The 130,559-nt window shown below is 39.7% G+C and overlaps 1 protein-coding gene and 1 long non-coding RNA gene across 5 annotated transcripts; one reads left to right on the forward strand and one right to left on the reverse strand.

Moving 5' to 3' along the window:
* Positions 1–349: 349 nt before the first annotated feature.
* Positions 350–116,616, forward strand: LOC134226221 (clathrin heavy chain). 4 transcript variants are annotated; one of them, XM_062706841.1, is made up of 9 exons: positions 350–467; positions 553–772; positions 56,799–57,006; positions 57,078–57,332; positions 57,390–61,436; positions 61,498–61,664; positions 61,744–61,830; positions 66,330–66,706; positions 115,610–116,616. In XM_062706841.1, exons 2-8 carry the CDS (start codon positions 731–733, stop codon positions 66,555–66,557), a joined length of 5,034 nt encoding a protein of 1,677 aa, XP_062562825.1. In that variant the 5' UTR covers positions 350–467; positions 553–730; the 3' UTR covers positions 66,558–66,706; positions 115,610–116,616. The 4 variants fall into 4 exon arrangements, with proteins under 4 accessions (XP_062562825.1, XP_062562823.1, XP_062562826.1 ...); XM_062706842.1 differs by adding an exon at positions 115,060–115,158 and having other exon boundaries at positions 377–772; XM_062706840.1 differs by having other exon boundaries at positions 408–424; positions 500–772.
* Positions 67,106–72,267, reverse strand: LOC134226223 (uncharacterized). The gene is made up of 3 exons (XR_009983419.1): positions 69,068–72,267; positions 68,859–68,994; positions 67,106–68,791 (listed from the first exon to the last, which is right to left on the reverse strand). It is a non-coding gene; the product is annotated as an uncharacterized LOC134226223 (long non-coding RNA).
* Positions 116,617–130,559: the final 13,943 nt, after the last annotated feature.

The raw sequence follows: 130,559 nt of genomic DNA on the forward strand, positions 1-130,559 counted from the left end.
CGAGTGAATAGACCAGTGCATGATGACGTAGGTTGACAGTTCACAGAGCTTTTCACCGGGACTTAGCCTCTGGCGAAGCTTCCGATAAAATTGTTTCGTCATTTTATTCGCATGTAGATGTCCTTTGCGATTGATTTCATGCTGAATGCAAAGAATATCATTGAAATATTCGGATCGCAGCAATTTTAAACTAAAAATATGAATTTTAATTTTCTCCTCATCGATTTTTCTTCTAACACCTTGTAAACAAGCTCTGTGAACTGTCAAATAAGTGAGGTTAGATCAAGATCTTGCATTGGTCTATACTTCGCTCAAGTGTCAAGTGAGGTGAGTGAATTTGACAAGAGTTGTGCCGTTTGTGACTTGAGATTTTGTGACATTACATTACAAAAGGATTCAAAGTTTTTTGAATGGAAAATTTACTGTAACCCTAACATTGAAGTGTTAAATTAGTGCTTAATTCAGAAGTTAGTCAACTGTAATTATCGTTGCTTTTTAGGTGAAAAAAAACTTCCAGTTCGTGGGTTTACGTATACTGTCGTCACAATATAGATCGCCTTTTCGAACACGGAGACCGCCATGTTGGAATTGTGAGAGCGGAGAGACGATTGCAGAGTGCACGAAATAATTAACGCAAGCAAAGTTTTGCTTTTTTCCTGTGAAAAACTGTAGAAAAAGTGTTGAAAATTGTTCATTTTCTAGCTTAAGAGTCAGTGATTAAATTGTCAATATGTCGCAGGCTCTTCCGATCCGGTTTCAGGAGCATTTGCAGGTAAGATTTTCTACATTTTGCTAATCTTGTGGGCGAGGAAGTGAAAAACGATAAGTAAAACAAGAAAAAGTAGAGGAAGAAAATCAAATCAATAGACGCCCCCTTTACATGCGTGGCTCAGAATGACGGTGACGTTGGATTTTGGTGTGCTTTTACACACGACGACTGTCAGTTTTCTTCGTAAAATGATTACGGTGAGTTGACTGAATTGAGTCATCATCCGTATCTGGGACGGGTCTTGCAAAGTAGCAACCCTACCACCAGAGACCGGCGGAGTGAAAAACTAGAAATGGCAACGTACACTGAACTTAAACATCATGCAGTAAGTGAGTGATAAGAGATTCACTCTTGCCCCATAACGATTATCGTTCGCATTTAAGCTCATTTTCATCCGACTGCCACCAATACCAAACTTGTAATTTTCAAACGAAAATCATCCAATAAGCATATGATCGAGGAACATAAATATAAATGATTTGTTAAATTGTTTTCAGCTGAGTTTGCTATACAAATCGAATGAAGATAATTCGTATACAATATGGTTAGCTATATAATCAGAATTTTTTTAAATTTCCAAATAAAATTATATTTAAATAAAAATAATACTATTCATGACAATTTAATAATCAATTTTATTAAATCCAAACTAAAACATTCTAATCATACAACATTTGAAACATAACAGCAGTGGCACCCGGAGTGGGTAGGACAGGTAGGACATGTCCTACGCACGAATTTTCGTGGGTGAGACAGTCAAAGCATTGTCCTACCCATGGTTATGACGAGCAGAGTAGTTTTACAGGCGTTTATTAGTTTTCAAATTCTGAAAAAATTCTGATATGTTCAGTCGAATATGAATATGTTACGAAGTGAGAGTGTCGAAGAGGGTTCATCAAAAACATTCGATTATTTAAGCTCTTGTTGTAATACTGTCTGCACACCTAAAATCGCTAAATTCATCGAATTGTCAACAGCATAACTGTTTGGTGAATTATTTTACAGATTTTCCGTGAATTTGACAGTAGAACAAAGGAAAGTATCCCAGAAAATCGGTGGAATAACTACCGAACACTTCTGTTGTTGGGATTTCGGTGAATTTCAACGAAATTCGCGGTGTCTTCGGCAGAAGGACTTCATTAAAAATGCCTGTCTTTCACGATTTTTATGGAATATGCACTGGAAAAACTGAAAAAAAATAAAACATACTTTTTATACGAGAAAGGCAAAAATGTTCTAGATCCCCCGATAGAACATTTTAATTAACCCATGATATGAAAGAGGAGACTTTATACTTTCGCGTAATAAGTTTTTCAATGAAATAATATTTTCCCACAGAGCACCGTGAATTCACTGAAATCTGTGAACTGATTTAAGTGTGTGGTAGGTCTGATTTCTAGGTATGTATAATATCATCAAATATAGAGCAGTTTAACTTATTTTTAATTTAAATGAATTATTAGAAACTTATGGAAAGAAACCTGGAAGGACTATCCTTAAGTCCGCATAAAATCTGGTCTGCGACGGGTCCTGTACTCCCCGAAAAATTATTCGACGATCATACGATTTCCTGGATAAGCGACGATCCATAGAAAGTACTAAAAATGTCAGAGGTAGAAGGGACAAAAGATTGAATGAACAAAACATAGAAATCTTCAATTTCATATACATGATGACTGAGACAATATTCACAGCATTAACTTATAATTGCCCAGAGTTTCTCCTTCCTTATCCTTCCTTCCTTAATTTATAAAGTGTTCAGCAGCCTTCGGGTGAAAAATGTGCTGAAATAATATTTTCCCACAGAGCACCGTGAATTCACTGAAATCTGTGAACTGATTTAAGTGTGTGGTAGGTCTGATTTCTAGGTATGTATAATATCATCAAATATAGAGCAGTTTAACTTATTTTTAATTTAAATGAATTATTAGAAACTTATGGAAAGAAACCTGGAAGGACTATCCTTAAGTCCGCATAAAATCTGGTCTGCGACGGGTCCTGTACTCCCCGAAAAATTATTCGACGATCATACGATTTCCTGGATAAGCGACGATCCATAGAAAGTACTAAAAATGTCAGAGGTAGAAGGGACAAAAGATTGAATGAACAAAACATAGAAATCTTCAATTTCATATACATGATGACTGAGACAATATTCACAGCAGTAACTTATAATTGCCCAGAGTTTCTCCTTCCTTATCCTTCCTTCCTTAATTTATAAAGTGTTCAGCAGCCTTCGGGTGAAAAATGTGCGGTTTTTTTTTAAACTAGCTGCAGGACAGTGAAGTTGAATAAGTAGTGCTTGATTGATCGTGCACTTGTAGAACGTAATTTCCGGTTTCGCTTCGTGTAGCGTAAAAAAACTCAATCTCAAAAACCGTGTGGAAAAGAACTAAAGTATTTAGGACCTGTCACAGACCAGATTTTATGCGGACTTAAGGATATTTGTAATTTCTTAGTCCTTCCAGGTTTCTACAAAACTTCTTTCCATAAGTTTCCAATAATTCATTTAAACTAAAAATAAGTTAAACTGCTCAATATTTGATAATATTATATAGACCTAAAAATCAGACCTACCACACACTTAAATCAGTTCACAGATTTCAGTGAAATCACGGTGCTCTGTGTGAAAATATTACTACTCCCCCCATAACTATCGGTCTTGTAGCAATGATTGTCGAAATAATTTTCTTCTCCTTATCCTACATTGATCATCATTTGATTAAAAGAGCAACTAGCAACTAGTACAATCATGCTTATTGAAAAAGCTATATTTATTCTGAAAATCGATGAAAATTTCATAAATTAGGGTAAAATGCTCAATAGTGGACCCCCTAGTAGCGAAATTTTGCTCTTTTTGTCATAAGGTGTAGAAATTTTCAACATATTAATTCTGCTTGCCATCTAATACCAAGTTCTGCATCTCCTCTTCACGATACATACATAAAACACTTAAATACACGACGTTATTCGTTGAAATTATCATTTTAAAGTCTGACTGAATTGGCCCTATAGTAGACCCCCTTGGGGTCCATAATAGGAATTTGCTTCCCTATAGTCGACACTTCATTTGATTTTTATGTTCCGTTTCGGGACGTTCTTCCTCCCTATTATGAACCCCCAAAATATTCCTATAATGGACACTCTCGTGTTTATTTTTTATAGAATTGTAAAAAATCCTTTTTTTTTACTTTCCATAGCATTTCCAATGCATGTAATCAAATTATAGGACTGTAAGGTAGGTTCTCCCGATGGAATTTCATAGCAAAGTGTTTACATTGTGCTGTAATAATGCAAAAATGGCCGGAGGGTCCACTATTGGTTGGGGGTCCACTATTGGGCACTTTACCCTATGTGAAGATTATGTCTAGAATGTCAGGATGTTCAAATTTTTTATTTTTTTATATGTAATATGTGCATCGATTTCTCAAGACCAGAATTGTTGCGCAAACTGACATTTTCCCTATTTGTCCTACCCACGACTTGGAACGTGGATGCGCCTCTGCATAACAGTAATGCTTTCCGAAATCACTGATTCGAGGGATTTGCACTCCCCGTATCCACACATGTGTGCATTTCCAATGAGACAGATGGTTGTTGAATCTGATGAAAAAATAACCAATGTAATGCCTGACATCGTAACCAATCTCCTATAGTTGTTCGTCCTCTTTTCTTGAACTGTCGTATCTACCGTAAATTTCGCAACAAATGGAGGTGGATATATCTTCCTTCGTTGGAGGCCTGCTAGTTTGTCGCCTTCTGCCCAAGATTGTGACTGCATCCTAGAATTCATGTGCACAAGCTGATTTATTTCCGTTTTTAGCGGTTCTGCAGAAGAAAAGTCGATTAACAACATTTTTTCGATTTTTCGCTCCAAAATTTACCTCTATAACTGCTTCAGGGATATATATTTCTTCGTATAATTCATTCAAATCAGGTAGTTTCCGCCTTTCCAAACTTTTGCACTTTTAATCTGACGACACGATTCTGCCGAAATACCAAATACGAATGGTGACGTTCTTCGTTTGAAGCAGCTCAGTACCGGCGACATAAATATCAGTAAATGAGCATTCTCCCAAAAGTGAATGATAATAGTTATAGGGTATGGGGAAGAAATTTTTCATTTGCATGTAGGATGATAATCTAATTGATTAGAACCATTCGAAAATTGTAAGGCGATACATGCTCCAACCAAAATAGAAGCACTAATCAAGAAGATGATTTCTACTCGATAACCCAGTGAAAGAGTAGTCACTTATTCTCATCATTTGAAAACTGGAGGACAGGTTTTGGAAGCGTAGTGGATGACAAATCATTCGTTTAGATGATGATGTTTAAGTTCAGTGTAGGGGAAAATACCTATTCTTGGCAGTCTAATACATTCGTCAAATTGAATGATAAACATAATGAATAATTACACTAAAACACAGGTACAGTTTAACTGGTATACATTTGTATGCTCTTTCTTTGATGATTGGTGTTCACTAAATATAACAGTTTTTACTACAAACTCAGTAAATGTAATATAAAGTAGCAGGTCAACGTTTCTTCTATTGGCATAACAATTTCTATTATCAGCAATGAGTTTGCTCCTTTTGCTCCCTTTAGCAACTAGACCTGGAAGTAGAAAACTGGTAATGTATTGGTGCCAAATGCTGTTTGTTTATAGACGAATCCAAGTAAAAATAAGAAGAAGACACGACGGTGTTAACTTTGGCAGATCCTACACGCTCGTTCAGCTGAACTCAATTTTGGGTCAGATTAACTCAAAATCGTAAAAACTGGCTCAAGACAAAATTGAGTTAAGGCCCCTTAACTCAATTTTGAGTAACGGAGGGAGGTATGAATTTTGAGTGACGTTTACTCAAAATCATAAAATCAAATATTTAGAATTTTGAGTTTGTCAAATCTCTTAAAGGCAATCGGACGCAGTTAAAAGAAAGGAATAATTCATGTTCGAATAAGATTCATGAAACAATTTGGCATTTATTACAGCTTATACTTGGAAAGGTTATAAACTACAGAGAAAGGTCGGTTCCTATGTTGGAACATCTGTTGCTGATTTGTAGTTATGGGAATGACATTGCAAACTTATGTACCCACCATGTTTGTAGCCAAGGACAAACTTTTTCTCTATAGTTTATAATATCTTTTTCCCTCTCTTTTAGCATGAAACATTTTTAAGCCATAGTTTTTTTTTTAATAAATAAATAGCTGTCCTTCAATATCTCCAGCGGTCGCTTGTGATGGGAGCTCGTCTGGAAGTGAAAAATGACATATAAGAGACATTCTCATGCTATGCACGGAAGCTTGGAAGTACCCATTAAACGGGTTCCATTAGCCTGTGCACGCGGGAATGTCGACCATCTGGGTCGACATGAGATGACATTTCAATCATTTACCTGGGTCTTTGTTTGTAAACATTGGCATTTATCTTATATGATGTTGAAATAAGATTCTAACAGGCATTCGGCTTCAATAAGAATGCATATTGGAATTATTGGAGAAGCGCGAAACTAAATTCTATTGGACTTGTTGAACATTCAATGTAATTTAACTACATTTAATAGGGCTTTGATAATTTATGGATATTTTTAACACTGAATGTTTCTAGATATATAAGACTGCTTCTGCTTCTTGCAATGGACATACTAACTATATCGAAGCGGCCAAACTTATTCTCATTGAAGTGTTCAGAAAATGCATCCATTCCGTTTGAAAAATTTAATAATCATAAAGGTCTTTGTAAGTTTTCACATAAATTCTGATCTTGCGCATCCTCGTAACGGATCCAATTTTAAAACAATTACTTATCTACAATGTTTTGATTGAACTTGTCTGTATAACTGAATTTTCAATGATATGGAAATGCTAATATCATCTTCCAAACTTGGACGTACATGTTCATGATAGAATTAGAGGCGAAAGTATAGAATTGATAGTTCCGTTAGGATACGGCAGGCATGAAGAATGTTTTTATAGAAGTCGATTTGAAAGCGAGCGGAGGGCAATATTTGTGATGGCACATATCACACGACCTTCCTTCTGCCAAGCTCCCGTATGAAGGGGGAGGAACTATCAATTCTATACTTTCGCCTCTAATTCTATCATGAACATGTACGTCCAAGTTTGGAAGATGATATTAGCATTTCCATATCATTGTAAATCGTTTAACTTCACGTAGAAGTAACACACACGAAATCATTAATTTAGTGAATTTTCAAATTAATATTGATCTCAATTTCTTTCAAATTTGGGCTTTTAAATGGTACCACTTTTTAATCCTTACAAATACGAAGAACAAGACTCCGAAGATGGCCTAACTCTATAGGGAGTAATACTAACTCGTATTGAGACCTCCAATATTCTATCTAGTTAAGACTACGAGCTATATTATAACATAGTATAGCTTGATGTCAAAGTTCACACATTCGAATTTTACTGGGAATAACACATATGATGTTCAAGATCCTTGTTACCATGAAATAAAGCTCGTAGTCAGGATGTGATAACATGGGATGCTTTTTGCAAAGAACAATTATGCACTCAACCTAATTCCGAGCCTAATTCTCTAAAATGTGACTTATTCAAGAAAACGGAATGAAGCCTCAGCTTCTACATAATTATTTACAACGCTAATGATTAAACTTGTATATCGTATACATTGAAACTATCATTACTTGTATTCATTATTACGTAGGATAGGATATACTCGATTTAGTTGAAAACCGGAATACGGGACTAGCGAAGTTGGATTTTTCTCGCAATCCGTACGTAAAACCTAACTTCGCTAGTGGCGCGCTAGTCTAGTTAGGGCCTAATTAAACTAGCACACTACTAGCGAAGTTAGGTTTAACGTACGGATTGCGAAAAAAAATCCAACTTCGATAGTCCTCCATTTCGGTTTTCAACTTGACTAGCGATATTGATTTGAAGAAGTGAAGTTTCCAAATAATTCAGATTAATATAGGTAAGCATTGATACGGTTTTATTAACGGCTAAAATGTTATAATTTTGAATTTCTTTATGGACCAAATCAGAAGCTTTACAGATGATATTTGACGTAGAATTACGTCTTTCGAATCGATAAGAAATGGGAGGGAGGTCATTGTTTCAAATTTGGGACCGTCAGGAAAAAAAAGGTCAGGAAGTAAGAGCCAATAACTCAGCCGTTTTTTTTATGCATTCTGGAGCTTTTGGTATGAATCGATCAGTTAACTCCCTAGGATTTTAAAGAACTATTGTAAACAATTGCTTCAATGCATTGAAGATCCAATTTCGACAGGTAGTGTTCAAATTTTACTTCAAAATAAATTGCCTTCATTTCAGCTATCTCCATCAGCAATGAACATGCACAAAATAATTGAATTTCACATCCACTATCGAACGATAAGTAGTTCTACGTTCAATTTGCGGTCGTGTATTTAATACAACATTCTACTTTTTTGGAATGACAACATATGATTAACAGCCAATTTCTTCATATCCGCATAACTCTTATGCAGTGCTTACCCATAAGCTTAAACCTAGTTTGCGCTGTAAGCAGAGTTGAAGAAGTTGACCCCAAGTTATAATCGACCTCATAAATGACACAGACATTAACCATTGCAAGAATTTAATTACTCCGAGCAATAAATATGTTTACCACTTTTAATATAAAAGGATTGACACAAAAATAATTATCGAAGACTAACTACCACAGCTTTCAAAACTATTATTTCAAGACAAAATTTTCAAAACGACTTATCTGCTTTTGTAAACAAAGATTCATACGACGATTTGACGAATCTGATAGCTCTCCCACGCAAACCAACACCATCAACAGGTAGAGGAAACATTCACCTACCTATTGGTGGTGTTGGTTTGCGTGGGAGAGCTATCAGATTCGTCAAATCTTTGTTTACAAAAGCAGATAAGTCGTTTTGAAAATTTTGTCTTGATTTGCATTGGTTTCCTCAGCAGTGTTCCATTCATGTTTTTCAAATTTTCAATTAAATTAAATTATAACGTTGCGGCCAAGAAAAGCGCCGTTATTGGAAATTGGATTGATCCGTAGAAAAAATGACACATTCATACTCCACAACAATTGAAAAATATTTGAATCTCGTGATTCATTCGTGGTTCAAATCTGCAGAAAATAGAACTGAGCGTTATACCAGTTTCATTTTTTTTGACAGCTTCTTCTTCTTCTTCTTCTTCTTCATTGGCATTACATCCCCCACTGGGACATTGCCGCCTCGCAGCTTAGTGTTCACTAAGCACTTCCACAGTTATTAACTGCGAGGTTTCTAAGCCAAGTTACCATTTTTGCATTCGTATATCATGAGGCTAACACGATGATACTTTTATGCCCAGGGAAGTCGAGACAATTTTCAATCCGAAAATTGCCTAGACCGGCAACGGGAATCGAACCCAGCCACCCTCAGCATGACAGCTGACTTGTTTAAAAAAATAATCTAGAACAGCTGCTGGGAAAATTAATGTTTCATATTCATACTTAAACTGACAGTCCTGAACGATTTTAATCACTGCTGATTTTACTCTTAAACAACTTTACAATGTTCAACAATTCCAACAGAATTTATTTTGGCGCTTTTCCAATGATTCCAATATGCATTCTTATTGAAGCCGAACGCCTGTAATAATCTTATTTCAACATCGTATAAGAATAATGCCAATGTTTACAAACAAAGACCCAGGTAAATGTCATCTCATGTCGACCCAGATGGTCGACATCCCCGCGTATTAGGCTAATTCACCCATTTTTTGACCAAGTACTGAATTGTCAAAAAATGGGTATTTTTTAAATAACACATCAAGAGTACAATTACCCCATTTTAAAATAACTTGCCTAGTAAAAATAATGGGTAAATAGAACTCCTCGGTGTTTATTGAAACGCGGCCATCTTTTTTTCTTAATAGTTTGTTTGTGATTTGTGCCTGTCGAAGAAAAATCAAATTGAAAAATGTACAAAAAGTGCCACAGGTAAGTACATGTGAAGCTTGCAATTAAATTAATTTGAAAAATCGCGAAATAAGTTGGTACATAGTGACATCAATTTTCTTAGTTGCAGATATTTCATGTTGTGCACCGGTTCTTGCATCAACATGGAATGGTGCTGCTTTAGATCCACCCGAGGTTTTACTGAAAAATACGTGTTTGGGAACGATGAACCATTCGCCGTCGGATTTGAATGATTCCGGATTCTCGTTCCTGGATGAAGTAGCTGCAGGTCCTCAGCAGTAGCTATAAAAAAGCATTTAGTGACAAGGAAAAACAAAAACATCGACATGGCATTCTACATATAATAAATATAAAATATGTTGTTTATCTCGTTTATCTTTATTCCATCCTTAATTCTATCTCGAAATCCGTAACAAACCAGAAGAACAGAAAAAAAATCCGCCAAGAGTTATTTTTACCCATTTATTGCTATGAAATCAAGGGGCAAAATTTACCCATTTTGTGGAGTTTGCTTCAAGTACTCATTAATGAGTAAAAGCGATTTACTCATTAAATGAGTTATGCCGCTTTTCTTCGTAATGGGTACGAAAGTACCCATTAATGGGTACTTGAAGGCTTCCGTGTGGATCTTACCGCGGACTTGGGCAAACCAATAACTTTCTGTGACTTCGTACCTGGTGTGAGATCTATACTGTTTAATCTGGTCAATAGTGGCCACTCCAAGGGGTCTCCAGTAGCCTTGCGAACAAAAGCGTAAGATTGCCAATCCGGAGATGACGAGTTCGATTCTCGGTCCGGTCTAGGATGTTTTCGGGTTGGAAACTTTCTAGACACCATGGGCATAGTTTATCCATTGTACTGCCACACAAGATACATACTCATGCAATGGAGGGCAGAGAAAAGCTTTCAATTAATTACTGAGGAAATGCTAATAAAATACTAAGTTGAAAAGCAGGGCAAGTTCCAGTTGGAATGTATACATAGAGTCTATAGAGTCATTTAAGAAGAAGAAAAAGTGACCACTCCAAAGGCCACAACTGGTGAATACACCGCAGAAGAATTTCATGAAGGCAATGACGAAGTCTTGAAAACTGTTCACTGTTGTGACATCTTGGTTATGCTCTTCAAATTTATTCTTTCCTAATGTATTTCCAAACGTTTTCTCGAGCGCGGATTTCGATGTCCTCGTCGTATTGCTGGAACGAGAAATGGATAAATCTCGGGTACTTATTCAAAAGGACGTATGTGATTTTGTAAACAAAGATTCAAACGTCGATTTGTCCAATCTGATGGCACTCCCACGCAAACCAACACCACCAACAGGTAGCCGAAGGCTTCCCCTACCTGTCTGTGTTGATGGTTTGCGTGGGAGTGCTATCAGATTGGACAAATCGACGTTCGAATCTTTGTTTACAAAATCACATACGTCCTTTTGAATAAGTACCCGAGAAATAATCTAAAACTTAGAATTTAGTAAATTAAAATACAGTAAGATCCACCTGCGATCGTTGGACTTCTGAAAATTTTCACGGTGAACTCATTTTTGAGTTCAGGTACTATTTATGCAAATATGAGTCAAAGCTACTCAAAATCATAACTCTCAGTAACTCAGAGTTTGACGTTTCAGTAGAAGTTATTATTTTGAGTTATGCTGACCCAAATTTGAGTTCAGCTGGACGAGCGTGTACAGCGCAGCATAGGAAGATCATTTTAAAATGCTTTTAATAGCTTTTAATAAATTCTAGACAAAATGTAATTAACTTTTTCCGTATCGTACATCAATCAGATTTTAATTACAATTTGTCTAGAATTTATTAAAAGCATTTTAAAATTATCTTCCTATGCTGTGCTGTAGGATCTGTCAAAGTTAACACCATCGTGTGTCTTCTTCTTATTTTTACTTGGATTCGTCTATAGACTAACGCAAAATGAACCCCCCTTAAGAAATTATGACGTTTGAGCGGGTCGCATAATGAACGCAAAATGAACTTTTGTTCGAGAAGACGACCCGCTCAAATGTCAAAATCCATCAGGTGAGTGAATTAGATGAACTCCTGCACAGGTCTATAGACTAACGCAAAATGAACTCCCCTAAGAAATTATGACGTTTGAGCGGATCGCATAATGAACGCAAAATGAACTTTTGGTCGAGAAGACGACCCGCTCAAATGTCAAAATCCATCGGGTGAGTGAATTTCATGAACTCCTGCACAGGTCTATAGACTAACGCAAAATGAACTCCCCCAAGAAATTATGACGTTTGAGCGGGTCGCATAATGAACGCAAAATGAACTTTTGTTCGAGAAGACGACCCGCTCAAATGTCAAAATCCGTCGGGTGAGTGAATTCGATGAACCGTTGCATAAGTCTATATCCTCCAGTAGTAAAATTCATTCATATTAATCGACCGCACGCTTATCTCGCTTCACTCAATTTTGGAACAAACTGTATTATCAAAAGTGGCTTAAAACAAAACAGGAATGTTTAGCCTTGGCATCAATTTTATGTCATGTGGACAGATAGGCAAAAGCATTTAAACACATTGTAAAACAAATTTGACCCTTAGGCTTTGGTCCGATTCGTGAATTAAAATCGAATTAAACTTAAAAGTGACAGTTTGAAAATTTTCAAATAACCCTGCTCGCAGAGCAAGATTACTTTTGACAGATATTGAATCATTTTTGATAGATGTTTTGTTGATCTTGCTGGGTGGCACCAGCCATTCTTATGAGCGGGGAATTTCATAATTTCCGAACTGTCACTTTTGAGTTTAATTTTATTCTAATTCGCGAATCGGACCAAAGCCTTATGCGGCCAACAAAAAACAGACGTGAATGGCAGATAGGGTACCCGTGTACCCAGATATTGACATTTTCATAACTTTTACCATTTTCAACCTATTTGAATAATGTTGGCCATTTTGGAGAAGGGAACTTATATGCCTTTTGTCCGCAGGGTGTCGACTACCTGAAAAAACCTGGAAAGTCAGGGAATTCCAATTTGGACCTGGAATGTCAGGGAAAGTCAGGGAATTTCGATTGAGGTCAGGGAAAAAATCACAAAACCCAAAGTGGAAAGTGTATAGTGATTTTTTTAAATTTCGAGCAATATGCTAAACACTTATGACAATGAAACGCTGAACCATTTTAATCCATTGAAATAGGACAATAAAAGTACCGAAACTTCGGTTCAGAATTAATATAGCGTTTTAGTTGGTAATCAGACTACATAGCCGATAAACAAAACAATACTCAGAGGCAGTTACAGTCGACAACCACTTTCACTATCAAGCTTTAAAGCTTTTTTTGTGTGACCGTTGACAGTCTCTAGATTAAAAGTTTACTCCGGGCCCATTCCATGTACCCATGGTAATCGAGTTTGTTTCTATTAATCTCTAAGCAATAACACAGGTTCCAAATCCATGTTGTTCAAATGATCACTGTTGCGGCCTGATACAAATAAATTGAGTGGTTTTGTGTCAGAGTCGTATATGATTTTTTTGCGGTTTCCTCATCTAGCGTTCAAATACTTAAACATCCATCGCGAAAGTCTTAATAAAATTATATTAATGTGCTTATGATATTGGAAGAAATGCGATCTATCTTCATAAATTTAAATTGTTGATTAGTAACCAACAATATATCATATTACCTTTTGATGAAAATTCAGCGTCCAATTTTTTGAAAATTATCTAGTCTATGCAGTCTAAACTGAATCAAATGGCTGAAATGTGCCATAGTTCAGAACCGATCCACAAATAATCATCAATAATGTTTAACCTACAACCAAAAACTAGATATTCAAAGGCTTGTTGAAATAAAACGCCGAATACTATCTTTGTGGACCTTTGACAACACTCCACAGCATCGGCATCATCCCCAAACAAGATTCTGTAGGGAATGTTTTAAAAACATTTTGTGAACTTTCATTTGATGATGGGCTTTTAAAGTCATTGGTCGATCCTCACGTCCTTAGGTACTAGTCATGTAGAGAGAATGACAGTGGATTAAAGCATCATACAATCTACCTCATGTACGTAGGTGGCGATAGTCTCAATAAAACGTTTTCTCGATACTCCATAACCATAGTCGGACGCAAGAAGAGGATAATGTTTTTGTCAATGGAAATGTTTCAGTTTTACATTTCTGATGTTTATAAAACAATTTTATCAGGAAATATTCTGGTTGATCTTTGAGAATTTTGTCCAGAAATTACTCCCGTGAAAATGCTTTAGGATATCTTGTGAAAATAATTATTCCCTTCAGAAAAATTTCTAAATTACTTCTCACTGAAACATAAAGAAAAATCCTAGTGGATTTTCATGAGCTCGCTCAATAGTTTAATCCTGCAGCTCCCTGATGGATGTTTAATAGATTTTTTTTTCAAGGCTCCGCTCCAAAAACTTGCTAGCTTGAAAGGTCTTCGTGGAAGTATTCATACGAAAAATATGCCAAGGAATCTTCAAACATGTTTCCAAACTCCATTAGATGTTCCTTATAAAGTTTCATTGCTTGTTGTACTTGTCTGACATCTAGTAGCTGAACTTTTTATAAATAAAACAATCCTGGAATTCCAAGACAATCGATTCACTTTTGGCAAAAGTCTAAAATTCGATAAAATAAATTGAGTAGGTGTAGCACTCCTCAGCATATGAGACTAGTTATGGCACTTCTTCACAAACAAGACCTTTTTTATATTTTTCCATGGGGATATTGGTAAAGGCCTTAATCGGTAAATATTAAACGACCTGAGTGTATTCAGACCAACATATTTAAAGTATTGTATGGCTAGAATGTTTTTCTGGGCTGTAAGTGCTGCATGGATTTATGTGATCTTGTGGGAATTGTAATCTTGATTATCTTGAAGATTGCAGCGTTCGTGATTATTTTTAGAAGTCCATTAACTCCACAGAGAGTGAATAAGAATTCTTACTTCGTAAGTATTCTTGAGACCCAATGGAGGTTTCTCGATGTCTACAAAAATAACTAACCCGTAAGTTTTTTAACGGATTTAGAAGGATTTCTAGAAGCTCCCACGATAGTTCAAAAAGTTGTTCAAAAGTCGTGTCAACAGAGTCGTGTCAGTAGTCTTGGAGGTCTATAACGACTCCAGAAAGTTCGTGGGAATTTCCAATGGTGGATGAATGCATTAGAAAGCTTATAACATTGGAGTAAATTTTGGAAAGATGTGAATTATGCAGGGTGACCAGCGAACCGGGAAAACCGGGAGAACCGGGAAAAAGTCGGGAATTGAAAATCACCGGGAAAATATCGGGAAATATGCGGGAATTTTAATAAGAACCGGGAATATTTTAAAATCTACCTATACCTATTTGAAAACAATAGTGCAGCTATCTCTGTATTCAGCAAAAATTAAATATGGAATGGTTCTCGAGATCCTCAAAATGCACAAAAAAATTCTGATGAAAATTTGATTCACAATTGTACACTTTGATAATTTGTGACATGATAAGTGTTTTAAAAATACGAAGTTTAGGGTCAGACCTTAGGCTCGTTTTTTACTTTGACCAATAGAACCTTGTTGGTAAGATTTAAAAAAAATATGCTGCATCAAGGATGTTATCGATCATTTAGTAATTTAGGTACGATCATTTTGTAGTTTGTTCATAACTTATTCCCAAGGCTGTATTTCAAAATGTGTTGTATGGTGGACTACTTGTGCGAAAGTTCTTCTACAACTCTGCCTTAAAGTTCATTGCTTGTATTCCACTAATAACGGAGTTGGTGCGCTAATTGCAGTTACTAATACTAAATGACAATCAAATATCAAACATTTAGTTTGAGTTACTGCAACTATCGCTGCCATTAGTGGAATCCAATAAACAAACTATTAGGCAGAGCCGAGAGCCAAAATCTTTGCACTAAAAGTCTACCATACAACGCATTTTGTAATTCAGTCAGGAATGAGTCATCGACAAACTACTAAATGATTGAGCCCAGATTACTTAACGATCAAAAACACTTGTTTTATATCAAATCTACGACTAATTTAAATAAATGCGTTACATTTGGCGTTACATAATAAACGAAAACTGCTACAGCTTCTCTAATTTCTGTTAAAAATTTTGCAATATGGGATAAGTTTCAGATTAATATATGTTTGAGTTGTACAGCGATTTCAGTCTTGAAAGGCTACTGCTTCTGAAGACACATTGGTGGGTACCGATAAAACGTTTTTTGAAAAAGCTGAACTGAAATAATCAAACAATAAGCATTGCTACTGCTTGAAAATGTCTACATTACTTGATTAAAATTTTCTAATCCAATTTGAAATTTGAAACACATTACATTATCTGTATTTCATTTAAACATTTTAGCCAAAATAAAAAAGTCTCAATGTTGCGAAAATCTAAAAATCTCAAAACTCATGCACGATTCAAAACATATCACGTCAAACTCGACTCATACATTTGTTTTGTTGCATGATTTCTGTGTTAACCGGTGCTGACTGCAAAGATTCAGAGACGAGCCAGTCCTAGACTGAAAGTCTCTCAAGTAAAGAAAAAAAAGCTATCTTCGCATAGAACATGTGATAATGTGTCAGTTGTAACGCCTTTGGAGAGATTTTAACCACTTTTCTGCATTCTAATGTCGCAGTACAATCGTTAATATAAAAATTATATTATTTCTATCGGGAAAATTTTCAAAATACCGGAAGAAAACCGGGAAATAACCGGGAATTCTCAATCCAATATTCACTGGCCACCCTGATTATGAAAACTTTTCAGGAGTGCGCATTTACTTGATTCTTTTTGAACGACCAGAATCTCTTACGAAATTCTACATATCTTTAATGTTCTGCTTCTAGAAGTCATAAGTAACTCAGGAACTCATATGGATAGGAATCAAACATGCAGAGATTTTCATGTGCTTCTAGGAATAGAAAAAAAAACATGCTTTTAGTTCACTAGATGTTCACGTTGATGCTCATTTTTTGTAAACTTTGCCCTCAGATGAGGTTTTCTTCTTACTGAAAATCGACTCGTGACGTCATCGTGGTTTAGTCCATAGGAAACGGCATGAACATTTGTATGTAGACGTTTTTGGGAACGATGAAGATTCTTTGGGGGGTCCGTAGAGTAGTTGTCTACACGTCTGACTCTAAACCAGATGGTCATGGGTTCGATTCCCACCCCCTCAACACCCTTTAAATATTAAAGAGATGATAGTCTATATGACTTTAAATGAACGAAAAAGTCTACGGACATAAAAAAAAACAAAACAATAATTGTAAGACAATTAAAAAATACAATACCAGCCGATAAAGCAGAGCATGATTGTAAACTCCATTGGAGTATAAATAGAAATAGGTGGACATATGGCCTACGATGCCGGTCCAGATAGGTGGGTGGTGCACAAAAGAAAGCACCACCCAAACAGAAAGAAGAAGAAGAAGAAGAATGAAGATTCTTATGATGGTATTAGACCCCTCCTCTTCTGGAAGAGGGACTCAAATACAAATGAAGTACAAATTTCTGCTTTAATCGAAAATTAATCTAAAACATGGAATCCAATCAATTTTGTCTTTTAAATCTTCTTCTTCTTCTTATTGGCATTACATCCCCACACTGGGACAGAGCCGCCTCGCAGCTTAGTATTCATTAAGCACTTCCACAGTAATTAACTGCGAGGTTTCTAAGCCAGGTTATCATTTTTGCATTCGTATATCATGAGGCTAACACGATGATACTTTTATGCCCAGGGAAGTCGAGGCAATTTCCAATCCGAAAATTGCCTAGACCGGCACCGGGAATCGAACCCAGCCACCCTCAGCATGGTCTTGCTTTGTAGCCGCGCGTCTTACCGCACGGCTAAGGAGGGCCCCACTTTGTCTTTTAAATAATGTAAAAAATATATAATTAATCAATTTAAGGTGAAACGAAGCTAGTCGGTTCTGGTAGTATAGTATATTAACAATATATTGCGACATTTAATCCTATTTAGACTTACCCTGAATAAATGATTATCACAGTCGAATCTCGAATACAATTTCGCAGTGCGTCAATGTTACTGCAGAGTATGGTTATCTTATTTTTCCATATAATATTTACTTTGAAATACCTTATTTTGATTGACCTTGCATCTGACAGTCAACAATAAAAATAGTTTGTTTTCATCATCGCCTCAAAGCGTTTGACAGTGCGAAGTTCGAAAACGGGCTGAGAAGTATTATCACAGTAAGCTAAACATTTGTAAAAAGAGCAATATTCCACCTCGTGAGTCTTCATATCTTGAATAATGTTCAGCACTGTCCTATCCAACCCCGTGAAACAAGCACTAGTTCTTGAAGCCACCATTTGTTGGCGTGGCGCTAGTGCTGTTCATGAAGTTTAATGCTTAGTTCATATTGTACCGGTTACATTTCGCGCGAGTATACAATGATTTGGTTGATTTGGACCGTAAAAAAAATAATTTCAATAACTTAACTTATATTGTTCTGTTTTCGTCATTTATTAAGCATTTTACCGTACGGTGCAGTCTATTTGACGCTAGGCTCATGTCGTTTGACATCTTCCTTTCAACAACAGCCTAAAATATAAAAACTGTTTATTTTTTTTAATTCGAATTGAATCTGCCCTCGAGCGATATTGCCGCATGCGTCACTGTGTTCCGTGCTTAAAGCCACAACTTGACAGCTAGCACCAAGTTTTCGGCTTCAATCGCATTATATGCAGATGGCAGCCGTTTCATGGGGCTGGTCCTATCCAGCCGCTGGAGCAAACCCATTCTTACACTACGTTTCACAGTTGAATAATAGATAATACCCTAAAAGTAAGCAATTATTTATGGTTGAAATGCACTATGTAGGAATGGGAATGGTTATGATTTTATTACGAGCTTGGAAAGTATTGAAGTTGCAAAAGGAAAACGGTCCTGTCAGCCACATGTGGGTTAAAAAAACTACGGTGTTGCTATCGCTTTTGATAAAATTCATGGTCTGCGTAAAAATCTGAATTGAAGCATTTGTATTATAACACTTTTTTTTAAATTAATGCCAACGCCGGATATTTAGTTCGTTGTTTTGCTAAAATCAAATCACATAGAATTGTGCGTGGTATCTTGCTCTATTCCGAAGTGTGCTACTGTCAAAGAAAACGAACAGTCCAGATTTTATTTAGTGGAACATAGAGAAAATATTGCATAAATTTGCTCTTTGTGGGGATAATCAAGTGGTGATAAAGTGTAAAAAGTAGTTTACGTACTTAATTTGTCGTGTCATACGCAATAAAGAGGATAAACAGGCGATCCAAAAAAGTAAGTAACAGTTTGCTTTTCGTGCGCTGCTTTCTTTGGCGATGCAATAATGGCAAGGATTTCGTAGGTGCAATTTCGTTTCGGTGATTAACACATCAAATCTTGCTACTTTTATACAAACTACTTATTCAAATGAAAGCTTAGACTTGAAATTGTGTGATTGAATCAAAATTATGTTCATAAATAGTGTACGTTTGCTGGGAAACGCAAATATTGTTGAGGGTGCCAACAACTGTCGCACCCTGCCAATGTCGTATTCTACCCCATAAAAATGCATGAAATCGTGAAAATACCTAATAGACTAACGCAAAATGAACTCCCCCAAGAAATTATGACGTTTGAGCGGGTCGCATAATGAACGCAAAATGAACTTTTGTTCGAGTGGACGACGCTCAAATGTCAAAATCCATCAGGTGAGTGAATTTGATGAACTCCTGCACAGGTCTATACTGGCAGCAAATGTAATTTTTATTATTTATTCAGACTCGGCTCGGTCCATGGCTACACGTCGATAGCCACGCAGTCTACGGAGGGTCCGCAAGTCATCTTCCACCTAATCGATCCACCTTCCCCGCTGCGCACCTCGCCTTCTTGTGCCCGTCGGATCGTTGTCGAGAACCATTTTCACCGGGTTATTGTCCGACATTCTGGCTACGTGCCCGGCCCACCGCAGTCGTCCGATTTTCGCGGTGTGAACGATGGATGGTTCTCCTACCGTCCGCCATCTGCACCCCACCATAGATGGTACACAGCACTTTCCATTCGAAAACTCCGAGTGCGCGTTGGTCCTCCACGAGCATCGTCCAGGTCTCGTGTCCGTAGAGGACTACCGGTCTAATGAGCGTTTTGTAGATTGTCAGTTTGGTACGGCGGCGAACTCTATTCGATCGGAGCGTCTTGCGGAGTCCAAAGTATGTACGATTTCCAGCCACTATACGTCTCCGAATTTCTCTGCTGGTATCATTTTCGGCAGTCACCAGTGAGCCCAAGTACACAAATTCTTCTACCACCTCGATTTCGTCACCACCGATGCCAACTCGCGGTGGGTGGCTTACATTGTCTTCTCTTGAACCTCTTCCTATCGTGTACTTCGTCTTCGACGTGTTGATGACTAGTCCGATCCGCTTGGCTTCCCTCTTCAGTCTGATGTAGGCTTCTTCCATCTTCTCAAAGTTACGTGCCATAATATCTATGTCGTTGGCGAAGCCAAATAGCTTGACGGACTTATTAAAAATTGTACCACTCGTGTTAATCCCTGCTCTTCGTATTACCCCTTCCAAAGCGATGTTGAATAGCAGCCACGAAAGACCATCACCTTGCCGTAACCCTCTGCGGGTTTCGAAGGGACTCGAGAATGCCCCTGAAACTCGAACTACGCACATCACCCGATCCATCGTCGCTTTGATCAACCGTGTCAGTTTATCCGGAAATCCGTGTTCGTGCATAAGCTACCATAGCTGGTCCCCACACGAATAGATGATGTGTGGGCACGTTGTATTCGCGGCACTTCTGCAGTACTTGGCGAATGGCGAACACCTGGTCCGTGGTGGAGCGTTCGACCATAAAACCCGCCTGGTATTGCCCCACGAACTCCCTTGCAATTGGTGCTAGTCGACGGCATAAAATTTGGGAGAGTACCTTGTGTTGACCGGAGAAGGGAACCCCCTCACCAAGAATAACAAACTAGAGTTCCCTCTCTCTCCACGGCAGGATACTGACTAATACTTCTGCCAGCAGCTGCAGTTCTCTTCATTCAGCAATAGATATATACAATAAATCCATAACAATATTCCTTAATCTACCCAAGAGCAACTACAACTGGCGCCCGCTTCCTATCCATCTTCGATCTACAGCGAAGCGTCGCACACTACCTGATATTCCAACACCTTGTAGGCGGCGTTCAGCAATGTGATTGCGCGGTAGTTGCTACAATCCAGCTTATCGCCCTTTTTGTAGATGGGACACACGACACCTTCCATCCACTTCTGCGGCAAAACTTCCTCCTCCCAAATCTTTGTAATGACCCAGTGCAGCGCTCTAGCCAGTGCCTCACCACCTTGTTTAAATAGCTCTCCTGGTAGTTGGTCAACCCAAATTTAAACAAGTCGCAGCAAATGTAAACAAGTCGAATAGACTTATGCAGGGGTTCATCGAATTCACTCACCCGATGGATTTTGACATTTGATCGAGTCGTCCACTCGAACAAAAGCTCATTTTGCGTTCATTATGCGACCCGCTCAAACGTCATAATTTCTTGGGGGAGTTCATTTTGCGTTAGTCTATTGGAACTCCTTTTGACGGTTTGATTGGAAACAAGATGACGTCTTCGACGATCTCTTATTCTAGTATTTCTATTGCAAAGAGGAAAAAATGTAACTTCATCTGCTGCAATAAGTCACGAACTGTCAGATGCAGCCAGCAGCTTTTTGTGTAAAAGTATTGGTATCCCTGATAAAAAATATCATAAAAATATTATAAATTTTACTTTAACATCACCATTCAATACATTAGTATTACCGTCAAATGTAATGTAATTTTTACTACAAAAGTACATTCGAGTTTATGGTTTTCCACGATTAAATCAATTGTAAATGGGGCTCTTAAAATAAAAAATGGGGGTTGTTATGTATCTTTACAATAAAATTTTCGAAAAATTTCCATACTAAATTAAGAGTAAAACAATAGATGTTACTGTTTTTTAATGGGACTATTTTTATGGGTGAAACAATAGAAAAGAACGTTCTTCCAATGTTATCGTTACTTTTTATTTATTGGTTTACAGTACAAAAACAATAAAATTTATTTTAACATTTTTTAATCTATAATATTCATATATATTCAGACTACGAGATTCACGACACGATATGGACTATCTTGATATAGAAAATAATTTTCATTACATTACTATTACCAATAAAAATTAGATGTGTGAACTTTGACTTCGTTACTTAATATCATGTAATCCATCTCGTAGTATAAATAACCTACATAGTAAACTCAGATTACTGGGGTCAATAAAATTTTACCGGGTTTTCAAACAGCTGAACGTTCGGTAATGAGCCCGGCAATTTTATGGATTACCGAATACTCGGTAAACATAATTTAATTTGAACTGTCAAAAAATGCAGTTTGTTCGGTAACAAATTGACGACGTGTTCAGTAAATTCAATACCGTGAATGGCAGTTAAATAACAGGACGTCGATAAAAGTTTAACAATATCATCGGTAAAACGTTATTTGTATTACTGATCGATCGGTAAAGAGATGTTTTTTTTGGGTTTTAAAATTGAAAAAAGAAAATAATATTACGAAAGGAAAATAAGAATTGCACAGAATATAATAAATAGTTGTTTAAATATAAGCGTCTTGGTGAAAACAACGCAAACATTAAATTACAATTTCATTTTCCTTTCACATCCACTACAGTTATCGGTGGTTATAGTAAGCCAAATGGGAAATTGCCATCTTTTATTTCTGTGCAATATTTAAGAATTTTAGATGTGCTGTATCTCACAAAATGCCGGAAAACATTACTTTATATGTATATTTATTATTATTATATCTCGGGTACTTATTCAAAAGGACGTATGTTATTTTGTAAACAAAGATTCAAACGTCGATTTGTCCAATTTGATAGTACTCCCACGCAAACCATCACCATAGACAGGTAGGGGAAGCCTTCGGCTACCTGTTGGTGGTGTTGGTTTGCGTGGGAGTGCCATCAGATTGGACGAATCGACGTTTGAATCTTTGTTTTCAAAATCACATACGTCCTTTTGAATAAGTACCCGAGATATGTATATTATTATTCCATCCTTCCACAATGTCCATAGATTATTTTTTTCGAAAAAATTAAAAATGTGTAACCTCAAGCAAAATCACATTTGAACTATACCGTGTCCCATTGGAAAATGCAAATGGCGACTAGGTTTGTCATCGAGTTGCAGTTGTTAGCAGTTGCATTCGGTAATTTTGCAAGCATATTTGACGGGGTGTTCGGTATGATTTTATTTTTTAGTATTTTTTTACCGTACAGCCGAAAAAAAAAAATTGCCGAAAAAATCTGTAGTTTTATTTGCGGTCCTCGGTACTTTTATTTCAAATAACTGAGTTATCGGTAGAAAATATCAATTTTGCATTTGGTACACTGATATCTCAGTAAAATCAAAATTTACTGAGCTAGATCTGTAAAAATAGTTACCGAACAACAAAACCCTGGTTAAGTGTATATTAATGAAAAGGATGCCGTGATACTAAGGGTCTGTCTCATTTGGAGAATTAAACTGAAAATAAACTTAAAAAAGACATTTCAATAATTATCGAATAACCATGCTGGCAAAGCAAGATTACTTTTGACAGATATAAAATCATTTTGCATCGATGTCTTATTTGAATTGCTGGGTAGCACCAGCCATTCTTATAACCGGGTTATTTGCTAATTTTCGAACTGTCACTTTTAAGTTTAATTCTCCAAATGAGACAGACCCTAAGGACAAACTTGTGGTACAAGGACAGTAAACTCGATGTACCCTAGTACATATTGTACCATAGTTTTTTACGTTGTACCTCATGGTACGAATACCACCAGTGAGTCACTAGTATAAGATGAGTTAATATCCACAATACACTTGATAGTATGTTTACAGATACGTTTTTGCCTTTCTCGTACAACAAAGTTGTACCGAAAGGCTGTATGATTGCTTCAAAAAAGAACTTTTGATAGAAGGCCCGGAGACCCATAGTGTTATATACCGATCAACTCAGCTCGACGAACTGAGGTGATATCTGTATGTGTTTTTTTTCTTCCTAAGCAATGGAGGGGGAATCTGCTCAACAGACACCCTGGGTTGTCCAGGAAGTGCGGGGTTAGGGGTCACCTCCAACGAGGGAAGCAGGACTGCATCCCTGACCCGCTAAACCGTTTCCATTGCCGCCAAGCCCATCGTCCCTTCGGTACAACCAGAAAGTAATGCTTCAAAGGGGGGCCAGTGCATAAAGCACCCTCGAGGTTAGCTGCGTGTCCTTGCAGCATCGAACATCGTGACTCGCTCTTTTAGAAGAACACCATGGTATCGTGCCAGCGCATTGCCGGCTTTTCAGGTGGCCTTACCACGCCCTATGTCCTCGGAAGGTGGGAAGGGTCGACTTCGCGCCTGCTTCCCTCTGCACGACTGGTATCAAGAATGATGATGCCGCGTGCACCCCAAATTGACCTCTCTGCGATAGGGCCTATTCGCCAGCACACAGAGGGACGAGGACCCCTTTCCGTCCTCGGGCTCGGAACCCGCCCGGTTGACCGACGCCGCGAAAGCGACGATACCATGTTGTTCTTCACGCGGCTACTTGTTCGATAAAAGGATCGTGTTCGACCACAGGGCTCCGGTATGACCCATGAAGCCGACTCCGAACCCTTGGACCACCTCTTATTTGCGCCTGAACTAGCCATTCCTCGCGTCCACGCGCCACCTTCTGTGTAGCTCCGAGACGATTTGGACGATAGCCGATAAAACGGCGTTCCAACTGCATCTTTACACATCCTCCGGACTAGGTTGTCCGGGGTAGTGTCCAGACCACATGTGGCAAGCATGTGGTCACGCATTGTGCGAAAACGCGGGCACACGAACAACACGTGTTCCGCCGTTTCCTCTAAACCTACGCACACCGGACACTCGGGCGAGGTCGAGTGTCCGAACCGGTGTAGGTACTGTCTGAAGCAACCATGGCCTGTAAGGACCTGGGTCAGGTGGAAAGTGATTTCCCCATGGCGCCTCTTGACCCACGTACCTATCTCCGGTATCAACCTATGTGTCCATCTACCCTTAGAGGAACTGTCCCACGCACGTTGCCATTTGACCATTGAGGCCAACCTGACAGTCCTACGGATGCCTCTCGTGCCGCGCATTTCGGAGCAATCTATGTCTTCACCGATAACGATGTCAATAGACATCATACCGGTGATGACGCAAAGTGCATCGTGCGACACGGTACGGTAGGCGCTCGCAACTCTTAGGCACATGAGCCTATACGTATTTTCTAACTTCATTCTGTAGCAGTTAATACGCAGGGCCGTGCCCAAGCTGGCCCCCCATACCTCAGTATGGACAGAGCAACGCTAGCAAGAAGCTTGCGCTTGCTGGCATAAACCGCAGAGCTATTGGACATCATCCGGAACAATGCCACTATAGCTGTGGAGGCACGCTTGCAGGCGTAATTGACGTGGCTACCAAAGGTGAGCTTATCGTCGATCATTACCCCAAGAGTTTGATGGAGCGTTCAGAGGTGACCGTGCAGTTGCCTGCCCTTATCACCGCTTGATGCTCCGACTTTCGGTTGTTAACAACAACCACCTCAGTCTTGTGGTGAGCCAGTTCTAACTTCCTGGAACTCATCCACTCCTCCACAATTGCGATCGAGTGGGCTGCAGTCAACTCCACCTCTTCGATCGATTCGCCGTAGACCTCCAGCGTAATATCGTCAGCGAAGCCGACGATTACTACGCCCACCGGGAACTTCAACTTCAAGACACCGTCGTACATGACGTTCCATAACACCGGACCCAGTATGGAACCTTGCGGAACCCCTTTCGGAAGTCAAACTGGTTACTCGATAGACCATCCGCACCCTCCGTGCGTATCAACAACCTGTTGAGTATGATCTTCTCGAGCACCTTCCCCGCCGTATCAAGCAGGCATATTGGTCTATATGCCGACGGATCCTCCGGTGGTTTTCGCCTTTGGCAATAGTACCAAGCTCTGCCTTTTTATGCTTCAGGGAAGACTCCCTCGTCCAGGCATCTCTGCATGGCAGATCTGAACATCTCGGGAGCCTCAGCAATGGCCGCTTTGATGGTCAGGTTCCGAATACCATCCGGTCCTGGCGCCTTACCTACACTTAGGGACCCGCAAGTTCCACCACGGCTAGTCTTCCCTCTTCGCCACCCTAGCCCCTGGCAGCTCCACAAAGTGAGGCCAGGGACTTGGGTCATGACGTGGGAAGAGCCCCGCGATGATCCTCTCCTGCATCTCTGGAGAACGTTCAGTGGGGGCCATCGCCCCACGTGTCTTGGCCATTACGACCCTATAGGCGTCACCCCATGGATTCGCGTTGGCACTTTGACACAGGCCCTCGAAGCAGGCTTTTTTGCTTGATCTAATCTCAGTCTTCAGAGCGGCTCTAGCAGCCACGAACGCCACCCGTCGTTCAACACGCTCCTCTTCTGTGCGTGCTCGCTGCATCCGCCTCCTTGCCTGTAGGCAGGCGCGGCGCAGGTTCGCAATTGCTTGAGTCCACCAGTAAGCCGGTGGTCTCCCATTCTTAGGGTGGACTTTCCTAGGCATGGTGGCATCGCATGCACGCGAGAGTACTGTTACCAGCTGCTCGCCGCTCAGACCGAGAGTATTGTGCTTGCGGCGGAGCGCTTCCTTAAACACCTCGTCGTCGAAGTATGATGTCTTCCACATACGAGGGCTAGGCCTCGCCCCTTCTTCCCTCCGCTGAATGCTGGTCGTATAGTCGATACTGTAGCGAACCGCCAGGTGGTCGCTGTGAGTGTAGCCATCATCTACCCTCCAGTTCGAACTACTCGTTTGGCCAGGGCTCCAGAACGTAATGTCGATAATCGACTCGGCCCCGTTCCTGCTGTAGGTACTTTTGGTATCGACATTAGCCAAGTCCACATCCAACATGGCCAGTGATTCCAGCAGGATCTGCCCCCGTTGATTCGTGTATCGGCTTCCCCATTCCACGGCCCAAGCGTTGAAGTCCCCCGCTATCACCACCGGCCTACGCCCCATCAAGTTAGCCGTCAAACAATCTAGCATTCGACCGAACTGCTCGATCGACCATCGAGGAGGCGCATAGCAGCTGCAGAAGAAGACCCCGTTGATTTTGGCAATGACGAAGCCCTCGTGTGTCGAAGACACCAACTCTTGGACTGGGTATTTCCCCGTTGTCCATATCGCCGCCATTTTAGACCCATCGGTGACCCAATTACCGTTCCTGGCGGGTACCTGGTAAGGATCTGCTATGATGACGATATCCGTCCCCCATTCAGCAACTGTCTGACACAGCAGTTGCTGGGCTGCATCACAGTGGTTCAGGTTTAGCTGCGTTACCTGCACTGTGATTTTGCAGCACGCTTAAACGCCGGGCACTTGGAACCCCCCATGGGGTGCTTGCTGTTCGCAGCTTCGCTGGAAAAGATCAAACAGTTGGAAGGTTTCGTGCAGCATTGTGCCTTATGTCCCTCCAATCCACAGCGTCGACAGAGCTTGCTTCTGTCAGGACCTTTGCAGTCCCATTGCTTGTGCCCCGGTTCCAGGCACTTGAAGCAAACTTCGGGTTGCTCATATATGCCCACAGGGCATACCGACCACCCCACCTTGACGCTCCCTAACTTCACTTTCGACTTCCGAAGTTTCAGCAAGCTCCTCTTGAGTTCCTTACTGATATTATGCTTCGATGACGCAAAGTCGATGATGGCGTCCAGCTGTTCCGTCGCCACCTCGAAGGCCGAAAGCGATGCAGGGACTTTGTCCAAGGGCTTGACGTCCCCTCCCCATGGCCACTGCGAGTCAGACCGCGACCATCGTCCCTAACCCCTAATCCCAAGACGTCAAGCGACCCGTGCCGAGGGGATGCATGGCCAGGGGGTGAAATAATAAGCTAGGCCTTTAACGGAGCCTGTGGGGTATCTGGGCACCCTCCACAGTAATTGTTCCTTACCGCGTCACGCTGGGCTCTGGCGTGGTGGACCTCTTTTCCAGAGCAACTCGTGGGACCAAAATGGAAAACCAAGTCAATTCTTCAATTAGTGGTAGTAGTGTAGGCGACAACCCCTTCGCGATCTCGGCGGGGCTCGTGACACGTGCCGAATTCTTTTGTATGGCGACCAGTTGTACGAATACGTGTCCGCAGCGTGTGTAGGGACGGTATCGCACCGTGAAAGTGGTGTTGGAGACACTGGCTGTACCCTTTCTGGCCGGTAGGAAACACTTTTGCCGTCGGTCGTCGCAGAATGCGGACGCTAAGGACACCGGCGATTGCTTGGGTGCGATAGACGCAGAATTCGTATAAGCGTGGAAGCGGTGTGTTCGATTGGAGGCTATTCGTTACCTTGGATGCGGTTCACGCCGGTTCAGAAAGCCAAAGGTTCACGCTTAGCAACCTCGGGACACGTGGCAATCACATGCAGGTCACTGCGATCGCGACGAACGGCGTCCGAGTAGGGATCCTCGATGCGGGGTTTTACAGCTGAGCCACTCCACCAAAAAACCCTATGATGATAGGGTTTTGAAACCTATCAACATTTTACATTAATCACCGACTTTTGTAACATGAAACATTGCCATTAAGCTTACCTAGCTCTCGACAATCTCAGTCGAGATAAGAAAACTCAACGCCTGTGTTTTGAATGGGTTCGGCTCTATCTGCGCGGTTTTGTGGTAAAATCTGTGTTTTAGTTACAATTATTCACAAATAACAGATTAAATCTACCTGCAACTCAAATCTTTCCCTTTCACTATCCGAAACTAGCGTCAAAATTCACAATCTTTTCCTCACGTGTTTTTTGGAACTTTTGTTTTAAAAACGGTCTCGTTTACCAGGTCGTTCACATGCGAATGAAGCCTGCTACCCACCGGACAATTGGATTGGCCTTAACCTTGATTCGCTCGTTCTAACTAAAAGGACAAAAGAGTTCTCTCTATACCTCCGATATGAGAAGGTAGGCACGAAGGTCCCATTGTCATGATCCGTATCACTTGGTCCCCACGCGTTTCTATCCCACTCGATAAATGAGAGCATCAATCGGTGAGTGGGCCGTAATTTTAGAAACTGGAGTGTTCTTAGGCTGAACTACATGCAGTCAGTTTATTTCCCCGAATGACTGGCAGATGACGTTAATAGTAAGCTGTATATTTAAATGTTTAAGGCAAAGGCCGACCGGACCGGACTCAATTAATCGTTACAAGGTCTCCGCCTAGGAGACCAGAGGCAATAGTCGGCAGCTCAGTGCGCAGCGCTTCATCTCGGCTAAAAAAACGCCGGTAGGGGTTATTGACGGCCCATGGCTTGTGGAGGCGATAAACCGCAAACGCGATGGGCTTTCGGCCTTCTAGGTTGCGACGGAACAGCTGGACGCCATCATCGACTTTGCGTCATCGAAGCATAATATCAGTAAGGACCTCAAGAGGAGCTTGCAGAAACTTCGAAAGTCGATGCTGGACGCCAAGCTGGAGAGGGCGGTCGGGACGGCCAAGTGTAAACCCGTGAAATCCGTGGAGTCAAGGTCTACCCAGACTGAGGCCCAAGGATTCGCGGACTCGGGCAAGGTCGAATCGACCGAAGGCGTGCCAGCGGTGGTACCAAAGTCTACCCAGACTGAGGCTCAAATATTTGCGGGTACGTCGGAGGTGACTGCTCCAACGGAGCAGACACAAAAACGGGGGAGTCAGTCTCCAGGGGATGAGCTCCCTGGGGCCGCTCCAAAACGCGGAGGATTACTACCCCGAACAAGGGTAGTGAGGCTGGGAAGCTGAACCCCGGCCAGGTTCATCAAAAACCGAGGGAGGAAGGACCTGGAAAGGTCCGTCCACCCAGGAAAGACGGTGGTGAGGGGTTACGACAGGCTAAGAGCTCTCAGCCGTACCATACCAGGGAAATAGAGGGGGATGACGCCTCCTGGACCCTGGTCAAGAACAAGAGGAAACCGAAGACGTCAAGGGCCGAAAAGAAGGCCCAGGCGAATGAGAGTAGCAAGAAGTCTAGGGTAGGCGCCAATCGCTTAGCCTCGTCCGCCGATGCCCTAGTCATCACGGCGGACGAGGCTAAGTACTCGGACGTCTTGAAGGCGATGAGGAGTGACGTCAAGCTCGGTGAACTCGGCGCCGACGTACGTCGAATAAGACGTAGCCAGATGGGCGAGATGATCCTCGAGCTGAAGCGGGGCGTCTCGCAAAAGGGCGCCGCCTACAAGAAGTTGGCGGAGGAAGTCCTAGGCGAGACGGTCAAGGTGAGGGCACTCACGACGGAGGTGAGTCTAAGGGTTAAAGACCTGGACGAGATCACCGAAGTCGAAGAGCTCGTCACGGCACTGCGGTGACAGTGTGGAGTGGAGACGCCCACCGCAGCCGTTCGGCTACGGAAATGTCCGGCAGGGACGCAGGTAGCATTGGTTCGGCTATCTGCAGCGGACGCCTCCAAGATAGTCAAGTTAGGGAGCGTCAAGGTGGGATGGTCGGTATGCCCCGTGGGCGTATACGAGCAACCCGAAGTTTGCTTCAATTGCCTGGAACCGGGGCACAAGCAATGGGACTGCAAAAGCCCTGACAGAAGCAATTTCTGCCGATGCTGCGGATTAGAGGGACATAAGGCACAATGCTGCACGAACCCTCCCAATTGTATGATTTGTTCCAGCAAATCACAATCAAACAATTGGGAGGGTTCGTGCAGCATTGTGCCTTTTTTTTCCTTGTTGGGTACATTTTCCACTGCGACCAGTTGGTTGATCTATTGTGGCAGGCCCCGTTTTAATGTTTGTTTCTTGTCAGTGTGTCATATCACTATTAATTTTAGTGACTTCCACTTGCAGATTGTAGGCATTTTCCCAATAAGGTATAACATATCTTATGAAATGTTTTGCCTTACTGGAAGAAGTCTCGCTTAACTTTTCAAAAGGTCCTAAGTAACATTTTTCTCATGATTTAATCTGAATTATGCAATCAACGTATTTCAAGTTAATCTGTTGATTGCAATACTCAAATTAAATCATGAAAAAAATGTTACTTAGGACCTTTTGAAAAGTTAAGCGAGAAGTCATCCATACATCTTCTTCTTCTTCTTCTTATTGGTATGACATCCCCACACTGGGACAGAGCCGCCTCGCAGCTTAGTGTTCATTAAGCACTTCCACAGTTATTAACTGCGAGGCTTCTAAGCCAAGTTACCATTTTTGCATTCGTTTTTGCATTCGTCCTGTTATTAAACCGCAGAAGGTATTTAAATCTTTTTTAGATAGACTGAGCAGTTTTTGAGTAACAGTTTTGTTGGGTGATATAAACTCCTTAGCCGTGCGGTAAGACGCGCGGCTACAAAGCAAGACCATGCTGAGGGTGGCTGGGTTCGATTCCTGGTGCCGGTCTAGGCAATTTTCGGATTGGAAATTGTCTCGACTTCACTGGGCATAAAAGTATCATCGTGTTAGCCTCATGATATACGAATGCAAAAATGGTAACTTGGCTTAGAAACCTCGCAGTTAATAACTGTGGAAGTGCTTAATGAACACTAAGCTGCGAGGCGGCTCTGTCCCAGTGTGGGGATGTAATGCCAATAAGAAGAAGAAGAAGATATAAACTTTTTAGATTATCTTGCTGTTATTGTTTTTTTCTCCAGATTTCATCAATCACATTTTTTCCCAGTTTTTAGTTCCATTTTGAGGGTACATTTTGAGGCCCACAAAATGGTTCTGGTCCTAGGAAAGGTTTTGATGATCCAAATCTTGCTTAACAATCTGCTTTTTCGTTACCGTCAATTCCACAGTGCCCAGGTACCCAAAATAGACTTACTGAACTATTTTTAGCCACCTGTTGTAGTAATTGAATGCATTCCCAAACTAGTTTAGAAGTACATGTATAAGATTTCAATGCTTCTAGCGCAGCTTGACTGTCACAAAATATACATATGTTTGCATTTCTATAGTTACGCTGTAAACAGACAGAGGCACATTCAATAATTGCTTGTATTTCTGCCTGAAATACAGTCGGATATCTACCCAGAGATATTGATATGGTAACTCCAGGGCCTGTGACACCAGCTCCAACCCTGTCATTCATTTTGGAGCCATTTGTAAAAAAGATTACTGAACCTGGTCGAACAGTGGGCCCCCCAGATTTCCACTCAGCACGACTTGGGAAAGTCACATTAAAGAGTCGTTCAAAATTATATCTCCTCTCCATCCAGTCTTCATGAGTGACTAAAGGATTGATTTTAAAATCTTTCAAAATACTAAGATGACCCCTAAGATCTCCATCAAACAATGTTTTTGTTCTTGTCAATCTTAGTGCGTTTTTCTCGGCTTCTAGTTGTACAAATAAATGTAAGGGTAGAAGATTCAACATTGCATCTAGTGCTTTAGTAGGCGTACTACGTATAGCCCCTGTAACAGAAATTGTAGCCAATCTTTGGAGCTTTTCCAACTTCTTTTGAATGAATTTAGCTTTAGTTTTTGGCCACCAAATTAATGATGCATATGTTATTCTGGGTCTTACTATAGCCGTATATATCCAGTGGATCATTTTTGGCTTAAGTCCCCATTTATTACCAAAGGTTTTCTTACTTATCCATAAGGCGTTTGTGGCCTTACTCAATATTTGATCTAAGTGTGCCTTCCAGTTTAGTTTGCTATCAAGAGTATTATTATTATTTATTCAGACTAAGGCCGAAGTGGCCTGTGCGGTATATAAGAGTCTTCTCCATTCGGCTCGGTCCATGGCTACACGTCGCCAACCACGTAGTCTACGGAGGTCATCTTCCACCTGATCGATCCACCTTGCCCGCTGCGCACCTCGCCTTCTTGTGCCCGTCGGATCGTTGTCGAGAACCATTTTCATCGGGTTACTGTCCGACATTCTGGCTACGTGCCCGGCCCATCGCAGTCGTCCGATTTTCGCGGTGTGAACGATGGATGGTTCTCCCAACAGCTGATGCAATTCGTGGTTCATTCGCCTCCTCCACGTACCGTCCGCCATCTGCATCCCACCATAGATGGTACGCAGCACTTTCCTTTCGAAAACTCCAAGTGCGCGTTGGTCCTCCACGAGCATCGTCCAGGTCTCGTGTCCGTAGAGGACTACCGGTCTAATTAGCGTTTTGTAGATTGTCAGTTTGGTACGGCTGCGAACTCTATTCGATCGGAGCGTCTTGCGGAGTCAAAGTACGTACGATTTCCAGCCACTATGCGTCTCCGAATTTCTCTGCTGGTGTCATTTTCGGCAGTCACCAGTGAGCCCAAGTACACAAATTCTTCTACCACCTCGATTTCGTCATCACCGATGCAAACTCGCGGTGGGTGGCTCACATTGTCTTCTCTTGAACCTCTTCCTATCATGTACTTCGCCTTCGACGTGTTGATGACTAGTCCGATCCGCTTAGCTTCCCTCTTCAGTCTGATGTAGGCTTCCTCCATCTTCTCTAAGTTACGTACCATAATATCTATGTCGTCGGCGAAACCAAATAGCTGGACGGACTTATTGAAAATTGTACCACTCGTGTTAATCCCTACTCTTCGTATTACACCTTCCAAAGCGATGTTGAATAGCAAACACGAAAGACCATCACCTTGCCGTAACCCTCTGCGGGTTTCGAAGGGAATGCCCCTGAAACTCGAACTACGCACATCACCCGATCCATCGTCGCTTTGATCAACCGTGTCAGTTTATCCGGAAAACCGTGTTCGTGCATTAGCTGCCATAGCTGGTCCTGATCGATTGTATCATATGCTATCAAGAGTAACTCCCAGATATTGAACCTTTAAACACAGCAGAATTTTTGTGTCTTGTGCCTTACGTCCCTCCAATCCGCAGCGTCGGCAGAGATCGCTTCTGTCAGGGCCTTTGCAGTCCCATTGCTTGTGCCCCGGTTCCAGGCACTTGAAGCAAACTTCGGGTTGTTCGTATATGCTCACAGGGCACACCGACCATCCAACCTTGACGCTCCCTAACTTGACTACCTTGGAGGCGTCCGCTGCAGATAGCCGAACCAATGCTACCTGCGTCCCTGCCGGACCTTCCCGTAGCCGAACGGCTGCGGTGGGCGTCTTCACTTCACACTGTCGCCGCAGTGCCGTTACGAGCTCTTCGACTTCGGTGATCTCGTCCAGGTCTTTACCCTAGCAGCACAATTCACGTTGATTTGGTTGCAATAACTCATATATGACCAAATTTGGTCATATATGAGTACCATCAACTGATTTACAACATGTGTGTTGCTCGGGTAACTCTTAGATTCACCTCCATCGTGAGTGCCCTCACCTTGACCCCTTGACCGTCTCGCCTAGGACTTCCTCCGCCAACTTCTCCCCCAACTCTCGTCTTTTTGCGAGACGCCCCGCTTCAGCTCGAGGATCATCTCGCCCATCCGGCTACGTCTTTTTCGACGTACGTCGGCGCCGAGTTCACCGAGCTTGACGTCACTCCTCATCGCCTTCAAGACGTTCGAGTACTTAGCCTCGTCCGTCTTGATGACTAGGGCATCGCCCCTGGAGCGATTGGCGCCTACCTTAGACTTTTTGCTACCCTCATTCGCCTGGGCCTTCTTTTCGGCCCTTGCCGTCTTCGGTTTCCTCTTGTTCTTGACCAGGGTCCAGGAGGCGTCATCCCCCTCTATTTCCTTTCCAGGTCCTTCCTCCCCCGGTTTGGGAGGTACCTGGCCGGGGTTCAGTTTCCCAGCCTCACTTCCCTTGTTCGTGGTAGTAACCCTCCGCGTTTTGGAGCGGCCCCCAGGGAGCTCATCCGCCGGAGGCTGTCTCTCCCGTTTTTGTGTCTGCTCCGTTGGAGCAGTCACCCCCGACGTTCCCGCGAATACTAGTCTCAGTCTGGGTAGACTTTGGCACCACCGTCTTCGCTGGCACGGTCTCGGTCGATTCGACCTTGCCTGAGTCTGCGAATCCTTGGGCCTCAGTCTGGGTAGACCTTGACTCCACGGATTTCACGGGTTTACACTTGGCCGTCCCGACCGCCATCTCCAGCTTGGCGTCCAACATCGACTTTTGAGGTCCTTACTGATATTATGCTTCGATGACGCAAAGTCGATTATGGCGTCCAGCTGTTCCGTCGCCACCTCGAAGGTCGAAAGCCTATCGCGTTTGCGGTTCATCGCCCCCACAAGCCATGGGCCGTCCATAACCTCTACCGGCGTAGCCGAGGAGAAGGTTAAGTGACCCACGCTGGCGCTGCGCACCGAGCTGCCGACTATTGCTTCTGGCCTACTAGGAGGAGACCTGAACAACCTACCTCTTGCGAAGGGGTTGTCGCCTACACTACTACCACTAATTGAAGAATTGACTTGTTTTTCCATTTTGGTTCCACGAGTTGCTCGGGAAAAGCGGTCCACCACGCCACAGCTCAGCATGACGCGGTAAGGGACAATTACTGTGGAGGGTGCCCAGGTACCCCACAGGCTACGTTAAAGGCCTAGCTCATTATTTCACCCCCTGGCCATGCATCCCCTCGGCAAGGGTCGCTTAACGCCTTGGGATTAGGGGTTAGGGACGATGGTCCCTTTAGTCGCACCCACTCACTCTATCTGATGTCAGAAGGACAACAGTGCCCAGGCTGCACTACCACCTAAGTACAAAACCCTTAGCTGGCGGTCGATTGTCATCGGAAGACCCGTGGAAGCGTGAGATTGGAACTTGTGAGGACCAGAGCTGTGTAGGTCGCTCCTTCCCAAATGTCAACTCACCATTCCGCTTCTCCCATTGTTTGCTTTTCAATAGCATTGGCCATAAAGTTTCTGCGCGGGCGTGGTTCATAGGTGAGGACTTAAGCCGAGGCCTCATTCGCACGATGTCGAGGCTTATGTACAATCACTATTCACTAAACGCACATCTCTATAGAATTAACCTGGTCGATAGCAATCATGACCAGACATGACGTCAAATACCCGGATGAGCAGCTGAAATACCTCAAACCCAAGGTTTGCAGAAATCGCTCTCAATAGATAACGAACAACGATAAAAGAGAGGCAAAAACTGTTCCGAATCATAACAAGCCATGATAACAAATTTATTAAACTTGTATACAAGTGCGAAAAAAACAGAATCGGATAGGCAGCCCCCACAGAAAACTGGCGATTCTCGCTTTGTTTTTGCTTCTTTCGTGTTGGTTACTGCACAGACGTGTAGAACAAGTTGTAATGCACCATCAGAGCCAGCGCTTCCCGCATATGGAGCTTTCTAAAAGAAATTTATCATGGGGTATAGCATCCCGAATCAGTTTTCTATCATGACAGCTTGCGAAAAAAGTTTCTCGCGGTATGCTATACAGGGTGTTTGTTTCCTGAGTGTGCATATTTTGGGGGCAGCTTGGGGACCCCAAAACATGAAAAAGTGCCCATGGAACATAGGGTCGGAAATCACTGCTAAGTGAGTTATTCAAAATTCTATGTTTTAATTTTTGGTCAACTTTACCAACCTCTATCTCATTAACCATTGATCGTATAATCTCAGTCAGCACACAGAACGAAAGCTTAAAGTCTAAGCTTTTTGAGCTTCGTTGACCTTATGTTGATAAAAGTGGTTTTAAGTACAGTAATTATGCAAACTTTCGAAAAGTGTCAAAATAACGTGCTTTTTCTTATAATTTAGTGGTTTTCATCAATACATTCGATATTATGAAAAATTTCTTCTACAAAACATTCTTATGCTTCTTTGCTTCCAAAATGTCCTTTGGTGGAACATTGTATGGTTTGTAGTTTACCCGTAATTTTCAATTTAAAATAATTAAGAAAAATCATCGAACAGCAATTTTCATCGCGATGTTTGCTTCAAAATGTTGGTTGGCAACCCTACCTGTTCGGGCGTTCGTTGCTTGCACGTGGTGCGATCGTTTGTAAACACCATGCATGCCACTAATGCCGTGCAGAAGTGAGGTTCAAAAACAATGGATCAGCTGATAGAAAAATTGGTTGTTTTTAACCAGGGCGTAAATTGTTTAAAAAATCGCACGTTTGTGTGATTAACTTTGAAAACATAAGTGTTAAATTTGCAAACTATCCACGCTGTCTGATGTAAGGCTTATCTGTTAGAAGCGGCCATAATTTATTTACAGATAATGCTTTTCATCAGTAATTTACTATCATTTTATTTTGTTTTCGCCCAAATCGGATGATACCTTGATAATAAAATCCGACGCATGTAGGCAAACGATTGACGAATGACTTCGTATTTGACTTGGTTGCTTCTGGTAGGGAGTGGAAAATTTTCATTCAGTTGTAGTCGTCCTGCGGTGACGATATGGCATGATTTGTTTATGCGAGTGCTTTACTTTTTGGAATTATTTTAATTTCAGTGATTCCGGGTCATGGACATTTTAGTGTATTCTTAAACTAAACAAAATGGTATTTATGGGAATCCGATTAAGAGTCGTCCGTGGGTACTTTCGGGAGGAGTGATGCATGAGAATTCGACTAATCAATTTATTTTTAAAATTTCTATGAATTTGTGGGGTTTTTTGGGCTCTGGTAAATTTCTGTGAATTCGGTTGTTCTAATGAAACTACAATCCGCTTTTTAGAAATACGATTGAATCTGCTGAGAGTCTTTGTGGGTTTTGGGAATCCGGGTGCATGTGGATAGATTTATAAGGCTCTGGATGGATTCTGGAGAAACCTGCGTGGATTCGTAAAAATCCGGAATCCGTAAGGAATCCCGGAGGATTCTAAGGAATCCCGGAGGATTCTAAGGAATCCCGGAGGATTCTAAGGAATCCCGGAGGATTCTAAGGAATCCCGGAGGATTCTAAGGAATCCCGGAGGATTCTAAGGAATCCCGGAGGATTCTAAGGAATCCCGGAGGATTCTAAGGAATCACGGAGGAATCTAAGGAATCCCGGAGGATTCTAAGGAATCCCGGAGGATTCTAAGGAATCCCGGAGGATGCTAAGGAATCTCGGAGGATTCTAAGGAATCCCGGAGGATTCTAAGGAATCCCGGAGGATTCTAAGGAATCCCGGAGGATTCTAAGGAATCCCGGAGGATTCTAAGGAATCCCGGAGGATTCTAAGGAATCCCGGAGGATTCTAAGGAATCCCGGAGGATTCTAAGGAATCCCGGAGGATTCTAAGGAATCCCGGAGGATTCTAAGGAATCCCGGAGGATTCTAAGGAATCCCGGAGGATTCTAAGGAATCCCGGAGGATTCTAAGGAATCGGAGGATTCTAAGGAATCCCGGAGGATTCTAAGGAATCCCGGAGGATTCTAAGGAATCCCGGAGGATTCTAAGGAATCCCGGAGGATTCTAAGGAATCCCGGAGGATTCTAAGGAATCCCGGAGGATTCTAAGGAATCCCGGAGGATTCTAAGGAATCCCGGAGGATTCTAAGGAATCCCGGAGGATTCTAAGGAATCCCGGAGGATTCTAAGGAATCCCGGAGGATTCTAAGGAATCCCGGAGGATTCTAAGGAATCCCGGAGGATTCTAAGGAATCCCGGAGGATTCTAAGGAATCGGAGGATTCTAAGGAATCCCGGAGGATTCTAAGGAATCCCGGAGGATTCTAAGGAATCCCGGAGGATTCTAAGGAATCCCGGAGGATTCTAAGGAATCCCGGAGGATTCTAAGGAATCCCGGAGGATTCTAAGGAATCGGAGGATTCTAAGGAATCCCGGAGGATTCTAAGGAATCCCGGAGGATTCTAAGGAATCGGAGGATTCTAAGGAATCCCGGAGGATTCTAAGGAATCCCGGAGGATTCTAAGGAATCCCGGAGGATTCTAAGGAATCCCGGAGGATTCTAAGGAATCCCGGAGGATTCTAAGGAATCCCGGAGGATTCTAAGGAATCCCGGAGGATTCTAAGGAATCCCGGAGGATTCTAAGGAATCCCGGAGGATTCTAAGGAATCCCGGAGGATTCTAAGGAATCCCGGAGGATTCTAAGGAATCCCGGAGGATTCTAAGGAATCCCGGAGGATTCTAAGGAATCCCGGAGGATTCTAAGGAATCCCGGAGGATTCTAAGGAATCGGAGGATTCTAAGGAATCCCGGAGGATTCTAAGGAATCCCGGAGGATTCTAAGGAATCCCGGAGGATTCTAAGGAATCCCGGAGGATTCTAAGGAATCCCGGAGGATTCTAAGGAATCCCGGAGGATTCTAAGGAATCCCGGAGGATTCTAAGGAATCCCGGAGGATTCTAAGGAATCCCGGAGGATTCTAAGGAATCCCGGAGGATTCTAAGGAATCCCGGAGGATTCTAAGGAATCCCGGAGGATTCTAAGGAATCCCGGAGGATTCTAAGGAATCCCGGAGGATTCTAAGGAATCCCGGAGGATTCTAAGGAATCCCGGAGGATTCTAAGGAATCCCGGAGGATTCTAAGGAATCCCGGAGGATTCTAAGGAATCCCGGAGGATTCTAAGGAATCCCGGAGGATTCTAAGGAATCCCGGAGGATTCTTAGGAATCCCGGAGGATTCTTAGGAATCCCGGAGGATTCTTAGGAATCCCGGAGGATTCTTAGGAATCCCGGAGGATTCTTAGGAATCCCGGAGGATTCTTAGGAATCCCGGAGGATTCTTAGGAATCCCGGAGGATTCTTAGGAATCCCGGAGGATTCTTAGGAATCCCGGAGGATTCTTAGGAATCCCGGAGGATTCTTAGGAATCCCGGAGGATTCTTAGGAATCCCGGAGGATTCTTAGGAATCCCGGAGGATTCTTGGGAATCCCGGAGGATTCTTAGGAATCCCGGAGGATTCTTAGGAATCCCGGAGGATTCTTAGGAATCCCGGAGGATTCTTAGGAATCCCGGAGGATTCTTAGGAATCCCGGAGGATTCTTAGGAATCCCGGAGGATTCTTAGGAATCCCGGAGGATTCTTAGGAATCCCGGAGGATTCTTAGGAATCCCGGAGGATTCTTAGGAATCCCGGAGGATTCTTAGGAATCCCGGAGGATTCTTAGGAATCCCGGAGGATTCTAAGGATTCTTAGGAATCCCGGAGGATTCTTAGGAATCCCGGAGGATTCTTAGGAATCCCGGAGGATTCTTAGGAATCCCGGAGGATTCTTAGGAATCCCGGAGGATTCTTAGGAATCCCGGAGGATTCTTAGGAATCCCGGAGGATTCTTAGGAATCCCGGAGGATTCTTAGGAATCCCGGAGGATTCTTAGGAATCCCGGAGGATTCTTAGGAATCCCGGAGGATTCTTAGGAATCCCGGAGGATTCTTAGGAATCCCGAAGGATTCTTAGGAATCCCGAAGGATTCTTAGGAATCCCGAAGGATTCTTAGGAATCCCGAAGGATTCTTAGGAATCCCGAAGGATTCTTAGGAATCCCGAAGGATTCTTAGGAATCCCGAAGGATTCTTAGGAATCCCGGAGGATTCTTAGGAATCCCGGAGGATTCTTAGGAATCCCGGAGGATTCTTAGGAATCCCGGAGGATTCTTTCTTCGGATTTTCCTCCGGGATTCCTAAGAATCCTCCGGGATTCCTTCTTCAGAACCTCCAGGATTCCTAAGTCCTCCGGGATTCCTAAGAATCCTCCGGGATCTAAGAATCCTCCGGGATTCCTAAGAATCCTCCGGGATTCTGGAATCCTCAGGATTCTAGAATCCTCCGGGATTCAGGATCTAAGATCCTCCGGGATTCCTAAGAATCCTCCGGGATTCTAAGAATCCTCCGGGATTCCTAAGAATCCTCCGGGATTCCTAAGAATCCTCGGGATTCAGGAATCCTCCGGGATTCCTAAGCCTCCGGGATTCCTAAGAATCCTCCGGGTTCAGAATCCTCCGGTTCAGGAATCTCAGGATTCCTAGAATCCTCCGGGATTCCTAGAATCCTCCGGGTTCCTTAGAAGATCTCCGGGATTCAGAATCCTCCGGGTTCCTTAGAATCCTCCGGGATTCCCTTCAGAATCCTCAGGTTCAGAATCCAGGTTCCTTCAGATCCTCCGGGATTCATGAGAATCCTCCGGGATTCCTTAGAATCCTCCGGGATTCCTTAGAATCCTCCGGGATTCCTAGAATCCTCCGGGATTCCTTAGAATCCTCCGGGATTCCTTAGAATCCTCCGGGATTCCTTAGAGATCCTCGGGATTCCTTAGAATCCTCCGGGATTCCTTAGAATCCTCCGGGATTCCTTAGAATCCTCCGGGATTCCTTAGAATCCTCCGGGATTCCTTAGAATCCTCCGGGTTCCTGAGAATCCTCAGGATTCCTTAGAATCCTCCGGATTCCTTAGAATCCTCCGGGATTCCTTAGAATCCTCCGATTCCTTAGAATCCTCCGGGATTCCTTAGAATCCTCAGGATTCCTTAGAATCCTCCGGGATTCCTTAGAATCCTCCGGGATTCCTTAGAATCCTCCGGGATTCCTTAGAACTCCGGGATTCTAGAATCCTCCGGGATTCCTTAGAATCCTCCGGGATTCCTTAGAATCCTCCAGGAGTTCTTGTCCTCCGGGATTCCTTAGAATCCTCCAGGATTCCTTAGAATCCTCCGGGATTCATGAATCCTCCGGGATTCCTTAGAATCCTCCAGGATTCCTTAGAATCCTCCGGGATTCCTTCAGAATCCTCCGGGTTCCTTAGAATCCTCCGGGATTCCTGGAATCCTCCGGATCTTAGAATCCTCCGATTCCTTAGAATCCTCCGGGATTCCTTAGAATCCTCCGGGATTCCTTAGAATCCTCCGGGTTCCTTAGAATCCTCCGGGATTCCTTAGAATCCTCCGATTCCTTAGAATCCTCCGGGATTCCTTAGAATCCTCCGGGATTCCTTAGAATCCTCCGGGATTCCTTAGAATCCTCCGATTCTTAGAATCCTCCGGGATTCCTTAGAAACCTCCGGGATTCCTTAGAATCCTCCGGGATTCCTTAGAATCCTCCGGGATTCCTTAGAATCCTCCGGGATTCCTTAGAATCCTCCGGGATTCCTTAGAATCCTCCGGGATTCCTTAGGATCCTCCGGGATTCCTTAGAATCCTCCGGGTTCCTTAGAATCCTCCGGGATTCCTTAGAATCCTCCGGGATTCCTTAGAATCCTCCGGGATTCCTTAGAATCCTCCGGGATTCCTAGAATCCTCCGATTCCTTAGAATCCTCCGGGATTCCTTAGAATCCTCCGGGATTCCTTAGAATCCTCCGGGATTCCTTAGAATCCTCCGGGATTCCTTAGAATCCTCCGGGATTCCTTAGAATCCTCAGATCTTCCTTAGAATCCTCCGGGATTCCTTAGAATCCTCCGGTTCCTTAGAATCCTCCGGGATTCCTTAGAATCCTCCGGGATTCCTTAGAATCCTCCGGGATTCCTTAGAATCCTCCGGGATTCCTTAGAATCCTCCGGGATTCCTTAGAATCCTCCAGGTTCCTTAGAATCCTCCGGGATTCCTTAGAATCCTCCGGGATTCCTTAGATCCTTAGAATCCTCCGGGATTCCTTAGAATCCTCCGGGTTCCTTAGAATCCTCCGGGATTCCTTAGAATCCTCCGGGATTCCTTAGAATCCTCCGGGTTCCTTAGAATCCGGATTCCTTAGAATCCTCCGGGATTCCTTAGAATCCTCCGATCCTTAGAATCCTCCGGGGAATCCTCCGGGATTCCTTAGAATCCTCCGGTTCTTAGAAGTTCCTTAGAATCCTCCGTCCTTAGAATCCTCCATTCCTTAGAATCCTCCGGGATTCCTTAGAATCCTCCGGGATTCCTTAGAATCCTCCGGGATTCCTTAGAATCCTCCGGGATTCCTTAGAATCCTCCGGGATTCCTTAGAATCCTCCGGGATTCCTTAGAATCCTCCGGGATTCCTTAGAATCCTCCGGGATTCCTTAGAATCCTCCGGAATTCCTTAGAATCCTCCGGGATTCCTTAGAATCCTCCGGGATTCCTTAGAATCCTCCGGGATTCCTTAGAATCCTCCGGGATTCCTTAGAATCCTCCGGGATTCCTTAGAATCCTCCGGGATTCCTTAGAATCCTCCGGGATTCCTTAGAATCCTCCGGGATTCCTTAGAATCCTCCGGGATTCCTTAGAATCCTCCGGGATTCCTTAGAATCCTCCGGGATTCCTTACGGATTCCGGATTTTTACGAATCCACGCAGGTTTCTCCAGAATCCATCCAGAGCCTTATAAATCTATCCACATGCACCCGGATTCCCAAAACCCACAAAGACTCTCAGCAGATTCAATCGTATTTCTAAAAAGCGGATTGTAGTTTCATTAGAACAACCGAATTCACAGAAATTTACCAGAGCCCAAAAACCCACAAATTCATAGAAATTTTAAAATAAATTGATTAGTCGAATTCTCATGCATCACTCCTCCCGAAAGTACCCACGGACGACTCTTAATCAGATTCCATAAATACCATTTTGTTTAGTTTAAGAATACACTAAAATGTCCATGACCCGGAATCACTGAAATTAAAATAATTCCAAAAAAGTAAAGCACTCGCATAAACAAATCATGCCATATCGTCACCGCAGGACGACTACAACTGAATGAAAATTTTCCACCCCTACCAGAAGCAACCAAGTCAAATACGAAGTCATTCGTCAATCGTTTGCCTACATGCGTCGGATTTTATTATCAAGGTATCATCCGATTTGGGCGAAAACAAAATAAAATGATAGTAAATTACTGATGAAAAGCATTATCTGTAAATAAATTATGGCCGCTTCTAACAGATAAGCCTTACATCAGACAGCGTGGATAGTTTGCAAATTTAACACTTATGTCTTCAAAGTTAATCACACAAACGTGCGATTTTTTTAAACAATTTACGCCCTGGTTAAAAACAACCAATTTTCTATCAGCTGATCCATTGTTTTTGAACCTCACTTCTGCACGGCATTAGTGGCATGCATGGTGTTTACAAACGATCGCACCACGTGCAAGCAACGAACGCCCGAACAGGTAGGGTTGCCAACCAACATTTTGAAGCAAACATCGCGATGAAAATTGCTGTTCGATGATTTTTCTTAATTATTTTAAATTGAAAATTACGGGTAAACTACAAACCATACAATGTTCCACCAAAGGACATTTTGGAAGCAAAGAAGCATAAGAATGTTTTGTAGAAGATTTTTTCATAATATCGAATGTATTGATGAAAAAACCACTAAATTATAAGAAAAAAGCACGTTATTTTTGACACTTTTTCGAAAGTTTGCATAATTACTGTACTTAAAACCACTTTTATCAACATAAGGTCAACGAAGCTCAAAAAGCTTAGACTTTAAGCTTTCGTTCTGTGTGCTGACTGAGATTATACGATCAATGGTTAATGAGATAGAGGTTGGTAAAGTTGACAAAAAATTAAAACATAGAATTTTGAATAACTCACTTAGCAGTGATTTCCGACCCTATGTTCCATGGGCACTTTTTCATGTTTTGGGGTCCCCAAGCTGCCCCCAAAATATGCACACTCAGGAAACAAACACCCTGTATATCGTATATGTATACTAGAGTGGGGCGTCATGGTCATTTTTACAAATCAATGGTTTTTCGAAGCCATTCTGGGTCCTGAACAACTCTGCAGAATTTGGGACCGATTGGTTGTTTCCTCGCTTTCCGCATCGCGTTTGAAGTTTGTATGGAAGTTAGTATGGGAGAACGTATATTTTTGCATTTCTACTACTAGAGGTTTTAGTTCATCCTAAACCAAGTGACACATTGCGTTAAAGTATAACCTAAAGGATGCCGAAAAACTTTGCTGAAGAACGCACGTTGCTGGAACGTCCATGAAAAAAGTTATAACGCTTCGAACAGTGAGTGTTCAAACCATATGCAAAAAATAGTTTATTCTGCCAGCACTGTCGAACTACGTAGACCAATAATTTAACTGAGTGTTATTTCAAAATAATTGATCTTATAGGGCTTTAGTGTTAATGGAAGCTATCCGGAATTATTTCACAAAGAAAAAAATCCGACAAGAAGGGAGATGGGTTTTGCCCTCCGATAGCCATATGTTGTCCGGTAGAAAAATTGATTTCTTGCATATGGTTTGAACAATCAATTTTCGAAACGCAATAACATTTTTTGTAGACCTTCCAGCTATATACTCTCTTTGGCAAAGTCTTTCGGCATCTTCCAGACTATATGCTAACGTATTGAGTCACGTGATTGATGATTAATTGAAGCCGCTTAGAGCAAAAATGTAAAAAAGTACGTTTTCCCATACTAATCTCCATGTAAATTTAAATTGCGATGCGGCATGCGAGGTTGCAACCAATCGAGCCCATATTTTGCACAGTTGATAGGGTTCCCAAAACGATTCAGAAAAACCTTGATCTCACTTGTTCGGACGAAGTTTGCGTTTTTCCATACAACTGCCCCCACTCTAATGTATACAGAGATGATAAGTGAGAGACTTGCTCTTTCTCTTCAGGATTCAATCCCTGCTCAAACCTAAATCCCAACCCCGTCCATCACCAAATTACGCAATCTATTTTTTTTTTTGTGGTTTTTATTTGGCTTTACTTATATACACATAGCCTGCCAAGTGTTAGCTACAACCTACTACATATCAATATTACATTCAATTACAAAATTTGTTAAAGTAGTAAGAATGTCAATGTCTTTTTCCATAAGTATAGTTTTCAGATCTGGTATTACATGTTTTCTAGTTAGAATTGCCCAAAGTTTATGTCTCTGATTTACAAATCTGACACACTCGAATAACACATGATCTGGATCACCACGCGCTTCGCCACAAGGGCACGTGTCGTCGTCTATAATCCTGTTATGTGTGAGATGAGCCGGGAGGCGGGAGTGGTTGCTGATAAATTTACACAGAATGACTACCTGTCTTCGATTGAACGGATCGTCCATGAACCAGGGTTGCTGAGAGACAGTGCGCAGAATACTATTGCAGAAACGAACTTTTGTTCCTTCGGACCAGTTATCCTGCCATATACGCAGTCCTTTTTGCTTCGCCGGGAAGCTAATATTTAGATGAGTCAGCTGATGTTGTTGTTCCGCTCCGCTAATGCACGCTTCTTTTGCCAGTTCGTCTGCTTCTTCATTCATGACAACGCCACTGTGGGAAGGAACCCAGAAGAATGTTATGTCAAAACCCTCGGACTCCGTTAAGTGTACTGTTTCCTTAATTTCGAACCAGGCCTTTGGAGTTGATGAATTAATGTCTCTCGATTGAAGATCTTTCAAGACACTCATGCTGTCTGTCATCACAACGTACTTTCCCCTAGCGGAATTTTTGATGAGACGCACTGCACTCAGTATTGCGAGAAGCTCTGCCATGTACACAGATATGCTTTGCGGTAGTCTCACACAAATACGGGGCGCCATGAAGTTATTCACAACTGCGTATCCTGTTCCATTTGAACCCTTAGATCCATCGGTCGCCCTTTTATACATGGGCTTCACCAAAGGATCTCCTTATTTCTCTCACTACTAATTCGTTTGCGGACAGCTCTCCAGGTTGTTTCATGATCGACTGCATTCGAAGATTGATGGAAAGTTGCTTTTCCTCACTACTGGGTCGAAAAGAAAGCAAGGTAGGTTTGGAAGGCTATGATTACAGTGGAAGAAATCTTGCAAACAGGAAATAGGTTGCGAAAATATCGAGGTGTATCGAGGATTACATCTTCTAAGCCAGGATTCTAAGCCCAACCTCCTGTTGACAAACCGTAATCTAGCTGTGTCTCTCCGAATACCCAGAGGTGTTAATCCGGCCATCACTTCCAATGAACCTGTATGAGTCGTTTTAGTAGACCCGAGGCAAATACGAATACACGAGTACTGAATCCGATCTAGAGTCAAAGCGTCTTTTCTCGGTATCCGTTCCAAAAGAACTCCACCATATTCGAGAATTGGGCGGACACATGATTTGTATATTTTAAGGGCAGCAGGGACTATGTCCAAGGGCTTGACGATCCCTCCCCAGGCTATCTGCGAGTTGTGGGGCTTGCCTAGGATGTGGTGGGGTTTGACAGTGGGCCCTGTTAAACCTCTATAAAAAGCTGCATGTATCCGCAAGTAGGCCCCACCAAAGCGACCGTGTGCCGCTCAAAGCGCACAAGCCCAAGTCCTGGTGTTAGGTGGGACGCTAAACAGCCCTGACACGACGGCCCTCCGACGAGACAGGAGGTTTGCGCTGGCCCAATAAGCCGCCTAGAAAACCAATCATTACGAACAATATAAGAGATAATGCGACTCGATATAATCGGCAAAGACCTGGGCGACGAATACAGGATCACGATTGGAAGCTTGGAACATGGAATTGCAAGTCGCTAGGTTTCGCAGGTTGCGACAGGATGATCTACGATGAATTACATCCCCGCAACTTCGACGTCGTGGCGCTGCAGGAGATTTGCTGGACAGGACAGAAAGTGTGGAAAAGCGGGCATCGAGCGGCTACCTTCTACCAAAGCTGTGGCACCACCAACGAGCTGGGAACCGGCTTCATAGTGCTGGGTAAGATGCGCCAACGCGTGATTGGGTGGCAGCCAATCAACGCAAGGATGTGCAAGCTGAGGATTAAAGGCCGTTTCTTCAACTATAGCATCATCAACGTGCACTGCCCACACGAAGGGAGACCCGACGACGAGAAAGAAGCGTTCTACGCACAGCTGGAGCAGACATACGATGGATGCCCACTGCGGGACGTTAAAATCGTCATCGTTGACATGAACGCACAGGTAGGAAGGGAGGAAATGTATAGACCGGTCATCGGACCGGATAGTCTGCACACCGTATCGAATGACAACGGCCAACGATGCATAAACTTCGCAGCCTCCCGCGGAATGGTAGTCCGAAGCACCTTCTTTCCCCGCAAAAATATCCACAAGGCCACATGGAGATCACCTAATCAAGAAACGGAAAACCAAATCGACCATGTTCTAATCGACGGTAAATTCTTCTCCGACATCACGAACGTCCGCACTTACCGCAGTGCGAATATTGAATCCGACCACTACCTCGTTGCAGTATGCCTGCGCTCAAAACTCGACGGTGTACAACACGCGTCGAAGTCGGACGCCGCGGCTTAACATTGGGCGGCTACAAGATGGTAGACTAGCCCAAGAATACGCGCAGCAGCTGGAAGTGGCACTTCCAACGGAAGAGCAGCTAGGCGCAGCGTCTCTTGAAGATGGCTGGAGAGATATTCGATCCGCCATTGGTAGCACCGCAATCGCTGCACTTGGCACGGTGCCCCGGATCAGAGAAACGACTGGTATGACGGCGAATGTGAGCAGTTAGTGGAAGAGAAGAATGCAGCATGGGCGAGATTGCTGCAACACCGCACGAGGGCGAACGAGGCACGATATAAACAGGCGCGGAACAGACAAAACTCGATTTTCCGGAGGAAAAAGCGCCAGCAGGAAGATCGAGACCGTGAAGAAACGGAGCAACTGTACCGCGCTAATAACACACGAAAGTTCTATGAGAAGTTAAACCGTTCACGTAAGGGCCACGTGCCACAGCCTGATATGTGTAAGGACATAAACAGGAACCTTCTTACGAACGAGCGTGAGGTGATCCAAAGGTGGCGGCAGCACTACGAAGAACACCTGAATGGCGATGTGGCAGACGAAGATGGCGGTATGGTGATGGACCTGGGAGAACGCACGCAGGACATAATTCTACCGGCTCCGGATCTCCAGGAAATCCAGGAGGAGATTGGCCGGCTGAAGAACAACAAAGCCCCTGGGGTTGACCAACTACCAGGAGAGCTATTTAAACACGGTGGTGAGGCACTGGCTAGAGCGCTGCACTGGGTCATTACCAAGATTTGGGAGGAGGAAGTTTTGCCGCAGGAGTGGATGGAAGGTGTCGTGTGTCCCATCTACAAAAAGGGCGATAAGCTGGATTGTAGCAACTACCGCGCAATCACATTGCTGAACGCCGCCTACAAGGTACTCTCCCAAATCTTATGCCGTCGACTAGCACCAACTGCAAGGGAGTTCGTGGGGCAGTACCAGGCGGGTTTTATGGGCGAACGCTCCACCACGGACCAGGTGTTCGCCATTCGCCAAGTACTGCAGAAATGCCGCGAATACAACGTGCCCACACATCATCTATTCATCGACTTCAAAGCCGCATATGATACAATCGATCGGGACCAGCTATGGCAGCTAATGCACGAACACGGTTTTCCGGATAAACTGACACGGTTGATCAAAGCGACGATGGATCGGGTGATGTGCGTAGTTCGAGTTTCAGGGGCATTCTCGAGTCCCTTCGAAACCCGCAGAGGGTTACGGCAAGGTGATGGTCTTTCGTGTTTGCTATTCAACATCGCTTTGGAAGGGGTAATACGAAGAGCAGGGATTAACACGAGTGGTACAATTTTCAATAAGTCCGTCCAGCTATTTGGTTTCGCCGACGACATAGATATTATGGCACGTAACTTTGAGAAGATGGAGGAAGCCTACATCAGACTGAAGAGGGAAGCTAAGCGGATCGGACTAGTCATCAACACGTCGAAGACGAAGTACATGATAGGAAGAGGTTCAAGAGAAGACAATGTGAGCCACCCACCGCGAGTTTGCATCGGTGGTGACGAAATCGAGGTGGTAGAAGAATTTGTGTACTTGGGCTCACTGGTGACTGCCGAAAATGACACCAGCAGAGAAATTCGGAGACGCATAGTGGCTGGAAATCGTACGTACTTTGGACTCCGCAAGACGCTCCGATCGAATAGAGTTCGCCGCCGTACCAAACTGACAATCTACAAAACGCTAATTAGACCGGTAGCCCTCTACGGACACGAGACCTGGACGATGCTCGTGGAGGACCAACGCGCACTTGGAGTTTTCGAAAGGAAAGTGCTGCGTACCATCTATGGTGGGGTGCAGATGGCGGACGGTACGTGGAGGAGGCGAATGAACCACGAATTGCATCAGCTGTTGGGAGAACCATCCATCGTTCACACCGCGAAAATCGGACGACTGCGATGGGCCGGGCACGTAGCCAGAATGTCGGACAGTAACCCGGTGAAAATGGTTCTCGACAACGATCCGACGGGCACAAGAAGACGAGGTGCGCAGCGGGCAAGGTGGATCGATCAGGTGGAAGATGACTTGCGGACCCTCCGTAGACTGCGTGGTTGGCGACGTGTAGCCATGGACCGAGCCGAATGGAGAAGACTCTTACATACCGCACAGGCCACTTCGGCCTTAGTCTGATCAAATAATAAATAATAATGATTTGTATATTTGGAGCATGGTTCGGGGGTGCGCTCCCCAAAATTGTCCAGCTATACTTCTTAGAAAATTAACATACGGAAGCGAGCGTTGTTTCACATAGTTTACATGGCGTGACCACGACAGGTTTGATGTTAGCTGTATTCCAAGTAGCTTCACAGATTCCACAACTGGTAATATTTCTTCATCGATGCGAATTATTGGAACTTCGTCGAATTTAACCTTCGAAATAAATATGACGTGGCATTTCGTCGATGATAGTTCAAGGCCAATGTTAGAGATGTCTTCTACCAAACAATTTAAACCGGCTTGCAAGACTTCACTCGTTTCTTCCAGAAGATTACCACAAACAGCTATGGTGAAGTCATCAGCATACCCCACTCGAATGATACGTCTAGGAATATTCTTCATCATTCTGGTTACTAGAATATTGAAGCAAATAGGACTCAACGGAGATCCTTGAGGGAGTCCTTTCCACGTAGTACGGAGAATTTCCTGCTTGTCATTAGTTTTTATCACAATTATTCTTTCTTGGAAGAGCCAATACACTGCCCTGATCATGCACATATCAATGCCCATTACTCTCATTTCTGCAACTAAACAGTTGATATCCACATTATCATAAGCACTTTTAATATCGATACTGCACAGAAGAACATGTTCACGTCTTTGAAATGCCCGATAAGATTCCTCGATAATAATGCTGTCAGCTTCAACCATGCTTTTCCTTTTTTGAAATCCGCACATCTCGAATGGAAAAAGTTGTTTATTTTCGATATACCATTCTAACTTTTCTTTAATCATTGCTTCATATGTGTTACGAAAACAAGACGCTAGAGCAATTGGACGAATCGTTGAGGCAGAGCTTATCTGTTGTCCCGGCTTTGGTATGGCTATTATTTAAAAAGCTTCCACTCACTAGGCAGCTCTCCGTTCTCAAAAATTCGGTTGTAGATCCTAAGCAATGTCTGCATTCCAATAGATGGAAGGTTTGCAATGGCGGAATATGAAACGCTATCAGCACCAGGTGCCGTATCCTTTCCAGTCTTAATAACAGCTTGTAGATCACACATAGAAAAGTAATTGCCTCTAATATGATCTCCACAAGTGCATGCTGGAAACTCAATGGGAATGTTTCGAGAACAGCAAGGGGCAAGTTTATCCAGAATTACGCAATCTAATCATGAGTCGCCACGAGTATCTTGGTCTTTGTCCCTTTCCCATACTAACTGTAGATAATAAGATGATATCGATTGTAAATATCATAAAGAGTCTCGGCTCCGTTCAGTGTTATACACGCCTGAGCCTGTTAAATAAATACAATAGATAAAAAAAATAGCATTGGCCAGATCGGACTATGGGATCAAAAGTTATGGACAAAAATTTTGTATATAATTTATTATTATTTAATATAATAATTATATAATATAATAATTATATAATATAATAATTATATAATATAATAATTATATAATATAATAATTATATAATATAATAATAATATAATATTAATTTATTATAAAGTATTTAATACTATGTTTATGCTCTTAACACGCTAAAAAATACTCATATATATTTTTTCTGTATTTTTTTTGCACGAGGAGGCGCTGACACTGCTAGGTGGAATAATCTGGGTTTTTCATTTGGATCTGGTTCAAATGTGGTATAAATTTGGACCAAGAGTAGACCACTGGCAGAGGCGCATCCACGTTCCAAGTCGTGGGTAGGACAAATAGGGAAAATGTCAGTTTGCGCAACAATTCTGGTCTTGAGAAATCGATGCACATATTACATATAAAAAAATAAAAAATTTGAACATCCTGACATTCTAGACATAATCTTCACATAATTTATGAAATTTTCATCGATTTTCAGAATAAATATAGCTTTTTCAATAAGCATGATTGTACTAGTTGTTAGTTGCTCTTTTAATCAAATGATGATCAATGTAGGATAAGGAGAAGAAAATTATTTCGACAATCATTGCTACAAGACGGATAGTTATGGGGGGAGTAGTAATATTTTCACACAGAGCACCGTGATTTCACTGAAATCTGTGAACTGATTTAAGTGTGTGGTAGGTCTGATTTCTAGGTCTATATAATATTATCAAATATTGAGCAGTTTAACTTATTTTTAGTTTAAATGAATTATTGGAAACTTATGGAAAGAAGTTTTGTAGAAACCTGGAAGGACTAAGAAATTACAAATATCCTTAAGTCCGCATAAAATCTGGTCTGTGACAGGTCCTAAATACTTTAGTTCTTTTCCACACGGTTTTTGAGATTGAGTTTTTTTACGTTACACGAAGCGAAACCGGAAATTACGTTCTACAAGTGCACGATCAATCAAGCACTACTTATTCAACTTCACTGTCCTGCAGCTAGTTTAAAAAAACCGCACATTTTTCACCCGAAGGCTGCTGAACACTTTATAAATTAAGGAAGGAGAAACTCTGGGCAATTATAAGTTACTGCTGTGAATATTGTCTCAGTCATCATGTATATGAAATTGAAGATTTCTATGTTTTGTTCATTCAATCTTTTGTCCCTTCTACCTCTGACATTTTTAGTAATTTCTATGGATCGTCGCTTATCCAGGAAATCGTATGATCGTCGAATAATTTTTCGGGGAGTACAGGACTCGTCGCAGACCAGATTTTATGCGGACTTAAGGATAGTCCTTCCAGGTTTCTTTCCATAAGTTTCTAATAATTCACTTAAATTAAAAATAAGTTAAACTGCTCTATATTTGATGATATTATACATACCTAGAAATCAGACCTACCACACACTTAAATCAGTTCACAGATTTCAGTGAATTTACGGTGCTCTGTGGGAAAATATTATTTCAGCACATTTTTCACCCGAAGGCTGCTGAATACTTTATAAATTAAGGAAGGAAGGATAAGGAAGGAGAAACTCTGGGCAATTATAAGTTACTGCTGTAAATATTGTCTCAGTCATCATGTATATGAAATTGAAGATTTCTATGTTTTGTTCATTCAATCTTTTGTCCCTTCTACCTCTGACATTTTTAGTAATTTCTATAGATCGTCGCTTATCCAGGAAATCGTATGATCGTCGAATAATTTTTCGGGGAGTACAGGACCCGTCGCAGACCAGATTTTATGCGGACTTAAGGATAGTCCTTCCAGGCTTCTTTCCATAAGTTTCTAATAATTCATTTAAATTAAAAATAAGTTAAACTGCTCTATATTTGATGATATTATACATACCTAGAAATCAGACCTACCACACACTTAAATCAGTTCACAGATTTCAGTGAATTCACGGTGCTCTGTGGGAAAATATTATTTCAGCACATTTTTCACCCGAAGGCTGCTGAACACTTTATAAATTAAGAAAGGAAGGATAAGGAAGGAGAAACTCTGGGCAATTATAAGTTACTGCTGTGAATATTGTCTCAGTCATCATGTATATGAAATTGAAGATTTCTATGTTTTGTTCATTCAATCTTTTGTCCCTTCTACCTCTGACATTTTTAGTAATTTCTATGGATCGTCGCTTATCCAGGAAATCGTATGATCGTCGAATAATTTTTCGGGAGTACAGGACCCGTCGCAGACCAGATTTTATGCGGACTTAAGGATAGTCCTTCCAGGTTTCTTTCCATAAGTTTCTAATAATTCATTTAAATTAAAAATAAGTTAAACTGCTCTATATTTGATGATATTATACATACCTAGAAATCAGACCTACCACACACTTAAATCAGTTCACAGATTTCAGTGAATTCACGGTGCTCTGTGGGAAAATATTATTTCAGCACATTTTTCACCCGAAGGCTGCTGAATACTTTATAAATTAAGGAAGGAAGGATAAGGAAGGAGAAACTCTGGGCAATTTTAAGTTACTGCTGTAAATATTGTCTCAGTCATCATGTATATGAAATTGAAGATTTCTATGTTTTGTTCATTCAATCTTTTGTCCCTTCTACCGTGCACGCACCATACTTTGCGCAGTTAAGGAAATGCATAATTGAATCAACTTGTACAACTTACAGAAAGTAGCTATCTGCCTGAAATAGTTTCCATGCTGTAGTATTATTATCATATTATTGTTTGAGAACTAAATTTGGTATAAAAATTTGAAATAAATAGTAGATTGAACTTCAAAGCAGACCCCTTATGATATGCCTAACTTTGCGCACATAACTTGGAAAATTTCTAACACGAAGCAAGCGTCTATCACACAATTTTTCATCCAAATTTTATTTTTTCAGCTAATACTACTATTACAATTCATGTTCATTCCATTTGTAGGCATATTTGAGCATATTAGAGAATATGAGGATGCCCAGCATTATTTTCTTATGATTCGACATACTTAGTATGTTTTCACGTCTGTTGGTGTATGTACAGCCCCATTTATGTACATTGGCCAAAGCTAAAAAAAGTTCTTTTTTGCGTAAACCTTATTCCGTCGAGGTATATCATAAATGTTGAAAATATCGAAGAAATACGAATTGTGCGCAAAATTAGGTACACTGTATTGAAAAATTGTTCCTAACATTGCGCATCATATATTTTAACAAAAAATGTAAATAACTAACCAAATTCTTATGAGATGGCTTCAACAATATTATAATTATTGGGTCCATGTGTGATCAGTTGTCAGCGAATGTGAAAATTTACAAAAAATAAAGTTTTTCGGGTAAACCGTCACTTGTCATTTGTGCTAAGAACACGCCATTTTGGTCATTTTCACTGTTTTCAGTACAAGTTTCGACTATTAAAATGAAAAATGTGTCATTTAACAGTGAAAAAATGCATGCACTGTTATGATAACATGTATATTGTGCTGACAAGTTATAATTATATTTCGAAATTCATTTTAAACGCATTCTATTACAAAAATAACTGCAAAATGCGCAAAGTTAGGAGCTGCGCAAAGTTGGGTGCGTGCACGGTACCTCTGACATTTTTAGTAATTTCTATAGATCGTCGCTTATCCAGGAAATCGTATGATCGTCGAATAATTTTTCGGGGAGTACAGGACCCGTCGCAGACCAGATTTTATGCGGACTTAAGGATAGTCCTTCCAGGTTTCTTTCCATAAGTTTCTAATAATTCATTTAAATTAAAAATAAGTTAAACTGCTCTATATTTGATGATATTATACATACCTAGAAATCAGACCTACCACACACTTAAATCAGTTCACAGATTTCAGTGAATTCACGGTGCTCTGTGGGAAAATATTATTTCAGCACATTTTTCACCCGAAGGCTGCTGAACACTTTATAAATTAAGAAAGGAAGGATAAGGAAGGAGAAACTCTGGGCAATTATAAGTTACTGCTGTGAATATTGTCTCAGTCATCATGTATATGAAATTGAAGATTTCTATGTTTTGTTCATTCAATCTTTTGTCCCTTCTACCTCTGACATTTTAGTAATTTCTATAGATCGTCGCTTATCCAGGAAATCGTATGATCGTCGAATAATTTTTCAGGAGTACAGGACCCGTCGCAGACCAGATTTTATGCGGACTTAAGGATAGTCCTTCCAGGTTTCATTCCATAAGTTTCTAATAATTCATTTAAATTAAAAATAAGTTAAACTGCTATATATTTGATGATATTATACATACCTAGAAATCAGACCTACCACACACTTAAATCAGTTCACAGATTTCAGTGAATTCACGGTGCTCTGTGGGAAAATATTATTTCAGCACATTTTTCACCCGAAGGCTGCTGAACACTTTATAAATTAAGAAAGGAAGGATAAGGAAGGAGAAACTCTGGGCAATTATAAGTTACTGCTGTGAATATTGTCTCAGTCATCATGTATATGAAATTGAAGATTTCTATGTTTTGTTCATTCAATCTTTTGTCCCTTCTACCTCTGACATTTTTAGTAATTTCTATGGATCGTCGCTTATCCAGGAAATCGTATGATCGTCGAATAATTTTTCGGGGAGTACAGGACCCGTCGCAGACCAGATTTTATGCGGACTTAAGGATAGTCCTTCCAGGTTTCTTTCCATAAGTTTTTAATAATTCATTTAAATTAAAAATAAGTTTAACTGCTCTATATTTGATGATATTATACATACCTAGAAATCAGACCTACCACACACTTAAATCAGTTCACAGATTTCAGTGAATTCACGGTGCTCTGTGGGAAAATATTATTTCATTGAAAAACTTATTACGCGAAAGTATAAACTCTCCTCTTTCATATCATGGGTTAATTAAAATGTTCTATCGGGGGATCTAGAACATTTTTGCCTTTCTCGTATATAAAAAGTATGTTTTATTTTTTTTTTCAGTTTTTCCAGTGCATATTCCATAAAAATCGTGAAAAACTGGCATTTTTAATGAAGTCCTTCTGCTGAAGACACCGCGAATTTCGTTGAAATTCACCGAAATCTCAACAACAGAAGTGTTCGGTAGTTATTCCACCGATTTTCTGGGATATTTTCCTTTGTTCTACTGTCAAATTCACGGAAAATCTGTAAAATTATTCACCAAACAGTTATGCTGTTGACAATTCGGTGAATTTAGCGATTTTAGGTGTGCAGACAGTATTGCAACAAGAGCTTAAATAATCGAATGTTTTTGATGAAGCCTCTTCGACACTCTCACTTCGTAACATATTCATATTCGACGGAACATATCAGAATTTATTCAGAATTTGAAAACTAATAAACGCATGTAAAACTACTCTGCTCGTCATAACCATGGGTAGGACAATGCTTTGACTGTCCCACCCACGAAAATTCGTGCGTAGGACATGTCCTACCTGTCCTACCCACTCCGGGCGCCACTGACCACTGGTGAAGTTGCCCTAGTGTGACATATAGATTTTCACACCACTCGATGACCGAACAATAGGCCATAATAGAAAAAAAAAGTAAAGCTTCTTCAAGCACTATTTTTTGTGTTTTTCCACAGCTCACCAACATCAACATAAATCCGAGCTCTATCTCCTTCACAAACTTGACCATGGAATCTGACAAGTTCATTTGCGTTAGAGAGAAAATAGGCGAAACGGCGCAAGTCGTCATCATCGACATGAACGATGCCCAAAATCCCATTCGTCGGCCGATAAGTGCTGATTCGGCTATTATGAACCCGGCTAGCAAGGTCATAGCTCTTAAAGGTATCTATGCTTAAAATTATAAAACAAAAATAATAATCTATGTTAATTTATTCCATAATTTGGTCCCGTAGCTCAAAAGACTCTCCAAATATTCAACATCGAAATGAAATCAAAAATGAAGGCTCATGCAATGACCGAGGAAGTCGTCTTCTGGAAATGGATTACTCTGAACACCTTATCTTTGGTGACCGAAACTTCGGTATATCATTGGTCCATGGAAGGAGATTCGACTCCAGTTAAGATGTTCGAACGTCATTCATCGTTGAATGGTTGTCAAATTATCAACTATAGAACCGATCCCAAGCAGGCTTGGCTGCTCCTAGTTGGTAAGTACATAGTTCCATTCGGTATGTACAGCACATGATGCATTACGATAATTTCAGGTATTTCCGCTCAGCAAAACCGTGTGATCGGTGCAATGCAACTGTACTCAGTGGAGCGTAAAGTGTCTCAGGCAATCGAAGGCCATGCAGCATCGTTCGCGACATTCAAAATGGAGGAGAACAAGGAACCATCTACATTGTTTTGCTTTGCCGTACGCTCGGCAAATGCTGCCAAATTGCATATCATTGAAGTCGGTGCACCGCCAACTGGCAACACTGCTTTCTCAAAGAAAGCGGTGGATGTCTTCTTTCCACCGGAAGCGCAAAGTGATTTCCCAGTTGCAATGCAAGTTTCGCCCAAATATGACGTTATTTATTTGATCACCAAATATGGGTATATACATATGTACGATATTGAAACTGGAACATGTATCTACATGAACCGTATTTCGGCGGATACCATCTTTGTAACAGCCCCCCATGAATCTAGTGGAGGCATTATTGGTGTCAATCGTAAGGGCCAAGTATTGTCAGTGACAGTGGATGAGGAACAAATCATTCCTTATATAAACACGGTTCTGCAAAATCCCGATCTTGCTCTTCGTATGGCCGTCCGCAATAATTTATCTGGTGCAGAAGATTTGTTTGTCCGCAAGTTTAATCATTTGTTCCAGAATGCCCAATATGCTGAAGCTGCGAAGGTCGCGGCCATAGCCCCCAGAGGAATACTTCGCACGCCCCAGACAATCCAAAAATTCCAACAAGTTCCTGCTCAACCTGGTAGCAGTTCCCCACCATTGTTGCAATATTTCGGCATTTTACTTGATCAAGGTAAGCTGAACAAATACGAATCTCTTGAACTGTGTAGACCTGTATTGGCCCAGGGTCGCAAGCAACTTTGTGAGAAATGGTTAAAGGAAGAGAAGCTGGAATGTAGCGAAGAATTGGGTGATCTTGTTAAACCTTCGGATCCAACTTTGGCATTGTCCATCTATCTACGTTCAAATGTTCCAAATAAAGTAATCCAATGCTTCGCGGAAACCGGACAGTTTCAAAAAATAGTCCTATACGCAAAAAAAGTTAACTACAGTCCGGATTATATCTTTTTGCTGCGCTCTGTTATGCGTACCAATCCGGAACAAGGTGCTGGATTCGCAAGTATGTTGGTTGCTGACGAAGAACCTTTGGCTGATATTAACCAGATCGTAGACATCTTCATGGAACAGAACATGGTTCAACAGTGTACCGCTTTTTTGCTAGATGCTTTGAAGAATAATCGTCCAACTGAAGGTTCACTTCAGACCCGTTTATTGGAGATGAACTTGTTGTCCGCCCCTCAAGTGGCCGATGCTATTCTTGGTAATGCGATGTTCACTCATTACGATCGAGCTCACATCGCTCAACTTTGCGAGAAGGCCGGTTTACTGCAGCGTGCATTAGAACATTACACGGACTTGTATGACATCAAGCGTGCAGTTGTCCATACGCATCTGTTGAATGGAGATTGGTTGGTAGGATTCTTCGGTACACTGTCTGTAGAAGATTCCTTGGAATGCTTGAAAGCAATGCTGACTGCCAACATCCGTCAAAATTTGCAAATCTGTGTCCAAATCGCAACCAAATATCACGAACAGTTGACTACGAAGTCATTAATCGATTTATTCGAGAGCTTCAAAAGCTATGAAGGATTGTTCTACTTTCTCGGTTCAATTGTAAATTTCAGCCAAGACTCGGAAGTACATTTCAAGTACATTCAAGCTGCTTGTAAGACAAACCAAATCAAAGAGGTGGAACGTATTTGCCGTGAGTCAAATTGCTACAACGCGGAACGAGTCAAGAATTTCCTAAAAGAAGCTAAGCTAACCGATCAACTTCCATTGATTATTGTTTGTGACCGTTTCGATTTCGTTCACGATCTTGTACTTTACTTGTACCGTAACAGTTTACAAAAATATATTGAGATTTATGTGCAAAAGGTGAACCCATCCCGTCTACCGGTCGTTGTTGGAGGGCTGTTAGATGTCGACTGCTCCGAAGACATAATCAAAAATTTGATTCTAGTAGTAAAAGGTCAATTTTCAACGGATGAGCTTGTGGAAGAAGTCGAAAAACGCAATCGCCTGAAGTTGCTGCTTCCGTGGTTGGAATCTCGTGTTCACGAAGGTTGCATTGAGCCGGCAACGCACAATGCATTGGCCAAAATCTACATTGACTCAAATAATAACCCGGAGAGATTCCTAAAGGAGAATCAGTTCTATGATAGCCGTGTTGTTGGAAGATACTGTGAAAAGCGCGATCCTCACTTGGCTTGTGTTGCTTATGAACGTGGTCATTGTGACCGAGAGCTGATCGCTGTCTGCAATGAGAACTCTCTCTTCAAATCAGAGGCCAGATATCTGGTACGCCGTCGTGATGCAGAACTGTGGGCTGATGTACTGTCAGAATCGAATCCTTATAAACGGCAACTTATTGACCAAGTCGTGCAAACTGCACTTTCCGAAACACAGGATCCAGATGATATTTCTGTTACAGTTAAGGCTTTCATGACGGCTGATTTACCAAACGAGTTGATTGAATTGCTGGAGAAAATTGTTTTGGACTCTTCAGTGTTTTCGGACCATCGTAATCTACAAAATTTACTTATCCTGACGGCTATCAAAGCTGACAGGAGTCGTGTTATGGATTACATCAATCGGTTGGATAATTATGATGCACCAGATATTGCAAATATTGCAATCAACAACGAGTTGTATGAGGAAGCATTCGCCATCTTCAAAAAATTCGATGTCAACACTTCTGCTATTCAAGTCTTGATAGAGCAAGTACATAACTTGGAACGGGCGAACGAATTTGCTGAACGCTGCAATGAACCGGCAGTCTGGTCTCAATTGGCGCGTGCACAATTGCAACAAGGATTGGTGAAGGAAGCAATTGACAGCTATATTAAAGCAGATGACCCTAGCGCATATATGGACGTTGTGGAAACAGCTAGTAAGAATGAATCGTGGGAAGATTTGGTACGTTATTTGCAAATGGCACGCAAGAAAGCCCGTGAAAGCTACATCGAAAGTGAATTGATCTATGCTTACGCTCGAACTGGACGTCTAGCAGATTTGGAGGAATTTGTTTCTGGTCCGAATCATGCCGACATTCAGAAAATTGGTGATCGTTGTTTCAACGATAAAATGTATGAAGCTGCCAAATTGCTATACAACAACGTTAGTAATTTCGCTCGATTGGCCATTACCCTAGTGCATTTGAAAGAGTTCCAAGGGGCAGTAGATGGAGCCAGAAAAGCCAATTCAACCCGTACATGGAAAGAGGTTTGCTTCGCTTGTGTTGATGCGGAAGAGTTTCGATTGGCACAGATGTGTGGTTTGCATATTGTGGTTCATGCAGACGAACTAGAAGATTTGATCACTTACTATCAAGATCGAGGTCATTTTGAAGAATTGATTGGGCTGCTGGAAGCAGCGCTGGGATTGGAACGCGCCCACATGGGCATGTTCACGGAGTTGGCTATACTCTATTCGAAATATAAGCCAGCTAAAATGAGAGAACATTTGGAGCTTTTCTGGTCCCGTGTTAATATTCCGAAAGTACTTCGTGCCGCAGAACAAGCTCACTTATGGTCGGAGCTGGTATTCCTATATGATAAATATGAAGAGTACGATAACGCTGTTTTGGCGATGATGGCTCATCCCACGGAAGCATGGAGAGAAGGACACTTCAAAGACATTATTACCAAGGTAGCAAACATTGAACTTTACTACAAGGCCATTCAATTCTATCTGGACTATAAACCGCTATTGCTGAACGATATGCTTCTTGTGCTGGCCCCTCGTATGGACCATACACGCTCAGTAAACTTCTTCACAAAACAAGGACATCTGCAATTGGTCAAAACATACCTTCGTTCTGTTCAGAGTCTGAACAACAAGGCAATCAATGAAGCGCTCAATGGTCTTTTAATTGACGAAGAGGATTATCAAGGCCTCAGAACTTCGATTGATGCATTCGACAACTTTGACAACATCGCTCTTGCTCAAAAGCTCGAAAAACATGAACTCACAGAGTTTAGACGGATTGCTGCATATTTGTACAAAGGTATGTGCTACTTCTTTTATAAAAAGCCGTCTAATATATGGCAATGCACTATGTTTCTCAGGTAACAACCGCTGGAAGCAGAGCGTGGAATTGTGCAAAAAGGATCGCCTCTTTAAAGACGCCATGGAATACGCAGCCGAATCCCATCAAGGTGAACTGGCAGAAGAGCTACTTGGTTGGTTCCTAGAACGTGGTGCGCACGATTGCTTCGCGGCATGTTTATTCCAGGTAAAGGTTTAACACTTTAACGCAGGGAAAACAAGCAGATAATTTCACTAACGAATTTTTATTTTCATTGTTTCCACAGTGCTACGATCTTCTTCGCCCCGATATCATCTTGGAGCTCGCATGGCGTCATAATATTATGGACTTTGCGATGCCTTATTTAATACAGGCAAGTATTCGATAGCAATAACAATAAGGCAGAAGTTCAATAAAAGATATTGAACCACCGGCTTGTACATTAAATCACAATGTTCTGAAAACTCAGATGTGAATATTACATTATGTGGAAGATTTTGATTCGAAAAATTTATTGGAGGTTAACCACTTTCCTTTCAATGGGACTCGAATCTCAGTCGTGGATTCGAGTTCCATCGAAAGGAAAGTGGTTACCCCCAATACATTTTTCAAATCAAAATCTTCCACATAATGTACATATTCACAAATGAGTTTTCAGAATATTGTAAATAAGGCAGGAACCAATTATATTTTTACTTCCCCGCCCGCTTGAATTTGTGAGTTCAAATTTAATTATTGGAGGAGGAGTTTCGAAGTACTATCAAAATAACAATAAAAATTTTAAATTTTCATAGAAAACAGTAAAAAAAACTGAATAATTTTATGATTTTACTTTTTTTCATTTATTTTCCACCTACTCCATTATCCAAAGGCTATATAACAGAAGAAGGAAATTATATTATTGTTCCGGGAAAATCCTGACTCACACAAACAAGATATTTATACTAGCCAGACCAAAACGTATCGTGAAGTGTATCCTAATTGCATATTATTGGCGGATAGTGTACTATTGAATATGATAAGCTAATATTGTCTGGGTCCTGCCAAACCGCACCAAGCGGCTTTTTGTCTGTCTTGCGATATTTGATTCGTAAAACGAGAACGAGAATATGAATCATATCAATTCATACGTACATATGTTGTAGGGGTTCTATGATCCTAACCCGAATGTCACTTCCCCGAACGCCAGTACCCCGAAAGGCCACTACCCCTAATATTTCACTACCGCGAATGGCTCCACCCCACTACCCCGAATGCCAGTACCCGTATCCCATTATCCCGAAGGCTACTACTCCGAACGGGATAGTACCCCGAAAACCAAACTATTTTGAATCTGTACACTCTGAAAAATCTTCACGTCATATTTACCTGAAAAAAATGTGGTTCTCATCCACCATACTTTTCACGTAAGAGTGACCTGAATGACATGTAACCTGTACAAAGTTTAGCTTCGTTGAGTTACGTGATTTATCCGGTGAATCTGACTGGATTTTTCAGTACTAATGACGTGAAGTTTGAAAGTAGGTACGTGTTTGATCAGGTGAAAATTACGTGAATTCTACGTACCGGTTACGTGAACTTTTAGTGAAAGCTACATGAAATCAGGCAACCACTACATGGTTTGAAATATACTGCAAAAATGTTTTTTTTAATAAATGCAAAATAAGTTAGTGACGCCTACAGCCGTAAAACGGAGACCTCTTCGCATGTTGATGTGTTGAAATGCATTGGATGCAGAACGATGTTTTTATCTTTAGACAGGAAATGCTGTCATTCGGCCATTGCGATTCGAAGTTATCGCAAAAACACTGTTGGAGAACAAATCAAAGTTACTGACGAATATCGAATAAAATTTATCAGATTTGTTAAGAAATGATTAAACTAGTTTCTTTTTCGGAAATTACTACTATTTCCGCTGTAAAATCATTCAAAAAGTAGTCCACCTTTGGAAGCTGAAATTTGGAATAACATTTTAAACTAACGCTATCGAAAAACTGTAATTCCTATCTTCATGTAGCTTCGTCTTCTTCCATATCACCAAGAATCTTATAAATTTCATCCGACTTCCGTTGATATTTTTTTTTAAATCCCCGCCTAGTTGCAACTGAAATATCGCTTACCTCTGCGAAGCCTAAATATGTTTGGGTTACGTGATTTTTCACGTCAATATGACGTGATAATTTTTTAGAGTGTAGTATTCCATTATTATGTTTAACACCAACAGATATCGATAAATCGCAATCGCAACCTTGTAAACGAGCTTCTGACCAGTCCGAATCTATTCTGGATGTGTAACGAATGTGTGAAATTGATGAAGTGTGCTCGGTTCAAAACCACCGTCTTGTTGTTTGGAGACGCGATCAATTCGATCACTCAAGGTCAGGAATTGACCCACGCGGAACTTAGAAAGGAGATAGGGAAACAAGGTGAGCTAATTGCTCGTTTATCACGAGGAATCGTGATTCATCCTGGGTCTGTAGGGCGCCTGCACCAATCACCACTGAAACGACCTCGTACAGATGGACTGCTACCATCCAAACCACTCGCTGTCGGTACCAAGGTAGTGACAAATAATGACATTGTGACTGAGGTCATTGCAGTCCCTGAGCCCGCAGCGATGTTCTGGCTGTACCTCTCCCGTATTCACCCGAGCGTCTATTGGGAAACTAGTGAAGGACTGCATCCAGTATGAAGATTCGGTCAAAGTGGTCCCGCTGGTGAAAGGAATTGACATTAAAAGTATGAGCTTCATATATCAAGTTGGGATTGACCCCAAGTTCCGTGAAGAGACCGGCACTGGGAATCGAACCCAGCCACCCTCAGCATGGTCTTGCTTTGAACCTCTAGCTGATAAAATTAGACTCCATACAATAATGCCATCCCTACATGAATGATCATAACGATTTAGTAAATTATTTTGTAATAACTACCAAAATTAAAATTATTTTTCAAAGTGTACGTTATAACGGGGAAAAATGTACGCTATATCGGGTGACGTTAAATCGAGTGTACGTTATATCGGGGGTACGTTATATCGAAGATTACCTGTAATTACATTCATAGATATATAATTCAATAATAATTCAATAATTTTTGTATCTTGACAAAGTTTGACCTACGGATTGTTTGTTTGGACAATTGCATTTTTTTTATTGAGGCACTGATAAACTATTTTGTTCGCCTCGATGATGATGACGGATTTTATATATATTGACTTAATATTGTTTGACCTTTTTTTTGTGTAGCCTACAAAGCCTCGCGCGCGCAAAGCAGATATGAATGATTTTTTAAATTTATGTACAGACTTGCGCATTTTCAACTGTTTGAATGATTTTTCGGATTAGTAATGGGCTATCTGGTAGAGTTTTGAAACCGTGGTTGATACCGAAACTTTTGATATCGACGGAGCGGTAACACAAGTTTTAGTTTTGTTTTGTTGACGACTTAGATTATTATTTTTATTGATGCTTACGAGTAATAAACGTTAAGTGGTCTTGTATAAACATGGAACGCGATTCTTAGTGGAACATTTGAAATCTGTGCGAGAGGTATCACAAGTTTTGCATTTTAGTATAAACTCGAAGTATCACTACCGATGCTTATGAGAATCTGTAGATGTTTTTTTGAAAATCTGATTAAATTGTTATTATATCATTCAATTATTTACCTTAAAGATAAATCGTCTAGCTCAAACCTTTGTAGGGGTATGTGGCGGGACCATCATCATCATCATCATCATCATCATCATCATTCACCTGTTGACAATAAATAACAATACACCCGATTCTTTTTTTACACGGGGGGTGCGTTCCGTGTACAAAAAGTTTTCAGTTCAAAATTTGAAAATCCGTGTAAACAAGTTTTATGATTTCTCGACGAAAACAACGGATTCAAGCAAAATGGAGCAACTTTGCAAAAATTTTGTATGGGATTTTTTTACACGGCCGTGTAAAAACAGAATCGGGTGTAAAAAATGTTACTTTCGACTAATTAGTTTCTATTTTCAACTTCATTATTAAAACGCAATCAAAAAGTGAGCACGTTTTTTTTATTGTTTGACAAATTCGGGGTCATGGCTATTTGGGATAATGATAATACGAGGTAGTGACCATTCGGGGTAATGGGTTATTCGTGACAATATCCTTTCGGGGTACTGGTGTTCGGGTTAGTGACATTCGGGGCAGTGTCATAGGCGAAACTGCTTTTGTAAACAAGAGCTTATCATGCCGCAGGTGGGCTTATTTGAGCCCACTCACGCAATCGAGCACCACTGACGGAAGCAGTGAATCTCTTGCATTAAATGGTGCTAGATTGTGGGGGCGGGTACACATTAGCCCACCAGAGACGTGAGAAGCTATTGTTTACAAAAGTAGTTTCGTCATTTCGATATGTTTGTGCCGAATTTGTTGTTGGCGCTTATACTATGTTCGCACTACAGTCTGAATAACATGTTATTCAAATTATCGACAAAAGAAAGTCCATCAAGATAGCCGAAAAATATGTTACAAGGCCCTAGTGCGAACATAGTATTATACTATGTTCGCACTACGGCCTGAATAACATGTTATTCAAATTATCGACGAAAAAAAGCTCATTAAGATAGCCGCATAACATGTTACAAGGCCCTAGTGCGAACATAGTATTATACTATGTTCGCACTACGGCCTGAATAACGTGTTATTCAAATTATCGACACAAGAAAGCTCATCAAGATAGCCGAATAACATGATACAAGGCCCTAGTGCGAACATAGTAGGTATTAGTGTGATTTGGTAGAACCTCGACCAAATATTCTCAATCGTTGATTACGACATATATCCATGGCAATATTTTTGTGAACTATGATGATTTATGGTGATTTTTTATCTACAGGTTACGAGAGAATACACATCCAAAGTTGACAGATTGGAAGTGGCCGACGCTGAGCGACAAAAGGAAGGAGAGAACTCAGAACACAAATCAATCATCCTGCCCGAACCCCAACTGATGCTAACAGCTGGTCCGGGAATGGGAATGCCACAGTACGCCCCGCAATATACTGGAGGTTACGTTCCGGCGCAATCGAATATGTCACCATATCCGGGATATGGTGGCATGTAAATTACACAACAACCCACACACGTTCGAGCATACATCGTATTTCAGAATCCGTTGCTTGACTGTGTTATCGATGGACACTAAAATCGTTTCTTTCTTCTTAATAACGACTCGCTCGCTAACGTGTAGCGTTCAGTTAAGATGTAATTAAGGTGAGTTTTCAATTGTAGTACTAATAAATATTTGAAAACTAGATTTGTGCAGATGCAAAACAATAGAAAGATTTTAGTTCGAAATATGCAACATCTTCCTCCGGTGGCCATCAGGTACGAAAGAGGTTTGTCGAAGCTTCTTATTTATCAATACGTTTTTTGAGAGGCTCAGTCGTATTCACACTTGGCGGAGCCGCAAGCTTAATGTATATAACAATTATACAAACATATTAACTAATTATCAATGTAAAATTCAAGATCATCTACATTTACCCTCAGGGGTCGTTCAATAATGATGTCACAGGTTTTAGGGGGGGAGGGGGTCTAAGATTTTGTGACAGTACATATACTAGGTATACAAAAAAGCGTGACAGAGAGGGGAGGGGGGGGTCTGGAAATCCAAAAAATTAGTGGACGTCATAGTTGAATCACCCCTCATAGCTTTAGCTATTCCTCTGGTAGCCATTCATACGAAGCTATTCTACATCTCTCTTTACCGGGCGATGCGTTTGGTTCGATGGTATTAATACATGCTTTCTCGCTGGAAGATTTCTCGGTTGTACTTGTCGTTTCGGGTACATAGTCTTCCGCAGACGACGCATCTGATGACTTGTTTCAGTTCAGAAATTGAGCCACATTGTTCTGTTCAGCTGTGTAGAATTAGTTAGCGTGCAATTGGAAAGACTAGATTATAAACACAAAATAAACATAGCCATCCCTATGCTGGGTTGAAAACAAACGCCACCGGTAAATTATATTGAAGAAGGGGTGACGTGCCGTGTCAGTTGCATCGCATTTCCGTCCGAAGGGGCAGGCGATAATCGAAAAGGAGAAACAACGCATCCATTGTCGTGAACGGCCACGGTACCGCGTGCATGTTGGTAATCCATCGCTGAGAGGAAGCAGTCGAAATTGACCATTGTCCCGAGTGGCATTCACATTCGCTTTCGAAGCACGGTGAAGTGCCGTCAATCAACATCGCAAGCTACACCGCAGTGACCGGTTCAGTGACCGACGCATTCGTGAGCCACGATTACCCCGAAACCAACCGTTACTAGGCCGCACATAAACGGCTCGCACGAAAGATCTGCGGAAAATTGTTAAATAAAAGCAAACCTCGATGAACGGATTCGCATAATCGTGCAGATGGGTTGATCAAATCTTGTTCGAAGTACGGTGGAGTGCCGCTCGTCCATGTGGCAAATCGTATCGCAGTGTCCAGCTTAGTGACCCACAAGTTTATTAGTCACCAGTTGTTCGAAAGCCAACCGTTATGGGGACGCGCAGAAACAGTTCCCACGAAAGATCCGCGAAAAGGCTGTTCCGAACGAATAAAGGGCGTTCTACGGAATAAAAACAGGTTTTGTTTTGCACCTACAGATCCGTCGACACGGTGGTCTCCGAGGCCAACGATTGCCTGGCCGGCTGCAAATCGAACGGGTACGGAACGGGACGGCTGGAGATAGTCTACCACGCGTGGCGGTAAGAGTGGCACAAGCTGCTGCTTGGGCAAGCAGCTGCCCGAAAGCAACCGGCAACCAAGACAACGCCGCTTATCTGCGGTATGTGTTAACAACGGTCGATGAGCAAAACCACTAGATTATGTTATCCATGAGGACATTCAGCGATGGGACTGACAATCGAAATTAAAACAAAGTGTGTATGCAGTTGAACGGAACTCACTTCTGGTGTAAGCCACGCTTAACATTTTTCTTTGAATTTTTCTGTCAGTCCGGTCAGAATCTGACAAAAAATCAAGGTTAACAAAAATCGTCAGCTGTTCGCAGCTGTCTTATGGATTGCATTAGCTTCCAATATTCCATACCATAACAAAAATAATATTATTGATTTTAAAAGAAATTTACTGTTGATTCAAAAAGAGATTTACTGTTGATTCAAAAAGAGAAGTATTTTTATTCCAATCAATTATTCGGTTGAATATAAATAAATAAATGCATTGTTGGTTCAGAATCAAAATATTTTTCTATTGCTTTTCTTCATTACATTTTTAGCATTTCACTACATTTTTAAATACTTCCTCCTGTACGTTTTTTTCAATTTGGCAGGATTTATGTCAATATTTATCTGAAATACAACAATGTTATACGTGATTATACTTCTTTATTTCTTAACGAAAATCTTTTGTATTTACCTGTTTACATCTCCGTGGATTTGTTTGAGGGAAATTCCACCTTTCCTACTTATAAAGATCATATGCTGTGTATCTCGCTTGGTATGCTTTCTTACCGGATGGTTGCCGTGCCACATTCTTAAACCAACAATAAGTTCTGAAAATAATATTTTGAACAATTAATAATCATAAATAGAAATATAAATAAATAGAAATGTAGAATAACAAACCTCAATAATTGGCAACAGCAGTCTCCTGTATAAATATAATGTCCGGTCAATTTCTGTCCACTTGAAAAAAAGTCGATTTGATGGAAGCTCGATTTGTTTACTAAAATCAAGCCAAACAACCACAAAATACCCTTTTTGGTTTTTGTAAAAAATTTTATTCAACGAATTAAAATAAATATAAATATTTTATTGACTCGTATTATACGTTTTGTTAAAATGATATATTATAAGATATATAAAATAGAACACTAAGTCGAAAAACAAACCAAGCTCCGGACGGAATACAGAACCATTGAAGAAAAAAAAGCATTAACGTAGCAAAGCTTTATGCTACGTTTTGACAGGGCCAGTGAATTGAACAACTCAGTTGAATTCAATTGACTTGCCAAAAGTTGAACATGTTCAACATTCTTTTCGTTCAAGTGAATTGAATTCAGGTGTTTACACGTTCAGTTCGCGTTCAATTCAAGCGACTTGCTCAATTCACTTGCCTTGTCTAAACGTAGCATTACTGCTTTTGAGTGGCATTCACTAAAAAAACACCTGTGGCATGTTGCAAAAGCATGTTGAATTTTTCGAAAGGTTTTTGTAGTTTCCACGGAAACATATTCAATGTCGAATATTGTTCACAAAAACCCACTGAGGTAATTTTCAAACGTCATGCGAGCTTCTTCTAAAAGCTCATTTCAAATAAGTATTGTTGAAATAATAATACTTTGTTATTGATCTTATGTTAACAAATCTTGTCGAAACAATAAATTTCTTAATAGGGGAAAAGACGGCTTTGGCAGGTTTTGTTCTATTATTCTCAGGGGGGTTTTTGTCGACCAAATTTTATAAAATTTTGCCACAATATCCTTTGATATGCAAATAATGTTTAGGCCAAAATCAGTCATAAAAAACCCCTGCCAATAATAGAACAAAACCTGCCAAAGCCGTCATTCCCGCTATATTCAATAAAATGTAACGATTTGAAAACAACAATCATGTTTTTTGGTTCAATGTTAACAGTTTTCTGTCCGTGTTGGGCAATTCCGTAAGGAGAATCCTTTCTGGCCACACCTGTAACAGAAGAACATGGTTTGTGGCTTGTCACAGTTCATGAATCCTTCCTGTGTCCTTCCTCGTCACAGTTCCAACATAGCAACGGAAGACGTTGTTCCTCTTCGATCGACCGTTCAGATGCTTGTGTTTGGACTCGTTGTTGTTGATATTTCTGTGGATTCGGCTGGATTGCTGGAACCCCAGATGTTCCTGATTCGAAGCGGTATGGATGTGCGGCCGATCGACGGAAATGCTCCTTGCGGTCGAACCGAACTTTCAGTGCGTTGACTTGTTGAATTTGGTTTTCCATCTGCTTGCTGCAATTGTCTTCGTCGCGTTGCTCGTCTTCTGTACGGTCTCGGTGAAACTCATGTTTGATATTTTCTTGGTGGCTTTCCAACGCATGAACTCTCCCAAAACGCACAGGAGGTGGCCTGATGAGATGCTGAATGTGTTTTTGAGCCGTATTGGGTGTCGCGTAATTTGGTTCCAAAAGTGAGCTCTGTGGCATCGAGTCTCCGCTGACGGCTTGATAGCATCCTCGTTTCGTCGAATCCGTTGCAAACCTCTGCCATCTCCTGCAAAAATCGCGGGCGAGCTGGCGCAACAATTGATGCGTACTCCGTGTTCATATTTTTATTTACTATAAAAAACGCTCTTCTTCTGACATTGGTGGAGACACAAACCGGAACAGAGCTGATATGTCTCGGTAGAATTTTGCGAAAGACTCAGTCGCTCCATGAAAATGAAAACATGCTTCCACACGTAGCATTTGTGCGTAGCTACATGGTAGTATTGCCTTATCTCTGCTCGTCGGCGACTGAACTGCATCCTCTTCTCCTAGTAGCTCTATCAGACTTTGTTGCGCTGAGTTTGAACCCTTCTGTCCTGTCTACCATCTCCGTTGAGAACAGGGCTGCTGTGGATTCCTGGCTCGATTGAACTAATCATTTGCTGATGCACTGGTTCACTGATTGATGTAGTTTTCCTCACGGCACCAGTGTACACATCCACTGTTGCTGAGGATGGCACTTCACCAGCATTCACTTCACTCGCGGAGCTGACACGCGTCGGATCTAATGCGATGAAAACCGTTTCCAACGTAGACGATATTAGCGCGTTTAGCTTTAAGCACACCTCTTGAAGGTGCATTGGAGGTGTTTGAATTCGTGACAGTCGATTCATGTAATGCTGTAGGCGTGAAACTGTGTGTGTAAGAAATCCCACATCTTTCTTCTCCATTGCTTTTTCTAAAGCGGGAATAAGAATTCTAATACGAGCCTGACGATTCTCAATATTCGCTTCATCATCCATAACATGATTGGACGTCGAATACTCACGCGCTAGAGTGATCCAGCGACAGCATCTCTGAGCTTGAAGCATTTATTTCTACGGGTTGTTAGACCAAGAACAGTGATGTGTCTCAATGCTAACTCAAAGTTGAGCTTCTCCTCGCTCAAATGCAAGGGAACTATCTCCATGTTAGTCTTCTAAATGAGCCAAAATACTAAACAAACAAGAACTTTAAATAACTTTAGCCACAAACGGTTTACAAAATGTCTAAATGTTTTTTTTTTTTTTGGGCGCCAATGTTCCCTTAATCTTTTAACTCGTCCTCTCCGCGAGGTTGGGGACCCATTATACAAGACTTTTATTCGTGCTAGCAAAAAGCCTAACTCTCCCTATCTCAATTTGGAACATCTTAATATTAAGGATGGCACTTATGTCGAATTCGTTTTTAAACCTGGGTCAGTGCCAACCCGAACCCTGAATAAAAAAACATTTTCAGTTCCATCTGTCATTGGATATGTTGGTGTGCGTAGCGTAGCATCGTGTTTGTTTTGATTCGAAACATATGATCCAGGACATTCAGTGCACTGGCAGTGCGTTGGCCTTGACTAATCAGATCATGATAAATGAATATGTTTAAGTGCGTGAACTGATTTTTGCGGATAGTGGAATTTACTTTTGGGTGGATATAAATAGGGGAACTGCTCCTGGAATTTATCTCATGGCTCAGATATTCACCCCATCAAAAACAAAGCAATGGATATTTATTTATTATTATCTTCATTAAAGAGGTTTTCGGCCCTGGGCCGGTTCACCTCGTATAAGCAATGGAAAGAAATTTGGATTGTTTATTATTTTTGTAATTTGTTTTTTCAGCAATGAGCACGCATGTCGACAAAAAAAGAGGTGGCGAAATTGGTGCTGTATTTCTTTGTTTCCCGATGAGATGAATATATGTTCAGTGAGATGGAGATCGGAACAGTTCATATTATATTCAATTATATTCAATAACCCCGTTCGAATAATATTTAAAGAGTCTATAATAAACATAAAAAAAAAAATAACCCCGTGCACATTTTTATACCAAGAATTCCGTATAGAAATCATGTAATGTAAATCATGTAGAGATTTTCTATTCTACAAAAATTCATCTATTCCTGCAAAAGTTTTTTTTCTTTCGGAGAACACTCAGAAGCATGTAATAAAAATTATCCAGGATTCGCTATTTTTTTTCCTCGCTACCTCTCCTGATAAGGTAGCATCACACTTCGGGAAAATTTTCCGCCGGATTTTGGGCCCCGTGCATTTTCAATTTTCAAGAATCTCCCGGAGAAATTGCTCAAGGTACTTCCGGGGAAACTCATGTACGAAACTTGCGGAGCAATTCCTGAAGGAAACTTCGAGTGAGTTCCTGTATTCCACAAAGATTTCCTGAAGGAATTATTGTTAGGAATTTCCAAATTAATTCCTGGAGCAACTTTCAGAGAAAATCCTGGAACAGTATTCAAAGATATTCCTAGAAGAATTTCCAAAGTAATTCATCTCGAAAGGATCCCTTGAAAAAAATATGGAGGAATGACTGAAAGATATCGCCAAAAATTCAAGAAAGAATTTCTGAAGTAATTTTTGGCAGAATTTTTCGAAGACAATTCTGAAACGCACGAAAGAGTTTTTGAAAGAATTTCAAAAGAAATTCTACATAAGAAATAATTCTATTCGGTATTGAACGGGTTTCAAGGGGAATTCCCAAACTACATAATTGCATCCACCGACCTAATTTAGGACACAATCAGTAAGGAAAACCTGAATGAACTTATGAATACATAACTTCCCTAACAATTATTTTTAAAACTGAATCTAGACAACAGTACCGGTTTAATTTCATTTGAAACTACAATAACAAATATCACAAAATTATCGGAAAAAAGATTTTCAACGCGCATTTTATTTTAATAAACAGACAGTTTCGTTTCTCCCTTCTGCTTGTTTATTCCGCCCAGTCCCACCCACCCACGTGGTTTTGACAGTTGAAATACAGTTGTATTGGTGAACCCAGTGCGAAACCGTGAAACAACACAGTGCGAACCCGACAGCTTTGGGGTTGGAACTAGTGCAAACCTAGTTCCAACCTGAGCGAATAAAAAAACACTTTGACAGCACTTAGGTTGGAACTGGTTCTAGGGATGAATCGATACAAGTAAATACGAGTGAATTCTCGATACTTTTGATTCGATACCAAGTACTTTTGGAATCGATACTTTGATGTCCGATACCAAGTAAGTATCGAATTGAAGTAGTTGAATCAACTGAGTACTCAAATCAAAATCCATTACATATAATAAAGGTAAATAAAAAAATTCTTTATTTTGCGTAATAATCTGATACTAAAATTTAATAGTATTTAAATTGAATAAATAGTAAATACTTTCAACTATTTTTTTTTTCCGCTCAACACTTATTTCTGCTAACTGCTATAAACTATTAGTGAAAATTGCAAAAGCGTTTTGTATGAAAGTTTTATTTTAATGATTTTGTATGAACAACTTGAAATTGAGAAATGGGAATGTGCCCGATTTTCAATCCAATTCAATTAGAATTTAATAAATAAATTAATAATTAAATATCTTGGGTATTCTTGACTTTGCACTAATATTTACAGCTGTTTTTTAGTAACTAGTCTTATTAAAGCAGCATCAGAGATTTACATCGATAGGAACATGAATTAAAAATACAGTAACTATCAATGTTATGATAAAAAGTAACTATTGGTTTACATTTAAAATGTGTTTTGCTGTTTATACACTCTCGAGGTAAGTTAATTATATAATCGATGGACAAAAAGTAATGGGAAAGTGATTCCTCCCGGAATCCGAATTTAAATCTACTCGCGTTTTCAAGGGCAAACCACTCAATACGGAAGCAACGCACAACTGCTATTTTTATTATTTCAATTTTTTTCATTACAGCTAAATTATGGATAACTGCTTGTTAGTGACAAAATCATTTTATTTCAAATTTATGAGTACTCATATGATACGAGTAGGTATCGATACTTTTAATTCGATATTTAGTGGTATCGATACTTTTATTCAATATTACTTTAAAGTAAAAGTATCGATACCTTAGTGGTATCGTTTCATCCCTTGGTTCCAACCTAGGTTGGAACTTTTTAAAAACGAATTCGACATTATAAAAGCTCTCTTAAGCCATAGCTTTCAAAGCTTTTGTAAAAACAATAATACTGGATTGTTGAAACAACAATAATTCTTATTACCGCCAAAACAATGCGAGATTCTTGTTGAATTTATGTTAGATATGATTGATTTCAAAATAGTTTTTTCTGCGTGAACGTGTAAACCGGGTCAGGGAAACGCCAAGGCGGGGAATCAACGACTCCTCGGATTTTCCAGAACTCAGTCAAATACATTCCATCATCATCAACACCGAGAATGACAACTAACCGTACGCAGTAATATCGATTATTGGATCTGAAAATAGTCAAAGAATTACGCCTGTACAAGAGAGCTGTGAAAGGAGGAGTACAAACTGCAGACGGAACAAAACACATCATTACAGAGTTCATCAACTTGCCCATTGCATACCTACAACGGCCGGAGTGAAACGTTACCAGTGCTGTTAGTACAATCGATGCCGAGTTGTGTAATCCTTGGCATAAACTTCTGGCAAAAAATTGGGGTTCGCGCAGTTTGTGAAGCCATAGAAATGTTAACCGAAAAAGGAGTGCAAAACGAGGAGCCAATGCGGCCGCTTACAGCCGAACATCAGCAGCAGTTAGATCTAGTGGTGGCGTCATTTCCAATCAGTAGAGAAGGTAAGATAGGCAGAACCAACATGTACACACGCCGCATAGACGTTGCTGGAGCGAAACCGAAGAAGCAAAAAGTTTATCACATGTCAAAATATGTCCTGGACGAAGTCAACAAAGAGGTAGATCGTATGAAAGCACTAGATGTCATAGAGGAAGCAATGTTTTCTCCGTGGAATAATCCGCTCGTAGCTGTTAAGAAGAAGACTGTGGGAGATATGACCTATTATTAATGTGTTAATTGATACACAATAGGGTTGCTCAAATTAATATGGGAAAAACTTTTTTCAATTTTTTTGATGGGCCGCCCTCTTATTCGGTTCTATTTGATGCCCTGATGCTCTGGACAACATTTCAGCCAAATCGGTCAACGTTTGGGCGGTGCTAAACTCGTTGGAAGTTTATATGGAAAATTGTATGCAGAAACATCCAAAAACAGTAAATTGCAGCTGGACTACACAACTTACGATGAAGAACTATGATACTCATTCAAGATTAGAGTTTGCCCGGCTAAGTTATTAACATTTCTCTGTAATGGGGTTTGGGCAAATTTCGTTTCTTTTACCTTTGAAAAGAAATAAATTCACCCCTACAACACTCCAGTAAAATGCCAATATCTTTGCGTAATTAAATTCTTTAAGAACTGAATGGGTATCATGGTTCTTGAATCTTGATAGTAAATTGTGCCGTCCAACTGCAAATCACTGTTTTTGGATGTTTCTGCATACATTTTTCCATATAAACTTCCAACGAGTTTAGCACCGCCCAAATTTGTACCCACTGATCCCGTTACGATCTTTGCAAGGACCCGTGCCTTCGTTTCACGTTGGACCCGTTTGCGGAAGTAAAATTCCGACAAGCGGTGGTAATCCTGCAGGGACACCGTTCTGGAAAAAAAAAACCTCTTAGAAGGTCACGTCTCCACGCTCAGCTATGAGCGTTAATAAAAACAAGAGGAAGGGGGAGTCTCTGAATTATCCACTTCCTTAAAAAAAACAAGGTTTCAAGACCGTCCTGCCCAAGCGCGGAAAAATAGAATGAAGCTGGAGACTATAGAGACGATAGAGATATTCCTTCTAAATCTAACGTTGACATTATTTCTTCTCCTGAGCAATCAGTTTGATTTGATTAATGACGAATTTGAGGAAATCGAATCTACCTCTAGCCCAGGTGTTTCGATTCATGCGAAGAAACAACGGATTCCGCCAATTGTGGTATCTGTTGCCGAGTTTTCCGGCTTTCGGAATGAAATCATGAGTAACCTTCAGGGGATCAAGGATTCATTTCAGATTGCTAGGAAGGGTGACTGCCGCGTTTTGCCGGGATCCTTTGACGACCGCAAACGTCTTCTTCAGTATGTAACTGAGAAGCGCCATAAATTCTTCACATATGACGAAAAAACTGAGCGATTGTTCAAAGTCGTCTTGAAAGGTCTCCCCAGTGATGACAAATCACTGGATGAGATTAAAATTGAAATTTCTCAGTTACTTGGATTTTCACCAGTCCAAGTAATTAAGATGAAAAAGAAATCACACTCTGGTACTTCCCAGAGGGGCATTTCTCAAGAATTTGATTTAGTTCATTTTAACAAAAGTGAACTAAATAATATGAAAAGTTTGGAAAAGGCCTGTATTATGTCCCATGTCCGTGTTACACGGGAACATTTCCGCAGGCCTGGGGGAAATTTCCAAAACCTCACCCAGTGCCGTAAGTGCCAAAAGTGGGGTCATGGAACCAAACATTGCCACATGGATGCTAAATGCAGGGCTGGTAGCAAGTCACTTTTTAGTGACTTGGTCACTATTTTGAGCATAGTCACTAAAAAGTCACTATTTGCATCCAAAAGTCACTGAAATCACTATTTTTCGGAAAATGATCACTAGTCACTATTTTCGCACCACCGTTTGTAAAAAAAGTTCAAAATAAAATTCATTTGTACCTACCATTATCATCAACCAAATCAAATGTAAATCTGTTAGCAAAATATATAAAGTTTGAAAAATTGCTCCAAGGCCGTCTTATGAAAGGCAGAGTGGGTTCGAACCATGGACTTCGGGATCGAGAGACACACAGACAAACCACACAGCGAAGCTTGTGCATACGTTTAGGCAACGCCGTATATAAAGCGCAGGATTGTTACAACTACGAGGATTTCGCGATTTTCGCGGTTTTTGCTATTCTCGCGGATTTGATGCGGATTTACATAACGATTACGGCTTCGCACGGATTTAGTTTTGGGAGCGTAGGGTTTTGTTTTTGATAGCAAAATGTCGTTGAGAAGAGACTCCACATTTGAAGTCTATGCTTACCCAATTTTTTGGATATTTCCAAGCCGTTATTGAATGCATTATACTCTTGGGCACTCGTTTAACAAGCATTATAAGGGTAAGAACTTGTCATTTTTCATCGTTTCTGAATATCCATTTTTTTGTCACGTCAATTTTGACATAATTCCAAGATATTTCTTAGTTTCTGATTGATTAACCCCTCTACGACGAACCACACAGCATGATATTGTCGGCGTAGCACCACATTAGAATTTGGACATCGGGACTTCCGAACCGAACTTTCTTCCGAAGTTTTATCTGTCAAACTAGACTACTAGACTATGAGAGAAAAATCCACCTTCGTTATAAAAAGCTTCCTAACTTTGTTTCTCTTAGAGGAACTTTCACTGTAATTTCTGTAGCGATGACCGCATAAATCTTTTTCTTCGGTACCGTGACCTGCCCTAGTTCCGCGCATTGCCTAATACCGTGGATTTTATCCAAATTGATGAATATAGAGGTACTGTCCAAGATGAATACACAGCTAGGTGTTTCAATATGCTCAATTTATGGACGAGAAGAAGGCGGGGGTGAAAAATTCATTTTCGGTGCAAAACATAAACAAACCGGCTGGCTCTCCCATATTAAAATCCAAGATGGCTGAATCGTGAATTTGGCAGATTGGAACACCTAGTGGTGTATTCATCTTGGTACTGTCTGTCATACACATCACATTATTTGGTGAAATACGCAAATATATATCAGAAAATGTTAGCAAATTATTATTGCGGGTATTTGTGACGTAAATTAGGCGCTAAAAAATAAATGTGAAAATGTATGGCTCGACCAGACAGAATTTGCATCCGCTTAGCAAAACGCTTAAAATTATAGTTATATTTGCAAGTCTTGTTACTTGATTTTTAAATGATATTTACTTCCAATATCTCATTGAGCCCAGTTTTACAGCTATAAAAAATGAGCTGGGTACTGAAATGGTAGTTAAATTTCTTGTTTTTGCACTTTTATTGATCAAAACAATTGTCGCGGTATTAGGCCATCTTCTTCGCCAGTAGTGCCTAATACCGTGACTAGGCTATACCGTGAAGTTGATACTCAGAAAAATAAAACGTAACCATCTCATTGAATACATAGACCACTAGACAATATTGTATAGGTATTGAAACATTCATATTAAATATCTACGATATTTTATGCGTAGGATTACTAGGGAAGCATCATTCAGATGAATTACATATTGCAATATGTATTATACCAATACTTCCTCAAAGAAAAACTTCTGTTGGAAGACTTGAAGATGGTATACATCTAATGAACATACAAATCGTCTTTATTGTGTCGTTCAGCACATACGAATACAATATCATTTAAGCGATATTTACCACAGACTATTAGACGTAAATATTTTTCCTGTGCAGTTTCCTTTAGAAATGAAAAAAAATTGAAATGAAAAATTAAAATTTTTCATCTGAATACAAATCTCCCATTGTCTTCAAATCTACTTAGACACTCGATTGGATATCATCTATCTAAAACCTCAAGAAATGTGAAGTAAATTATTTGAAAAATTAATAAACGCTTTTAAACCGTCAATATTGAGAAATTGCTAACTTCCCAAGGAAATGATTCTTTCCCCAGTAGGTATCTGTGTAAAATAGTAAATTTTAATGACGTTTTTTAGTATGTATGACCTAATAATTTAATTGAAATTTGTATATGATTCGATTATTTACACATTTTATTGTAAATGTGCTCTTAAGCTCATCATTTGAGCTTGTTTGATAGGGCACGGTATTAGGCAATTTTCTGCGCGGTATTTGGAATATTCGTCGGAATGTACGCGGTATTAGGCATATTCATAAGTCAAATGTCGAATACTATTTTCTTCATTTTTTATGAGTTGAAGTACAAAACATATTTTTCCCTTCAAATGTATTTAATATTGATTAAAGTGACATAGTTTTCAAGGGTGATTGTTACAAATTGAATTGTATATAGCGAATTTATTGTGGACACGTCCTTAACCCCACGGTAATAGGGCATGTCACGGTATTCACCAAACAATATCTACAGAAATTCTCAAAAAGATTTCTACCGGAATTCATGAAAAAATCCGCTTGTATTTGAGCGAGATTTTTTTTCAGGGATTCGCGGAGAAGTTTTTATAGTTTTTATATAAATTCCTGAAAGACAGCAGGAATGTCTACAAAATATTCTGCCTTGAATTTATGGTATGAAAGAAATTCCGGAAGTTTTTGTGCTGACATTCGCCATCGGATTTCTGTTGGAATTTCCGTTTGAACTCCTGGAGAAAGATTTCACAAGGATTAAAGTATTTTCTGCAAAATTTTTGAAAAAAAAATCCTTGAAATTTTCACAAGGTTTTCCACAGAAAATCAACTTCCGCTGAAATTTCTGAAAAAAATTTCAGTTTTCCAAAGCAATTTCTGCATCAAATTCAAGATTTTGGATCACATTTTACGAAACTTGAAACTTAGGAAGCTTAGGTTCGGTTAAATTCATGTTATATATGAGTTAATGTTTTTTAATGAAACCGAGATCAGGGTCTCGAAAAAACAAATGGCAAATGGACTCTATATGTATTTAAATTTGTTTAAATTAAAAATGTTATTTTAATTATTAAAAATCGTATTTTAAAAATGTCATTTTGGATTCTTTAAGTTTTTTTTAACAAATTTTTCCTTATAAAGATTCATAAGCTTTGTGATTCCAAATAATTCTCTGTCTAGTAATTGATTAGATCATTTTATTTCTTTTTAGCCGAAAAATCGTGTTAATTTTTCAACGTGCCAAAGCGAATGTTCACACGTCTAACTACATAAAAATTAGCGAAAGTCCAATCCAAAATATCGTTCTAGCACTTTTTCATACTGTCTTGCAGCTGAATCATCTATCTATGGTGAAACTTTTGGGAATATATTTTGACGAGACAATATTTTTTGATCGATAGTAAAAGATAGCGCAAAGTTTGCTATACTTCATTCTGCCTTTTTCATACACAAACTGCAGTTTCACGAAAAACTTGTAGAACTTGCTTCAAAATCGTTGTTGAAATTATAAGCAAGGTTTAAGGTAATTGTAAATTAATGTCCATGTCGGGTGGTTTAATCCCCGAAATAGCCAATTAACTTTGATTGAATTGTAACTCGTTACCTGCTCCCGTGTGTTACGGAATAAGGTTTACCATGGTCATATTGCTAGCCTCTGGTTGTTCCAACGAATACCTTCTTTATTATCCAACTCTGTGGTATTTATGATGGTGTCGCCAAGTCGGTTGTCCCCTGCTAAGATCCATCCTCTCCCTAGTTACGATGAAGATGCATACGGCCAGCAGTAGTAATCATCATGATTTTGTAATTTTCGTCTTCTCTTGATTTCTGATAGCATTCCAATAAGGATTTGAAAAAAACATGATATCCCTAGTTTCCGATCTACTACGAGTTACACATCAACAATACGAATACAACTCAGCTCACTACCTGGTTAGTACTTCATACAAAAGTCACTATTTGGTCACTTTTTCTGCTTCTGAAAGTCACTATTTGGTCACTTTTTTCGTCATCGTTGGTCACTAAGTCACTATTTTGAACGGCATTTATCGCTACCAGCCCTGTAAATGCATGATTTGTGGTGGAACCTCTCACGCCAAGGACGCATGTCCTGTGAGAATAGATTCCAATAAATTTAAGTGCGCAAATTGTGGGGGGAATCATAAATCCAATTTCTGGGAATGCCCTTACCGGTCGAGCAATTCATACCCACCACAATTCACGAACAAATTTTGCTGCTCCTCAACGGGTAGCAAATACTTCAGTAAATTCCATTTTTTCCAATATACCCACGTATGCAAACATCGCTGCTGGTAGATAAAATTTCTCTTCTCAAAATGAGGTTTATACCCATGTCCCAACGGAAAATAACGGTCATGTTGCCGATTCAGGTAGCATGTCTGCTTCCGATTATGATGTTTTAACTGAACAATTGCATCACATGATTCATGCAATGTTTAAAGTAAATACCATACATGAAGCTGTTCAGGTTGGTATAAAGTACACACAAAAAATTGTTATCGGACTCCGTTTTAATTTTCATTTTTATGATGTACAAGGGGGTCGCTGGGCTACACTCCAAATAATCTAAACGTTGTTTCCACCTGAATTTTCAGGTACATTTTACGTGCACACGTAGCTGCAAATGCTTCAGAAAATTCAGGTGAAACTTACGTGTCCGGTGAATTCTATCCAAAACTCAGGTAGAACTTACCTGATTTTCACGTAGAATGAAATTTCTATCGGAAATTCAGGTAAAAGTTACGTGAATTTCAGGTGGAAAAAATCTACGTATTTTTTCAGATGGAAAGAACGTGCAGATTTTTTTGGGTGTAGGTCACCAGCGTAAATCCGAGAACTTACACTTTCCATAATACACCGATGGAGTGGGGAGTGGGAAAAGGCATCGCAACGTCATTAGCCCTGCTGCTTTTAGGTTTTGCGGGATACACGGGAGGTGTATTATGCCTAAGGGAGTAGGATGGGAGTGGGATGGGGTGTGGAGTTTTATTGATCATAGATGCTCTTGGGATAATTTAATTAGCATATAGTGAATTCAGATGTGATTTACCTTACTCCTATTGTATCCTTTCTGGATATTTTCAATATTTTTCAATTTCGTCTTACCAGGCAATAATGTGTATCTGAAACTGCTGGTATCGTGTCAGTGGTCACCGGCCCAAGAAATCAAATTCATCAGCCAGCTCGATTTCGTCAACACCGATAGCAAATCGATCCAGATAATATTGTTGCCTCTATTACAATATTGGGGGTCTTCCAATGTTTTGCTTGTGTTATAGCTCACAGCGATTAGTTGATAATGCAAAAAAAAAGAAAAGAAAGAGGGTGATTATTAGTATTGGAAACATGCAGCATGCATGTGAGAAGTTCATTGTGATATTCTCGCGACGATTATTTACAATAGTGAAAATATGTATCTGAATGTGTAACGATTACAGAAAATTATGTTTCCGAGTACTGTGATTGATATCTGAACTAATTTCAAATTAAAAAAACCCGACTTAATCCACCTACAGTGAACGCAACCCTTCTTACACTTTTGAATGGTTGTGTGTGCCCAGTGCATATTACAATTTCTATGCATATGACCTTCAATTGTATATAAAATAACTGATATTATCATGCTTTTATCGATTTCAAAATAAAAAAAAATAAAAAAAGGGATATTTCTGTAAATTTAACAATTTAAAAAAAATACAAAAAGACTGCAGATTTGATTTGCCGCCTTAAATGGCAATATTACAGCTTCTGTTTAAGCAATAAGAGTTCAAATCGGGTCATAGACGGCTGAGATATTGGTGTGACAATTTTTCATTAGTAGTCTGAAAATATGTCTCATATTCGTATTTCACAGATATCTCTGAAACCGAATTTCCGATTGCAGAAAAAAATTAATGAGTCCAATGACAAAAACATAGCTTTCGTTTAAAGATAAAATCGCACAAATCGGTCCAAGGACGACTGAGATCTTGATGGGACATATTTTACCAATGTGTGAAGTTGATACGTCTAATGCTTTATGTTCGTATTTCAGAGATATCTCCGGAACCCAATGTCTAATTGCGAAAACAAAATACAATGGGTTCAATGGCAAAGTCAAAGCTTTCGTTTAAAGATAAAATCATGCAAATTGGTTTACAGACGGCTGAGATATTCATGTGACAGTATTTTGTTAGTTTTCTGAAAATACACTTCATGTTCGTATTTCTCACATATCTCTGGAACCAAATGTCCGATTGCAAAAAATATTCATGTGATATTCATGTGACATTATTATGTTAGTTTTCTGAAAATGCACTTCATGTTCGTATTTCTCACATATCTCTGGAACCAAATGTCCGATTGCAGAAAAAATTGAACTCGTACAATGACAAAGTCATAGCTTTCGTTTAGTGTTAAAATCGTGCAAATCGGTCCGCGGACGGCTGAGATCTTGATGTGAGATTTTTGTAACGCACACACATACGCACACACGCACACACGCACACACACACACACATACATACATGTGCTCAGTTCGTCGAGCTGAGTTGATTGGTATATACGACTTGGGTCTCCAAGCCTCAGATAAAAAGTCGGTTTTTCAAGCGATCTTTATACCCTTCTTAGGATGTAAGAAGGGTAAAAAGGGATATTTCTGGAAATTTAACAATTTTTAAAAAATACAAAAAGACTGCAAATTTGATTTGCCGCCTTAAATGGCAATATTACAGCTTCTGTTTAAGCCCAAAAGAGTTCAAATCGGGTCATAGACGGCTGAGATATTGGTGTGACAATTCTTCATTAGTAGTCTGAAAATATGTCTCATATTCGTATTTCACAGATATCTCTGAAACCGAATTTCCGATTGCAGAAAAAAAATAATGGGTCCAATGACAAAAACATAGCTTTCGTTTAAAGATAAAATCGCACAAATCGGTCCAAGGACGACTGAGATCTTGATGGGACATATTTTACCAATGTGTGAAGTTGATACGTCTAATGCTTTATGTTCGTATTTCAGAGATATCTCCGAAACCCAATGTCTAATTGCAAAAACAAAATACAATGGGTTCAATGGCAAAGTCATAGCTTTCGTTTAAAGATAAAATCATGCAAATTGGTTTACAGACGGCTGAGATATTCATGTGACAGTATTTTGTTAGTTTTCTGAAAATACACTTCATGTTCGTATTTCTCACATATCTCTGGAACCAAATGTCCGATTGCAAAAAAAATTGAACTCGTACAATAACAAAGTCATATCTTTCGTTTAGTGTTAAAATCGTGCAAATCGGTCCACGGACGGCTGAGATCTTGATGTGAGATTTTTGTAACGCACACACATACGCACACACGCACACACGCACACACACACACACACATACATACATGTGCTCAGTTCGTCGAGCTGAGTTGATTGGTATATACGACTTGGGTCTCCGAGCCTCGGATAAAAAGTCGGTTTTTCAAGCGATCTTTATACCCTTCTTAGGGTGTAAGAAGGGTAAAAAGGATATTTCTGGAAATTTAACAATTTTTAAAAAATACAAAAAGACTGCAGATTTGATTTGCCGCCTTAAATGGCAATATTACAGCTTCTGTTTAAGCCCAAAAGAGTTCAAATCGGGTCATAGACGGCTGAGATATTGGTGTGACAATTCTTCATTAGTAGTCTGAAAATATGTCTCATATTCGTATTTCACAGATATCTCTGAAACCGAATTTCCGATTGCAGAAAAAATTAATGGGTCCAATGAAAAAACATAGCTTTCGTTTAAAGATAAAATCGCACAAATCGGTCCAAGGACGACTGAGATCTTGATGGGACATATTTTACCAATGTGTGAAGTTGATACGTCTAATGCTTTATGTTCGTATTTCAGAGATATTTCCGGAACCCAATGTCTAATTGCAAAAACAAAATACAATGGGTTCAATGGCAAAGTCATAGCTTTCGTTTAAAGATAAAATCATGCAAATTGGTGTACAGACGGCTGAGATATTCATGTGACATTATTATGTTAGTTTTCTGAAAATGCACTTCATGTTCGTATTTCTCACATATCTCTGGAACCAAATGTCCGATTGCAAAAAAAATTGAATTCGTACAATGACAAAGTCATAGCTTTCGTTTAGTGTTAAAATCGTGCAAATCGGTCCACGGACGGCTGAGATCTTGATGTGAGATTTTTGTAACGCACACACATACGCACACACGCACACACACACACACACATACATACATGTGCTCAGTTCGTCGAGCTGAGTTGATTGGTATATACGACTTGGGTCTCCGAGCCTCGGACAAAAAGTCGGTTTTTCAAGCGATCTTTATACCCTTCTTAGGGTGTAAGAAGGGTAAAAAGGGATATTTCTGGAAATTTTTAAAAATTTTAAAAAATACAAAAAGACTGCAGATTTGATTTGCCGCCTTAAATGGCAATATTACAGCTTCTGTTTAAGCCCAAAAGAGTTCAAATCGGGTCATAGACGGCTGAGATATTGGTGTGACAATTCTTCATTAGTAGTCTGAAAATATGTCTCATATTCGTATTTCACAGATATCTCTGAAACCGAATTTCCAATTGCAGAAAAAATTACTGGGTCCAATGACAAACACATAGCTTTCGTTTAAAGATAAAATCGCACAAATCGGTCCAAGGACGACTGAGATCTTGATGGGACATATTTTACCAATGTGTGAAGTTGATACGTCTAATGCTTTATGTTCGTATTTCAGAGATATCTCCGGAACCCAATGTCTAATTGCAAAAACAAAATACAATGGGTTCAATGGCAAAGTCATAGCTTTCGTTTAAAGATAAAATCATGCAAATTGGTGTACAGACGGCTGAGATATTCATGTGACATTATTATGTTAGTTTTCTGAAAATGCACTTCATGTTCGTATTTCACATATCTCTGGAACCAAATGTCCGATTGCAAAAAATTGAACTCGTACAATGACAAAGTCATAGCTTTCGTTTAGTGTTAAAATCGTGCAAATCGGTCCACGGACGGCTGAGATCTTGATGTGAGATTTTGTAACGCACACACATACGCACACACGCACACACACACACATACATACATGTGCTCAGTTCGTCGAGCTGAGTTGATTGGTATATACGACTTGGGTCTCCGAGCCTCGGACAAAAAGTCGTTTTTTCAAGCGATCTTTATACCCTTCTTAGGGTGTAAGAAGGGTAATAATATGATGTATGTGTGTAGTCTCGAAAAAGTGACAGTGCTATATAAAAGGCAAAAAAGGAATGATCGTTAGATCCTCGGATCCGTGATTGCAAAATTACATTGTCCATATTGTCCGTCAAAGCTGTTTGTGTGTAGTACGAGAAGATGCCATTGGCTGCGTTTCTTGACGGATGAGTTAGGACGTGTACAAGTGCATTGGCCATCTCCATCTACTCTGGGACCTCTTTTATATTCTTCAAAGTAAGGAAGCTTTCATTCTGGAATGGGAGATATGAGAAGATGGTATGTGTAGTACAGAAAATGATGTAATCGCTTCTCAAGATCGATCGCAGTATCGATTCCTAGTGGCACCACTAGTGTGCATCTTTCTCTGAAGAGTAAAGATACATTGAGGCTCTGGAACTTGACAGCATTTAAGCTGATCACAAAGTTGTGCCTTTGCCCAGGGTGTTATCGGACTCCCTTTTAATGGATCCAAATAATTGTGTGAAAGTTCTAAATTGGAATGTCCGCTCTCTAAAGGGTAAGGAAGATGAATTATTCAACTTCCTTTGAGTTCATAATGTGCATATTGCCATTGTAACTGAAACGTATTTAAAACCAGGACTCTCCATTAAAAGAGATCCAAATTATTTTATCTACAGAAATGGTTGTCTTGACAGCGCCTGTGATGAGGTCGCCATCGTCATTAATAGACGTATCAAACATACATTATTTTATTCGTTCGAAACCAAAGTTTTTGAAACCTTGGGAGTTTCTGTTGAAACAAGTTTTGGACAATTTTCCTTCATTGCAGCCTACTTGCCTTTTCAATGCAATGGGCAGCAAAAGAATTTGTTGAAAGCTGATCTTCAAATTCTAACTCGCAACAAATCAAAATTCTTCGTAATTGGTGACTTCAATGCCAAACACCGTTCATGGAATAATGCTCAAAGCAATTTGAACGGAAAAAAATATTTGAAGATTGTTCTGCGGGATCCGCCTTGAAAGTTATTTGGCGTGATTTGCAAAATGAAATTTAAAACCCGACTTAATCCACCTACAGTGAATGCAACCCTTCTTACACTTTTGAATGGTTGTGTGTGCCCAGTGCATATTACAATTTCTATGCATATGACCTTCAATTGAATGTAAAATAACTGATATTATCATGCTTTTATCGATTTCAAAATAAAAAACCCGACTTAATCCACCTACAGTGAACGCAACCCTTCTTACACTTTTGAATGGTTGTGTGTGCCCAGTGCATATTACAATTTCTATGCATATGACCTTCAATTGAATGTAAAATAACTGATATTATCATGCTTTTCAAAATAAAAAAAGGGATATTTCTGGAAATTTAACAATTTTTAAAAAATACCAAATGACTGCAGATTTGATTTGCCGCCCTAAATGGCAATATTACAGCTTCTGTTTAAGCCCAAAAGAGTTCAAATCGGGTCATAGACGGCTGAGATATTGGTGTGACAATTCTTCATTAGTAGTCTGAAAATATGTCTCATATTCGTATTTCACAGATATCTCTGAAACCGAATTTCCGATTGCAGAAAAAAATTAATGAGTCCAATGACAAAAACATAGCTTTCGTTTAAAGATAAAATCACACAAATCGGTCCAAGGACGATTGAGATCTTGTTGGGACATATTATACCAATGTGTGAAGTTGATACGTCTAATGCTTTATGTTCGTATTTCAGAGATATCTCCGGAACCCAATGTCTAATTGCAAAAACAAAATACAATGGGTTCAATGGCAAAGTCATAGCTTTCGTTTAAAGATAAAATCATGCAAATTGGTTTACAGACGGCTGAGATATTCATGTGACATTATTATGTTAGTTTTCTGAAAATGCACTTCATGTTCGTATTTCTCACATATCTCTGGAACCAAATGTCCGATTGCAAAAAAAAATGAACTCGTACAATGACAAAGTCATAGCTTTCGTTTAGTGTTAAAATCGTGCAAATCGGTCCACGGACGGCTGAGATCTTGATGTGAGATTTTTGTAACGCACACACATACGCACACACGCACACACACACACACATTCATACATGTGCTCAGTTCGTCGAGTTGAGTTGATTGGTATATACGACTTGGGTCTCCGAGCCTCGGATAAAAAGTCGGTTTTTCAAGCGATCTTTATACCCTTCTTAGGGTGTAAGAAGGGTAAAAAGGGATATTTCTGGAAATTTAACAATTTTTAAAAAATACCAAATGACTGCAGATTTGATTTGCCGCCCTAAATGGCAATATTACAGCTTCTGTTTAAGCCCGAAAGAGTTCAAATCGGGTCATAGACGGCTGAGATATTGGTGTGACAATTCTTCATTAGTAGTCTGAAAATATGTCTCATATTCGTATTTCACAGATATCTCTGAAACCGAATTTCCAATTGCAGAAAAAAATGAATAGGTCCAATGACAAAAACATAGCTTTCGTTTAAAGATAAAATCGCACAAATCGGTCCAAGGACGACTGAGATCTTGATGGGACATATTTTACCAATGTGTGAAGTTGATACGTCTAATGCTTTATGTTCGTATTTCAGAGATATCTCCGGAACCCAATGTCTAATTGCAAAAACGAAATACAATGGGTTCAATGGCAAAGTCATAGCTTTCGTTTAAAGATAAAATCATGCAAATTGGTTTACAGACGGCTGAGATATTCATGTGACATTATTTTGTTAGTTTTTTGGTATATACGACTTGGGTCTCCGAGCCTCGGATAAAAAGTCGGTTTTTCAATCGATCTTTATACCCTTCTTAGGGTGTAAGAAGGGTAAAAAGGGATATTTCTGAAAATTTAACAATTTTTAAAAAATACAAAAAGGCTGCAGATTTGATTTGCCGCCTCAAATGGCAATATTACAGCTTCTGTTTAAGCCCGAAAGAGTTCAAATCGGGTCATAGACGGCTGAGATATTGGTGTGACAATTCTTCATTAGTAGTCTGAAAATATGTCTCATATTCGTATTTCACAGATATCTCTGAAACCGAATTTCCAATTGCAGAAAAAAATGAATGGGTCCAATGACAAAACATAGCTTTCGTTTAAAGATAAAATCGCACAAATCGGTCGAAGGACGACTGAGATCTTGATGGGACATATTTTACCAATGTGTGAAGTTGATACGTCTAATGCTTTATGTTCGTATTTCAGAGATATCTCCGGAACCCAATGTCTAATTGCAAAAACCAAATACAATGGGTTCAATGGCAAAGTCATAGCTTTCGTTTAAAGATAAAATCATGCAAATTGGTTTACAGACGGCTGAGATATTCATGTGACATTATTTTGTTAGTTTTCTGAAAATACACTTCATGTTCGTATTTCTCACATATCTCTGGAACCAAATGTCCGATTGCATTGAACAAAAATTGAACTCGTACAATGACAAAGTCATAGCTTTCGTTTAGTGTTAAAATCGTGCAAATCGGTCCACGGACGGCTGAGATCTTGATGTGAGATTTTTGTAACGCACACACATACGCACACACGCACACACGCACACACACACACATACATACATGTGCTCAGTTCGTCGAGCTGAGTTGATTGGTATATGACTTGGGTCTCCGAGCCTCGGATAAAAAGTCGGTTTTTCAATCGATCTTTATACCCTTCTTAGGGTGTAAGAAGGGTAAAAGGATATTTCTGAAAATTTAACAATTTTTAAAAATACAAAAGGCTGCAGATTTGATTTGCCGCCTCAAATGGCAATATTACAGCTTCTGTTTAAGCCCGAAAGAGTTCAAATCGGGTCATAGACGGCTGAGATATTGGTGTGACAATTCTTCATTAGTAGTCTGAAAATATGTCTCATATTCGTATTTCACAGATATCTCTGAAACCGAATTTCCAATTGCAGAAAAAAATGAATGGGTCCAATGACAAAAACATAGCTTTCGTTTAAAGATAAAATCGCACAAATCGGTCGAAGGACGACTGAGATCTTGATGGGACATATTTTACCAATGTGTGAAGTTGATACGTCTAATGCTTTATGTTCGTATTTCAGAGATATCTCCGGAACCCAATGTCTAATTGCAAAATCAAAATACAATGGGTTCAATGGCAAAGTCATAGCTTTCGTTTAAAGATAAAATCATGCAAATTGGTTTACAGACGGCTGAGATATTCATGTGACATTATTTTGTTAGTTTTCTGAAAATGCACTTCATGTTCGTATTTCTCACATATCTCTGGAACCAAATGTCCGATTGCAAATCAAATTCCACTCGTACCATGGCCAAGTCATAGCTTTCGTTTAGTGTTAAAATCGTGCAAATCGGTCCATGGACGGCTGAGATCTTGATGTGAGATTTTTGTAACGCACACACATACGCACACACGCACACACGCACACACACACACACACATACATACATGTGCTCAGTTCGTCGAGCTGAGTTGATTGGTATATACGACTTGGGTCTCCGAGCCTCGGACAAAAAGTCGGTTTTTCAAGCGATCTTTATACCCTTCTTAGGGTGTAAGAAGGGTAAAAAAGGATATTTCTGGAAATTTAACAATTTTGAAAGAATACAAAAAGACTGCAGATTTGATTTGCCGCCTTAAATGGCAATATTACAGCTTCTGTTAAAAGAGTTCAAATCGGGTCATAGACGGCTGAGATATTGGTGTGACAATTCTTCATTAGTACTCTGAAAATATGTCTCATATTCGTATTTCACAGATATCTCTGAAACCGAATTTCCGATTGCAGAAAAAAATTAATGGGTCCAATGACAAAAACATAGCTTTCGTTTAAAGATAAAATCGCACAAATCGGTCCAAGAACGACTGAGATCTTGATGGGACATATTTTACCAATGTGTGAAGTTGATACGTCTAATGCTTTATGTTCGTATTTCAGAGATATCTCCGGAACCCAATGTCTAATTGCAAAAACGAAATACAATGGGTTCAATGGCAAAGTCATAGCTTTCGTTTAAAGATAAAATCATGCAAATTGGTTTACAGACGGCTGAGATATTCATGTGACATTATTTTGTTAGTTTTCTGAAAATGCACTTCATGTTCGTATTTCTCACATATCTCTGGAACCAAATGTCCGATTGCAAAAAATTGAACTCGTACAATGACAAAGTCATAGCTTTCGTTTAGTGTTAAAATCGTGCAAATCGGTCCACGGACGGCTGAGATCTTGATGTGAGATTTTTGTAACGCACACACATACGCACACACGCACACACACACACACACATACATACATGTGCTCAGTTCGTCGAGCTGAGTTGATTGGTATATACGACTTGGGTCTCCGAGCCTCGGACAAAAAGTCGGGTTTTCAAGCGATCTTTATACCCTTCTTAGGGTGTAAGAAGGGTAAAAGGATATTTCTGGAAATTTAACAATTTTTAAAAATATCAAATGACTGCAGATTTGATTTGCCGCCCTAAATGGCAATATTACAGCTTCTGTTTAAGCCCAAAAGAGTTCAAATCGGGTCATAGACGGCTGAGATATTGGTGTGACAATTCTTCATTAGTAGTCTGAAAATATGTCTCATATTCGTATTTCACAGATATCTCTGAAACCGAATTTCCGATTGCAGAAAAAAATTAATGAGTCCAATGACAAAAACATAGCTTTCGTTTAAAGATAAAATCACACAAATCGGTCCAAGGACGATTGAGATCTTGTTGGGACATATTTTACCAATGTGTGAAGTTGATACGTCTAATGCTTTATGTTCGTATTTCAGAGATATCTCCGGAACCCAATGTCTAATTGCAAAAACAAAATACAATGGGTTCAATGGCAAAGTCATAGCTTTCGTTTAAAGATAAAATCATGCAAATTGGTTTACAGACGGCTGAGATATTCATGTGACATTATTATGTTAGTTTTCTGAAAATGCACTTCATGTTCGTATTTCTCACATATCTCTGGAACCAAATGTCCGATTGCAAAAAAATGAACTCGTACAATGACAAAGTCATAGCTTTCGTTTAGTGTTAAAATCGTGCAAATCGGTCCACGGACGGCTGAGATCTTGATGTGAGATTTTGTAACGCACACACAAACGCACACACGCACACACACACACACATACATACATGTGCTCAGTTAGTCGAGTTGAGTTGATTGGTATTTATAACTTGGGTCTCCGAGCTTTGGATAAAATGTCGATTTTTCGAGGGATCTTAATACCCTTCTTAGGGTGTAAGAAGGGTAAAAGGGATATTTCTGGAAATTTAACAATTTTAAAAAAATACCAAATGACTGCAGATTTGATTTGCCGCCCTAAATGGCAATATTACAGCTTCTGTTTAAGCCCAAAAGAGTTCAAATCGGGTCATAGACGGCTGAGATATTGGTGTGACAATTCTTCATTAGTAGTCTGAAAATATGTCTCATATTCGTATTTCACAGATATCTCTGAAACCGAATTTCCAATTGCAGAAAAAAATGAATAGGTCCAATGACAAAACATAGCTTTCGTTTAAAGATAAAATCGCACAAATCGGTCCAAGGACGACTGAGATCTTGATGGGACATATTTTACCAATGTGTGAAGTTGATACGTCTAATGCTTTATGTTCGTATTTCAGAGATATCTCCGGAACCCAATGTCTAATTGCAAAACGAAATACAATGGGTTCAATGGCAAAGTCATAGCTTTCGTTTAAAGATAAAATCATGCAAATTGGTTTACAGACGGCTGAGATATTCATGTGACATTATTTTGTTAGTTTTTTGGTATATACGACTTGGGTCTCCGAGCCTCGGATAAAAAGTCGGTTTTTCAATCGATCTTTATACCCTTCTTAGGGTGTAAGAAGGGTAAAAAGGGATATTTCTGAAAATTTAACAATTTTAAAAAATACAAAAAGGCTGCAGATTTGATTTGCCGCCTCAAATGGCAATATTACAGCTTCTGTTTAAGCCCGAAAGAGTTCAAATCGGGTCATAGACGGCTGAGATATTGGTGTGACAATTCTTCATTAGTAGTCTGAAAATATGTCTCATATTCGTATTTCACAGATATCTCTGAAACCGAATTTCCAATTGCAGAAAAAAATGAATGGGTCCAATGACAAAAACATAGCTTTCGTTTAAAGATAAAATCGCACAAATCGGTCCAAGGACGACTGAGATCTTGATGGGACATATTTTACCAATGTGTGAAGTTGATACGTCTAATGCTTTATGTTCGTATTTCAGAGATATCTCCGGAACCCAATGTCTAATTGCAAAAACGAAATACAATGGGTTCAATGGCAAAGTCATAGCTTTCGTTTAAAGATAAAATCATGCAAATTGGTTTACAGACGGCTGAGATATTCATGTGACATTATTTTGTTAGTTTTCTGAAAATGCACTTCATGTTCGTATTTCTCACATATCTCTGGAACCAAATGTCCGATTGCAAAAAATTGAACTCGTACAATGACAAAGTCATAGCTTTCGTTTAGTGTTAAAATCGTGCAAATCGGTCCACGGACGGCTGAGATCTTGATGTGAGATTTTTGTAACGCACACACATACGCACACACGCACACACGCACACACACACACACATACATACATGTGCTCAGTTCGTCGAGCTGAGTTGATTGGTATATACGACTTGGGTCTCCGAGCCTCGGATAAAGTCGGTTTTTCAAGCGATCTTTATACCCTTCTTAGGGTGTAAGAAGGGTAAAAAGGATATTTCTGGAAATTTAACAATTTTGAAAAAATACAAAAAGACTGCAGATTTGATTTGCCGCCTTAAATGGCAATATTACAGCTTCTGTTTAAGCCCAAAAGAGTTCAAATCGGGTCATAGACGGCTGAGATATTGGTGTGACAATTCTTCATTAGTACTCTGAAAATATGTCTCATATTCGTATTTCACAGATATCTCTGAAACCGAATTTCCGATTGCAGAAAAACATTAATGGGTCCAATGACAAAAACATAGCTTTCGTTTAAAGATAAAATCGCACAAATCGGTCCAAGGACGACTGAGATCTTGATGGGACATATTTTACCAATGTGTGAAGTTGATACGTCTAATGCTTTATGTTCGTATTTCAGAGATATCTCCGGAACCCAATGTCTAATTGCAAAAACAAAATACAATGGGTTCAATAGCAAAGTTATAGCTTTCGTTTAAAGATAAAATCATGCAAATTGGTTTACAGACGGGTGAGATATTCATGTGACATTATTTTGTTAGTTTTCTGAAAATACACTTCAAGTTCGTATTTCTCACATATCTCTGGAACCAAATGTCCGATTGCAAAAAAAAATTGAACTCGTACAATGACAAAGTCATAGCTTTCGTTTAGTGTTAAAATCGTGCAAATCGGTCCACGGACGGCTGAGATCTTGATGTGAGATTTTTGTAACGCACACACATACGCACACACGCACACACGCACACACACACACACATACATACATGTGCTCAGTTCGTCGAGCTGAGTTGATTGGTATATACGACTTGGGTCTCCGAGCCTCGGACAAAAAGTCGGTTTTTCAAGCGATCTTTATACCCTTCTTAGGGTGTAAGAAGGGTAAAAAAGGATATTTCTGGAAATTTAACAATTTTGAAAAAATACAAAAAGACTGCAGATTTGATTTGCCGCCTTAAATGGCAATATTACAGCTTCTGTTAAAAGAGTTCAAATCGGGTCATAGACGGCTGAGATATTGGTGTGACAATTCTTCATTAGTACTCTGAAAATATGTCTCATATTCGTATTTCACAGATATCTCTGAAACCGAATTTCCGATTGCAGAAAAAAATTAATGGGTCCAATGACAAAAACATAGCTTTCGTTTAAAGATAAAATCGCACAAATCGGTCCAAGAACGACTGAGATCTTGATGGGACATATTTTACCAATGTGTGAAGTTGATACGTCTAATGCTTTATGTTCGTATTTCAGAGATATCTCCGGAACCCAATGTCTAATTGCAAAAACAAAATACAATGGGTTCAATAGCAAAGTCATAGCTTTCGTTTAAAGATAAAATCATGCAAATTGGTTTACAGACGGCTGAGATATTCATGTGACATTATTTTGTTAGTTTTCTGAAAATACACTTCAAGTTCGTATTTCTCACATATCTCTGGAACCAAATGTCCGATTGCAAAAAAATTGAACTCGTACAATGACAAAGTCATAGCTTTCGTTTAGTGTTAAAATCGTGCAAATCGGTCCACGGACGGCTGAGATCTTGATGTGAGATTTTTGTAACGCACACACATACGCACACACGCACACACACACACACATACATACATGTGCTCAGTTCGTCGAGCTGAGTTGATTGGTATATACGACTTGGGTCTCCGAGCCTCGGACAAAAAGTCGGGTTTTCAAGCGATCTTTATACCCTTCTTAGGGTGTAAGAAGGGTAAAAAGGGATATTTCTGGAAATTTAACAATTTTTAAAAAATATCAAATGACTGCAGATTTGATTTGCCGCCCTAAATGGCAATATTACAGCTTCTGTTTAAGCCCAAAAGAGTTCAAATCGGGTCATAGACGGCTGAGATATTGGTGTGACAATTCTTCATTAGTAGTCTGAAAATATGTCTCATATTCGTATTTCACAGATATCTCTGAAACCGAATTTCCGATTGCAGAAAAAAATTAATGAGTCCAATGACAAAAACATAGCTTTCGTTTAAAGATAAAATCACACAAATCGGTCCAAGGACGATTGAGATCTTGTTGGGACATATTTTACCAATGTGTGAAGTTGATACGTCTAATGCTTTATGTTCGTATTTCAGAGATATCTCCGGAACCCAATGTCTAATTGCAAAAACAAAATACAATGGGTTCAATGGCAAAGTCATAGCTTTCGTTTAAAGATAAAATCATGCAAATTGGTTTACAGACGGCTGAGATATTCATGTGACATTATTATGTTAGTTTTCTGAAAATGCACTTCATGTTCGTATTTCTCACATATCTCTGGAACCAAATGTCCGATTGCAAAAAAAAATGAACTCGTACAATGACAAAGTCATAGCTTTCGTTTAGTGTTAAAATCGTGCAAATCGGTCCACGGACGGCTGAGATCTTGATGTGAGATTTTTGTAACGCACACACATACGCACACACGCACACACACACACATACATACATGTGCTCAGTTCGTCGAGTTGAGTTGATTGGTATATACGACTTGGGTCTCCGAGCCTCGGATAAAAAGTCGGTTTTTCAAGCGATCTTTATACCCTTCTTAGGGTGTAAGAAGGGTAAAAAGGGATATTTCTGGAAATTTAACAATTTTTAAAAAATACCAAATGACTGCAGATTTGATTTGCCGCCCTAAATGGCAATATTACAGCTTCTGTTTAAGCCCAAAAGAGTTCAAATCGGGTCATAGACGGCTGAGATATTGGTGTGACAATTCTTCATTAGTAGTCTGAAAATATGTCTCATATTCGTATTTCACAGATATCTCTGAAACCGAATTTCCAATTGCAGAAAAAAATGAATAGGTCCAATGACAAAAACATAGCTTTCGTTTAAAGATAAAATCGCACAAATCGGTCCAAGGACGACTGAGATCTTGATGGGACATATTTTACCAATGTGTGAAGTTGATACGTCTAATGCTTTATGTTCGTATTTCAGAGATATCTCCGGAACCCAATGTCTAATTGCAAAAACGAAATACAATGGGTTCAATGGCAAAGTCATAGCTTTCGTTTAAAGATAAAATCATGCAAATTGGTTTACAGACGGCTGAGATATTCATGTGACATTATTTTGTTAGTTTTTTGGTATATACGACTTGGGTCTCCGAGCCTCGGATAAAAAGTCGGTTTTTCAATCGATCTTTATACCCTTCTTAGGGTGTAAGAAGGGTAAAAAGGGATATTTCTGAAAATTTAACAATTTTTAAAAAATACAAAAAGGCTGCAGATTTGATTTGCCGCCTCAAATGGCAATATTACAGCTTCTGTTTAAGCCCGAAAGAGTTCAAATCGGGTCATAGACGGCTGAGATATTGGTGTGACAATTCTTCATTAGTAGTCTGAAAATATGTCTCATATTCGTATTTCACAGATATCTCTGAAACCGAATTTCCAATTGCAGAAAAAAATGAATGGGTCCAATGACAAAAACATAGCTTTCGTTTAAAGATAAAATCGCACAAATCGGTCCAAGGACGACTGAGATCTTGATGGGACATATTTTACCAATGTGTGAAGTTGATACGTCTAATGCTTTATGTTCGTATTTCAGAGATATCTCCGGAACCCAATGTCTAATTGCAAAACGAAATACAATGGGTTCAATGGCAAAGTCATAGCTTTCGTTTAAAGATAAAATCATGCAAATTGGTTTACAGACGGCTGAGATATTCATGTGACATTATTTTGTTAGTTTTCTGAAAATGCACTTCATGTTCGTATTTCACATATCTCTGGAACCAAATGTCCGATTGCAAAAAAATTGAACTCGTACAATGACAAAGTCATAGCTTTCGTTTAGTGTTAAAATCGTGCAAATCGGTCCACGGACGGCTGAGATCTTGATGTGAGATTTTGTAACGCACACACATACGCACACACGCACACACGCACACACACACACACATACATACATGTGCTCAGTTCGTCGAGCTGAGTTGATTGGTATATACGACTTGGGTCTCCGAGCCTCGGATAAAAAGTCGGTTTTTCAAGCGATCTTTATACCCTTCTTAGGGTGTAAGAAGGGTAAAAAGGATATTTCTGGAAATTTAACAATTTTGAAAAAATACAAAAAGACTGCAGATTTGATTTGCCGCCTTAAATGGCAATATTACAGCTTCTGTTTAAGCCCAAAAGAGTTCAAATCGGGTCATAGACGGCTGAGATATTGGTGTGACAATTCTTCATTAGTACTCTGAAAATATGTCTCATATTCGTATTTCACAGATATCTCAGAAACCGAATTTCCGATTGCAGAAAAAAATTAATGGGTCCAATGACAAAAACATAGCTTTCGTTTAAAGATAAAATCGCACAAATCGGTCCAAGGACGACTGAGATCTTGATGGGACATATTTTACCAATGTGTGAAGTTGATACGTCTAATGCTTTATGTTCGTATTTCAGAGATATCTCCGGAACCCAATGTCTAATTGCAAAAACAAAATACAATGGGTTCAATAGCAAAGTCATAGCTTTCGTTTAAAGATAAAATCATGCAAATTGGTTTACAGACGGCTGAGATATTCATGTGACATTATTTTGTTAGTTTTCTGAAAATACACTTCAAGTTCGTATTTCTCACATATCTCTGGAACCAAATGTCCGATTGCAAAAAAAATTGAACTCGTACAATGACAAAGTCATAGCTTTCGTTTAGTGTTAAAATCGTGCAAATCGGTCCACGGACGGCTGAGATCTTGATGTGAGATTTTTGTAACGCACACACATACGCACACACGCACACACGCACACACACACACATACATACATGTGCTCAGTTCGTCGAGCTGAGTTGATTGGTATATACGACTTGGGTCTCCGAGCCTCGGATAAAAAGTCGGTTTTTCAAGCGATCTTTATACCCTTCTTAGGGTGTAAGAAGGGTAAAAAAGGATATTTCTGGAAATTTAACAATTTTGAAAGAATACAAAAAGACTGCAGATTTGATTTGCCGCCTTAAATGGCAATATTACAGCTTCTGTTAAAAGAGTTCAAATCGGGTCATAGACGGCTGAGATATTGGTGTGACAATTCTTCATTAGTACTCTGAAAATATGTCTCATATTCGTATTTCACAGATATCTCTGAAACCGAATTTCCGATTGCAGAAAAAAATTAATGGGTCCAATGACAAAAACATAGCTTTCGTTTAAAGATAAAATCGCACAAATCGGTCCAAGGACGACTGAGATCTTGATGGGACATATTTTACCAATGTGTGAAGTTGATACGTCTAATGCTTTATGTTCGTATTTCAGAGATATCTCCGGAACCCAATGTCTAATTGCAAAAACAAAATACAATGGGTTCAATAGCAAAGTCATAGCTTTCGTTTAAAGATAAAATCATGCAAATTGGTTTACAGACGGCTGAGATATTCATGTGACATTATTTTGTTAGTTTTCTGAAAATACACTTCAAGTTCGTATTTCTCACATATCTCTGGAACCAAATGTCCGATTGCAAAAAAAAATTGAACTCGTACAATGACAAAGTCATAGCTTTCGTTTAGTGTTAAAATCGTGCAAATCGGTCCACGGACGGCTGAGATCTTGATGTGAGATTTTTGTAACGCACACACATACGCACACACGCACACACGCACACACACACACACATACATACATGTGCTCAGTTCGTCGAGCTGAGTTGATTGGTATATACGACTTGGGTCTCCGAGCCTCGGACAAAAAGTCGGTTTTTCAAGCGATCTTTATACCCTTCTTAGGGTGTAAGAAGGGTAAAACGCAACCCTTCTTACACTTTTGAATGGTTGTGTGTGCCCAGTGCATATTACAATTTCTATGCATATGACCTTCAATTGAATATAAAATAACTGATATTATTATGCTTTTATCGATTTCAGAATGAAAAAGGGATATTTCTGGAAATTTAACAATTTTTTAAAAAATACAAAAAAACTGCAGATTTGATTTGCCGCCTTAAATGGCAATATTACAGCTTCTGTTTAAGCCCAAAAGAGTTCAAATCGGGTCATGACGGCTGAGATATTGGTGTGACAATTCTTCATTAGTAGTCTGAAAATATGTCTCATATTCGTACTTCACAGATATCTCTGAAACCGAATTTCCGATTGCCGAAAAAAAATAATGGGTCCAATGACAAAACATAGCTTTCGTTTGAAGATAAAATCGCACAAATCGGTCCAAGGACGACTGAGATCTTGATGGGACATATTTTACCAATGTGTAAAGTTGATACGTCTAATGCTTTATGGTCGTATTTCAGCGATATCTCCGGAACCCAATGTCTAATTGCAAAAACAAAATACAATGGGTTGAATGGCAAAGTCATAGCTTTCGTTTAAAGATAAAATCATGCAAATTGGTTTACAGACGGCTGAGATATTCATGTGACATTATTTTATTAGTTTTCTGAAAATGCACTTCATGTTCGTATTTCTCACATATCTCCGCCACAAAACGTCCGATCGCCCAAAAAATTGAACTCGTACAATGACAAAGTCATAGCTTGCGTGTATTGTTAAAATCGTTCAAATCGGTCCACGGACGTCTGAGAGCTTGATGGGAGATTTTGGTAACGCACACACATACGCACACACGCACACACGCACACACACACACACACACATACATACATGTGCTCAGTTCGTCGAGCTGAGTTGATTGGTATATACGACTTGGGTCTCCGAGCCTCGGATAAAAAGTCGGTTTTTCAAGCGATCTTTATACCCTTCTTAGGGTGTAAGAAGGGTAAAAAGGATATTTCTGGAAATTTAACAATTTTAAAAAAATACAAAAAGGCTGCAGATTTGATTTGCCGCCTTAAATGGCAATATTACAGCTTCTGTTTAAGCCCAAAAGAGTTCAAATCGAGTCATAGACGGCTGAGATATTGGTGTGACAATTCTTCATTAGTAGTCTGAAAATATGTCTCATATTTGTATTTCACAGATATCTCTGAAACCGAATTTCCGATTGCAGAAAAAAATGAATGGGTCCAATGACAAAAACATAGCTTTCGTTTAAAGATAAAATGGCACAAATCGGTCCAAGGACGACTGAGATCTTGATGGGACATATTTTACCAATGTGTGAAGTTGATGCGTCTAATGCTTTACGTTCGTATTTAAAAGATATCTCCGGAACCCAATGTCTAATTGCAAAAACACAATACAATGGGTTCAATGGCAAAGTCATAGCTTTCGTTTAAAGATAAAATCATGCAAATTGGTTTACAGATGGCTGAGATATTCATGTGACAGTATTTTGTTAGTTTTCTGAAAATACACTTCATGTTCGTATTTCTCACATATCTCTGGAACCAAATGTCCGATTGCAAAAAAAATTGAACTCGTACAATGACAAAGTCATAGCTTTCGTTTAGTGTTAAAATCGTGCAAATCGGTCCACGGACGGCTGAGATCTTGATGTGAGATTTTTGTAACGCACACACACACACATACATACATGTGCTCAGTTCGTCGAGCTGAGTTGATTGGTATATACGACTTGGGTCTCCGAGCCTCGGACAAAAAGTCGGGTTTTCAAGCGATCTTTATACCCTTCTTAGGGTGTAAGAAGGGTAAAAAGGGATATTTCTGAAAATTTAACAATTTTTAAAAAATACAAAAAGGCTGCAGATTTGATTTGCTGCCTTAAATGGCAATATTACAGCTTCTGTCTAAGCCCAAAAGAGTTCAAATCGGGTCATAGACGGCTGAGATATTGGTGTGACAATTTTTCATTAGTAGTCTGAAAATATGTCTCATATTCGTATTTCACAGATATCTCTGAAACCGAATTTCCGATTGCAGAAAAAAATTAATGAGTCCAATGACAAAAACATAGCTTTCGTTTAAAGATAAAATCGCACAAATCGGTCCAAGGACGACTGAGATCTTGATGGGACATATTTTACCAATGTGTGAAGTTGATACGTCTAATGCTTTATGTTCGTATTTCAGAGATATCTCCGGAACCCAATGTCTAATTGCAAAAACAAAATACAATGGGTTCAATGGCAAAGTCATAGCTTTCGTTTAAAGATAAAATCATGCAAATTGGTTTACAGACGGCTGAGATATTCATGTGACATTATTTTGTTAGTTTTCTGAAAATGCACTTCATGTTCGTATTTCTCACATATCTCTGGAACCAAATGTCCGATCGCAAAAAAAATTGAACTCGTACAATGACAAAGTCATAGCTTTCGTTTAGTGTTAAAATCGTGCAAATCGGTCCACGGATGGCTGAGATCTTGATGTGAGATTTTTGTAACGCACACACATACGCACACACGCACACACGCACACACACACACACATACATACATTTGCTCAGTTCGTCGAGCTGAGTTGATTGGTATATACGATTTGGGTCTCCGAGCCTCGGATAAAAAGTCGGTTTTTCAAGCGATCTTTATACCCTTCTTAGGGTGTAAGAAGGGTAAAAAGGGATATTTCTGGAAATTTAACAATTTTTAAAAAATACAAAAAGACTGCAGATTTTATTTTCCACCCTAAATGGCAATATTACAGCTTCTGTTTAAGCCCAAAAGAGTTCAAATCGGGTCATAGACGGCTGAGATATTGGTGTGACAATTCTTCATTAGTAGTCTGAAAATATGTCTCATATTCGTATTTCACAGATATCTCTGAAACCGAATTTCCAATTGCAGAAAAAATGAATGGGTCCAATGACAAAAACATAGCTTTCGTTTAAAGATAAAATCGCACAAATCGGTCGAAGGACGACTGAGATCTTGATGGGACATATTTTACCAATGTGTGAAGTTGATACGTCTAATGCTTTATGTTCGTATTTCAAAGATATCTCCGGAACCCAATGTCTAATTGCAAAAACAAAATACATTGGGTTCAATGGCAAAGTCATAGCTTTCGTTTAAAGATAAAATCATGCAAATTGGTTTACAGACGGCTGAGATATTCATGTGACATTATTTTGTTAGTTTTCTGAAAATGCACTTCATGTTCGTATTTCTCACATATCTCTGGAACCAAATGTCCGATTGCAAAAAAAATTGAACTCGTACAATGACAAAGTCATAGCTTTCGATTAGTGTTAAAATCGTGCAAATCGGTACACGGACGGCTGAGATCTTGATGTGAGATTTTTGTAACGCACACACATACGCACACACGCACACACGCACACACACACACATACATACATGTGCTCAGTTCGTCGAGCTGAGTTGATTGGTATATACGACTTGGGTCTCCGAGCCTCGGATAAAAAGTCGGTTTTTCAAGCGATCTTTATACCCTTCTTAGGGTGTAAGAAGGGTAAAAAGGGATATTTCTGGAAATTTAACAATTTTTAAAAAATACAAAAAGACTGCAGATTTTATTTTCCACCCTAAATGGCAATATTACAGCTTCTGTTTAAGCCCAAAAGAGTTCAAATCGGGTCATAGACGGCTGAGATATTGGTGTGACAATTCTTCATTAGTAGTCTGAAAATATGTCTCATATTCGTATTTCACAGATATCTCTGAAACCGAATTTCCAATTGCAGAAAAAAATGAATGGGTCCAATGACAAAAACATAGCTTTCGTTTAAAAGATAAAATCGCACAAATCGGTCGAAGGACGACTGAGATCTTGATGGGACATATTTTACCAATGTGTGAAGTTGATACGTCTAATGCTTTATGTTCGTATTTCAAAGATATCTCCGGAACCCAATGTCTAATTGCAAAAACAAAATACATTGGGTTCAATGGCAAAGTCATAGCTTTCGTTTAAAGATAAAATCATGCAAATTGGTTTACAGACGGCTGAGATATTCATGTGACATTATTTTGTTAGTTTTCTGAAAATGCACTTCATGTTCGTATTTCTCACATATCTCTGGAACCAAATGTCCGATTGCAAAAAAAATTGAACTCGTACAATGACAAAGTCATAGCTTTCGATTAGTTCGACCGATTTAACAATTTTTAAAAAATACAAAAAGACTGCAGATTTTATTTTCCACCCTAAATGGCAATATTACAGCTTCTGTTTAAGCCCAAAAGAGTTCAAATCGGGTCATAGACGGCTGAGATATTGGTGTGACAATTCTTCATTAGTAGTCTGAAAATATGTCTCATATTCGTATTTCACAGATATCTCTGAAACCGAATTTCCAATTGCAGAAAAAATGAATGGGTCCAATGACAAAAACATAGCTTTCGTTTAAAGATAAAATCGCACAAATCGGTCGAAGGACGACTGAGATCTTGATGGGACATATTTTACCAATGTGTGAAGTTGATACGTCTAATGCTTTATGTTCGTATTTAAAAGATATCTCCGGAACCCAATGTCTAATTGCAAAAACAAAATACATTGGGTTCAATGGCAAAGTCATAGCTTTCGTTTAAAGATAAAATCATGCAAATTGGTTTACAGACGGCTGAGATATTCATGTGACATTATTTTGTTAGTTTTCTGAAAATGCACTTCATGTTCGTATTTCTCACATATCTCTGGAACCAAATGTCCGATTGCAAAAAAAATTGAACTCGTACAATGACAAAGTCATAGCTTTCGATTAGTGTTAAAATCGTGCAAATCGGTACACGGACGGCTGAGATCTTGATGTGAGATCTTTGTAACGCACACACATACGCACATACGCACACACGCACACACACACACATACATACATGTGCTCAGTTCGTCGAGCTGAGTTGATTGGTATATACGACTTGGGTCTCCGAGCCTCGGATAAAAAGTCGGTTTTTCAAGCGATCTTTATACTCTTCTTAGGGTGTAAGAAGGGTAAAAAGGGATATTTCTGGAAATTTAACAATTTTTAAAAAATACAAAAAGACTGCAGATTTTATTTTCCACCCTAAATGGCAATATTACAGCTTCTGTTTAAGCCCAAAAGAGTTCAAATCGGGTCATAGACGGCTGAGATATTGGTGTGACAATTCTTCATTAGTAGTCTGAAAGTATGTCTCATATTCGTATTTCACAGATATCTCTGAAACCGAATTTCCAATTGCAGAAAAAAATGAATGGGTCCAATGACAAAAACATAGCTTTCGTTTAAAGATAAAATCGCACAAATCGGTCGAAGGACGACTGAGATCTTGATGGGACATATTTTACCAATAGTGAAGTTGATACGTCTAATGCTTTATGTTCGTATTTCAAAGATATCTCCGGAACCCAATGTCTAATTGCAAAAACAAAATACATTGGGTTCAATGGCAAAGTCATAGCTTTCGTTTAAAGATAAAATCATGCAAATTGGTTTACAGACGGCTGAGATATTCATGTGACATTATTTTGTTAGTTTTCTGAAAATGCACTTCATGTTCGTATTTCTCACATATCTCTGGAACCAAATGTCCGATTGCAAAAAAAAATTGAACTCGTACAATGACAAAGTCATAGCTTTCGATTAGTGTTAAAATCGTGCAAATCGGTACACGGACGGCTGAGATCTTGATGTGAGATTTTTGTAACGCACACACATACGCACACACGCACACACGCACACACACACACACATACATACATGTGCTCAGTTCGTCGAGCTGAGTTGATTGGTATATACGACTTGGGTCTCCAAGCCTCAGATAAAAAGTCGGTTTTTCAAGCGATCTTTATACCCTTCTTAGGATGTAAGAAGGGTAAAACGCAACCCTTCTTACACTTTTGAATGGTTGTGTGTGCCCAGTGCATATTACAATTTCTATGCATATGACCTTCAATTGAATATAAAATAACTGATATTATTATGCTTTTATCGATTTCAGAATGAAAAAGGGATATTTCTGGAAATTTAACAATTTTTTAAAAAATACAAAAAAACTGCAGATTTGATTTGCCGCCTTAAATGGCAATATTACAGCTTCTGTTTAAGCCCAAAAGAGTTCAAATCGGGTCATGACGGCTGAGATATTGGTGTGACAATTCTTCATTAGTAGTCTGAAAATATGTCTCATATTCGTACTTCACAGATATCTCTGAAACCGAATTTCCGATTGCCGAAAAAAAATAATGGGTCCAATGACAAAAACATAGCTTTCGTTTGAAGATAAAATCGCACAAATCGGTCCAAGGACGACTGAGATCTTGATGGGACATATTTTACCAATGTGTAAAGTTGATACGTCTAATGCTTTATGGTCGTATTTCAGCGATATCTCCGGAACCCAATGTCTAATTGCAAAAACAAAATACAATGGGTTGAATGGCAAAGTCATAGCTTTCGTTTAAAGATAAAATCATGCAAATTGGTTTACAGACGGCTGAGATATTCATGTGACATTATTTTATTAGTTTTCTGAAAATGCACTTCATGTTCGTATTTCTCACATATCTCTGGAACCAAATGTCCGATTGCAAAAAAAATTGAACTCGTACAATGACAAAGTCATAGCTTTCGTTTAGTGTTAAAATCGTGCAAATCGGTCCACGGACGTCTGAGATCTTGATGTGAGATTTTTGTAACGCACACACATACGCACACACGCACACACGCACACACACACACACACATACATACATGTGCTCAGTTCGTCGAGCTGAGTTGATTGGTATATACGACTTGGGTCTCCGAGCCTCGGATAAAAAGTCGGTTTTTCAAGCGATCTTTATACCCTTCTTAGGGTGTAAGAAGGGTAAAAAGGATATTTCTGGAAATTTAACAATTTTAAAAAAATACAAAAAGGCTGCAGATTTGATTTGCCGCCTTAAATGGCAATATTACAGCTTCTGTTTAAGCCCAAAAGAGTTCAAATCGAGTCATAGACGGCTGAGATATTGGTGTGACAATTCTTCATTAGTAGTCTGAAAATATGTCTCATATTTGTATTTCACAGATATCTCTGAAACCGAATTTCCGATTGCAGAAAAAAATGAATGGGTCCAATGACAAAAACATAGCTTTCGTTTAAAGATAAAATGGCACAAATCGGTCCAAGGACGACTGAGATCTTGATGGGACATATTTTACCAATGTGTGAAGTTGATGCGTCTAATGCTTTACGTTCGTATTTAAAAGATATCTCCGGAACCCAATGTCTAATTGCAAAACAAAATACAATGGGTTCAATGGCAAAGTCATAGCTTTCGTTTAAAGATAAAATCATGCAAATTGGTTTACAGACGGCTGAGATATTCATGTGACATTATTTTGTTAGTTTTCTGAAATGCACTTCATGTTCGTATTTCTCACATATCTCTGGAACCAAATGTCCGATTGCAAAAAAAATTGAACTCGTACAATGACAAAGTCATAGCTTTCGTTTAGTGTTAAAATCGTGCAAATCGGTCCACGGACGGCTGAGATCTTGATGTGAGATTTTTGTAACGCACACACACACACATACATACATGTGCTCAGTTCGTCGAGCTGAGTTGATTGGTATATACGACTTGGGTCTCCGAGCCTCGGACAAAAAGTCGGGTTTTCAAGCGATCTTTATACCCTTCTTAGGGTGTAAGAAGGGTAAAAAGGGATATTTCTGAAAATTTAACAATTTTTAAAAAATACAAAAAGGCTGCAGATTTGATTTGCTGCCTTAAATGGCAATATTACAGCTTCTGTCTAAGCCCAAAAGAGTTCAAATCGGGTCATAGACGGCTGAGATATTGGTGTGACAATTTTCATTAGTAGTCTGAAAATATGTCTCATATTCGTATTTCACAGATATCTCTGAAACCGAATTTCCGATTGCAGAAAAAAATTAATGAGTCCAATGACAAAAACATAGCTTTCGTTTAAAGATAAAATCGCACAAATCGGTCCAAGGACGACTGAGATCTTGATGGGACATATTTTACCAATGTGTGAAGTTGATACGTCTAATACTTTATGTTCGTATTTCAGAGAATATCCGGAACCCAATGTCTAATTGCAAAACAAAATACAATGGGTTCAATGGCAAAGTCATAGCTTTCGTTTAAAGATAAAATCATGCAAATTGGTTTACAGACGGCTGAGATATTATGTGACATTATTTTGTTAGTTTTCTGAAAATACACTTCATGTTCGTATTTCTCATATCTCTGGAACCAAATGTCCGATTGCAAAAAAATTGAACTCGTACAATGACAAAGTCATAGCTTTCGTTTAGTGTTAAAATCGTGCAAATCGGTCCACGGAGGCTGAGATCTGATGTGAGATTTTGTAACGCACACACTGACACACACACGCACACACCACACACACACACACACACACATTTCTCAGTTCGTCGAGCTGAGGTTGAGTTAGTATATACGATTTGGGTCTCGAGCCTCGATAAAAGTCGTTTTCAAGGATCTTTATACCCTTCTTAGGGTGTAGAAGTAAAAGGATATTTCTGGAAATTTAACAATTTTAAAAATACAAAAGCTGCAGATTTGATTTGCCGCCTTAAATGGCAATATTACAGCTTCTGTTTAAGCCCAAAGAGTTCAAATCGGTCATGAACGGCTGAGATTGGTGTGACAATTTTCATTAGTAGTCTGAAAATATGTCTCATATTCGTATTTCGATATCTCTGAAAACCAATTTCCGATTGAGAAAAAATTAATGGGTCCAATGACAAAAACATAGCTTTCGTTTAAAGATAAAATCGCACAAATCGGTCCAAGGACGACTGAGATCTTGATGGGACATATTTTACCAATGTGTGAAGTTGATACGTCTAATGCTTTATGTTCGTATTTCAGAGATATCTCCGGAACCCAATGTCTAATTGCAAAAACAAAATACAATGGGTTCAATGGAAAAGTCATAGCTTTCGTTTAAAGATAAAATCATGCAAATTGGTTTACAGACGGCTGAGATATTTATGTGACATTATTTTGTTAGTTTTCTGAAAATACACTTCATGTTCGTATTTCTCACATATCTCTGGAACCAAATGTCCGATTGCAGTAAAAAATGAACTCGTACAATGACAAAGTCATAGCTTTCGTTTAGTGTTAAAATCGTGCAAATCGGTCCACGGACGGCTGAGATCTTGATGTGAGATTTTTGTAACGCACACACATACGCACACACGCACACACGCACACACACACACACACACACACACACACACACACACACACACACACACACACACACACACACACACACACACACACACACACACATACATACATATGCTCAGTTCGTCGAGCTGAGTTGATTGACTTGATATACGATACAGTTGATATACGATATACGATTGAGTTGATATACGACTTCGGTCTCCGAGCCTCGGATAAAAAGTCGGTTTTTCAAGCGATCTTTATACCCTTCTTAGGATGTAAGAAGGGTAAAAAGGATATTTCTGGAAATTTAACAATTTTGAAAAAATACAAAAAGACTGCAGATTTGATTTGCCGCCTTAAATGGCAATATTACAGCTTCTGTTTAAGCCCAAAAGAGTTCAAATCGGGTCATAGACAATGATACAATGACAAAGTCATAGCTTTCGTTTAGTGTTAAAATCGTGCAAATCGGTCCACGGACGGCTGAGATCTTGATGTGAGATTTTTGTAACGCACACACATACGCACACACGCACACACACACACACACACACACACACACACACACACACACACACACACACACATACATACATATGCTCAGTTCGTCGAGCTGAGTTGATTGGTATATACGACTTCGGTCTCCGAGCCTCGGATAAAAAGTCGGTTTTTCAAGCGATCTTTATACCCTTCTTAGGATGTAAGAAGGGTAAAAAGGGATATTTCTGGAAATTTAACAATTTTAAAAATACAAAAGGCTGCAGATTTGATTTGTCGCCTTAAATGGCAATATTACAGCTTCTGTTTAAGCCCAAAAGAGTTCAAATCGGGTCATAGACGGCTGAGATATTGGTGTGACAATTTTCATTAGTAGTCTGAAAATATGTCTCATATTCGTATTTCACAGATATCTCTGAAACCGAATTTCCGATTGCAGAAAAAATTAATGAGTCCAATGACAAAAACATAGCTTTCGTTTAAAGATAAAATCGCACAAATCGGTCCAAGGACGATTGAGATCTTGTTGGGACATATTTTACCAATGTGTGAAGTTGATACGTCTAATGCTTTATGTTCGTATTTCAGAGATATCTTCGGAACCCAATGTCTAATTGCAAAAACAAAATACAATGGGTTCAATGGCAAAGTCATAGCTTTCGTTTAAAGATAAAATCATGCAAATTGGTTTACAGACGGCTGAGATATTTATGTGACATTATTTTGTTAGTTTTCTGAAAATACACTTCATGTTCGTATTTCTCACATATCTCTGGAACCAAATGTCCGATTGCAAAAAAAATTGAACTTGTACAATGACAAAGTCATAGCTTTCGTTTAGTTTTAAAATCGTGCAAATCGGTCCACGGACGGCTGAGATCTTGATGTGAGATTTTTGAAACGCACACATACGCACACACACACACACACACACACACACACACACACACACACACACACACACACACACACACACACACACACACACACACACACACACACACACACACACACACACACACACACACACACACACACACACACACACACACACACACACACACACACACACACACACACACACACACACACACACACACACACACACACACACACACACACACACACACACACACACACACACACACACACACACACACACACACACACACACACACACACACACACATACATGTGCTCAGTTCGTCGAGCTGAGTTGATTGGTATATACGAATTGGGTCTCCAAGCCTCGGATAAAAAGTCGGTTTTTCAAGCGATCTTTATACCCTTCTTAGGGTGTAAGAAGGGTAAAAACGTTTCACTATTCTGAGAAATACCAAATTTGAGGATAATGAAAATTCTTAAAAAACCTCAAAAGCCGATTCCAGCGCTTAAAGAGGGAAATAAAATTTTATTAACAAATGGCGAAAAGGCTCAAAAACTTGCTCAGCAGTTCGAGAGTGCCCATAATTTTAGTCTAGGTCTCACTAGTCCAATTGAGGATCAGGTCACACGGAGCTTCGAAGACATTCTCAACCAAGAGAATGTTTTTGACAGAGTGTAAAATAATCGAAAATTTTTAGTGAAGTCCATTTTTCTTCATTTGTCAGTTCACTTCCGACACATTCATAGTCGGCTCTGGACAGTCAATATTCAGTTGAATATAAGTCATTGAATATTTATGCACATTTTACAAATTGATAAATTATCTGAAATCTGTACACGTTTTAAATGAGTAAAGTAATTTATCACATACAGAACTGAATCTGATTTTCATCCGCGAGGTTTTTCAGCGGTAAACATCAACATAAGCAATGCTAATTACGTTTTTTCTGCACATAGTAAACACATTCAGTGACAGTCGAATGAATGATTTCGTGGAGTAGTCGTCTGACTATGTCATTCTATGTTTTGAATATTCATGCGATGTTTGTCAAAATTCGGACCGAAGTTGCTTCATGAAGGTGAATATTTTAAGCTCTATTTTGAACCTTCGTTGGTAACTAATTTGGATGAAGTGAGATTTATTACTAGAAAATTTAAAAATATGAAAGCACCGGGTGATGATAGTATTTTCTACATACTTATCAAAAAACTTCCTGAGAGCTTTATCCTTTTTGGTTAATTTATTTGACAAATGTTTTCAACCGTCTAAGACGAATTAAGTACTCTCCATTTAATTCCACCAATTAATTTTCGATATCTTTGCAGATACGTATTTCGACCACAACTGTGTGGTCGTCTTCAGTGTCTCGTACTTGACTCGGCTTGAAGAAAACAATCGCAACTTACACTATTTATACTACGCTAGGTACCTAATCTAATCTTATTTGCCTACTTTATTTACCTATACAGTAAATTACTTTATTGCTTAGGTAGAAACTTGAAGAGCCAAGAGCTGCCGTTTCCCTAATCTGTTTGTACCTGTCGGTGGATTTTCAAACTCTCAACTACATCGAGTTTCCATGGGGAAGAGACATTTCTTAAGATTTTAATATTTGATGCCGTAATTGGGTGATTTTCGTGTATAAGGAAAATGCTCTGCTACCTTAGATCTAAATTCGTAATGTAATCCCTTATCGTTTTCTCTTTTCGCCTTACTCACTTCCGCCATATGTTCCTTGAACCTTATATCTAATGATCATTTTGTTTGGCCTACATAGATTTTTTCACATTGGGAACAACTTATTTTATAAAGGCCTGCCTTATTCAACATTTCTACTTTATCCTTCGTTGAACCCAATAGAGACTTGAGTTGATTGCTTCTACTGGAGAATACTAGATCGATGCCGAATTTCCTTAGTCGAGGGCGTAGCTGGTTGGTGATGTGTTTATCATATGGGACCGAAACTCTTTTCAGCGGCTCATCGATCGGTGTCAGCGTTGTATATCCATTTCGTCGTAAAGTCCTTTCCTTCTTGTTGATGATCGCTCGTATAGTCCTCTCCTGGTATCCGTTGATCTTCGCTGTTTCCTAGATGTATTGTAGTTCCTTCGTTTTTTCTTCTTCGCTCAGGGATATTCTCTGCATCCTGTGGATCATGTGATGAAATGCTGCCATTTTATGTTGGTACGAATGGTTCGATGTATCTGGGATGCCTCTCATGGTGTTCGTGGGCTTCCTGTCGATTTCGAGGCTCAATGTTGTATGTGCTTCCCTGATGACTAGTAGATCCAAGAAAGGTAGTTTACCTTCTTTTTCCTCTTCGAAGGTAAATTTGATGTTCTTATGCACGTTGTTTGTCGCTTCCAAAATCCTGGGTAGATCCTTCTTGTTCTTGTAAGTTGTTCTCCAGATTCGCCATGAACAGTTCGCACAAAAACGGTGATAGCGGATTAATTCGATCCTTAATTCGACTCAACAAATCTGAAGGATATTCGACTGGAGTTGCTCTTCTTGATATAGAGAAAGCATTTCACAGTGTTTGGCATGAAGGTTTGATTGTAAAATTGATGAATTTTAATTTTCCTCTGTACATTATTAAACTGATCCAAAATTATTTATCAGATCGCTCACCGCAGGTAAACTATCAGAATTCTAAATTTGATAGATTACCTGTAAGAGCTGGTGTTCCCCAAGGCAGCATACTGGGGCCCATATTGTATAACATTTTTACTTCTGACTTACCTGATTTACCACCAGGGTGTCCAAAATCTTTGTTTGCAGATGACACAGGTCTGTCAATCAAAGGGCGAAGCCTTCGTGTCATTTGTTTCATTAAATTTATTCAGGATAAGGCCGAAGCAGCCTGTGCGGTATATAAGAGTCTTCTCCATTCGGCTCGGTCCATGGCTACACGTCGCCAACCACGCAGTCTACGGAGGGTCCGCAAGTCATCTTCCACCTGATCGATCCACCTTGCAACTGATGCAACTCGTGGTTCATTCGCCTCCTCCACGTACCGTCCGCCATCTGCCCCCCCCCATAGATGGTACGCAGCACTTTCCTTTCGAAAGCTCCCAGTGCGCGTTGGTCCTCCACGAGCATCGTCCTGGTCTCGTGTCCGTAGAGGACTATCGGTCTAATGAGCGTTTTGTAGATTGTCAGTTTGGTACGGCGGCGAACTCTATTCGATCGGAGCGTCTTGCGGAGTCCAAAGTATGTACGATTTCCAGCCACTATGCGTCTCCGAATCTCTCTGCAGGTATCATTTTCGGCAGTATCCAGTGAGCCCAAGTACACTAATTCTTCTACCACCTCGATTTCGTCACCACCGATGCAAACTCGCAGTGGGTGGCTCACATTGTCTTCTCTTGAACCTTTTCCTATCATGTACTTCGTCTTCGACGTGTTGATGACTAGTCCGATCCGCTTGGCTTCCCTCTTCAGTCTGATGTAGGCTTCCTCCATCTTCTCAAAGTTACGTGCCATAATATCTATCCGCTTGGCTTCCCTCTTCAGTCTGATGTAGGCTTCCTCCATCTTCTCAAAGTTACGTGCCATAATATCTATGTCGTCGGCGAAGCCAAATAGGTGGACGGACTTATTGAAAATTGTACCACTCGTGTTAATCCCTGCTCTTCGTATTACCCCTTCCAATTTATTTATTCAGACTAAGGCCGAAGTGGCCTGTGCGGTATGTAAGAGTCTTCTCCATTCGGCTCGGTCCATGGCAACACGTCGCCAGCCACGCAGTCTACGGAGGGTCCGCAAGTCATCTTCCACCTGATCGATCCACCTTGCCCGCTGCGCACCTCGCCTTCTTGTGCCCGTCGGATCGTTGTCGAGAACCATTTTCACCGGGTTATTGTCCGACATTCTGGCTACGTGCCCGGCCCACCGCAGTCGTCCGATTTTCGCGGTGTGAACGATGGATGGTTCTCCCAACAGCTGATGCAACTCGTGGTTCATTCGCCTCCTCCATGTACCGTCCGCCATCTGCACCCCACCATAGATGGTACGCAGCACTTTCCTTTCGAAAACTCCGAGTGCGCGTTGGTCCTCCACGAGCATCGTCCAGGTCTCGTGTCCGTAGAGGACTACCGGTCTAATGAGCGTTTTGTAGATGGTCAGTTTGGTACGGCGGCGAACTCTATTCGATCGAAGCGTCTTGCGGAGTCAAAGTATGCACGATTTCCAGCCACTATACGCCTCCGAATTTCTCTGCTGGTATCATTTTCGGCAGTCACCAGTGAGCCCAAGTACACAAATTCTTCTACCACCTCGATTTCATCACCACCGATGCCAACTCGCAGTGGGTGGCTCACATTGTCTTCTCTTGAACCTCTTCCTATCATGTACTTCGTCTTCGACGTGTTGATGACTAGTCCGATCCGCTTGGCTTCCCTCTTCAGTCTGATGTAGGCTTCCTCCATCTTCTCAAAGTTACGTGCCATAATATCTATGTCGTCGGCGAAGCCAAATAGCTGGACGGACTTATTGAAAATTGTGCCACTCGTGTTAATCCCTGCTCTTCGTATTACCCCTTCCAAAGCGATGTTGAATAGCAGACACGAAAGACCATCACCTTGCCGTAACCGCGGTGTTGCATTTCTGCCAGCTGATAAAAGTGCGAACTGAAAACAAAACAGATGATAGGGCTTTAGTTCTCACTAACACCATCATACTGACTCGATCCCGATTCTTTTTTCTTTCAGTTATTCAGAGTCGGGGTCGGACCTGGCCCAGGTTTAAAACCGAAAACGACATTATCCCTATTATAGCACACTGGGTTCGTGGATCCAGACCCCACCGAAGTAAGTAGTTACCTCCTAGACATTTTTTAGGTAACTAAAATCTTTCACATGCTGTGGATATGCATAAATCCAATTTTCAGATACATCCTAGTAATTATTTACACTCCGAGTGAACAATACCCGGAAATCAAAAGTAAACGAAAATCTGCAAACAGACACCTGAGGAGGTGACCTCAAGTAGTGTGGGGATGGGTAATTATGCCAAATGGCCTTTAGGCATTTAAATCGTTATGCCAAATGACATTATGTTAAACGTCCTTATGCCAAACGGCATTCCCCCGCACAGGTTGAAGAATTGATCACTCGACGCCTCTGTATTAAACCCATAACATTCTGCATAGACCGCCAAGTCCCATGCTTCTGTAAAATATTCTGTACCCAGATGATTTTTACTGCTATTTTTACCAGAATGATAATTTCTTACAATGATATTTGTCTTTTCTATTTTCAGATCATTTCGTTTTCACCTAGGCATACAAAAGAAGATATATTATCGCATATATAGAAAGAATATTAAGATATATCAATTATACCATTAACCGAAGACTTCGGATACTATATTTATTATTTTGTTAATATATGTTTACATTAATACCTACATTATGTTAGTCATATTTAATAAAACTATGATAAAAAATAAAAATAATGTCCATCTTTAAAGCGAATTTTCTCTACTAAAAACAATCACAGGTCACAGAAAAGAGACTACACAAAAACAGATGTTCAGTATACAATTAAATGCATCTTTTCTATATTATTGCTTACGTTTTCTTTGAATATTGATTCGTATCTATTGCACAGATCGATGGAAGCCCAAAAACAAGTGCACTGTCCCCACAATAACGGGTCCCACATTATTACTAAAACAATCATTTATTTATTTATTTAAATAAATAAATAAATAAATTATGAGTAATTTCCATTTGAACACCATGAAAAGTGGAGGGACTATTTATTGTTACAATGTGACCGAATTATGTGGGGACAGGGCGATGACCTAGAACTTTGAAATACAAATTTTAGATGGTCAAACAAGGGTAGTACAAGTTATATTGAAAAAAATAATAATAAAAATTCAAATTCCAATTATTGAAAACCAGTATTTCAAATGCAACAAGACAATATGGTGATAGATATTGTCTTTAGTACGGTTAGTTCATTATAACTATGTGTGAATTATACAATATGAAAATATTTCTGTGCCTGTGACTGTTTCTATCATACAGCAAACATCGTTGATGAATTAATAAGCAGTGACGAGTTGATAAAAAAATATTTTCGGTAAAAGTTAATGTTTCATAAATTTATATTTTGTAAATATATTCAAATTAAAAAAAAAACTTACAAAATTAAAAAAGGAAGAATATATATAACAAGCATGTAGTTAATTTTAATAATCCAAATCGTTAAACAATGATAAAATAAACAAGATTCCAAGAAGCAGTATATATACTTAAACATTTTAGTTTTTTTTTGCATTGTTGTGAAAACATAAAACATCATTCATTTGACTTTTAATTAGGGTTAGGCGGGGCAAGATGGGTCACGGGGTAAGATGTATCAGGGCCGTTTTGAATGTAAACGATGCCATTTTAATGTAAAAATTATGACTTTGTAGGAGGAATAATTTGGTTCTACTTTATTGTCATTCGATTTGATGATAAAATTTCATTTTGGTAGAATATGGCAAGGTAAAATATATTTCAGCATTTTTTCTTATGCGAAACACACTTTCTATAAATCGTGTAATCTCGTCGAGCAATCTAAAATTTAAACATTTTTAGTAATATAGTGAAAGTTTCGTAAGTAATGTAGGCGATGTTGCACTATCTGCGTTGAAATAGGGGGAAGCCCATATGGCATAATGCCATTTGGCATAATGCCGTTTGGCATAAGGCCGTTTGGCATAATGCCATTTGGCATAACGATTTGAATTTCTAAAGGCCATTTGACATAAAGACCATTTGGCATAACGACCATTTGGCATAATTTGTTGGGTACCTCGAGGCCATTTGGCATAACGACCGTTTGGCATAATGACCATTTGGCATAATCCTTGATAAATGAATTAAATACCGTTTAGCCGTTTAGCAAAATTACCACTTGGCACAAAAAAGGTTAATCGTAGGAATATATCGACAATCGACATTGTTGTCTCATAAGGGCGAAAGTCGCGTAAACATTGACTTCTTCTGCTGATTTCAGGAAGATTAAAGACTTTTGGCGATATTTTCCACTTCTATTTGATAGAAGGCGCGGAGCGCCACCAGTTCCAAGTGATTTTTAGCTGGGAGCGGTCCTTGTTGTTGAGAAACTTGCAGGAAAAGGCATTGTTTACGATTGCGAGTATGCATTTACCGGGATGAAGCAAAAAGGTAAATCCTTCTTAAAAAGTACGCATTTGCCCGGAAAAATGCAAAAGAGTAGATGACTCCTTCTTCAAAAGTACGCATTTGCCCGGGATGAAGCAAAAAGATAACTCCTTCTTTAAAAGTACGCATTTGCGGAATAATGCAACAGAGTAGATGACTCCTTCTTTAAAAGTATGCATTTGCCGGGATTAAGCAAAAAGAAGATGACTCCTTCTTTAAAAGTACTCATTTGCCCAAATTAGGCAAATGAGTAGATGACTCATTTTTTTAAAGTACGCTTTTGCCCGGAATAAGGCAAAAGAGTAGATGACTCCTTCTTTAAAAGTATGCATTTCCCCGGGATGAAGCAAAAAAGAAGATGACTCCTTCTTTCAAAGTACGCATTTGCCCGGAATGAAGCAAAAGAGTAGATGACTCCTTCTTTTAAAGTACGCATTTGCCCGGAATGAAGCAAAAGAGTAAATGAGTCCTTCTTTAAAAGTACGCATTTATCCGAAATAAGGCAAAATAAATATGACTTTAAGAATTGTCACACACACACTTTCACTCCAACACTGCTCACAACATGTCGTAGAAACAAAAAATACTGCGGCGCGCTTTGTAAATTTTTCAAGCGAACAAAGATTATGGGAAAAGTACACGGTCGAACATTTTAAACGTGAAAATGTTGTGAAAACTGCCAAAGCATTATTTGATATACTCAGCTCTATTGTATACAAAGGTGATTGTAATGCCAAAGCCAAGAAGCAACTCATAAGCAGGATCATAAGCAGCACGGCGAACCACGGAACATATGCCAATTGATTAGTCTAAGTTTGAAGACTAAGGACAACTCTTTGTATAACATATATCAGATTAAACTGTACTTCTTTGTATTTTTATCCCGAGCCATTTTTTAATCCCATTTTTTGTACGGCACCCGTTAGGAGAAAAAGTAAATCACTCCTTAAAATACGCATATGTCCAGAAAAAGGCAATAATACAGATGTAAATTGAGCTTCTTCCAAGAGTTTTGATAATTCTTTTAATTTTTATGCCAAATGGTCGTTATGCCAAATGGCCCTGAAATCATTATGGCTATTTTTCTTTATTATGCCAAACGGTCGTTATGCCAAATGGCCCCTGGCTATTCAAATCCTTATGCCAAATGGCATTATGCCAACGAACTTATGCCAAACGGCATTATGCCAAATGGAATTATGCCATTTGGGGTAGCCCCGTTGAAATAAATAAATTTGATCAAAAAATTAGACATTCTAGCATGAACTTGCAAATCGGGCAAGATGGGTCAGCACATACTGAAGAACATAGTTCGTATTCAAAACATTTTTTCCATTGCTGATTTAATCATTTTAAGGTTACTTTTGAGCATAATGATGTTAATTTGTTAATTAAAAATGTATATTTTTTGTCTTTAAAAAAGCAACACACGGAGGGTTTGTTTTCATAAGAAATTGCAGACATTTTTAAAAACCTTTTTTTATTCAGTAAAATCATTGGCAATAACTGTGTGTAATTTATTGTTGTGAATAAAAACAATATTTATTGCAGAATTTAAAAGTGACCCATCTTGCCCCGGCATTTTTTGATTGACAGAAAAATAGACCTCTACTTTGGTGACTCAACATGAAATAAAAAGTAGATTTTTTTTTTCATACCTGGCTTACAGATTATGAGGTATTTTTATAGATCCACGTTGAAAAGCTAAATTAAAATGTTTCTATTTTGAGGCATTGAGGGTCTGTCTCATTTGGAGAATTAAACTGAAATTAAACTTAAAAGTGACATTTCAATAATTATCAAATAACCCTGCTCGCAGAGCAAGATGACAGATATCGAATCATTTTCTACCGATGTCCTATTGGAATTTCTGGGTAGCACCAGCCATTCTTATAACGGGGTGATTTTTTAATTTTCGAACTGTCACTTTTAAGTTTAATTTTCCAAATGAGACAGACCCTGAGGGTTCGCCTTAAGTGACACATATAGGCCTTTTCATGTGACACTGCCGAGACTGCACTTGTTTACAACCGCTGAACAGGCCCGCAAGTCCAAAGCTGTCAGTTTCATAGAAGAACTGTCAATTGACGATAAAACCAGCTGATTTTAAACGTCTCGTGAAAAGGCCTATTGCACCATCCTACCCTATACAAAATCAGTATTTCTGTCATTCCCAGAGACGATGGTATTATATAGAGACACGCGGAGAGAATAAAAGCAATTCTGGCTTCACGGCCAGCAGACAAAAAAAATCTGTGCGATCGGCAACATAAATATTTGTGAGAACTTGAAGTGACTCTCAGTGTGAACCGTTATTTCGTTTGCTCCAACTATATATTTTGTATTCGTTAGCACCATTCCTTAATATTCAACAATAAATATGATTAACTATCATATATAAATTTGCAATGAGAACTATGAAAACATCTTCATTTACTGAACTTTTCAAACTTTTTCAAAATTTCTTTAATGTTGATTACAATACCTATCTTGCATTTAGTACCGATTGGTAATGTTTGTTTACTTTGCTCGTTTGGTACCGCGTGTGACGGTTCGTTTGGTACTTTCGGCTTCACTGTTTGCGGGTCTCTATCTATAAACAACGTCTCTGGTCATTCCTACTTCAAATAAATCAACACGGAAGAAATAAACTACCCAATAGTGAGTTTAATTCACCCAACCTCGAACATCCGTACGGGAAGCCAAAATTGAGTAAGTAGGGTCGAAGAAGTTTGCCTTTACTTCCATGTTAAAAAAGTACCCAACGGAAAATTTATTTACCCAAATGTAAGTTTAATTCACTCAATTTCGACCTCAGGTAATAAAACTCAAAACTGGCTTCCCGTATTGAACTGGCGTCGTTGGATTGTTTGGCTCTTTTGTTTTTGACAACAAAAGAAAGAGTGGATGAAAGAGAAGAGAAAAAGTAACTCAAAAGTAAGTTTAAAAATACTCAATTTTGGGTACTTTTTTTCTTCCGTGAACATACAGGTGAGCTTTTAAATCACGCGGTCTTCAAATCCATAGATTGTTACTTAAATCTTGGATACCGAGAAGAAAGCATATTTAACTGTTATGATTTTTCTAAGACAGAGCTTTTCAAACTTTTCGTGTAAACGACTCACCTAAGAATATTCTACTTTTCTGGTGACCCACCTGCGATATTTTGCAGCATAGGTATTTTTAAAAGTTGAATGAAAACTGATCAAACTTGAATCTATTTTTCTTGGTTCATATAAAATATATTTTACACTATAGCTACAGTGGTTTACTAGAACTAACGCGAAAAAAAAGACAAACAAAACATACAAACATTAATATTTCTTACAAACGTAAAATAACTGAAATAAAAATAACGGAGCTAGAATTTAAAAGTTTTGTTCCTAGGAAAATAGACCAGTGCAAGATGACGTAGGTTGACAGTTCACAGAGCTTGTTTACAGGGACTTTGTCTCTGGAGCAGCGTGGATTTTAATTCTAATACCCTGTTAACAAGCTTTTTTTTATATATCTTTATTATAGAGGTTTGCAGCCGTAGGCTGGCTCACCTCTTATTTAACAAGCTCTGTGAACTGTCAAATAAGTGAGGTTAAGTTAAGATCTTGCATTGGTCTATATTATTTTGTTATGGTCATTCTGATATAAGGCATTTTATGAGACGTTTCGCGGTGGCCCGATTATTTACTTCCAATGTTTTGATTTGGTATGATTCTGCGTGAACATTCCGTTAGGTCCGGACACAAAATAATGTTTGTAACGTTTTACTTTTCATTCGTGTTTTCTTCAGCATTTCATGCTTAGAATGCAATGGTATGAATTATCTAACGATTCATTTTAAGAATCATATGAAAAACTTTGTTCTGAAACCCTGGTAGACGAAAAGTAAAACAGGCAGATTTGATGATGGGACCCATCGGAATGTTCGGCGCGAAATTACTAAACAAACGGGCTGCCACTAATTGTCAAAGTAGATAAATACGAGAAAAACAGCTATTTCGATCTGTCTCTTAAAATGCCTTATTTATTTTCTTAATGGGAAACAAACATTGGCAATAAACCACTACCACAATAACAACTTTTCGAAGGACGGAAAGAGACAATGGCCATATGGCCCGTTTACATATTGGCTAGTCCTAGCGGACAATGCACTGTCCGACAATTCTAGCGCGAAATTAGCATAATGTAAACAGGAATTGTCATCTGCTAATAGTGTTTACATTATGCTAATATCGCGTTAGTATTGTCGGATAGTGCATTGTCTGCTAGAACTAGCTTATATGTAAACGGGCCATTAGCGAGGACAATTCCTGTTTACATTGTGCTAATATTGCGCTAGTATTGTCGGATAGTGCATTGTCCGATAGAACTAGCGCATATGTAAACGGGCCATAAATCATTCAGAAAGCTCTTTTCATCGCTCAATTCTCGGGTACTTATTCAAAAGGACGTATGTGATTTTTTAAACAAAGATTCAAACGTCGATTTGTCCAATCTGTTAGCACTCCCACGCAAACCATCACCACAGACTGGTAGTGGAAGCCTTCGGCTACCTGTTGGTGGTGTTGGTTTGCGTGGGAGTGCCATCAGATTGGACAAATCGACGTTTGAATCTTTGTTTACAAAATCACATACGTCCTTTTGAATAAGTACCCGAGAATTGTTTTTGAGCCTTATGGCCCGTTTACATATAAGCTAGTTCCAGCGGACAATGCACTATCCGACAATACTAGCACGAAATTAGCATAATGTAAACGCTTATTAGCGAGGACAATTCCTGTTTACATTGTGCTAATATCGCGCTAGTATTGTCGGATAGTGCATTGTCCGCTAGAACTAGCGTATATGTAAACGGGCCATTATGGAACGTACACACGGTCAAGCAGTTTGACCAACATTGACTCCACCTCTCGTTTATTCCAACATCCATCAAGTTTTACCAACAGCGGCACGAACAATCAATTTATTCGACCAACAATATCACACACGAACGACTGAAGCGCCAACTTGAGCACCAACCAACAAAAAATATATGGGGGGTGCAACTTCAATACAAATGTTCAAACATGTTCGGCGAACCTTGACTCCACCCCCGACAACTCAAACCAAAATCAAAACGTTTTAATTTTTTCCAACCGAGCTGCCAACTGTCAAATGGTTGTTCGAATAACTTCACACACGTTCCAACAAAGCAGCAACCGAAGCGTTTTCTTGGGGGTGGAGTCAATGTTCGCCAAACTGCTTGACTGGTGTGTACGTTGCATTATACTATCGACAGACATATGATTTCTGTACAGTGATACACGTACCATATATATGTTGTACGCGTACAGCAGCAGGATGACACACATATTTTTTACCAAAGTTTATGATTATTAAGTTGCGCAAAGACTTCACGGGAGTGTTCACTTCTAAAGCTTTTTGATTTGATAACCAAGTCACACACAGAGTGCAAACATACGTGAGTTTCTTGCTGTTGGAGGGTGTATTGAATTGTTTTGAAGCTGTTTCTAGAACAAATCAAGACAAAATTTTCAAAACGACTTATCTGCTTTTGTAAACAAAGATTCGAACGTCGATTTGGCGAATCTGATAGCACTCCCACGCAAACCAACACTATCGATAGGCAGGTGAAGGTTTCGGCTACTTGATGATGGCGTTGGTTTGCCTCGAAGTGCTATCAGAGTCGTCAAATCGACGTTTGAATCTATGTTTACAAAAGCAGATAAGTCGTTTTGAAAATTTTGTCTTGAAATCTAGAACATTTCAATTCTTGCGTTTTAACCCTCTCCCGCCCATGGTGTCTGTGGAGCACTATCGAATTTTGCACCTTATAACCTTCATCAAATTGTTTCAACAACAAAAAGGAATATTTGACACATCTTTATGGTTCCATTAGACTGCAAATATAATCAATTTTGAGCACAAATAGTGAAACTTTTGAAAACAATCAATTGACTATTGATTTACAATCAAAAGCTTTTTTTTCGTTTTCCACTAATTTTGGCTATGCCAAATAACTTTTGTTCTAGCATTTTTCTCAAAGATGATTCCTTCCTATTGAAATCTTTGAAAAAAGTCGTGGTCGGGAAAGAGTTAATTCGCCATAATAATCATTAGGCGATAACAATACTTCCGCCAGCTTCCGCCTTACCAACAAGCATTTGTTTACTTTGCTCGATAGGTAGACGGTTTGACAGATCAATAGGTAGATTTGGCTCTGATTTGTACCATTCGCTGCGTTACTATCGTATTTATCTGCGTTACATATAGATTTTTCTAACAAAATAATAAAAATGTATTTTCCATTTTTTCATGACCTGTAAATATATTATTAATATGTAAATACATATTTGGTTAAAATCCGGCCTCTTGGTGATTATTTTAAATATTTTTGTTGTTGTTCAATACACACTTGGTGAATTGTTGATTGATGTAAAGAAACTGTATCTGTAAAATAACAAAGTAAATTTGTCGTTATCAAAATTATTTTACCAATGTACCCCTTTTTTATGATTATTGGGATTGACAAAAAATGGAAAATCCATATTTACGCCAGAAAAAAAAAATCCCTATAAAAAACGCCTAAATTCATTAAAAAGAAAAGAGATTTTTCTTCCCTCAATCTACAACAACCAGCGAATACTAACTACTCATTTACATATAAACTCGTTATAAACAAATGTTTTATAATCTTGGGTTTAGGGTTTTCAAATATTTTTGAAATGTGATTTTTTTTATAATCTAGACCTCGTGGTTGTGCTATCATCGGCCGTCTGAGTGTATTGTGTTATTATGAGGTTTCGATTCCCGCTCCAATCGTGGAAACTCTTCGATTGTTTATGGATCCATTATCCAATTGATAATGGTAGCATAAACAGACGGGGCTTATTGCTAGTGAAAGTGACCTCGGACTGGACGTGAGTTACCAGGCAGTCTGAAATGGGTCATTGGAGCTGCAGTAGAGCTAGCACCTTCTAACTCCCGGGCTAAAGCTGACTTCAAACATTTAGCTGGTTGAAGCAACTTGAAACGCACATTTGATTAAAAAAAAAAGTTTTCGTTCGCTTCAAACGCAACAATATGTTTGATCCAAACATATTTATTTTTGATGCCAGAACAAACTGAATTATTGTTTGGATTTACCTACAATATGTTTGTTTTGAACGTAGTTTTTTCTGCGTGTTTTAGATTAGAAATTTAATTTACTTACTATATAGGTAACACGAAAGTTGAATTATTTTACCTAAAAAAACATGTGTAGATAAGGAGCCTAACATGTAGTTTTTCAAAATTCTAACCATATGTTTTTTAAAGTTTTCAACATATTGTAGTCGTGGATTTACGTGGATTTCCCTATTGGACCCGACCGTTCGAAATAGTCGCTCCTTGAACGGTCGTTGGAATCGCCGTTTTCACCTTCACACCGGTTTTCATAGTAAAATCTGTCAAAACTGACAAGTCTGCCACGTGCTTTTTGCTGTTTCCCTCGGACTTCTCTTTCTTTTTCCGATGTTTTGACATCTGTTTTGATAGACAAGGAGCAAAAAACAAGGTAATCTATCAAACATTTATTGAGTTTGGCAAACCTTGCTGCAGAAGGGAACGTTTGAAATAAGCCCGCAGTCCACTGTTTGTCATAATGACAAATATTTGTCAAGTTGATCCGGACATCTATCAAACCGATTAGAAATCGACATGGATATCAGGCTGACTTGACAAATATTTGTCATTATGACAAACAGTGTACTGATAGCTATAGCCAAGTAAACCGACCTTCGAATCCATTGGTCAAGTAAATCCACAATAGAAAACAGCAAAAAAAAAATCAAATTTTACTATTAACATACGAATAACTGAATAGAACAATCTGATAAAAGGTTTGTTTGATATAGTTGCTAAAATAACAAAAATAATAGCAGACATTGCTCTAACAAATAGCTCATAAATAACTCATTCTGGTATTATAATAACAAACCAATAGCAAAATATTTGAGAAAAAATATCAAAATCAGTTATGCATAGACTGAAATTCGAAATGATAAATTTATAACAAAAATCACAGCAAAATTTGTTATTGTATTATTATTAGTGTGTAGGAGCCGGACAATACTAAATACTCATCCTACTTGGTTGGCATGTGTACAAAAATACATATGAGAGAGTTAGTTCTGAAAATGTATTGCGAGAGATCGGCTGGTACCTGGTGCTGGGAATTTGGTTTCATCAGTACCCGCTAAGCTGCGGTGGACGACGGAGGTCCTTCGTAGCTTAGTAGGGAAAGCACCTGTCATGCGAACTGTACATATGCATAATCAAGTTTCAGACATAGTAATTAATTTCCACTCCGGGTGGCTTAATACCCGGCATATAGGCAATTAACTTTGAATGTACTGATTATTAGTTTGTTTTTCACCTCCCCAGGTACCCGAGTAGAAGAAAATGACAAAAGGATAACAAATAGTACCATTAATATATGAATAACAGAAAAGCAAAATCTGATGTTAGTTTGTTTGATATAGTTGCTAACACAGCAAAAATAGTGAGGTTTATGTCAAAAATATCTGCAGAAAAGGAAATATCAAGATAAGTTATTATTGATTTGTTGAAAATGCAAGGGATAAATGCAAAACAAACTTTGTTATGATTGCAAAATGTGTTCTTAATTTTTTGTTCTGCTCTTCCTTGCAATAACATATAAATGACAAATATTATTACTATTGCAACAAAATTCGTTGTTGGAATGCTATTTTATGTTATTCATGAATAACATAAGAATAACAAAATCTGATATAACTGCAAAATTTGTTATTATTATGTAATTTGTTTGTTGTTCACCTCTCTACCCGGGAACTGTTTGAACGCATGGAGATAAAAATGGTATCATTGTACAGAAATCACAGTGGAATCAAATGCCTGTCCAAGGTACAGTATTTGGTCGGGGCTCTGCCAAACATCAGCACCAAGCGACTATAAGATACTAATTTTTCTTATATTTATGTTGTAAAAATATGTAGATTTTTCTCAAAATTGATTTCGAAATGAAAAGTGAAATGGAATCCAATTTTAATTTAATCATCTTTGATTCGGCGGAAAAAAAATGTTTTATTTTTAAAAATCAAAATGTTTACTCAAGTGCATAGTATATGATATGCATCAGCCATCAGTCAGTTTGGGTTCACCCACTATATGATGAACCGGCCATAAGTTTGAGTTCACTCTCCTGATATGCGATTTAATTCAATTTTAGCCGAATGTTGTCTGAAGTACAGTTCTTGAGGTTTTGTTAGGAAACTTACTTTCTTCAATGTATATTTTGCCTGAATTTATGCAGAAAAAAAAGGGTGAATCCAAACTTTTGACAGATGTATACTATGCACTTAAGTAAACATTTTGATTTTTTTTAAATAAAACAAAAAAAAATCCGCCGGAAATCATCAATGATGATATAAATTGGGTTCCATTTCCCTTTTTATTTCGAAATTTTGTGGGTTCAATTTTGAGAAAAATCAATATATTTCTGCAACATAAATATAAGAAAAATGAGTATCCTAATCAGGGTTGTTAATCGTTAATTTATCGTTATCGCCGATAAAGTTGATTGAGATCAACGTTATCGGTTGCTACGATAACGATGAATCAACTGAATTATTATCGTAGTTCGATAATTTAACGTAAGTTAACTCGATAATGTTGCGATAATGTGGTTACTAGATAACGCGAAAAAAGTTGGTGTAAAATTTTGACAGAAGTCGAGAATGGAACAAATTGTTTGCAGCTGGTTGATCAAAGATAATTTTGATTAAAGCGGGCACTCTAAAATTATTGCTTAATGCATGCTGCTCTACGAAACGATGAGAAGTGAGGTGCTCTGTTGGTGGTTAGCGTTTTTTTAGATGTCATCGACAATATATTGGGATCCAAGTACTAGAATTTTTTTGATGCAGCGATCTGTAGTGCTGCATTCCAGGCAGCACCAGTACCAAGTGAACATTCTCTCAACAGATTGGTGGACTAACCTCGTCACCTAAGATTTGGTTAGACTAAGGAGTTTAGTCTAAACTGTGAGTCATAAAATATTCATATAACTGGGTGCTCCGGATCTTCAAAACAGAAGTTTTGTTAATAATGCTAGATTAAACATAAGTATAGGTAGACATTAAAAATGCTCTCAGATTCTCTACTATGGAGAACTGCGACTCTGTAAGAACTTTAATGGTTGAACGAATCCCAATTTAATTCCAGGATTTAAAGGCGTTCTCGAATATTGTAAGGCGATACAATATTTTTAAAATAGATATTGCAAATTCAGCTTGTGACTATTTGCACTTCAAACTGTAGTACATGTTACAGTTAACTCGATAATTATCGATAAATCAACGCATACTCGATAACGATAACGTTAATTCAACGCTCATTTTATCGTCAACGAAGCATTATCGTAAAAGTGTTATCGTTATCGAAGTTGGCGTTAAATTAACGATGATAATTTATCGATTAACAACCCTGATCCTAATGTAATATTTCAGTACATAAAAAAATGGAAATTTACTTACTTACTTATGGGTCCTATACACCTCCGGTGATGCAAAGGGCCGACTTGAAAGATCTCCATCCTGAGCGTTGCCCGGCTATCGCTTTAACCTGTTGCCAGGTTAGATTTCAGTCGACTTCTTTTATTTCTTTATTGAGGCTTCGCCGCCATGAGCCTCTGGGTCTGCCTTTGCTGCGATGTCCCGCTGGGTTCCAGTCTAATAATTGTTTACAGATTACGTGTCCGTCCCTACGTAGAGTGTGGCCGACCCAGCCCCACTTCCGATCCCGAATTTCTGTTGCTATCGGCCTCTGGTGACAACGACGATGGAGCTCGTTGGTTGAGATCCAGTTGTGAGGCCACCAGGCCCGAATTATATACCGCAGGCATCTGTTAATGAACACATGCAGCCGTTGAGTGTTCTCCACTGATACACACCATGTTTCGCTAGCGTATAACAGCACAGATTTCACGTTTGAGTTGAAAATTCGTATTTTGGTGCCTTCACTTATCTGCCTGTTTTTCCAGATATTTCTTAAACTCGCAAAGGCAGCCTTGCTTTCTTGATCCGTGCGCCTATGTCGATCTTTATACCGCCGTCTGACGCCATTTGGCTACCAAGATATTGGAAGCTTTCAACATTCTCCACTGGTTGCCCGGCTACTGTGAAACGGGAAGGAGTCACCGTGTTTGCATCCAACGATTTGGTTTTGTTGACGTTGATGACTAAACCTGCCGAAGAGGAGCGCTCGGCAAGATCGTTGAGCTTACTCTGCATATCTGAGCGCCGTTGCGCGAGGAGTGCAACGTCATCAGCCAATTCGAAGTCGTTTAGGTGCTCCATGGTTATAGGCTGCCATAACAGCCCGCGGTTTGGTTCACGATCAATCGCATCTACTAGAATCTCATCGATTACGATGAGGAACAGTAACGATGATAGAATACATCCTTGCCTCACACCAGCTACGACCCGGATAGGGTTGGACAGGACCCCATTGAGCAGCATTCTACACGAAAAGGCCTCGTATTGTGCTTCGACGAGGTCGATGATTTTCTCAGGAACCCCCGGGCTAGGATAATTTTGCATAGAACTTTGAGAACGGTACACAGCAACATAATGCCTCGTCAGCTATCGCATACAGTCAGGTCAAACTTTATGGGCACCTTCACTAAGATATCTTGCATTCAGTCGACCGGAAAAGTTGCGGTGTCCCAGATATTACGAAATAAACGATGCAGTAGTTGAGCGGATGTCGTGAGGTCAGCTTTGAGCATCTCTGCTGATATGTGATCGACTCCTGGCCCAGGAGTCCTGGGGCTTTATCCGATTTCATGCTTTGGATGGCTGTTTGAATCTCTAGCAGTGATGGAGCTTCGGTTCTGACGCGTGTTATACGTCGGATCCTAGGCAGATCTTGCCGAGGTGGTGATGGACTGGCTGGCACTTGAAAAAGTTGTTCGAAGTGCTCGAACCAGCGTTTCAGCTGGTCAGTTGGGTCGGTCAATAACTGATGATTCGCGTCTTTCAGAGCCATCGTTGCATTCATCTTCGCCCCGCTCTCTCTTCGTCGGCCAGGGAGTCTGCTCACGCTCGCTTGTCCCGTCGACATTAGCGTTTTACTTCCTTCTCAAGAGCCGCGTATCGTTGACGGGCTAAGACTTTGGCTCCTCTGGTTTTCGATCGCTCTATTGCGGCTTTGGTTTCTCTTCGCTCCTCTATCTTCGTCTAGGTCTCATTGGTGATCCATTGTTTTCTCTGGGTGCGCAGTTCGCCCAGATTGTTCTCGCTGGTGGCGATGAAGGCATTCTTGATGGCGGTCCATTGGTCTCTCACGCTGCCGCCTTCCGGAATATCTGCAGCATGCGTGTGTTGAATCGACGTCCAACTCTTTCCTCATGCCGACGAATCCGCGCAATGCGCAGGCGTATTTCGCCGATGAGGAGGTGATGATCAGACGCGATATCGGCACTACGTTTATTCCGTACATCAAGAAGGCTCCGTTTCCATTTTCGGCTGATGCAGATGTGGTCGATTCGATTTTCTGTAAAGCCGTCACGGGAGACCCACGTGACCTTGTGAGCCGGTCGATGAGGAAGAGCGATCCCCGATCACCATGTCCTTATTACCACAAAATTCTGCGAACAGCTCTCCGTTTTCGCACATTTCTCCGAGACCATGGCGTCCCATAATGCGCTCATGGTTCGAGTTGTCGGATCCGATCTTCGCATTGAAGTCGCCCAAACAGATCTTGATATCACCATTCCGTATACTATCTACGACGGCATTGAGTTGACTGTAGAAGTTCTCTTTGTCTTGCAGATCGGCAGCATCGGTTGGCGCATAACATTGGATTATAGTAAGGTTTCGGACCGTTGTTCTAAATCTGGCAACGATTATCCTTTATTCCTTTCACTTCATAGGTTCCCACTTCATAAGCGCAGAGTGTGCCTGAGCGCTTAGTAGGAAACCAATTCCGCGATGCCGGGGAGCGTGTTCA

Source organism: Armigeres subalbatus, chromosome 3 (assembly GCF_024139115.2).
Source record: "Armigeres subalbatus isolate Guangzhou_Male chromosome 3, GZ_Asu_2, whole genome shotgun sequence".
In the NCBI taxonomy this organism is placed as follows: domain Eukaryota; kingdom Metazoa; phylum Arthropoda; class Insecta; order Diptera; family Culicidae; genus Armigeres; species Armigeres subalbatus.

Excerpts from the sequence above, each read along its gene's own strand:
- LOC134226221 (XM_062706841.1), top strand. The coding sequence starts at position 731 with ATGTCGCAGGCTCTTCCGATCCGGTTTCAGGAGCATTTGCAG. Across the intron at positions 61,665-61,743 it reads TCGCGGCATGTTTATTCCAG|TGCTACGATCTTCTTCGCCC; the intron begins GTAAAGGTTTAA and ends TTGTTTCCACAG. Across the intron at positions 61,831-66,329 it reads CGATGCCTTATTTAATACAG|GTTACGAGAGAATACACATC; the intron begins GCAAGTATTCGA and ends TTTTATCTACAG.